The sequence below is a fragment of the Nelumbo lutea genome, chromosome 4 (assembly GCF_056320005.1).
Source record: "Nelumbo lutea isolate HS-2025 chromosome 4, American lotus-T2T, whole genome shotgun sequence".
In the NCBI taxonomy this organism is placed as follows: Eukaryota; Viridiplantae; Streptophyta; class Magnoliopsida; order Proteales; family Nelumbonaceae; genus Nelumbo; species Nelumbo lutea.
Genome location: NC_142687.1, coordinates 3,540,699 through 3,684,194, shown reverse-complemented (window position 1 = coordinate 3,684,194; position 143,496 = coordinate 3,540,699). Strand labels below are relative to the sequence as shown.

Below are 143,496 nucleotides of genomic sequence, written 5' to 3'. Positions count from 1 at the left end.
AATCTTTTTATCCTCCAGGATCATCAACGCTGGAAGATGATTGGATTAGCTAAGAAAGTCAATGGCCTCTATAAGCTTATTCTACCTTTTGTTTCTTGTAATTCTTCCATTACTTGTAATTCCGTTTCTGTTCCTTTTTGTAATAAGCCTAATGCAACTGATATATGACATTTTAGGATGGGGCATTTGTCCAATCCTCGATTGAAACTTTTGAGTGCATTGGATTATTCTATAACACTACCATCTTCAAATTACTGTTCCATATGTCATTATGCCAAACAAAGAAAACTTTCATTCCCCATTAATCAATCTATTTTTGCCAACTATTTTGATTTGATTCACATTGATACATGGGGTCCTTTTTCTACTCCTTCATTTTATGGACATAAATATTTTTTGACAATAATTGATGACAAGAGTAGATTTACATGAATATACCTTATGAAAACTAAATCTGAAGCTAGACAATATATTCAAAACTTTTGTTTTTTTATTGAAACTCAGTTTTCTACAAAAATAAAGTGTATTAGATCTAATAATGCTTTGGAATTTAACATGTCTGATTTTTATGCTTCAAGAGGTATTGTTAATCAAATTACATGTGTGTATACTCCTCAACAAAATTCTATTGTTGAGAGAAAACACCAACATATTTTGAATGTTGCCAGAGCTCTCAAGTGTCAATCACAACTTCCCATTTCCTTCTAGTCTGACTGTGTTTCTCATGCAATCTATCTAATAAATAGAACTCCTTCCCCAATCATTTCAAACAAAAGTCCATTTCAACTTCTTTATCATGTTGCTCATTCATTTGATCATTTGAAAGTTGTCGGATACATTTGCTTTGCTTCTACACTTGATACAGATAGAACTAAGTTTTGATACTAGAGTCGATCCTTGTGTATTTCTTGGCTATCCTTCTGCCACTAAAAGTTTTTGTTTGTATAATTTTAGAACTAAAAAGGTCATTGTCTCAAGAGATGTGCATTTCTATGAACACTCGTTTCATTTTCATTCTAATTCTTTCTCAATAGATAATTCAGACTTTGTTTTTCCCACAGAATATGCAGTTCCTTTAACAGAACCCTCTCCACCTTCTTTCACATCTTTATCTACTAATCAATCACCACCACTTACCACTTCAGATAATACCACTATTGATCCAACCCCTTCTACTAATGCTTCACTAGATCCCATACAAAGTACACATTCTAAAACCCAACCTAGAAGAACATCCAGACCTCATACACTTCTTTCATATCTTGACCAATATCACTGTCCAATACCAAATCTTAAAGCCAATTTTATTTTCAAAACCTCCAATCCTCACCCCATATCTTCTACCTATTCCACTCACAAATTATCTCCTTTTCATAAGATCTTTGCTACTCAAATCTCCCAAACCAAAGATCCTAGAACCTATAATGAGGCTATAAAATCAAAATGCTAGAAGGATGCAATGGCACTTGAGATCAAGGCATTATAGCAAAATAATACTTGGGTTTTAATCGATTTACCTGCAGGAAAACAATCTATAGGGTGCAAATGGGTTTTTAAAACCAAGTATCATGCAAATGGTAGCTAATGGTGCGTAATCCGGCCAGTCCTAGCTGTCAGCGACCTTGCCTTTGATTGGAGCAATGGGGAGCCTGAAACGGAGAAGATGAGGGAACTCCGGGGGGAACCCAATGAGATTGTTCTGAAGCTCAAGTTAGTATTCCCTCAAAAGCAAGATAAAAACCAAATGGCGCAAAGTTCACATACCTTGTTGTTGGGGGTAGGGAGCCTTTTATAACCACTTCGCGCACTCACTCCGAGGCTTCTGTCAGGTCAGGTATGATTACTTCTGTGTTTTTGCCAGTTCGGGTGTCATCCCTTCTACTGGGATAGAACCGCCACTGCTCCTTGTCGGAGCCATCTCTGTACCTAGAGATGGCGGTGGCAGGTGGCCGTTTGAAATGCGACTGTCAAGCGTCAGATCCCAAGTCAGTCAGGTGCGCCGCCCCTGGATACGGACTTCCTCAGTGTCAGGCATGGTACGGTTGTTCAGTTTGCCATCTTGGAGGCGAAGTGCTGGAGTGGTGAGCGAGGTGGTCTTGAGTTTGGAGGTGTGTCCCGAACTACCATAGTGCAGGCCAGTTCGGAGAGGTGTGTTCCGAACAGCCATAAGGCAGGCTAGTTTGGAGAGGAGTGTCCCGAACTGCCATAAGGCAAGCCAATTCGGGTTACTGTCCTTTGAGTTTGGCTCGGGGCCTAAGGGAGAGTTCGGGCTCCTAGTAGGGAGTTCGGACTACTGGTAGGGAGTTCGGTCTGCTGGTTCCTCCCTTTGGTGCTCTTGCCTTTGGCGTGTTGTTGTGTCGAGCTGTTGCTTTTGCCACGTGTTGCGTAATTACGAGGTCGGGTCAAATCTTCCTTCATCAGTAGCGTTGAAAGATACAAGGCAAGACTAGTTGCCAAGGGCTATACTCAACAGAATGGCATTGATTATCTTGATACTTTTTCTCCAGTTGTAAAAATAACAACTATTATATGTTTACTTGTTGTTGCAGCTATTAAAGATTGTCATTTGCAGCAACTGGATATTAACAATCCCTTTTTGCATGGTGACTTACATGAAGAAGTTTACATGACTCTCCCCCTAGGTTTTGAAACTTCTGATCCTTCAAAAGTGTGCAGATTAACTAAGTCACTCTATGGTCTCAAGTAGGCAAGTAGACAATGGAATTAAAAACTCACTGATGCCTTGTTGTCTCAAGGATTCACTCAGACAATTTCTAATACTTCTCTGTTCACAAGACAAGCTGGTTCTCATTTTTTAGCCTTGCTAATTTATGTTGATGATGCCATTTTGGCAAGTGACAACATTGAATTGATAAATGAGGTCAAAAAGTTCTAACATGATACTTTCAAAATGAAAGATATCGGCTAACTCAAGTTCTTTCTTCGCCCAGGGAGCTTGAGGTGGCTCCTTCAATGCAAGAAGCGGCAGGGGCCCCTTATGTCGAGACTACTCACACAGGTGCCCCCGCCTACTCTAGTGCTCCCACTTACTCTGGGTCTGCACATACGCTAGCTGGGCCCTCAGGCTCGGGAGCTCAAGGGAAATTCAGGAGCGTGCTGTCGCCGAACTACACTCTTCAAAAGAGTAGGGAGGCCACCTTCCCCGAGGAGATCGCAACGTGGATTGATCTTCCTTTGAACCAGGTCGCCTGTCGCACCGCTACTCATGCTATGGTGGTGAGTCAGATTTTTTGTCGGGCTTCTTTGTTTTCTTATCCCTCTTGTTGTCGTTCTCTTAATCATTTGTTCCTTTTGGTAGGTGAACTCTTCTATTCATGCCTTGGCAGCTCAGGTGGAGAGGAGCTCGAGGCAGGCGTGAGTTGCCGAAGAGGCTTTTCGTGCCACCGAGACGACTACCCGAGCTGCTGAGGCGACTGCTCATGCTGCTGAGGAGGCTGCTCGCACTGCTATGGCCAGGCAGGTGAGGTCTTAGAGGGATGCCGATGCCATGGGGGTGGTTGTGAAGCATATGGCAGACCTGAGGCTGGATCTGTAGCATCAGGTCGAATACCTTCAGGAGGACATAAGGGAGAAAATGCATATCTTTTCCCAAGGCATCGAAGATGCCAAGAAGAAGGCCGTGGATGAGTACATCGCCTCGCCGCGCTTTGAGCACCTGATGGTGGACTTGTACAGAAGGGGATTTGAATTGAGCCGGTGGATGATCCAAAACACGTACCCCGAGCTTGATATCAGTGCCTTATCCACTTCGCGCATAACTCAGGAGATGGCCAACGCTGCCGATGGTGAGCCAGATTTCGAGGGCGAGGCAGGACCTTCGAGTGTCGTTGAAGTGCCTTCTGATGGTGAAGAAGTGGCTCCGGGCATGTGAATTTTTTTTATCAAATGTACGTTTCCTTGTCTTGTAATGGAATGACTTTTCCTTAAACTGTTGGTTGTCCTTTCTCCTGAACTGACCATATTTTCTGAACTGATAACATACTCGATATGTTTCTTGCCCAGGTTATTGCACTCGCGCAACCTGTTTCGATGTTAAATACTTAGTCTCCACTTCAACTGAGTCTTTGGCTAACTTCTTTGCTTACCTATGCTGAGGTTCCTTTGTTAGCTCGCCATCCTAGCCGTTAGGCTCTTGTAGCGATTTCGTCCACTTCGCTTGGCGGTCTACAGGTAGTATCGCCTTAAGTTAACGATGTTCACACATTCGGGGTACTTGTTTGCCCTCTAAGATTTCGAGCTCGTATGCCCCCTCGAGCGCTCTTTTTACTCTCTAGGGCCCTTCCCAATTTGGTCTAAGTTTGCCCACACCAGGTTCGGGCACCATAATCTTATAGAGAACCAGGTCACCGACTTGGAAGCTTCGCTTCTTTACTCTGGCATTGTAGTACCGAGCTACTTTCTATTGGTAGGCCATTGTTCGGATGTGCACGAGGTCTCTTACTTCATCTAGTAGGTCGAGGTTGGTATGTACCTCATCTTCGTTTGTCTAATCATCATATGCTTCAAGTCGTAGTGTAGGTATTTCGATTTCCATTAGGATTACCTCTTTAGTGCCGTAGGTGAGGTTAAAGGGGGTCTCTCCCTTGGTGGTTTTTTCTGTAGTTCGGTGAGCCCATAGAACACTTGGTAGCTCGTCCGCCCACAACCCTTTAGCTCGGTCTAGTCGTGCTTTTAGTCCATGGAGGATGGCTTTGTTCATTACTTTTGTCTGACGGTTTGCCTGCGGGTGTGCGACCGATGTGAAGTTCTGACGAATTCCCATGTTTTGGCACCATTCTTGGAACTTGATATCCTCGAACTGTTTGCTGTTATCGGAGATCAGTACTCAAGGTAGCCCGAAGCGACATACTATGCTCTTCCAAAAGAAGTTCTGTATGTTTCGCACTGTAACTGTTGTCAGAGGTTCAACTTCTATCCATTTTGTGAAGTAATCTACTGCCACCACTAGGAACTTTCTCCCACCTGTTGTTGGCGGGAATGGCCCCAGGAGGTCGATGCCTCATTGTGCAAAGGGCAATGGGTTGTTGAGGTATTTGAGGTCGGAAGCAGGCAGATGGTGGATATTGGCATGCTTCTAACAGTTGTCGCATTTTTTGACGAGCTCGACAGCTTCTGCCTTCATCGTTGGCCAGTAGTATCCTAGTCGAAGTGCCTTTTGGGCGAGGGCTCTACCCCCCAGGTGTCCACCGCATAGTCCTTGACGAGTGTCGTGGAGTACGAGCTCGGCTTCGGCAGGTCGCAAACAACGCAGGTAGGGGAGCGTGTAGGACCGTCGGTAAAAACGTTCATCTATTATGACGTATTTGGCTGCCTAGAGCTGCACCCTCTTGGCTGCATTGTAGTCCGCAGGGAGGGTTCCATCTAGCAAGAAGGTCGCGAGTGGGTCGATCCAGCTCGGCTCTGCTTCAAGGACGGGAGCGACCTCCTCCTAGGCCGAGGTAAGTCTTCTATGTACACGGTTCTCATGGTGTTGTGACTCATGGTGGCTAACCGGAACAGGGCGTTGGCCTCAGTGTTCTCTGACCTCGGGATTTGCCTGATGAAGTGTGAATGGAAGTTGAGCAGAGCCTCCTTTACTTTCCCCAAATATGCGATCATAGAGAGCTCGCGTGCTTCGTATTCGCCCGTAACCTGGTTGACCACGAGCTGGAATCATTGCAGAAAATATGTGCTTTGCTCTTACCTTTTGGTCTAGGTTCAGCCTGGCTATCAGTGCCTCGTACTCTGCTTCGTTGTTGGATGTCGCGAACTCAAAGCACAATACATATTCCAATTTTGTGCCACCCGGGCCATATAGGACTATTCTAGCCCTGCTGCCCTGCTAGTTCGAGGAGCCATCTACGTGAAGGATCCAGGGCTTCTCATCCCAGTTCGTGCTTGGCCTAACAAGGAGAGATGCCACACTAGCTACTACTTCACAGGGTTTAGACTATTGGCTTGGGAGCTCTGGGTTCACCCAAATTGGGGATCTCGGGCTTAACCGGCCCTGGGGCTTCGAGGCTGAATGTACACTCGGCGATAAAATCTGCTAAGGCTTAGGCCTTAATGACAGTTTGTGGCTTGTACTGGAGGTCGTACTCGCTGAGCTCGATGGCCCACTTCGCCAGCCGATCGGAAACCTCAGGCTTGAGTAAGACTTGCCTCAGAGGTTTGTCAATCAAGACGATGACAGTGTGAGCCTGGAAGTATGGGCGGAGTTTCTGAGCTGTGACTACTAGTGCCTATGCTAACTTTTCTATCTGCGGGTATCTCGTCTCTGCTCCCTGCAGAATTTTACTAACATAATAGACGGTCCGCTGGACCCGATCTACTTCTTTTATTAGTACCGAACTGACCACCTCGTCGCTCGCCGAGAGGTATAGTTCTAAGACTTCACCCTCCTTGGGCCTGGCTAAGGTTGGTACAATGGTGAGGTAGCTCTTCAGCTCGTCGAACGCGAGCTGGCAGTCTCGGATCCATTTGAACCCTTTGCCTTTGATTGCCTTAAAGAAAGGCAGACAACAGTCTACTGATTTGGACATGAAGCGGCTCAGAGGGGCTATGCGGCCGTTTAGCCTCTGAACCTCTTTTACTTTTCGGGGTGGTCTCATATCTAGGATGGCCTTTATTTTGTCCGGGTTGGCCTCAATACCTCGCCGGTTGACAATGTAGCCTAGAAACTTGCCCGAGGTGACACCGAAGACACATTTGTTGGGGTTTAGTTTCATGCTAAATTGACGTAGAATTTGGAAGACAAAATCTAAGTCTTGTATTAATTCCTGTGAGAATTGCGTTTTGACGACTATGTCGTTTACATAACATTCTACTTTCGTGTCAATTAAGGGCCAAAACAGCTTATTTACAAGTCTTTGGAAGGTCACCCCAACATTTTTCAGTCCGATGGGCATGACCTTGTTGCAGTACAGGCTGAACTCGGTTATGAAGCTGGTTTTTTCCTCATCGGACTGGTCCATCTTGATTTCATTGTAGCCTGAGTGGGCGTCCAAGAAGCTTGGGAATTCATGTCCCGAGGTCGCGTCCACTAGGCGATCAATTTGGGGGAGGGGGAAGCAGTCTTTTGGGCAAGCTCAGTTCAGGACGGTATAAGCAACGCACATGCGCCACTTGCCGTTTGCCTTTTTCACCATTACTAGGTTGGCTACCCAACTCGAGTAATGAACTTCCCTTATGAAGTCCGCTGTGAGGAGCTTTTCAACCTCCTCGTTGACTGCCCTCCAGCGCTTCGGGTCTAAGTTGCGTTTCTTCTGTCTAATGGTCTGACTACAGGGTCAGTGTTAAGCTTGTGAGTTATAAGGCTAGGGTCAATACCGGGCATATCGGCCGCGGACCACGCAAAAATATCTAAATTTTGAAATAAGAAACTCACCAGTTTGGATCGTAGAGGCTCTTTGACGGAAGCACCGATCTGTAGCATTCCAGTTGGATCTGTAGCTGAGGTCGGGATCGCGACCGTTTCCTCTATGGGCGAAGCTCGTTCCTCGCCCTGCTCCGTAGACCACTCTAGTTTGAGGTTGTCGGTTACCTTGGTTTTTCCCTTTAGGGCGGCAACATAACACTTGCGGGACTCAAGCTGGTCGCCCCGCACTACCCCCACACCGAAGTCTGTGGGGAACTTCATTGCCAGATAGTAGGTGGAGACCACTGCCCATAGAATATGCGTAATTGGCGGCCCTACTATGGCATTGTATGGGGAGGGGGTCGCGACCACCAGGAAATCGTGGTTGAGTCTGACCGCGCAAGGCCATGTGCCGACTTCCACAGGTATAGTTATCTTCCCGAGGAACCTAACTTCCTCTCCACTGAAGCCCACCAGAGGAGAGTTTGCGGGCTTCAGCTAGCTTCTCTGCAACTGTAGCTGGTCAAATGCCGACTTGAAGAGGATGTCCGCCGAACTACCTGAATCCACAAGTACGCGTCGGACCTCGAAGTCACTGATCATTAGCTTTATGATGAGTGCATCGTCGTGGGGGTAGTGGACACCTCGTGCGTCGTCTTCCATGAAAAAGATCGATTCTTCTGTTTTTGGCCTTTTTGGAGGGTTCTGTTCTTCTCGGGCTGCCTCGCGAATTGACGTCCGTGTTGCTGCCGATGTGCACCCTGTTACCACTGAACCTTCCACTATCACATGGATGGTTCCCCGAACTAGCCTCTCTTCCGGAGGTTGTCGCTGCAAAGCTTCGGCTGGTCTGCTACTGGATTCGGGGGCATCTTTTCCATGCTCCCTTTGTCGACCTGCCTTATTATTATTATCATTATGTTGTACAAAATTTCTCAAGTATCCGGGACGGATGAGTCCCTCTATCTCATCCCGGAGATTATTACACTGTTCGGTACTATGACCGTGATCTCTATGAAAACTATAGTACAAATTTTTATTTCTCTCGTTTGGGTTACTTTTTAGGCGAGGTGGCCACTTTATGTATGGGGCATCCTTGATCGTCATCAAGATCTCGGTCCGCCTTGTGTTTAACGGTGTATAATCCGTTTGAACTGCTAAGGGAGCTCGGGGCGGCTGACTTGGCTTCGCCTCTCGGGCCTGGTATCTTCTGTCGCCCGGGTTGGAGGGCTCACCTTCTCTTTTTCTTTTCTTGACCCCGCCTTCGGTTCTTTGGTTGATTTCTTCCTCCATTCTCATGAATTTGTCTGCGAGCTTGAGGAAATCGGCCACGGCTGCGGGCTGGCTCGCCACCATGTGCCATTTGAACTCCTTGTGCGTTACTCCTCTCTTTGCCGCCGCGAGCTGTACTGCGGGGTCCAATCGTGGTATCTGCAGGCATGCTTCATTGAACCGTTTGATGTAGCCCCGGATGGATTCTCCTTCCCTCTGGACTACTCCGAAGATGTTTTCGACGGTCATGGGGCACCGCTTAAAGGTAATGAAGTGTGCGGTGAAGACCTGCATGAACTGGATCCAACTTCTTATTGACCTGGGGGCTAGGTTCCGGTACCAGGTGCGGGCCACCCCCTTGAAGGTGGTGGTGAAGGCCACGCACATGCATGACTCACTGGCCCTAGCGAGGTGCATTTGTGACTGGAAAGCATTGACATGGTCGTTGGGGTCAAAGGACCCATCATACTTGTCCAATGATGGAAGTTTGAAGTCTCTAGGCATGGGGACTGCCGGGAGTTCTGATGCGAGGGGGGAAGGAACTAAGAGAATTGGGGCAGCTTTTACCTCGTCTTAGCTCGTCTCTTCCTTGCCTCTGAGCTCGGGTAGGGCACGGGTGGTAGTTCGGCGACTTCATCAACGCCTTCGTTGAGCGGACCTAGTACTGGCGTTGCTAGCCTCTGTGTTGCCGAGCTCGATGGGCCCGGAGTGTTGGTAGTCTACTGTTAGGGTGCTGAACCGGTTCTCCGTGAGTGGGAACTTAGGCTTGGAGCGTTGAGGTGTTGACCTTGTGGGTGAGGTTCTTGACCCGCATGCGAGCTGCAAGGCAGGGGTGATTTTCCTTTCCTTTCGGCCTGGGGATGAGGCATGGCTATTAGGGCGGTTCTAGAGTTGGGAGGCTTCTCCTCAGTGAGGGCGTCTACCCTGAGGGAAGGCCTTAACTGGCTTCATAGTAGGGTGCTGAGGTGGAAGCAGTGACTGGTTCAGGGGTACCTGAGGGAATTTCTGCTGATAATGGTGTTGAGAGAAGTGGTGTAGTATTTGGTGCTACTGGAGTTGGTGCTGCTGGAATTGTTGCATTTGGGCTTGCATTGCCCACATGCATTGCATTAGGTTGTCCAACTGGTTCTGGCGGGTCGCCAGTGGGACAGTAGTTGGTTCAGCAAAAGTTGTTTCGATAGGGAGTGGAAGAGGGGTGTTCAGGGCAGGAAGGTTTAGGGGCGCCACTACTTGTGGCGGGCTCAAGCTGGGGATCCCATCCACCGGGAGGGGGATGGTGAACTGTCCAATGCACACCACCGGGACTTGGAGTTGTTCCCCGATGGTGTTCATTTCTGTGCCACGTCCGGCATTGCTGGAAGAAGCCATGGGTATTGGAATTTTTTGGAAGAAGAGGAGGTTACAAAAGTTTTAGAGGGAGGCTTTTTGAAGTGTTTCCCACAGACGGTGCCAATTGATGGTCCGCAATCCAGCCGGTCCTAGCTGTTAGCGACCTTGCCTCTGACTGGAGCAATGGGAAGCCTGAAACGGAGAAGATGAGGGAACTCCGGGGGGAACCCAGTGAGATTGTTCCGAAGCTCAAGTTAGTATTCCCTCAAAGGCAAGATAAAAACCAGATGGCGAAAAGTTCACATACCTTGTTGTTGGGGGTAGGGGGCCTTTTATAACCACTTTGCGCACTCACTTCGAGGCTTCTGTCAAGTTGGGTAGGATTACTTCTATGTTTCTGCCAATTCGGGTGTCATCCCTTCTGCTGGGACAGAACCGCCACTACTTCTTGTTGAAGCCGTCTTTGTACCTGGAGATGGCGGTGGCAGGTGGCCGTTTGAAGTGTGGCTGTCAAGCGTTAGATCCAAAGTCAGTCAGGTGCACCGCCCCTGGATATGGACTTTTTCGATGTTAGGCACGGTACGGTTGTTCAGTTTGGCATCCTAGAGGCGCAGTGTTGGAGTGGTGAGCGAGGTGGTCGTGAGTTCGGAGGTGTGTCCCGAACTGCCATAGGGCAGGCCAGTTCAGAGAGGTGTGTCCCGAACAGCCATAAGGCAGGCTAGTTCGGAGAGGAGTGTCCCGAACTGCCATAGGGCAGGCCAGTTCGGGTTACTGTCTTTTGAGTTTGGCTCGGGGCCTAAGGGAGAGTTCGAGCTCATAGTAGGGAGTTCGGACCGTTGGTTCCTCCCTTTAGTGCTCTCGCCTTAGGTGCGTTCTTGTGCCGAGCTGTTGCTTTTGACACGTGTTGTGTAATTACGAGGTCGGGCCAAATCTTCCTTCATTAGTAGTGTTGAAAGATACAAGGCAAGACTAATTGCCAAGGGCTATACTCAACAGAATGGCATTGATTATCTTGATACTTTTTCTCTAGTTGCAAAAATAACAACTATTATATGTTTACTTGTTGTTGCAGCTATTAAAGATAGGCATTTGCAGCAACTGGATATTAAAAATGCCTTTTTGCATGGTGACTTACATGAAGAAGTTTACATGACTCTTCCCCCAAGTTTTGAAACTTCTGATCCTTCAAAAGTGTGCAGATTAACTAAGTCACTCTATGGTCTCAAGTAGGCAAGTAGACAATGGAATCAAAAACTCACTGATGCCTTGTTGTCTCAAGGATTCACTCAGACAATTTCTTATACTTCTCTATTCACAAGACAAGTTGGTTCTCATTTTATAGCCTTGCTAATTTATGTTGATGATGTCATTTTGGCAAGTGACAACATTGAATTGATAAATGAGGTCAAAAAGTTCTTACATGATACTTTCAAAATGAAAGATATCGGGTAACTCAAGTTCTTTCTTGGCCTAGAAGTTGCCAAATCCATAGCTGGCATTAATCTCTGCCAATGGAAGTGATGTCGTGATTGATCTCTTCGAGGAAACATATTTTATAAACAGCAAGCCAATATCTACTCCTATGATTACCTCTCAAAGACTTGATAAAGATGCTGGTACTCCTCTAACGGATGTTATTTCCTACAGAAAATTGGTTGGCAAATTAATTTATTTATGTAGCACAAGGCCAGACATTTGTTTTGCTGTCCAACATCTTTATCAGTTTTCGGACTGCCCTACAGACCATCATATGCAAGCCGTACATAGAATTTTTCGATACTTAAATGCTAGTCCTGGCCAAGGAGTGTTTTTCTCTGCTTCATCATCTCTACAGTTGAAAGCCTTCTCAGATTCAGATTGGGCTTCATGCCTTGATACCAGGAGATCTATCACTGGCCATTGTGTTTTTTGGGAGATAGTCTAATATCTTGGAAATCCAAGAAGCAACAAACTGTTTCCAAATCTTCCTCTGAAGCTGAGTATCGTGCCCTTGCTGCTGTTACATGTGAAGTTCAATGGCTTAGTTATTTATTAAAAGATTTGCAGATCCCTCAAGTTGCTCCTGCTCTTGTTTTTTGTGACAATAGATCATCTATTCACATTGCTTGTAATTCAGTTTTTCATGAGCGTACAAAGCATATTGACATAGATTGCCACATTGTAAGGGAAAAATTGCAAGCCGGTTTGATCCACTTAATGCCAGTAACTTCCGAAGACCAATTAGCTAACTGCTTCTCTAAGCCCTTGCCACATCACTCGTTTAATAGTTCAATCTGCAAGCTGGGCATTCAAAACTTGTATGCTCCAGCTTGAGGAGGGCTATTAGAAGACTAAACTTGTAATTTACAATTTATTAGTTTTCTTGTTTTTTGTTTTTTTCTTCATTTTCTATATATATATATATATATATATATATATATATATATATATATATATATATATCTTTGTAATATTTCTCGAATCAATGGAAAGAGAATTATCTCTCTCCAAATTACGATAATTATCGCATAAATATTACACCAATAAAATCAATGTAGAACATTACACCAATCACATCACATTTTTCAAAAGTGCAACGATCACAAACTCATAGTTCAATGTAATATGTCATTGGTATACTTTTACACCAAATATTTTATACTGATTCCAAACAGTCATACAAAACTGTTCTCACACTGTCTTTCGGAATTAGGGTCTACTGTTTCACAAAGCACGCCTCACAATCCCATCCCATTGTATATTAAGAATAAAATACAGAAAGTTTTTCGGATGTGCGATTGAGATACATAATGAGATGAGTCTAGATCTCCTACCCACACAAACTCTGTCCATATTTATCGCAATCGCACGTGGAAAATATCTCATTCTCTGCATAATATTATACATGGAAAAATATTCCCTATTCATAAGGATAATGCATTGTGGGTAGATGTGGGCCGAATTTTTGTGAACGGGAGATTCAGAGTCTAATGAAATTGGTATGAAAAGCGCTCCGTGAGGAATATATCCGGACTCCGTCTTGCAGCCGTGCATTGAAAACATCTTCTTTCTACAGTTGCAATGAGATGGGTGAGGAACATATCCGGACTCCGTCTTGCAACAAGTGCACCTCCTCCTCCAAAACTGATGGAGCGCGATCCGGCTGGTCTTAGCTGTCCGCTGCCTTGCTTTCGAACGAGGTAACAGGGATCCTGAAACGGGAGAGATGGGAAAGCTCCGGGGGGAACCCGGTGTAGAGGCTCCAAAGCTCAAGTTAGAATTTTTCAAAAGCAAGGTAATACCAGATAGCGCAAGGTTTTTACCTCCCCCTCTTATCGGGGGGGGCAGGGGGCTCTTATAGTCGCTTCGCGTACTCGCCCCGAAGCCCTTGTCAGATCAGGTATGATTACTCTGGCGCTTGTCAACTCAGCTGTCGTTCCTTCTGCTGAGACAGAACCGTCACTGCCTAACCGTCACTGCTTAACCGTCCAACTGGAGATGGCGGCGTCAGTGGCGGTGGCAGGTGGCCATTTAGAGTGCAGCTGCCAAAAGTCATATCCCAAGTCAGTCAGGCGTGGCGCCCTTGGGCACGGAATTCCTTGGTGCCAGGCGTGGTACGACTTGTTTGGCTTTGGTGCCTAGAAGATGATGTGAAGTGCTGAGCGAGGCGGTCTTGAGTTCGGAGGTATCCCGAACTGTAACAAGGTGGGTCAGTTCGGTGAAGTCTGTCCCGAGCTGTTACAAGGTGTCAGTTCGGCGAAGTCTACCCCGAGCTGTTACAAGGTAGTTCGGCGAGGTCTATCCCGAGCTATTATAAGGTGTCAGTTCGGCGAAGTCTGTCCCGAGCTGTTACAAGGTGTCAGTTCGGCGAAGTCTATCCCGAGCTGTTACAAGGTGTCAGTTTGGCGAAGTGTACCCCGAGTTGTTACAAGGTAGTTCGGCGAGGTCTATCCCGAGCTGTTACAAGGCGCAGTTCGTTCGGCGGAGTGTGCTCTTGCCGCCTAGGCTTGACCCCTTTTGCCGAGCTATCGTTTCTGCCACGTGTCTCATAATAAAGAGGTCGGGCCAAATTTTCCTTCATCAATTGCCCCCCACTCCTTGCGCCGAGGGCCTTGCCATGGTGCGGGGAGTTTTCACGAGGTGGTTGTAGATTTGTCCCGTCCTCCAAACCTTCACTGTATGAGATGTTTTTGCTCGGGTTTTCTCAGTTTTCGAGAAGGCTGGAAACGTGCCTTACTCAAAAACGCTGGTGGTTGTGACTGTGCGTTTTAAATTTCAAACCAACTCGCGCCGCTGGGACGTGACAGCGGGTCATTTCAAAAAGGCACGCCACTGCTGTACGTACGTCGTCGATTGTCAGGGAGACGTGTGGCGCATCAGGTACGAAAAGACGCGTGTCGAAGCGACGTTTGTTTCAAAAAGATGTGCTGACGTTCCGCTTTTTTCGGAAAGACGTGCACCAATCACGTCTCGACTTTAAGGGTTGCTACGTTGGTAAGAATGTGGGCCGTCGGATCGTCTTCAGTCTGCACGGTCGATTCTTGGTTACTGTAGCTATAAATAGTGTGGGACCCCGGTTGGTTTGTCACTTCTTCGGTTGTCTATCGAGTTCGCGTCCAACCTTCCAACTCGTGTCTTTCTTCCAGCTTGCGTCGAGGCTGGTTATACAGTCTTCACGGTTCTTTAGCTTGTTCTTCAAACTTTCCGGTGAGTACTTTCTTGAATCTATCTTTTCCCCAATGTCTAGCTTTGATAGCTCAGACGATTCTTCAAGTAGGGCCGACGTAGGTTCCACCAACCGAGCCGTGTCCCCAGACTGCCTCAGTGACCCCGAGGTGGAGCTTGAAGACTATGAACTAGTGGGCCGAGTTGCTTCGGGCAGTTTGGCGTCTACCTCCCGCCGAGGTCGGATGCTAGACAGGTTTGGTCCTTCGACCATGACGCCTGAGGGTCTTCAATCCATACTTCTGTCCTACAATCTTCCTGGGGGGTACACCTATTTCATTCCTTCGGGTAGCTTTCCTTGGGAACACGGTCCCGACGAGATCGTGATTTTTCGAGAGCAGCTCGCCCCAGGGTTGCGACTTCCTTTCCATCCCCTCCTCATCGAAGTCATAAACCACTTTGGTGTCACCATTGGCCAGCTTCATCCGAACTCTATTCGGAACCTGGTGGGGACGATATCCCTTTTTTGCGAGCAGAATTTCCCCTTGGACTTAGAGATATTCTCCTCTATCTTGATGCTCAAGAGACAGGCGGGTCCTCTTCCTGGGGGGAGACGGGCGTATTACCTTACCCCTCGCCAGGGTTTTAAGCTTCTGCACGATCTCTCTAACAAGGTCCCGGCGTGGAAGCGGGACTATTTTGGCGTGCGAAGTGCACAAGGATGGCCCTTTCAGATTGGGTATGGTGAGGCCGCTCCCGACTCGGGCGTAACTCTTGATAAAGAGACGGTGAAGGGTCTCCGGCAGTGGGCACGACAAGGCTTAAAGTGCCACCACTACTTAACGGAGGCTAAGCTTTTTGCAGCCGGCCTGAGTTCGGGTAGGTTTCTGGCTATGCAGTTTCTTGCATGCTCTGTTCCTTCGTTTTTTTTGATGTCGAACTCGTTCTGCAGGTGTGATGGATGCGGAGAGAACTCGCTTCGGGCGTTTGTTCCTAGGTATGAAGAGGAGGAAGCCCGAAGTGACACCACCGGTGTACGAGACTGCCGGGGTGCCTTTCGCTGAAACCACTCATACGGGCGCTCCTGCGTACTCAAGTGCTCCTCACTCCGGGTCTGCTCATACGCGGGCTGGGCCCTCAGGCTCGGGAGCTCAAGGGGAGTTTAGGAGCGTATTGATGCCGAACTACGCTCTTCAAAAGAGTAGGGATGCTACTTTCCCCGAGGAGGTCGCGGCGTGGACCGATCTTCCCTTGAATCAGGTCGCTTGCCGCGCCGTAACACATGCCATGGTGGTAAGTGAGATTCCGTCTTCCTTTTTTATTCTGTTGCTTCTGCTGTTATTTGCTCACTTGTTTCTTTTGGTAGGTGAATTCTTCAATTCATGCCTTGGCTGCCCAAGTGGAGAGGAGCTCGCGACAGGCGCGAGCTGCTGAGGCTGCTGCTCATGCGGCTGAAGAAGCCTTCCGTGCTACAGAGGCAAATACCCGGGCTGCTGAGGCGGCTGCTTACGCTGCTGAAAAGGCTGCTCGCGTCGCGATGGCATGACAGGCGAGGTCTCAGCGTGACGCCGAGGCCATGGGGGTAGTTGTCAAGCACATGGCGGACTTGAAGTTGGATTTGCAGCATCAAGTCGAGTATCTTCAGGAGGACATTAGGGAGAGAGCACAGATTTTCTCCCAAGGCATTGAAGATGCCAAAAAGAAGGCAGTTGAAGACTATATTGCCTCCCCGCGTTTTGACGATCTGATGGTGGACTCTTACAGGAGGGGGTTCAAGTTGAGCCGGTGGATGATCCGGAATACATACCCCGACCTCGATGTAAGTGCCATAACCACTTCGCACATAACTCAGGAGATGGCCAATGCTACCGATGGCGAGCCGGACTCTGAAGGAGAGGCAGGGCCTTCGGGTGTTGTTGAAGTGCCTTCCGATGGCGAAGAAGTAGCTCCGGGCATGTAAATATTTTTTTTTTGCCAATGTACTGTTTCTTGCAATGGAGTATCTTTTTCCCCTTGCTCATCTTCCCCGAGCTGTTTCTTTGCCGGGTTTTTAGATTTCCGTGGTCTTTTATGCCGCGAACTGATTTTTTGCCGAGCTGATAATGTGCTGAAGTTCCTTGGCTTGCCTTGTGGCACGGCCTGACTTTGTCCACTTCACTAGGTGGTTTATAGGTAGTATCGCCTCAAGTTCACGATGTTCCACGTTCGGGGTACTCGTTTGCCTTCCAAGGTTTCGAGTTCATATGCGCCCCCGAGCGCTGTTTTTACTTTATAGGGACCTTCCCAATTAGGTCCAAGCTTGCCGACGTCGGGTTCGGGCACCATAATTTTCCGGAGGACCAGGTCACCGACTCGGAAGCTTCGTCGCTTTACTCTGCTATTGTAGTAGCGGGCTACCTGCTGCTGGTATGCCGCTGTTCGGATGTGCGCGAGGTCCCTTACCTCGTCCAGTAGGTCGAGGTTGGTGCGTAACTCGTCTCCGTTCGTCCGATCGTTGTATGTTTCTAATCGCAACGTTGGTATTTCGATTTCCGCTGGGATCACCGCTTCAGTGCCATAGGTCAGGTTGAAGGGGGTTTCTCCCGTGGCTGTTTTTTCGGTCGTTCGGTGAGCCGATAAGACACTTGGTAGCTCTTCGGCCCACAATCCCTTAGCTCGGTCCAGACGTGCTTTCAGTCCGCGTAGGATGGCTCTATTCATTACTTCCGTCTGACTGTTTCCCTGTGGGTGCGCGACTGACGTGAAATTTTGTCGAATCCCCATGTCGTGGCACCACTCTTGGAACTTGATATCCTCGAACTGTTTGCCGTTGTCAGAAATTAGAACCCGAGGTAATCCGAAGCGACATACTATGTTCTTCCAAAAGAAGTTTTGTATGTTTCGGGCCGTAACAGTTGCCAGAGGTTCGGCTTCTATCCACTTCGTAAAATAATCTACCGCAACAACTAAGAATTTTCGCCCGCCTGCTGCTGGTGGGAATGGCCCGAGGAGGTCGATGCCCCATTGTGCAAAGGGCCACGGGCTGGCGAGGTATTTGAGGTCGGAGGCAGGTTGATGGTGGATGTTAGCGTGCTTCTGACACTTGTCGCATTTTCTGACGAGCTCGACAGCTTCTGCCTTCATCGTTGGCCAATAGTATTCTTGTCGAAGTGCCTTTTGGGCGAGTGCTCTGCCCCCCAAGTGTCCGCCGCACAGGCCTTCATGAGTGTCGCGGAGTACAAACTCGGCATCGGTAGGTCGCAGGCACCGCAAATAGGGGAGCGTGTACGACTGTCGGTATAACCGTTCGTCTATTACGACATATTTGGTCGCCTAGCGCTGCACCCTTTTGGCGGCATTGCATTCTACAGGGAGGGTTCCGTCTATCAGGAAGCTCGCGAGTGGATCGATCCAGCTCGGCTCTGCTTCTAAGACGGGAGCGACCTCCTCTGTCCCCTCGAGAATACTAGGCCGAGGTAAGTCCTCTATGTACACGGTTCTCATATTGTTGTGACTCGTGCTGGCTAACTGGGACAGGGCGTCGGCCTCAGTGTTTTCGGACCTCGGGATTTTCCTGATGATGTGTGACCGGAAGTTGAGCAGGGCTTCTTTTACTTTGGCCAAATATGTGATCATGGAGAGATCGCGTGCTTCGTATTCGCCGTAACTTGGTTTACCATGAGCTGAGAATCGCTGCAGATGACCAAGTGTTTTGCCTACAACTTTCGCACTAGGTCCAGCCCGGCGATTAGTGCTTCGTAATCTGCCTCGTTGTTGGATGTCGCAAACTCAAAGCGTATCGCGTACTCTACTTTTGTGCCGCTCGGGCCGCACAAGACTATTTCAGCTCCGCTGCCCTGCCGGTTCGAGGAACCATCCACGTGAAGGATCCAAGGCTCCTCATCCCAATTCGCTCTTCGCCTGATCAGGAGAGATGCCACACTGGATGTTACTTCACGGGGTTCGAACTCTATGGGCTCAGGAGCTTCGGGTTCACCGCAAATGGGGACCTCGGGCTCGACCTGTGGGGCTTCGTGGCTGAAAGTGCACTCGGCGATAAAATCTGCCAAAGCTTGGGCCTTGATAGCGGTTCTCGGTTTGTACTGGAGATCGTACTCGCTGAGTTCGATGGCCCATTTCGTCAGTCGACCGGAGACTTCGGGTTTGAGTAAAACTTGTCTGAGAGGCTTGTCAGTTAGGACGATGACTGTATGAGCCTGGAAGTACGGGCGGAGTTTCCGAGCTGCTATTACTAGGGCGTATGTTAGTTTTTCTATCTCCGGGTACCTTGCCTCTGCTCCCTGCAAAATCTTACTAACATAATATATGGGTCGTTGGACCCCGTCTGTTTCCTTTATTAGTACCGAACTGACCGCCTCGTTGCTCGCCGAGAGGTATAGTTGTAAGACCTCGCCCACCTCGGGCCGGGCTAAGGTTGGTATACTAGCGAGGTAACTTTTTAGTTCGTCGAACGCGAACTGGCAGTCCTGGGTCCATTCGAACCCTTTGCCTTTGACTGCCTTGAAGAAGGGTAGGCAGCGGTCTGCTGACTTGGATAAGAAGCGGCTTAGAGCGGCTATGCGGCCGTTTAGCCTCTGGACCTCTTTTACTTTCCGAGGTGGTTTCATATCTAGAACAGCTTTTACTTTGTCCGGGTTGGCCTCAATACCGCGCCAATTGACAATGTAGCCTAGGAACTTGCCCGATGTGACGCCGAAGACACACTTGTTGGGATTCAACTTCATGCTAAAGTGTCGCAGGATTTGGAAAACAGAATCTAAGTCTTGTATTAACTCTTGTGAAAACTGAGTTTTGACGACCATGTCGTCTACATAGCACTCTATCTTCGTACCAATCAGGGGCCGAAACAGCTTATTTACAAGTCTTTGGAAGGTTGCCCCGGCGTTTTTTAGTCCGAAGGGCATGACTTTGTAGCAATACAGGCCGAACTCGGTAATGAAGCTGGTTTTTTCCTCGTCGGATGGGTCCATTCTAACTTGGTTGTAGCCCGAATAGGCGTCCAGGAAGCTCAGCAACTCGTTTCCCGAGGACGCGTCCACTAGGCGGTCAATTCTGGGGAGGGGGAAGCAGTCTTTCGGGCAAGCTCGGTTCAGGTCGGTATAGTCGATGGACATGCGCCAGTTGCCGTTTGCCTTTTTTACCAACACCGGGTTGGCCACCCAGCTCGGGTAGTGGACTTCCCTTATGAAGTTTGCTGCGCGGAGCTTCTCAACCTCCTCGTCGATCGCTCTCCAGCGTTCTGGGGCTAAGTTGCGTTTCTTCTGTCTAACGGGTCTGACTACAGGGTCAGTATTAAGCTTGTGAGTTATCAGTCTGGGGCTAATGCCGGGCATGTCGGCCGCGGACTAGGCAAAAATATCTAAATTTTGGAGTAAAAAACTTACCAGTTCGGCTCGTAGGGGATCTTCGATGGAAGCTTCGATGCTTAGTGTGCGAGCTGGGTCCGTAGCTGAAGCCTGGATTGCGACTGTTTCCTCCGTGGGCGAGGCTCGCTCCTCACCTTGCTCCACCGATCGCTCCAGCTCGAGGTCGTCGGCCGTCTTGGTTTTTCCCTTTAGGGCGGCAACGTAGCACTTGCGGGACTTGAGCTAGTTGCCCCGCGCTACCCCTATACTGAAGTCCGTAGGGAACTTCATGGCCAAATAGTAGGTGGAGACCGCCGCCCGTAGGACATGCGTGATCGGCCGCCCTATTATGGCATTGTATGGGGAGGGGGTCGCGACTACCAGGAAATCATGGTTGAGTCTGACCGCACAAGGCCATGTGCCGACTTCCACAGGGACAGTTATTTTCCCGAGGGGCCTAACTTCCTCTCCGCTGAAACCTACCAGGGGAGTGTTCGCGGGCTTCAGCTCGCTCCTCTTTAACTGCAGCTGATCAAATGCCGATTTGAAGAGGATGTCCGCTGAGCTGCCCGAATCTACGAGCACGCGCCTGACCTCGAAATCGCTAATCCTTAGCTTAATGACAAGCGCATCATCATGGGGGTAGTGGACTCCTCGCGCGTCATCCTCCGTGAAAAAGATTGGCTCTTCGGTCTTTGGCCTCTTCGGGGGGTTCCTTTCTTCGAGGGTCACTTCGCGAACTGAAGTCCGAGCTGCTGCCGAGGTACACCCCGCTACTACGGATCCTCCCACTATTACATGGATGGTTCCCCGAACTGGCCTCTCTTCCGGAGGCTGCTTCTGCAACGGTTCGGCAGGTCTGTTGCTAGACTTGGGTGCATCCTTTTCTTGCTCCCCTTGTCGACCTGCTTTATTGTTATTGTGCTGTACGAAATTTCTCAAGTATCCGCGACGGATGAGTCCCTCTATCTCGTCGCGGAGGTTATTACACTGTTCGGTGCTATGACCTTGGTCTCGATGGAAACTACAATACAAATTCTTGTTTCTATCGTTCGGATTTCCCTTCAGGCGAGGTGGCCACTTAACGTACGGAGCGTTTTTGATCGTCATTAAGATCTCTATCCGCCTCGTGTTCAACGGCGTGTAGTCCGTCCGAACTGCTAAGGGGGCCCGGAAGGACTGGTTCGGCTTCGGCTCCCGGGTTGGGTTTTTTCTACTCACCGGGTTGGAGAGCTCGCCTTCTCTCTTTCTTTTCTCGTTCCCGCCTTCAGTTCGTTGGTTGATTTCTTCCTCCGTCCTCATGAACTTATCCGCGAGTTTGAGGAATTCGGCCACGGTCGCGGGCTGGTTGGCCACCATGTGCCATTTGAACTCTTTGTGCGTCACCCCTCTTTTGGCCGCCGCGAGCTGCATTGCGGGGTCCAACCGTGGTATTTGCAAGCATGCCTCGTTAAACCGCTTGATGTAGCCCCCAATAGACTCCCCTTCTCTTTGGACCACTCCGAAGATGCTTTCCTCTGTTTTGGGGCACCGTCGGCTGGTGACGAAGTGCGTGGTGAAGACTTGCACGAATTGGGCCCAACACTTTATCGACCCGGGGGCCAGGTTCCTGTACCAAGTGCGGGCTACCCCCCTGAGGGTGGTGGTAAAGGCCACGCACATGCACGATTCACTAGCCCTGGCGAGGTGCATTTGTGACTGAAAGGCGTCAACGTGGTCGTTGGGGTCGAAGGACCCATCGTAATTGTTCAGAGGTGGGAGTTTGAAGTCTCTGGGTAAGGGGACCGCCAGGAGTTCCGATGCGAGGGGGGAAGGAACAGAGAGAGCCGGGGTAGCCCCTACCTGATCCGAGCTCGTGGCTTTGCCTCGGACTTCCGACAAGGCGCGGGTGGCGGTCTGGCGGGCGGGCCTTGTGCTGGCGCTGCTGGTCTCCGTGTTACCGACCTCGATGGGCCCGGAGTGCTGGTAGTCCGCCTCCAGGGCGCTGAATCGATTTTCGGTGAGCGGGAGCTCGGGCTTTGAGCGCCGGGGTGCCGACCTCACGGGCGAGGTTCCCGACCCACTCGCGGGTTGCGAGGCGGGGATGACATTTCTCTCTCTTCGGCCTGGGGACGAGGCCTGGCTGTTGGGGTGGTTTTGGGGCCGGGAGGCCTTCGCCTGGCAGGGGCGCCCGTCCTGCGGGGAGGCCTTGACCGGCCTCGAAGCGGGGTGGCGAGTTGGAAGTAGTGGTTGGTTCAGTGGCAGTTGGGGGAACTGCTGTTGGTAGTGATACTGGGAGATGTTGTGCAGCACTTGGTGCTGGTGAAGTTGGTGTTGCTGGAACTGTTGCATTTGGGCTTGCATTTCCCGCATGCACTGCACCAGGTCCTCCAACCGGTCTTGGCTAGCTGCCAGGGGGACGGCAGTTGGTTCAGTGAAAGTTGTCTCAATGGGGAGATGAAAGAGGACGTTTGTGGTAGGAGGGTTTACGGGTGCCACTGCTTGTGGCGCGTTCAGGATGGGGATCCCATCCGCCGAAAGGGGGATGGTGAACTGTCCAACGCACACCACGGGGACCTGAAGTTGCTCCCCGGTGGCGTTTGTCTCCGTGCCGCGTCCGGTGTTGCTGGAGGAGGCCATGAGTATTGGGATTTTTAAACAAGAAAGGGGGGTATCGAAGTTTGGAGGGAGGCTTTTTGAAGCGTTTTCCCACAGACGGCGCCAATTGATGGAGCTCGATCTGGCTGGTCTTAGCTGTCCGCTGCCTTGCTTTCGAACGAGGTAGCTGGGATCCTGAAACGGGAGAGATGGGAAAGCTCCGGGGGGAACCCGATGTAGAGGCTCCGAAGCTCAAGTTAGAATTTTTCAAAAGCAAGGTAATACGAGATAGCGCAAGGTTTTTACCTCCCCCTCTTATCGGGGGGGCAGGGGGCTCTTATAGTCGCTTCGCGTACTCGCCCCGAGGCCCTTGTCAGATCGGGTATGATTACTCTGGTGCTTGTCAACTCGGCTATCGTCCCTTCTGCTGAGACAGAACCGTCACTGCTTAACCGTCCAACTGGAAATGGCGGCGTCAGTGGCGGTGGCAGGTGGCCGTTTAGAGTGCAGTTGCCAAAAGTCAGATCCCAAGTCAGTTAGGCGTGGCGCCCTTGGGCACGGAATTCCCTGGTGCCAGGCGTGGTACGACTTGTTTGGCTTTGGTGCCTAGAAGATGATGTGAAGTGCTGAGCGAGGCGGTCTTGAGCTTGGAGGTATCCCGAACTGTAACAAGGTGGGTCAGTTCGGCGAAGTCTGTCCCGAGCTGTTACAAGGTGTCAGTTCGGCGAAGTCTACCCCGAGCTGTTACAAGGTAGTTCGGCGAGGTCTATCCTGAGCTGTTATAAGGTGTCAGTTCGGCGAAGTCTGTCCCGAGCTGTTACAAGGTGTCAGTTCGGCGAAGTCTGTCCCGACCTGTTACAAGGTGTCAGTTCGGCGAAGTGTACCCCGAGCTGTTACAAGGTAGTTCGGCAAGGTCTATCCCAAGCTGTTACAAGGCGCAGTTCGTTCGGCGGAGTGTGCTCTTGCCGCCTAGGCTTGACCTCTTTTGCCGAGCTATCGTTTCTGCCACATGCCTCATAATAAAGAGGTCGGGCCAAATTTTCCTTCATAAAAAACCAATAGCTTAACTTCCCCTAAGAAATTCTTATCGTGCTATTAGCGCCACGTATTTTGATGTTGACTGTTTTTCCTCACGTTTAGTTTGTTTTTTCCCGATCGTCTCAGTCAGTGCAAGACCTGTTTGAATACTCTTCAAATTATACTTGTTTACAGGCCGGGCTGTGGGACTAATTTTATATTATGTTAAATTCGAGCTTTAAGACAACCTTGTTCAAAATTTGACAAAATTCAAGTTTAAACCTTGCTCATGAATAGGTCTCGTTCAAATAGCCTTTATAGATTTATATGTTTTATTTGATGGGATGTATTCTATAAAAATTGTTGGAAGGGGCCTAGCACTGACTATATCAGGTTTCCGATTTTTAACCCTTTTTTAATTAAACTTTCATTTTATGATTTTCAAAACTTTGAATCGATTCCTCTTAAAAAAGTCTTGCCTGTATTTGCGCCTCACAGACGCTCTACATATACATCTCCGCGTTTATTAGGAATATCTATCGATAGCATATGTTCTCAATACACGATTGGAATATATTGTGGAGCGTTTGTAGGGCGCAGACGTCAATTCCCTCCGTCAGCGCATCCATGCTTGCTGTGGTTCATTTCATTCAACTTCTAGAAATTATAACGTAAACGTATTTGAAACAAAAATATTCGTCTCTTTCTGCCGGACCAGAACGAAGGAAACATCCTTTTTAAAATTCGTGTTTCGTTTCGTCATCATATTGTTTCGATCTGACACAGAACTACCCCGTGACAATATGGCAGGTAGCGTATCCTCCAGATCGTCCGAATTTTAATGAAATAACCGGCTGCAATCCTGTCCAATCACATATCTGCAATGCAAGCTACTCTATCTAATCTAATGCTGATAGCTGACCAATCCGTAACATCATGTTCACCGATCACAATCGCAACCCAACAAACCTCTCACATCTGTAAGATTAAATGGTTCTAGCGCGTTGACTGAAGTCCAAATTTCGCCAATTCAACGGTTACGATCATTCTGTTCACATCACATTCATAACCTCCACTCCAGCATTCCATTTGGCGCTACAGCTAATAATTTGTAAATTACACAATTATTGAAGGAAATTCATTTTCATCGATAAAAATAAAAATGAAAAAAAATTAAAAACTTGCGCTCTACTCATGGATGTATCATGCATGACAAGCACGGGGATGATCCCAAATTCCCAATACACGGAGGGGATGGGCAGCCGATCCGATCACGTATTGGTATGAAGGCTCAAGCTAAAAGGATAAACTATCGATAAACGGAAAAGACAGGAATCCCACGTGTCGATCAAACCGGATCAGATATTCCTTGGCATATTCCCTTGTGCACATCATTTCATTGGTTTGATTTAGAAATAGAAATTCTTCAGTCTCTCTGACGGGGAGAGCCAGCCACAGCCAGATAATCCCCACAAGAACAGATAGGAGATGGCAAGGAAACTTCCCGTCCTCGCATCCCCTACTCCACTTCTCCAAAGAATCAACGGAATCACCCACCCTAATTAACGGAAGCAATCGGCTTTTCTCGACGACCATGACTCCATCCTCCGTTTATCTTAACGGAATATACCATTGAATAACCCGCCAACCACTGCAACGTATTCGTTCTAGAATTCTACATTAATTTACAGCTCCAATAATCTTCCGCCAAGATCCCATTTCTGTTCTGCTATTTCTCTCCCTCTTCAGGCTTCATCCCTATAATATATACCCCCGCCTTGACCTCCTTTGGAATTACCGTTGTCTCAACTCCTCGCTCTCTCTGTATCTCTCTTGAAAACTTTCCCTTCGCTCTCTCTCTCTCTCTCTCTCTCTAATTTTGTTTTTTTTTTTCTGTTTTTTGTCTATGGCTCTTAAAGCCGTTCACGTTTCCGACGTTCCTAATCTCGATCAGGTCCCGGAAAATGCCACTCTGGCTCTCTATTCCGGCCGGTTTTCTAAAGGTGAGTGTTCATTCATTTCAGAGCTATAGTTTTCTTCTCTCTCGCCGTAACGAAAAAGTTTTTATTTTCTTGATTTCTTCTTAGAAAGAGCTTTGGATTTTGGTTTCCTTTTATCGGTTATCATATGTCCTCTGGTCTTTGAAATTACATCTAAAATTCCTGTTTCTTTTTTCAGGCAATGATGTTCGAGCCACGTTAAAATCGCCAAAATTTATGGTCATTGGACACAGAGGGTGTGGCATGAACATGTTGCACTCGTCCGACCGGAGAATGCAAGTCATAAAAGAAAACTCAATTCTTTCCTTTAACACTGCCGGAAAGTTTGCCCTTGATTTTGTAGAATTCGACGTTCAGGTGAGACTGTCGGCGAAGACTGCTTCTTTTCTGGTTTTGTTCTTGTTCGTTAATTTCCTTGGTTGCCTTCCGATCTATTTCCGGTGGCATATTTTCTTTCTATTCGGTCTGAATTCGTTTTACACCCCGCACCGCAAGTGGCGATAACATCCGTCATCCGCCGCGTAAGGAAACGGCAAACTTCCCCTTCTCGCCGCGAAACGGCCTTGATTTAAGAAAAGTACATTGTTTTGACACGTGTACAAATCCATCCATTTTAATCTAACGCCAGAGTACTAGTAGTAATCGCCCAATAAAAATGTTGTCGCATCCCGTTCGATAGACGTAAAACTTTTGTCGGCAAATCTGGTCAATCCTAAATCCAATACGAATACGATGTTCAATCCTCGACTCTAACCCGAACCCTTTCTTTAACCCGATCTTATCAATCTTATGTCGATACTTCCTTTGCTTCTCGTCCAGACGGTCCGATCCAATTCGAGTTGGCCAAATTTTCTTAGTACCGATTGATTTTGGGTTGTAAAGATGAATAAATCGATAATGCGATTAAGTTTTGATTTTCATATGTGAAAACTGAAATGAACCTAATTATATGAAAAAATATATTTTTTTAAAAAATCTGTAAAATATAGATATTTTAATTTTAAATAATAAATATATATATCCGAAAAATTATATATTCTGAAATATATATATTTTCAGAAATTAGAAAATATATATTTTGATATATTTGTATATATATTTTAGTTTTAAATATATATTTTCAGAAAATATATTTTAAAATATTATATATAGTTGGTTGAAACCAAACTGATCGATTTTACTTGATAGAAGTTCAGTTTCGATTTGATCTATAGGAAATTCGACCAGGTCGAGTGATTGAAAAATCATTACTAAACCGATCCAACCTATCTCATGAACAGCTCTAATTGAGACAAACGTTTTGACCCTGTGACGTCAAAAACCAAACTAGAACACCTGTTCACATAAAAATCTAGCATCCGCCCAATAAGGTGGGGGAACACACTAACAATCCAATAAACCCGAGTCCGAACCAAATCCTAGTTAGACCCTAGCCAATAGAGATACCAGGGGTGGAACTCGGGTTGGCTCTAGTTAGGATTTTACTCTGCTTGTCCGGCCCATTTTAATACATTAGGCCTTCTTGGGCATCATTGATAGCCCTAAAATAGGGCTACACAGAACGGGGATAGCACGTCCCCAAAAATCAAAACAAGCAATTACATTTCGTCGTTTGGGATAGCTCCAAGAGGGATGGAGCTGAGAGAAACATCGTTTGTGTGTGCAATACGATTGAGTATCATCACCCCCCTAACCTTTCTGACTGTGTCAAGTATTTTCTTTGGGATTGGGCCTGGATTAGGCTGAGCTTGAGCAGATATTTCGTCGGTCTCAATTGCTGTCTGACTGGTTGGATCTATATTGCCGGAACCAGTTCGCTCGCCCAAGTTGCTCTCTTCAAGTGTCATCATCCCATGTGACTGCCCGGAAATTCTGGACACGGTAGTACATTATTATACGCGTCCGTGACGGATGTAATGACTGATGTGAATTATTTACTTCACTGCTTTCTTACCTAACGAATAAAATAATTATATATCAAATCATCATAATATTCAGGTTACCCGATTTTAGCTTCAGTCTTTTTTCGTTAATCTTCACCTTATTCAGTTCAGTCACTTCAGCTGTTATTTAACCTATTTTTTCATCTATTTTGTTTCTGCTGGCTTTACCATGTTCTCTCTCTCTCTCTCTCTCGGCTGAATATCAGTGTACTGATTAATTCATTTTCGTGCTTATACGAGACAGTAAACCAAGAAAATGTAACTTTTGTTTTTGTAGGTGACAAGAGATGACTGCCCAATCATTTTCCACGACATCTTCATCTTGGCGGAGGAGAATGTAAGATCTTTCTGCCTTTTTTACTTAAATGTTTTTGCTAATTAGCGCTTCTATATCCAAGTTACATGCTCTTTTATTATAAAAAATAACAACAATAACAATAATCCATCTGCTTGGCTGGCTTTTTATTTTCAGGGTTGCGTTACAGAGAAGATAATTAAAGAGCTTACCTTAGCTGAATTCCTTAGCTATGGACCTCAAAGAGATACCAGAAATGTAATAATTTGTATATATTTTAATTTTTTTTTTCTCTAGACGTTCTTAACCTTCCGTTTTCCGGGTTATCAATAAATCCATCCGATAAATAAAACTGAAGCTGAGTTTGCCTCTCTGAACTTGTTGAAAAACCAGGTGGGAAAAGCACTATTCCGAAAAACTAAAGATGGAAGGATTTTCAACTGGAAGGTTCAGGACGACGACTCTCTCTGCACATTGCAAGAGGCATTCCAGAAGGTTGACCCCAAATTGGGTTTCAATATCGAATTGAAATTTGATGACCACATTGTTTATCAGGAGCAAGTGCTCATTCACATTCTTCAAGTAATCTTAAGGGTATGCTTTCCTTTCCTGGTGACTATTCTTTTCTTCCCCCTCCTTAAGACAAGCCTAAAAGTGGGGAGTTAATAATGACCAGGTTGTTTTTGAGCACGCCAAGGATCGACCCATCATCTTCTCAACTTTTCATCCGGATGCAGCACGGCTTGTGAGAATTTTGCAGAGCACATACCCTGTAAGAACACCCTGTTTTCCTGTTACTTAATTCCCTTTCTTTTTGAAGTGAATGTTTTCTAAAGTTGTCCTTGATCAAAACTAGGTATACTTTCTCACAAATGGCGGGACCGAAATATACCCTGATGTCAGAAGGAACTCCTTAGATGAAGCCATAAATTTGTGCCTGGCAAACGGCTTGCAAGGGATCGTATCCCAGGTCAAGGCTATATTCAGAAACCCAGGAGCTATAAACAGGATAAAAGATTCAAATCTTACCCTCCTAACCTACGGCCCATTGAAGTAATTTTCCTTTTCTTCAAACAGTGTTAAAGTAGGATTTCTTCTATTTGGTTGACAGGTTTCAATAGCCAGTTTGGCCTATTGCTGGATATATATAAATGCTTGAGGACTTACTAAGTTGTTTGTGCTAAACTCCGTCTATGCATATCTGTAGATTTCTCGACTGCAGAACAGATTTCTTGTGATTAGGTTCCATTTCAGGTGTATTGATGCTTATTCTTGTGTCTCAGTAATGTGACTGAAGCGGTATACATGCAACATCTAATGGGTATCGATGGGGTGATTGTGGATCTGGTTCAAGAGATTACAACTGCGGTTTCTGACTTCATCAAGCCTGCAGTAGAGGGAGAAGAGGAGAGCTGTACCGAAGGGGATGGCCGGATTCAGGTGATGACAAGGCCCAAATTCTCTCAGCGTGAACTGTCATTTCTACTGAAGCTTATACCTGAGTTGATGCAACTTTAAGTCCCATTACACAACCAATACAATGGAAGATCAATCAAACACGATAGGGTAGCAATCGAAAGTTTGTAGTTCCTTTTTTTATTTTTTGTTAATTACCTCCGCAATGAAATTCTTCTATTTGGAGTAAAGCCTTAGGCATCATTGTATATTAATTGATCTTTTAACTATGTTGTATTCATACACTGCTTGGATTATGAAGATATCCATCAAGGTTACTACTACTGTTTCTGTTACAACTTACAAGTCGTTACTTATTGAGAATTGGGAGATCCTTTTTCAAATATCAAGGCAGCAGGGAGTTTAAAATTGGAAATACCGACCAAAATATACTCCTTCCAGACTTGAGCCTTATGTTTGAAGTCCAAGGTCCAAATTCCCGCCTTATGGAGTGATTGTCACCTTCCAACTCTCTGAAGTCTGAAACACATCCTTAACGAATTTTCTTTGAAAAAAAAGGAACAGTTTCATTTGTGTATGTTCTGTTTGAAAGAGAAAGCATTTCAAGGGGTATTCGGCTACTTGATTGGTGTTGTTTTTCGCAACAAAAAAACAACTATCACAAATCACAACACCAAATGAAAAACAAAATCATACACGTTAGCAAACACCCATCAAGTATATAATTTTCAGACCTAGACCTTCATCCTATGTGATAATTTCGGCCCAGCAGCCCTTGAATGTGGCTAAAATAGAGTAATTCTTGCCTTTTATTTTAAAATAGGCATGACCCCTGTACTGAGTACGGGTCCAAGATCTGAATCATTTCAATTTTTTTTTTAAATATTCTATATTAGAGGTATAGGTTAGGTTTTTCATTTCATTTTTATGGAATTTTATTTGATTTAAGAGACTTATCATATTTTATCTACAAGAATCACCCACATCACTTATTATTTCATTTCAGACCACAACTTATGTTTTTTATTTGATTTTGGTTTTTTATTTGTTTTGGAAAATTAAATCAGGTTTAATTTGCAATTAACAATTTATGTTTTTCTTCTTTTTAACTTTTATGTAGTAGACATGGCAAAATCCTAATAACAGGGCAACTATTATTTTGTTTGTGATTTAGTACTTGTACGATAAGTTTGATTTGATTATTTAGGAAGGTGGAGATATTTTAAGAAACATTAGATAATTGAGTATTTTGTGACAATATAGAATTATAGATAATATTAACAAAGTTTGGACAAAAAGTGTAGAAAGATGGAGGGATGATGCTAACATAGACAAGTACATTATATACATGTAATACATATCCAATTAATTTTTATTTAAATATTTGGTTTTAAATTTTTATCACACTTTAATTAACTTAAATTAAATAATTAGCTTCATTCAGTTATTTAACCATTTTACTAATTATAGAGCAGCTTGACTGGTCCAAAGCCTCCTCCCAGTCAAGACATGTGGCTATCTGTTTTTTTTTTTTTTTGTTCCTCTCTTACTGCTTTCACATACGTTTGATATTGCAATTTTTCAGACGTGAAAAGTGGGACTATCCAATCCTAAAACAAGCAGAAAATGTGAATCAGTCAAATCACAAATTCTAATGAATCACTACATCTAAACTTTAATTACAACTGCCCAAGATTGTTAATGAGAGACTGAGAAAACTAGAGCCTTTACAACAACCAGACCTCAGCAATGAGAAATGATGAGGGCAGATTTGGCCCTCTAGTGGAATTGTGACACATGGCACCTCATGCCAACTAAGTGTGGCCTCTTGACAGCTCGTCATAGGCAGCTCGCCGTAGGAATCTCGCCATAAACAGCTTGCCGCAGGAAGCTCGCCATAGGCAGCTCGCCAAAGGCAACTCGCCATAAGCAACTTGCCATAGGCAGCTCGCAATAAACAACTTGCCACAGGCAGCTCGCCATAGGCAGCTCGCCACAGGCAGCTCACCACAGGCAGCTCGCCACAGGCAACTCGCCATAGGCAGCTTGCCATAGGCAGCTCGCCACAGGCAGCTTGTCGTAAGCAGCTTGCCACAGGCAGCTCACCATAGGTAGCTCGCCATAAGCAACTCGCCATTGGCAGCTCGCTATAGGCAACTCGCCATAAGCAACTTGCCACAGGCAGCTCCCCATAAGCAACTTGCCACAGGCAGCTCGCCAAAGGCAGCTCGCCATAGGCAGCTTGCCACAGGCAGCTCGCCACAGGCAGCTCACCATAGGCAGCTTGCCGTAAGCAGCTTGCCACAGTTTGCCATAGGAAACTCGCTGCAGGCAGCTCGCCATAAGCAACTTGCCATAGGCAGCACGCCATAAGCAACTTGCCACAGGCAGGTCACCATAGGCAGCTCGCCACAAGCAGCTCGCCATAAGCAACTTGCCATAGGCAGCTCGCCACAGGCAGCTCGCCATAGGCAGCTCGCCATAAGCAACTTGCCACAGGCAGCTCGCCACAGGCAGCTTGCCATAGGCAGCTCGCCGTAAGCAGCTTGCCACAGGTAGCTCGTCGTAAGCAGCTTGCCACAGGCAGCTCGCCGTAAGCAGCTTGCCACGGCAGCTCGCCATAGGCAACTCACCACTTGTAGAGTATCTCGGTACAAGAGTAGTTTGACATATCGTAGGAAGATCTCCTGCCTGACGACCTGGCCCAGACACTGACATGTCGACTGGCACAAGCGCCGACCTGAAAACCTAGGCCAGACACCGACCCGCCGACTGACGCAGGCGCCGCCCTGACAACCTGGCCCAGGCGCCGACCTGGCTGCCTAACACAAGCGCCAGCCTAACGACCTCGAGGAGTTCACCACCGTACCCTTGTTCTGACGGAGTGTGACGAGTCTTACCATTTGGAGGCTTTTAACCCACCTAACCCGCGAGGACTCCGGTATATAAAGACCTCACCCCCCAAAGGGGAAGGGGATGGAAAAAACGTGGAGGTAATCCCTGCTCTCTAGCTCTCTCGTTTCTCCAATATTATCTTCAAAGCTCTCTACAATCAGAGTGCTAACTTAAGCATCGGAGAGCCCCCGCTGGGAAAATACCCCCAGGTCCTCTGATTCAGTTCTTGCAGGTCCCTCAGCTCCCACTGCCTACAAAGAGGAGGAAAAGATGGAGTTCTCGCAAGTCCCTCAGCTCCCACTGCCTATAAAGAAAAGAAAACCACCTCATGTAGAGGGGAAAAGATGGAGTTTCCGTAGGTCCCTCAGCTCTCGCCTCCTACAAAGAGGAGGAAAAGATGGAGTTCTTGCAGGTCTCTCAGCTCCCACTGCCTACAAAGGAAAGAAGACCACCTCATGTAGAGGGCAGTCGGGTTGCGTTGCACCAGAGAGCTCCACCATTCTCTAAGTCACAGGCTGCCTAGTAGGGAGTTCGCCACCAGGTAGCTCTCGGCCAGGCAGTTCGCCACCAGGCAGTTTGCCACCAAGTAGTTCGCCACTAGGGAGCTCACCACCAAGCAGTTTGCCACCAAGCAGTTCGCCCCTAGGCAGTTCTCCACCAGGCAGTTCACCACCAAGTAGCTCATCACCAAGGCACGTCACCACCGGGTCAAATAACGAGGTACTTAGCAAAAAAATTTTTACATCACAAAATATTGGTACGTGACCAGAAACGGTTACATCAATTGGCGTCGTATGTGGGAACACGCTACAAAAATCTAAGTTCTCATCTTAACAAAGCTAAGTTCTCACTTTTTAGAAATTGGAGCTATCGCTTTATAGCTTACATTTTTTATGAACTCAAAGACTATGCAGGGAGCTAACGGACTAAGTAGCTCTACCAACCTTACTTTCAATTCAGATAATGCCTCATCAGTCCTCTCCGCAAGGTCCCCCCTACAAAGATGAGCTCTTTGTGGCTTCCGTGGGAGTTGGCGGCCAACAGACTACATAGGCGCCCTTACCGGTCGAGCCTTCCAAGTCTCCCGTGTGAGCTGGCAACCTAAAGTTAGTAGTGCTGCCCCCGAAGGTCGAGCTCCTAGTAGCTTCTTGTAGGAGTGGGTGACCGGCATTACGAAGCTGGTGCAGCACAATCATAGCTTGACACCTCACAGGCAAAGCCTATGGGCCACATTACTACTTAAGACCCGATCGACTCTCCGGCACGGGCAAAGTCAAAAAAGAGTAGACTACGAGTCACTCCCAAAACTTACGGGCCACATTACTACTTAAGACCCGGTCGCCTCTCCGGCATGGACAAAGTCAAAAAAGAGTAGACTACGAGTCACTCCCAAAGCCTACGGGCCACATTACTGCTTAAGACCCGGTCGCCTCTCCGACACGGGCAAAAGTCAAAGAGTAGACTACGAGTCACTCCCAAAGCCTATGGGCCACACTAGGAATTGGATCAGCACTTACTAGCTCGTCGACTTATGGGCCAAAAGAAATCTACTCCCTTCGATGAGTTACTCTCAGCTCGGGAGTGGGGGGCAATTGATGAGGGCAGATTTGGCCCTCTAATGGAATTGTGACACATGGCACTTCATGCCAACTAAGTCTGGCCTCTTGACAGCTCGCCATAGGCAGCTCGCCACAGGCAGCTCACCGTAAGCAGCTTGCCACAGCTTGCCATAGGCAGCTCGCCACTTGTAGAGTAGCTTAATAACTTGCCATAGGCAGCTTGCCATAAGCAACTTGCCACAGGCAGCTCGCCACAGGCAGCTCGCCATAAGCAGCTCGCCACAGGCAGCTTGCCATAGGCAGCTTGCCATAGGCAGCTTGCCATAGGCAGCTCGCCGTAAGCAGTTTGCCACAGGCAGCTCGCCATAGGCAGCTCACCACTTGTAGAGTATCTTGGTACAAGAGTAGTTTGACATATCGTAGGAAGATCTCCTGCCTGACGACCTGGCCCAAACACTGACATGCCGACTGGCACAGGCGCCAACCTGAAAACCTAGCCCAGACACCAACCCGCCGACTGACGCAGGCGCCGCCCTAACAACCTGGCCCAGGCGCCGACCTGGCTGCCTGACACAAGCGCCAGCCTAACGGCCTCGAGGAGTTCACCACCGTACCCCTGTTCTGACGGAGTGTGACGAGTCTTATCATTTGGAGGCTTTTAACCCACCTAACCCGCGAGGACTCTGGTATATAAAGACTTTACCCCCCAAAGGGGAAGGGGATGGAAAAAACGTGGAGGTAATCCTTGCTCTCTAGCTCTCTCGTTTCTCCAATATTATCTTCAAAGCTCTCTACAATCAGAGTGCTAACTTAAGCATCGGAGAGCCCCCGCTAGGAAAATACCCCCAGGTCCTCTGATTCAGTTCTCGCAGGTCCCTCAGCTCCCACTGGCTACAAAGAGGAGGAAAAGATGGAGTTCTCGCAAGTCCCTCAGCTCCCACTGCCTACAAAGGAAAGAAGACCACCTCATGTAGAGGGGAAAAGATGGAGTTTCCGCAGTCCCTCAGCTCTCGCCTCCTACAAAGAGGAGGAAAAGATGGAGTTCTCATAAGTCTCTCAGCTCCCACTGCCTACAAAGGAAAGAAGACCACCTCATGTAGAGGGCAATTGGGTTGCGCTGCACCAGGGAGCTTCACCATTCTCTAAGTCACAAGCCGCCTAGTAGGGAGTTCGCCACCAGTTAGCTCTCCGCCAGGCAATTCGCCACCAGGCAGTTCGCCATCAGGCAGTTCGCCACCAGGCAATTCGCCACCAGGCAGTTCGCCCCCAGGCAATTCTCCACCAGGCAGTTCGCCACCAAGTTGCTCATCACCAAGGCACGTCACCACTGAGTCAAATAACGAAGTACTTAGCCAAAAAAATTTTACATCACAAAATATTGGTACGTGACCAGAAACGGTTACATCAAGAAACATCCTCTGGAAGAAGTAGAGACTACCTCCATCCTTGATCAAGTTAGTTGATTTCGTGGTCAGGAATGTTATACACTCGCTATTGATGAAGGCATCGGTGAGCATGGGGATATTTAGTTACCCCGGTGACCAGTGAGCAAGGGGATATTTAATCAATCAATTATGTTTGGACACCGGTGACCAGGAGGCTCATACAATGGTGTTTATCAAGCCGTCGGTGGTCGAGTTTCAGCCAGGGGATGTTTTTTTTTTTAATACAGGTGACCACTAGCTCTTCATATATATATGATGAGATCACTGACCACCGGCGATCATTTACATTTGGCCGACGATGACCGGGAGACTCATACGGTGGCATTTATCAAGCCGTCGGTGGTTGAGTTTCAGCCAGACAAGTCATGCTTTTTCTAATACATGCGACCACCAACTCTTCATATATATATCTTTACATTTACACTAATTTTGATATTATTAGTAATTTTTAGCAATAAGTAGTTAATAATATTTTCAGTAATTTTGATCAATTATTACTGAAAAATTAATAATTAATTACAATCTTAATAAGTATAAATTTCATAAGTATGGATTGAAAATATGTATACCCCCCAGGAAGGTTGTAAGACATAAGTATGGATTGAAGCCCCCCAGGCGTCATGGTCGAAGGACCAAACCTGTCTAGCATCCGACCTCGGCGGGAGGTAGACGCCAAACTGCCCAAAGCGACTCGGCCTGCTGGTTCATAGTCCTCAAGCTCCACCTCAGGATCACTGAGGCAGCCGGGGGACACGGCTCGGATGGTGGAACCTACGTTGGCCCTACTCGAAGAATCGTCTGAGCTATCAAAGCTAGACATTGGGGAAAAAGATGGATTGAGGAAAGTACTCATCAGAAAGTTTGAAGAACAAGCCAAAGAATCATGAAGGCTATATAACCAGCCTTGACGCGAGCTGGAAAAGACTTGGACGCGAGTTGAAAGGTTAGATGCGAGCTCAGTAGACAAACCGCAGAAGTGACAAACCAACTGGGGTCCCCCACTATTTATAGCTAAAGTAACCAAGAATCGACCGTGCAGATCAAAGACGATCCGACGGCCTACGTTCATACTGACCGCACGACCCTTAAGATCGAGACGTGATTGGCGCACGTCTTTCCAAAAAAAGTGAAACGTCAGCGCACGTCTTTTTGAAACTGACGTCGCCTCGACACGTGTCTTTTCGAAACTGTCGCGCCGCACGTCTCCCTAACAGTCGCCCGCGCACGTACAGCAGTGGCGCGCCTTTTTGAAATGACCCACCGTCACGTCCCAACGGCGCGAATTGGTTTGAAATTTAAAACGCGTGCTGTCGCAACCACCAGCCTTCTTAAGCACGTTTCCAGCCTTCTTGGAAACCGAAAGAACCCTAGCAAAAGCAACTCGCGCAATGAAGATTTGAAGGACGGGACAAATCCACCTGCTACCTCGCGAAACTCCCCGCACCATGGCAAGACCCCCGGCGCAAGGAGTGGGGGGCAATTGAAGAAGGAAGATTTGGCCCGACCTCTCTATTACGTGACACGTGGCAGAAACAACAGCTCGACAAAAGGGGCCAAGCCTAGGCGGGAACAAGGGGACACGAGCGGACTGAACTCCCTACCGGGGGCCCGAACTCACCCTTTGTAACAACTCGGGATATACCTCGCCAAACTGACCCACCTTGTAACAGCTCGGGATACACTTCGCCGAACTGACCCATTTTGTAACAGCTCGGGATACACTTCGCCGAACTGACCCACCTTGTAATAGTTTGGGGTACACCTCGCCAAACTGACTTGCCCTATAGATACCTCCGAGCTCAAGACTTTGCCTCGCTTAGCACTTCGCATCACCTTCTAGGCACCAAAACCAAACAAGTCGTACCATGCCTGACACTAAGGAAGTCCGTGCCCGAGGGCGCCGCGCTTGACTGACTTGGGATCCGACGTTTGGCGGCAGCACTCTAAACGGCCACCTGCCACCGCCACTGACACCGCCATCTCCAGTTAGAAAGACGGTTAGGTAGTGACGGTTCTGTCTCAGCAGAAAGGACGACGGCCGAATTGACAAGAACAAGGATAATCATACCCGACCTGACTAGGGCCTTGGGATGAGTGCACGAAATGATTATAAGAGTCCCCTGCCCCCTGACAAACGAGGTATGCAAACTTTGCGCTATCTGGTATTACCTTGCTTTTGAAGGATTCTAACTTGAGCTTCGGAGCCTCTACACCGGGTTCCCCCCGGAGCTTCCCCATCTCCTCCATTTCAGGTTCCCTGCTACCCTGTTCAGAAGCAAGGCCGCGGACAGCTAAGACCGGCCGGATCGCGCTCCATCAGTAAATAAGAAAATTTAATTTATAGAAATTACTTGCTGAAATACTTCTATGGTACTTTAATTTCATAAAGTGTGTCTAATTAATTATTGAATTAAATGATTACTAACAAATTAATATAAAATTTCATTAGAAAATTTAATTCAAGAAATATAAATTTATTTCATTTTTAGATTTACATTATTTTTATATTATCACTAATTTTTAGCAAAAAGTAGTTTGTGATATAATCAGTAATTTTGTTCAAATTATTAATAAAAAATACCACTTCTATTAATTTAATTTAGTGAAAGTTATAGTATAAAACTTTGAATTTTTCAAATAAATAATTGGAAGTTTTAATAATTCCCATAAGTATTGGATAGTACATTTATAATTACCATACTTATTGGAACTAATAATTATATTATATTAATTAATATACTATAATTAATATTATTATATTATAATTAATACTACTATATGAATTAATATAATTATATTATTTTTATTATCAATAATTAAAATTAATTATTACTAATAATAATGATTTCTGATAAAAATAATTACTGATTATAATTACTTACTGATAATTAATTCCTTATTTATAATAATGCTAATTATCAATTGGGATATAACCATTTTATATTTATGTTAATTCATATTAATTTTTTTATAAATAAATAATTAGTGATAATTATTTACATTATTATTATAAGTAATTATAGTTAATGCTATTATTATAATTAATACTATTATTGTAAAAGCACTTATTATTTTATTTATTAACCAGAAAATTAATTATTACAAATTATTTACTTAATATACACAAATTAAGTATATACATAATAATAAGAATGTATTATTACTTAATTTAGTTTGAAGTTTACAATCATTGTCAATACTCATTAATAGTTAGAATTACATTCGTTATTAATAAAGAAAATATTTTATTAATTACAAAATTGATTTAACTTTTAGGAAGCAACCTAATTTAACATTTAAAAAAAATAACTCAAAATAGAATTATTAGATAAATAGTAAATACCAAATAAAGTGGGTTATTGCTTACCGATAAGATCTCATTTAATATCTTAAATCTAATTAAAAAAACATAAATTAATAGTGGGTTTCAAATAATAGGTCAGAACAGACTGCTAATTACAAAAATACAAGACCCATATTAGTTTTTTTAATTTAATTTTTGATAACTTAATAGTAAACTTCAAACTAAATTATAAATACTTTTAGTTACCCGTAGTAATTACGGGGTCATTCACTAGTTATTTAAGTTAAAGTAGTTAACTTATTGAACTAAGGGGTCAATTTAAATTCAATGACCTATATGGCGTGTACAGATTAAACATAAATGAATCAACTTTTGTGGACCTATAAATTGTTAAATTAAAAGTAATAAATTTTCATTGAATTAAGGGGTGAAGTTGGCCGAGTTTATGATTGTTTCAATGGGTTCCACCATGTACTTTTCTAACTGGGTTGACTATACATCCATTTTAAGATTTTGAATGAAAGTGGAAATAAATATTTGAACCATGTATTTGGGGGAGTTCTTTTAATGGGTCCCAAGATGTATGTTTCTTATTCGGTTGAGCATGCGTCTTTTAATTTAATTATTTTGATAGAGTGATTTAAAATTTGAATTTTATTTGAAAATGTAATTGATCACTTCTAAAATACGGGAAAATCTATGGTGCCGAAAAGATATGGTATAGAAGAAGTTTTGACCAATTAAAACCCACATATAAATTTTGATAAATAATGGCGAATATCGTACGGAAAGAGTTTCAACCTTCTTAGGTATAATGGCAAATATGATAATAGTACATTAAAGAATTTAATTTCAGCAATAAACAAATTTGGGTGATTCGGGGCCTCACTTCCTCTACCTCCTCCCTGCCTCCTCAAATTTCTGGATCGTAGAAATTCTAAGTCAAGGTAACATCTATTCCGAATTGGAGTGGATTTGGTCCAATCCGATTCAGTCTAATGTGAGTTTATTACAAATGGATCAGGTTAAATCTAATCCAATGAATATTTTGGATTATTTTGAATTGGTTGAATTCAATGTTTGAATCGTCTAATTTATTTAAATTTGTTTTAATTTAGATTGGTCCAATGACACTCCATATATTGTCTTAATCCAACACAATCCAATATAAATTTATTACGGGTGAATGGATCAGGTCCAATCTAATCCAATAAATGTTTAGACCATTAAGTCTAGACCGGTCCAATTCAATATGCCTTGTTGGTCCGTCTAATCCGTTCAAATTGATTTTGAATTGAACTCCGGTCTATTTACACCCCTAAATCGGTGGTGTAAAAATTGGTGACCTGGATGTCTTTTTAGATAGAATTCCAATTCCCGTTATAGAAGAAGTACCTAAGTAGCCTCTAGTTCATTCCGACTGAACATCCTCTCATTTGTCCTTAATAAGGCAAGCCGCAAGAGGCAAGTACACAGTAGTGTTATTCTTTTTTCACCGTCTTTTATTTGCTGGGTCACAAGTAAAGGTGATCATTTCTAGCCCGGCCTGGTCTGTCCTGCAACTTTCGGTCTGTTGCACACTTTTATGTTCGGGCCCAGCGTTCAATATGCCCGGGCTTATATTTCAGACTGGGGTTGGTTCTGGCCTGTCCTCAGCATGAGGTGGTTTTCTTTCCTTTGTAGGCTGCGAGAGCTGAGGGACCTGCGAGAACTTCATCTTTTCCTCTACTTTGTAGGTGGCGGGAGCTGAGAGACTTGCGAGAACTCCATTTTTTCCTCCTCTTTGTAGGCAACGGGAGCTGAAGGACTTGCGAGAACTGAATCAGAGGTCCCGGGGGTATTTTCCCGGTGGGGGCTCTCCGACGCTTAAGTTAGCACTCTTATTGTAGAGAGCTTTGAAGATAATATGAGAGAGCTAGAGAGCAGGGGTTACTTCCCTTTTTTCATCCCCCTCCCCTTTGGGGGGTGAGGTCTTTATATATCGGAGTCCTCGTGGATTAGGTGGGTGAAAAGCCTCTAAACGGTAAGACTCGTCGCATCCTGTCAGAACCGGGGTACAGTGGTGATCTCCTCGAGGTCATCAGGCTGGCACTTGTGTCAGGCGGCCAGGTCGGCGCCTGGGCCGGGTTGTCAGAGGGGCGCATGCGTCAGTCGGCGGGTCAGTGTCTAGGCCAGGTCGTCAGGTCGGCTTCTGTGTCAGTCGGTAGGTCAGTGTCTAGCCAGGTTTGTCGGTGAGCGCCTTATGGGCGTCTTGGCCGGATCATGCGCTAGGTTGGTCCAGGTCGGCCAGGTCGCGCAGGCCGCACGCCGCATGTAGCTCGCGCAGGCCGTGTGCCGTGTGCAGTTCGCACAGGCCGCGCATGCGCCGCGCAGGTCGCACAGGCCGCACGCAGTTCGCGTAGGCCGCGCATGCGCCGCGCAGGTCGCGCCAGGCCGGCCAGACTGGTGCTCGGGTGGGTCACCAACTTCGTAAGTTTGTTGGCTGGGTGTTTTCTTAGTTGTCACGAGGTGCCACATGTCACAATTTCACTAGAGGGCAAAATCTGCCATTATCATATATAAACCACACAGATTATGGGAATGGATCATTCATATTCTAATTTCAAGGGATTTTGATTCCAAGTCTGACTGTAAACCAAATGAATACTAAGATTATGTTTGGTTTAAAGGAAAAAGTAGGAAAAGGAAGAAAAACCTTTACAAATCTTGTATAGATTTCACTGCATTTCCCTCCTTTCACTACTTTTTCATTTAAACCAAACATAACCTAAGTGTAAAGTGTATACTTGTAGATAGAATATCACTGAAGATAACAACACAGATGATTCAACATCATTTGTCGATTTTAAATTGAGCAAGAAGGAAACCGGACGCAATGCAAGAATGTGCAAGGTCCAGGCCTCTTCTATATATAAGCATTATGCTTGCGTAATGTGAGAGTTTGTATGGTATTGTTCTTAAAAAAAGAACAACCTGATTGCCACATCAGCAAAAACAATACGATTCGACTGATGTGGCAATTGATATCGTTTTTGAAAACAAAATCAGAGGAGAGCTTTAGTGGGACGCAACTGGAGGCATCTGTCTGCTGAACCTGTTAGGCTAGGCTGTTACAACAGCAAAATCATCAGAAGAATCTAAAGTAAAGAGAAATTCAAGGGTGGATGGGACAAGGACGAGCTTGAACATTGAGAGAATGCCTAATTTTGATAGAGGAGGAGGGCAACCACATGTGCAAGTTAACTGTCATACACGCAAGGGAATGCAAAATGCAAAATAATACAAACATACCTAATAAAGCTAGACAAGAGAAGTTACTTGTATGCATCGCTTGGAGTTGAATACAAAAATCGACAATTCCCTCTTACAAACATCCCTCTCCACGAGAAACACTGCTCACTAGTCACTACCCTTGTCGCCTCACATGCTATGTTAGTCCATTTTGAATTCCCTGCTCCTCTCTTTGGAATTTGGACAAACATTTCATGTGGACCATCCAATTCCATTGGACCAACGGCAACGTACACCCCCCCCTGCATCTTTGACATCCTGATTCCTGATAAGATCCCATCATATATATTATGTATTCATTCTTGTTCATTGCACAGGATAGACCTTTTTTCACTCTCATCGTATATGTATTTGTTGATCGATCTGGTCAATGAGGATTCAATTTACCGATCATAGTTTTCTGATCACCACTACAAGTTCAGAGCCTCTGCTTTGGCTTACCAACTTTTGCTGGTTTTCTGGACAATCCAAAAGAAAGAAAATCTTTTTGGCCAAGCTTGAGAAGACTAGAACTAGAAATTACGCTCTTTGGCCATTTCTGAACTGTAGCATCACACAACCAGATTTGGATGCAAAATATTTTAGAGCAGCACCAGCATATGCATAGCCTATTGAAGAGTGAAGACTTAAAAATTGTGGCCAAAATCCAAACTGTTTGGCCACGTGGACTACTCGTCATCACCGAGGTGCTCATCAGGTGCCCAATTCCAAGACTTTGTCATAATTGAACCCCAGTGGTCAGTACTCACTACTCGGTAGAGCAGACCATGACCGTCCTCTGCCTATTATGTCCATCATTCCATGTTTAATTTGTTTAGTTGTGTATGTAGTGAGAGCGACGACAAAGGACATACTGTCTGTACGTGCCTCATGCATGCTTCCACCCACACGCCACCGACTGGAATTGCCGAGCAACAAGCTTCTCTCTCTCTGGTACATCAAATTTATTAGTCACTCAATTTAGACCTTCTAGGACAAGGTCGCTAGTGTAGAAGGCTGCTTGTAGGACAATCAATCACCCAATTGGCCAGGCCTTTTCCTCAACGTTTGAACGCACCACAACAGAAATAAATAAATCATCCTAATTAGATCGGATGGGAGTTATTACACGATTACTCATATACTTGGAGAAAACTTTTGGCTCTCCAAGTTTGACGATGAAGAAAGCTATATACCTCAGCCGCTCTGCAGGTACCCTAAGAAACAAGTCATGTCATATTAATAGCCCCTGATGTTAATCTTTTCTTCTTCTTCTTTTTTTCTTCGGCGAAAAGGATGTTAATCTTTATGGTATTAAAAGAAAGCTGCTGTCAAATTTGAATTCCTCCGCCACTTTTCTACTTCTGCGCCGTGGCTCTAGAAAGTAGAAAGTCTACTTACTCGATTAATTACTTGTGTTTTGCGTTAGTTGAATTGGAATTACAGGTCTGATACTATTGATGTTGATACAAATTTATATCAGGTTATATATTGTCTTATTGATACAGACTCTTTTATAATTTATAAAGGAAAGATTTGAATCAGTAATAATAAGTCTTTGCCCCTTTAACTTAAAGCATGCTATATGATATCGATCTGCGGTTGTTTCAGAAAGGAAGAAGTCCGATTCATAAAATGATTGACGTGTGGTGTGGGTGTTTGTTTCCGTCACACATCATATCAATTGCCCCCCTTTAATTACTTGGTACGTACAAACAACCTTTTTCCCTTTAATTTACAAGTTACCAGGAGAACCCACTTTAATTACTTCACTTAATTAACTATGCCTTACTCTTATTAAACAAACAGTTTTGTTCTTGCTAATAATACAATCCGGAAGGGAAGCAATAAATAAGAAATTAGTTCCCTCTCCACCACTCTTCCATTTATAAATTCTAAGGGGTGTGTGTGTGTGTTTTGTTTAATCGCTCTTCCTCGCGAGGATAGCTTTTATTTGTTTATGTCAAATTAAAACCCAACACTCTGAAAATTAACCACAGAAACAGAGTAAGTTCAATTCAACAGTTGGAAAATCTGCTATCCATTCTTGGGTATTCAATTACTTCTGAGTTCTGACTTCTGCGGAGGCAAGTTAAGAAAAACGAAAAGCATAAAAACGGGAAACGGTTACAAGTACCACAGTTGAGACTTCAGAGAGCCTTTTGGGTTATAAAATAAGAAGAAAGAGTGAAGGAATTTCTTTTTTTTTTTTTAATTTTTATTTTACTCGAAAACACAATAATTGCAGCCTTTGACGTTTCTGTTTTGCACCTTTAAATCCTGCTCGACACGACGACACCCACACGCAAACTGCATTGACTGGGAGAGGAGAGAAAGAAAAAGAACCACAGCCGCAATGTGGCTCACGAAAGCCTGCTTTTCTTTCCGTTCCACACAAATGTGGCACTGACCACCACAAAGAAAAGAGAGGAAGAAAGAGAACTCAGAAAAGAGAAGCCACCCCACCCCACCCCACTCAATTCTCTTTCTCTCGTACGAACTAATTTTTTAATTATGATTTTACATAAGGAATTTCCCTTCTCTCTACGGAATCCGTCTGCTTCATTTGTCAATGTTTCTCTTTTTAATTTTTGGTAAAACTTTTGTTTTGTCAATGTTCCAGAGTCCAGACTCCGGTTTAACTCAAGGGAACATAACCGTCCCACGTTAACTAATCCAATTTGCCCTTAGGTTTCCATTTAATTGCGGAAATACCATTTCTCTATACTTTCTTTTTCTCAATCATAATATTTAACTTAAAACTTAATGGGGAATTTTATTTAACGGAATCCATTCTTGTTGTCGTTGTTGTAAGGTGGTATGGCATGTGGCAGGCAGCGTTTTGTATTTTTATGAGATTGAAAAAACAGATGATAACCATGAGAAGAATACAAAATGCTCATTTGCAGCTTAATCTGTTTGTTTAAAAAAATCAAAATCAAAATCAATTTGCCCCAATATTATTCTTTATCACATAAATTAAAGGCATGTTCTGTTGTACTAGAGTTGATATCTGAAACTGTAATATTTGCTTTGAAATCCGAATGTTGAGTTGTGGTAAATGAAATTTATAATCATTTTATCCTTGGAGAGGAGAATGTTTGTTTTAACTATTTAAGAAATTGATTAACAATTAACTAATAAAATGACTGATGAATAATGAAAATTATCAAAATGAATAAAATGTTTAACAAATAACAAAAATTACTTAAGACTTAAATGATTATAAAATAAATAAATGAAAACAAAATAATAAAGATAAATTTATTAAAATAGTAAAATATTTGAAAGATAAAAACATTAAAAAATAAAATTTGATTAAAAATTATGAAAAATAATATTTACAATGTAATAGGGGTGTCAGTTGGACCATGTTTGGTCCAATCCAATCCGATGAATCCTTTAGACCATTTTGGACCTGTCCAATTCAATGTGTAGACCATCCAATCTGTTCAAATTGGTTTTAATTTAGATTTGTTCCAATCCAAACTTGGTCCACTGGCACATACTCTTATTTTCTATCAATGGACTAGATATTAGTTCAATCAATCTGACCTAATCTAATATAAATCCATTACAGATGGACCACGTCCAATCCAATCCAATAAATACTTTGGACCATTAAATCTAGACTGGTCCAATTTAATACATCTTATTGGTCTATCTAATCCATTCAAATTAATTTTATTTTAGATGGGTTCCAAGCCAAAGTCGGTCCATTGATACCCCTCCAATGAGAGGGTAAAACTGCGCACCATAGGTAGTACAATTGGAGGAGTTTAACGCGCACACCATCCACATGAGATAGTAGTCATATATATACTAGCGATGACCCGTGCAATGTACGGTATTTCTACATTTTTACATGTAGAATAGTAATTTTTCTTCATTAGTTATTGAACTTCGAACTTTCCTTTTTATATAACTTATATATTATGAGAAGCACATAAGCCAAGTGGTGGTGGCTCAGTTGATACTTTATCTAGTTAGTTGTAGCAGAGATATGGGTTGGGGCAATTGGCTACCTACCATTGTGTAGTCCTATAAAGCTAAAAAATGTGTTTAGCATAAAATTAATGCCCAAGTTAAAAAAAAATCAAAATTGAATTGATGAAGATAACCAAAAACTCGCATTAAATTATTTCTTACTACATTTTATTATTAAATCAAGAATGATCAATTAAACAAATCTACATTAAAATAAATTAATAGAAACAAAGGAAAGACTTAAACCCAAGGAAAGGAGTAAAATAAAGCGAAAAACCTGATTACCCAAGGAAAAGAGCAATGATTTGTTTAGATTGGTTCACCCCACGAATTGGTGGGAAAATTTGGGTCCAAGCTAAGGTCCATACTTAGGCTGACCTTTAATCTAACAAAGTTCTCAGAGAGAGCCAAAAGGGATTGAAAAGATATTTAAGAGGAAAGTAAGGAATGGGGAGGGGAGATTCGTGTGTGTGTGTGAGTGTGTGTGTGTGTGTGTGTGTGTGTGTGAGAGAGAGAGAGAGAGAGAGAGAGAGAGAAAATATGAATTTTATGAAAGACAATAAAGACCCATGAGGTTTTTAATGATTTAACACAAAAATAAATATACACATGCGTGAGAAGGTAGAGGAGGAAGAGCTATGTGTGAGCTTTGTGGTGAGAGGACCCTCACCACCCTTCTTTCCTCTTTCTGTTATATATATAGATGCATGATAAATTGTAGTTATCAAAACGTAACACTGCAATAGCCATGGCTCAAGCTGAGCTATCATGGCCCAACAACAAAATGAGTTCACATCTGTGCCCCACAAGGGGGCACCCCACAGCACATTCCTGCAGTGGGAAAATTTCTCGATGATGACATCATCGGTTCTAATATTATCATTGGAAGATATTTTCAATACATGACGAGAATGTACCATGAGATGTTGTGGAGCACCCCCTTATGGGGCGCAGATCTGAACTCCAACAAAATTACCTAATGATAACCAAGATTTTGCCTATCTAAAAAAAACAAAATGCACGCAAATTGCGGGAAGAACTTTATGAAATTTAACATAAAAGAGTCAATTATAATTCTATTAAAGGAGAATTATCTCATTTTCTAGGATTAAGACAATAACTTGCAAAGCAACCTTATACCTTCAGACTTTCAAAGTTTAATAAACCCTCGCCACTTTCAAATTTAGTAATTTTTTCCTTCTTATATCCATGTAACATTGGGAATTGGAAAATAAATGCAAATTGACCAAAACACAGGAAAAAAAAAACTTTATTTTAAGTTGCATGTTTATTTGATTTATAGCTTCACATGCATGTTAGGTGGCACGTACGACATACATTATCAACATTCAAGCCTTTATATGCCTGAAACATGCATACAGATGTGATAACTAATTATTAATAAATATGGTAGGACTAGATTATGTAATCTATTTGACTATTTCTTTTTCCTTATTCACCATGTAATTGAGATCGGCTTCAGTGAGGGTAAGTCTGTGCTCACACCGTCCCAGTGGTCTGTTGTGATTTTTATTGAGAATATCTTCACATGAAATAAAGCATGAGTGGGGAGGTATTTTCAATGTAAAGCTGTAAAGACTGTTCAAACGGGCAATACCTTGATGAAATTATGTTAATTATAATATATATTTTTTTTATATAATTATGTTGATCATAATATAATTTTTTATATATTATATAAAAATCAAATTGCAAATATATATGTATAGTATAACTTATCAAACTAATCTGAAATTAATATTTTTTGGTTTATTGTAATTAGATAAATATTAACAACCACCATACAACCAAGTTGAGGCCCCCAGTGTGTTTTTCTTATGCTTAACGACGGTTGTTTCAATTACTCAGGCTGGGTTCCTTAATTATTCAAACACAAAAAGACGTATTTCAACTACTCTTGCATATAGCCAACTGATGGTGGCTTGGTAGGTTTTCTGACTCGTCCGTAGAGACATGGGATCAAATCCCGCTGCCACCAGGGGTTGGGGGGTTAAGGGAAAGGGGATGGGCTACCTCTGTTGTGTAGCCCCATGAAGTAAGAAAAAAAAAAACTATTCGCATATATAGTCCCCCTCCTCCCCACGTTCAAAAAAAAATATGAGTTAGTGTTGGTGGGTTGGGGGGGGGGGGGGGGCGGGGGTTAAGGGAAAGGGGATGGGCTACCCCTATTGTGTAGCCTCGTGAAGCGGAAAGTTCTATTTGAGTAAAAGAAGGCAAAAAAGTGACATTAAAACAGAAAGAAAAGAAAATATTTAACATCGTTAAGCTGTATTTGGTTGCAGTGCAATTTTATTTGCATTAGTACAAATGTAATAGGAGTGCAAATGAAAAAAAAAGGCAAATTCTCATTTAATTTTGCTTTGAGTTTTACTTTATTCTGCTTCCTGTCTTAATTTACTTCATTTGTACTACAATCAAAGAAGATAAGTTAAAATTTGAAACAAAAATATGTCAGAATTTACACTCAAATCATTTGCACTATCATAGTTTCACATCAGTGAAATAGTACAAATACAAATATGTTCAGTGTAAACACATACAAAGTAATATAAAATACATAGATTTGCACTCTACATATTTGTGTTTGTAAAGGCTCAATTTTGGAAGGAGAACAAATACAAATTTATAGAGTGCAAAACCTTGTATTTTGTATGTATTCACACTGTACATATTTGTTCAAACTGAGCCTTAAACACAAATTAGGAACTACTTAGGACTCAAAATTACATGACTCTCACCAAAGGCTTAAACATTCTTTATTTCTTTCCTTCTTTCTTTCTTCTCGCTCATTACATTTCTTTTAGGGTATAAGTTATTAAATGTAAAATGCAAATGCCCACACACATATATAGAAACAAGATCAAATTGCATGGGAGAAGCCATTTGATGAACAGGCTGACTTTTGGCCCCCAGAATATATTTTTCTCACAAGAAAGATCAGAATATAAAGGAGGTAGATGTAATCTTAGAAGGGAAGCTTCTTCTATGCATATAATGGTTTCCACAGTGAGATTCTTTTCTTTAAAGTAATTGAGGAGTTCGCTTACAAAATGTTAAGAAAAGTAAGTCGTGTTAGTACTTCAAGGAACTCATTTCAATTTTTCTTCCAAAGAATTCTTGCAGTGACACAAGTTTAGACAATGAATGTGTGGGTTCAAATGCTAAAAGAAGTGTGTGTTTATGTGATGTGTCCACGAGGAGCATTAAGGCTCAGTTTGGAAAGAGTATAAATGCAAATTTGTAGTATAAAATCTTATATTTTGTATTATTCTGTATGTATTTATACTCTACAAATTTACATTTATACTCTTTCCAAACTGAACCAAAAGCACTCAAAAAAAAATATATAAAGCGGATTTTCATCTTTTTCTTTATTCCAACTAGAAAATCGGTGCATGACCCGAAGAATCCTAAGTAGGTAATAGAGATATCAGGTTGGGGCAGAGAGGAAGAGAGACTAAAAAATTATAACTGAATAGTTCGTCATAATCATGTCCAGCTAGATGTTGGTTCAACCCATCAAAATTTTGTCGGATCAGAATAGATTAATTCGGGTCAACCAAACTAGGAAAATCGGGAGTTATTCCTGCTTCCGGGTTGGTTCGACATTTGTCAGGTAGAAGCCTAACCAAAGGTAATACGGTAAGTTAATACAAGCAATGGAATTGAAAGATGAAACATAAATCATGGATCAACTAAGCCCTCTTGGGGGCTTGCTTAAGAATAAGAAAGAGGAATCTCATGTAAATACCATGGAATAAGGTTTGATCCTATTCATGGGGATTCCATAAATATCCCATTCCAAAAATAGAAAGTTCGAAACAATATTCTACAGACACCAGAATGAAAGGGTAGTTTGGTCATTCAAACGGAGATTTGATACGTTATTTTCTTGAATTTTTTCTGTCGATCAAAATAGAAGATTCAGGAAATCTTGTGAGGGCAGTATTGTGAAGGTGGCATTTTTGTCAGCAAGCCCAAATCCGACGTAGTGTCCGTCGTCTTGGGGGCAAGTGGGTCCCAGAAATTTATTCCCCCCAATCCACCCACAACCATTTCAGTTGGACAAATTTGCCCCTAATTATAATTGTTTTGATTCCACTATAATACCGGAAAAAACTTGTTGTAACCGTCTGTCGTAAAACGGTGGTTATTTATCAAAATTCATGGGTTGATTGGTCAAAGCCGTTCCGGTATCGTGTCTTCCGGCCGCATAGATCTTTTTTTATCGTCTTTGCTCTCCGACTAATAGATAGAAAGAGAGAATCAGAATCTCCGTCCAATCTCCCGCACATTTGTCAACTTGGAAGGGCATCTTCGTCAACGTATGTACGAAAACAATAGAAATAGTTGGACACGCCTCTCTATGTACGTCTGTTGTCCTTGTTTGCTTGGTGTTGTTGAACTTTCTTCCCTTCCCACAAGGAAGAAATATTATTTAATTCGTAAGTGGGCACATCACCACCGTCCAATCAGTATTCTACTGAATAAATAAAGCGTTGCTTAAGTAATGAAGAGACATGTGCGTCTGCTCCCCCATCCGCACTGTCCAAATTTGCCCTTAACCTCCTGAGTCCTGACCCGTGTTACTCTTTTCATTCTCAAGCAAAGCTGTGTCCAATTTTGTTTGTATCTATGTAAAACTAAAACCCCAATGACCCGTGTTGTCCTCCCAAACAAATGCAAATCAAATATTTATGTACCTACGTGCTTTTAGTACTAATTAATTTCACTGAGTCTGAGACACTCTAAAGAGAGGAACTGTTTAGCTGTTAATTTACCATCGTTGCTTTTTGGCTTTGCAAAAATGGGCCCTGTGACGACGGTGAGCAATGTTTGGTGATAATTGAAAACCTGGTCCTGAGAAGCCCAAAATTATTGTCCTTTTAGACTTCTCATTCAAGTTTTTTAATGGCTTTTCCTAAACAGTTCAATTACAAAAAGTGAAAACAACTCAGCCCTACTGCCCTACCAAACAGGCTCGCTGTTTCGTCTTGCGTAAAATTAAGAAGGTTACTTTGGTAACACGGGGCGCCTCACACCGGATCTGTTCTTCACAAGGGCGCTTCACACCGACTGTACGCGCACATCCTACCATATATTTAGAATATATTTCGTACTTATAAATTATTATCTACGAGAAATGTCCTCAATACTCGGTGAATGTATGGCTGGAGCACCTTCTTTTGGGAGATCAGATCTGCGCTTCACCGGCACATTCCACTGTGCATTGAGGGCATCTCGCGTAGCGTACTTTGTGTTATTATTTGTATAAGATATTCTTAATGCAGGGTGGGATGTGCCCAATGTGAGGCGCCCTGTATGAGGAGCAGATCCCACCTCTGTTTTTGGAGGTACAGCGTATCATTCCAAATGACTCATCTACCCTTCTACCATTCAAGAATTTCAAATTAAAAATTGCGTCTTCTGAAGAGAATTACCTTTTTATTTTTCCCGAATAGACAACAGAGAAGTGATACATGGAATTCATCTCCAATCTCATTCTGATTTATCTGTGTCATAACAACTAACATAAACTGCTGCTGCTGCTTTTTCAGCCTTTTTTTTTTCATTTTTTAGAAAGATGGACTGGGACTGGGTTTCTGGGTTGCGTTTCTTTTTTTTTTTTTTTTTTTTAATTAAATACTATTACATATAACTTTTTAACCTTTTCGCAGAAAACCAATTTTAATCCCCGAAAACGTCTCTCAGAAAGAAAGAAAGAAAGATGCGTCAAACAAAGAAGGGCTTGAGTCTCGTTTACGCCAAAGGGAAGGGTGACTCGCGGGGTTGAGGGTGTCGTCCTTATTTTTAATTCCTGGGTGTCTTCCAAATCCATGGCTATAAGAAAGAAGAAGCATCCCTTTCCTCTATAACCAACATCCTCTTCTGTTCCTCCTCTCAGTCACTTCTTCCTCGGGAGTCAGGAGAAGATACATCGCTTTTTCTTGAATTTAGCCCAATTTGACTGTGAGTGTGTGAGTCGTGGGAGAGTTTCCACGGAAAGCTTACTCCTACTCACTGGGAGATATGGAGAAGTTCAATTTTGTTAAGAAAGGAGTTATCAGGCTACCTCCCGGCTTCCGATTCCATCCCACCGACGAAGAGCTTGTTCTTCAATACTTGAAGCGAAAGGTCTTTTCCTGCCCATTGCCCGCTTCCATTATCCCTGAAGTCGATATCTACAAACATGATCCTTGGGATTTGCCAGGTTCGTCACCCATAAAACTACTGTACAGTCTGTCCCCGTACTTGCCTCCTTTGCCTTTTTCATCGAGTACGGATTCACAAATTACGAAGCACATGGAACTAGATTATTTGTAAATCTGTGAACACTGGATGTAACTCCGGGAGTCAAGACAAACTACCTTCAACCTTACGAGTTCTGGAGCAGGGTTTGTTTAACATTTTAATCAATTCATTATTCATGGGCACTTTGTACCACAGATCTTGCTAGAAAGCTGAGAACGTCCAGTTCTATACTTCTATTACTGGTTATCGAATTCAATGTGACAAGCTAGGCTTTCATGGGCTTCTTCGATTTTACTTTACATATTTTTCGTTTCTCCTTTCTGATTTTAGGTGGGGTTTTCGTGTTCTTTCAGGTGACCTGGAGAACGAGAAATACTTTTTCTGCACGAGACAAGCCAAGTATCGAAATGGAAACCGATCCAAACGCGCCACTGGTTCTGGTTACTGGAAGGCCACCGGCTTAGACAAGCAAATTGTTGCTTCAAGAAGCAACCAAGTGGTGGGGATGAAAAAAACTCTTGTTTTCTACACAGGGAAGCCTCCTCGTGGGTCTAGAACCGACTGGATCATGCATGAATATCGCCTCGTCGGCGCTGGAACAACACCTTGCATTTTCCCACAGCGGAAGAACTCGACCCAAGTGAGTTTCCGTTTATACTTGTGCATATATATATATATATATATTTGACTCCATGCCACTGTAACTAAACAGTATACAGACCGTGTAATTCAGCTAAGTTAGATAGGTAAATTGGAATGAAACCATCTTTTCTTAGTAATTGAACTCGAGCTCTTCAGTGACAGTTAGCACTAAATTATTCGTTTGTTTCATTCCCCGCAGAATTCCATGATGCCAATGGAAGATTGGGTACTCTGTCGCATATTTCTCAAGAAAAGAAATACCAATAATATTGAGGACGACATCTCCAAACACTACAACGAAAACAGAGTGCGGAACCCCGTGATTGCTAGGCCTAGTTTCATTGATTTCATGATGAAAGATAGGAACAATTCAGCTCCTTCTTCTTCTTCTTCGTCTTCAGGTTCAAGTGGGATCACCGAAGTCTGTTCTAGTGATTCCAACCGCGAAGAAAGCAGTTGTAATAGTAGTTTTTCCTCTCCTTGTAGAAGAGATGCATGAAACGTTTTGCATTGAGCCTGTTCTAGCAGTTGAGCTTTACGAGTTTCAATGAGAATCTCCATTCCAAGTATTAACTTCAAATTCTCCATCGTTTCTGTCATCTCATGTTGCCCACCGTTGAAGAAATTGAACTCGATAGTATTGAGGAAATCTAGAGACTAAATGATGTGGGAATTGAAAGTTTTTTTAAGCAGAAGCAATCCCTTAATTAAAATCAGCAACAACATTTTCCTACGTGCATTTGGGCATGTTCCCAATACCCAAATAATTAAAAGCATCCGAGAGGGAAGAGACAGCAATATTCTGGTACTCGATAATCTAGAGATTTTCTTATTAAAAGGCAAATGATTTTATTGGAAAAGACATGATAAAAATAAAAAAGAAAAAGAATAGTAAAGAGAAACAGAGAGAAAGAGAGGCATCCAAAGAAGGGAATGAATAAAGGGCATATATCTATCATAGCTTTGTCAAAGGAGATCTCTTTTGAGCTAGCACAAGAAATGAACTTTAATGTGAGAATCCCCTGCACATGCATGGGCTTTCCTTCTTCCTTCTTTCACTATGAAAAAGGCAAAAAAAAAAAAAAATCACAGAGAAAGTCCTAATGATGGGTTCTCTAGTGCCTTTGGACCCCATTCAGTAACTAGACTTCGCAATACTAACGGCACTTTAGTTTTTAACAAGATTAGACATTTGAAAAATGTCTTAGAAGGAATTGAACAAGATGATTATGATCATTGATCACCCCTTGAAATCTGCTGTTGCTCAGAACCAAAGGGCTTCAAAGTTGAAACCCGGTTCCCCTTAAGGTTGTCCGCTGTACAAATGGAATCGGTGGCAATTGGGGAGTCAATTTCTTTTTTTTTTTGTTTTTTTTTTTTTTGCCTCTAATTCAATTTGTACTTGGTAATCAGATTCCAATGCTAGAAATTAAAGCGGTGTTAGATCTGACAATTCGACCTTTCAGCAGATTGAATTGGCCAATTAGACAGGAGCGGGATTCTTATCATTCAGTTGATTGGAAATTAATCTAATACTTCACACTGAATAAACTAGAAACGCTTATTTATACATTACAACTTTACCCCATCAATCATGTTAAACTTTTGTTTGTCCATGATGGAAACAAGGAGAAGGCTTTGATAGTATCCTTGTAATATTTCTTCTAAGAATCAGAACAAACTTTCTACGTCTATATGGCATGTTCTTAAATCGTAATAATGTCGCCATTGAATAAGGGAATTATTTGCTTTGCTTCAAGGTGGGAGAATGTGAAGCTGCTGTTTGGATCAGACTCTTAAACCTGCCCGGCCGTAATAATGCAGGAGGGTAGATCAAAATCCACCAGTTCTATACATAAAATATAAAATTAATCAGCCCAAAACAAACCTAGTTACATGAATATAGCCATGAAATGATTTGAATATTTCTGAGAGTTGGTAAAAGAAACAAATTCTATTAAAATACAGAACCCAGAAAAATAGAAAAGAGTCCATATGGGTACAGACTACAGACGCTAACAAATAAGAATAAAAGGAGAACAGCGAAGCAGCTGAATGTAATTGATGGTGTCACCCATAAAATAACTATTTTCAATCAAGCGCCCTAATGGCGCCTGCCTAAGACAATAAACTAAAAGGATTATGGAGTATGGACTGTTGTTAAGTGATTGACCTGGTTTTGTTTCTTTTTTCTGGAGGGGCCAAAAATAATTGCCGACCAAAGTTTCTTGTGAGAGAGGTTTAGAATCATTGTTAGGCTGTTGGAGTTGTTCACGTCACCCTTTTATTCATATTTCGCTTTCCGGTTCAAAGAGAGAGACAAAAGAATCAAAAGTGAGAGATCTAATTTGATTGCTGACTTGGATTGGCGCTGGCCGTTGGGTTCCCTTTTGTCAATCTCATGGGTCGGCCGTCGCGGTAGACCAACAGTATAATTGGACCTTTGTAGCTTCACCCTGATCAGGTCAATCCCTTGAAGAAAGAAACCCAGCTATATATGTCTGAAGAAAAAAAACGTGAGGGATATCTTTGTCCAGTTGATGTTTGCGGGCAATTTTGGAATTATAAAAATAATACCTAGCAAACAGGGAATTCATGTTGATTGTTGACCAATATTCTAAACTTAATTACTTGTTAATCCTTTGGTTTCATTTAGAATAATAACAGTAATTTTGACTTCTGAGGGTTGTTTAATAATTAAGGATATCTTCCTTAATTTATACGCAGATGAGCTGATACATTTAACAACTAATGCCCTTATGTAAACCTATCTACTTGATGGGATAAAGCTTTCAGGGACAAGTGTAACGGGTTCTCAAGCAAGCTCATGGCACAAAAATATTAATACATCAATAGAGAGATGAACGGAGAGAGTTTGATTGATGGACTGAAGAATTGCGTTGTTGATTCTTTTTCTTCTTCTGCTTCTTCTTTTTTGGCTGGAACTGGAACTGGAACTGGAACTGGAAGTTAGTGGATTCCCTTGTCAAGTGGAAGAGAATCGTTCATACGTCAATTATTATTTTCTGGAATTTCTGGGAACCATGACTTTTCTGTTTTGGCTGGAAGTTGATTCTGGAATTTCTTGGCCGGAGAAAGACACCAAACAGAGTTGGTGGGCAAATGGGAAACAGAAGGACGACTTTGGAATTACCTGCTTTGGACGCCGTCCACACCGGTTCATTTGTTGACGAGAAGACAGTGATTGAAAGTAAACGATTGATTGATTATGTGGTCAATGCAAATTCTGGGCTTGTTAACCGTTGCCCGTCAAGTGTCAAGGTTGGCTGGCACTCCACCTGGCAATCTGTTGGGGGAAGGAGATTGACGAGCTATTCCATTAATTTTCAATTTTTGTAGCTCGATCGGAGTGGCCTTTAACCATATCTGTGCGATAATAACGTGGCTTATACAACAATAGCAAAACAAATTTGTACATAGGAATGTATGGTGGATCAATTACACGCCTGAAAGTTGTTCCCTTTTTATCTATTAAAATAAAAAACAGAAAGCAGCAGCTAAAGCTGAACCAAGTTTAAGCAAGCAATTAAACATTCCCAATCCAAAACTCCGTCAACTTGTGCGACTTACGGAAGGTGGCTTGAACGCAACTTGTGGAATTGTTGACAGGGTAACACAAGTTTCACCGTCGTACACGGTACATTATTTAAGTACATGGCAAAATTGTCAAAGATGGAGTGGGCATCGCATCAAGCTTCTTCAACTCAGGTTCTCGGCATCTGGTTATTTGATGCCAAACAAGTCTCCATGACACATCTTGAGAACCTGTTAGCTGGCCCATCCCATTCCCGCTCTTTGTCGAGCTTTTGTTGAACGTGATTTTAGACCCACGAGGCCTTTGGGCTCAGGCCCAAAATAATCATGCTATGAATTTTATTACGTTTTTGGCTACACCCTAAACCATCATATCAAGCTTTATCTTGTGTTACTAAATAGAATAAAATAAATTTTATTACGTTTTTCTGTGACATACAACTTAAACAAAAAGTACATTTATATTTAACCATTTTAACTATTCCAAGTAATAATATTCAAAAATAGTATTTTATAAATTAATAGAACAAATAATCTATCAAAATTCATATTTATATAAAAAGATGATTTTTAATATCAATAAAATTATACATATAAAATATTAATAATAAAATAATTATTTAAATATTTAAATTGCACATGATATGTATTTTAATTTTTTTATAAAGTATTAAGTAATATTTTAATTTACATTAATAAGTAATAACAATATATTTATTATTTATAAAAAAACAAAAATATTGTTTACAAAATATTAAATAATATAATATAAAATGAATCTATCAAATTCACCAATCTACATTTATTTCAAAAAATGGTTTTTTTTTATTTCAAATTATTTATAGAAATAATAATATTAACAATGGAATAATTATCTTAGTAATTAAAAATTATGAATTTGTATAGGATATGCATCTTAAAAATTTTAACAAATTTGATATACTTTAAGTTAATATTATATTTTTGTGAATTATTAATTGGTATTTTAATTTGCATATGAGAATTTAATATTTAGTTGATTTTTTTTAATGTTAAAAAATTAAAATAGTAAAATAAAAAATAAGTGATATAATAATTAAAATATAATATTCACATGTGTTTAGTGTCTTAGACTCTTGATTGATGCATTATAAATAAAATTATATGATATCTAGCCATTCTGATATATTAATTGTAATATAAATTTTCATATACACCATTAAAATATACATTTTTTATGTATTTATATATTATTTGTGACTATTTTGGTCTTAAATTTAGTAAAATTAATGTATTTATGAAGTTTGTATGTATTTCCCTAACACATCCATCTGTTTTCATATTTTTCATCTGTATCCATGCATTTTTAAAACGTATACGAATCTGAATTCTCCAATATAATACCTGATACCGATTGGATATAAAGATCTAAAGCCATTTGATATAAATAAATTAATTATGTTGTTGAGTAAAAGAAAAATCTTGCCCAATTTACAGGCCTGACTCACCTTCAATATACCGATTTATCGAGCTTGAACCTGAACATATTATGTTAACAAAGAGGTAAAGCCCAATCCAAAGACAGCCTGGCTCGGACCGTGAACAGGCCTAATCACCACTCCTTTACTTTCAGTATAACTGTATGAAACGAGTGTTAATTATTCCCTCTGACCCTGAGAAATTGCCTCGTATAGAAATTAAAATTGCTGAACACATCCACATTTAAAGAATTTTGTCTCTATTGATGACTTGTATAGTTTGTGTAGAAGTAAGATTTGGATGCCATAAAACCGAAAGGCTGCAATGAAACCCTCGAATAGATACAATCTAACACGATTCACCAAGAAAAAATCGATTTCTCGGATCCCAATGAATTCAGAGGAGCTCCCTAGTCCCCACAAGGGATGTACAGTGGGGCGCTTGTGGGGGGTGCCCCGTGGGGAGCCCACAGAGCTCTTTCCCAATCATAATCCCAGCGAACTTCATTCGACATTTCGACCCAAATTTAGATGCACATCAGCACCAATTAGCAAGAAACTTTTCACAATTGAACAAGCGCTAGCAATCAAGTCCCAAAACACTAAAAGCTTAATTTCATTCGTACTAAAGAATGGCATCACTGTTGTAAAGCCCTTCTTTCATTTCAGTTCTAGTGGGTAAAAGAGTACAACCGTCCCTTAATAGACTCAGTTAATCTTACCTGTATTTGTTTGGGGAAAAACAATTTCCACAAGAAACTTGGAATCGCCAAAGCCCACACTTCAGGCTCATCTGGTGTTGTCACTCATTTCTGCTAAGGTTGCAAGGTGCAATCTTTCTCGGATATTTCAGCAGTTGAAGCTTCTGAAGGAGGTGGTTGAGCACAAGCTTTCAAGACAGCCTCATTGGCTTATTCTGCAGAGAAATATGTTAAGATGGTAACCCTTTGAATGGTGATCGAAACCATAGCAGAGTTCTTCAAAGCAAAAAAATAAAAATAAAAATCTCCAGTCCACACATCTAGTTCACAACTTCTGAATACAAACACTGTGCTTGCAAGTATGTCTGAACCTTGAATTTCTACATGAATATGAATTTCATAACATCCTCCTTAAATGCATGCAGTAAGAACTGGATTGACAGAGCATTTAAACTGATTCGATGAGGCCTTGGTATAAAGGGGTCTAGTTGCCCCTCGAGGGAATGAACTGAAGAATACCATAATAAACTTTTCTTTTATCAATAACATCAAATTTTATTAATCTGAGAAGATTGCTGATTCCATAATAAACATTCAATACTCTTAAATCCAGAAAGCAGAACCAAAAGGAATAAAAATTGACACCAAGATCAGAAAATAAGATTGCTGATACACTAGAAACAAAAGGAATACAAATTGACACCAAGATCAGGAAATAAGATTGCTGATGCACTAGCAACAAAGGAAAATCTATTACAGGGGAACCAGGCACTCGGGTTAATTTATAACATTTTTTGGGTATAGTTTTCATGTGATGTCAGCCTCGCGGGTCAAAGTAATAAGAAATAATTTAATTATTCATAATTTAACAATGGATATCATACAACATTAAACATAATGGAATGGAAAAGCAGTATTTAAGCAGCTGACGTTGGGATAAGTCTTAGATGATGATGATGATGATGATGATGATGATGATTGATGTTAGTCAATTCGAGGTGGTGTACGAACTGTGGAAAGCAACCAAGTAGTCCTTGCTGGCAGGGTGGGGATGAGCTACAAGGACGAGGCCATGCTTCAAGACTTGCGATCAAGAAAGGAGAAGTTAGAGGCTCGAGGAGTTATCATCGGATAGATACTCCGACACTCAAGTCAGTAGAAAGTGATTGATGATCGGGCCGAGCTACAGGGATGCTGGTCCGAGCAGAATAGCAATATGGGTGTCAGAAGTTGGATCCCTTACCTTGAGCATTGAGTACCTTTTTATAGTCAAAGATCCGTGTTCTGGTCGGGTTGGGCTTCGGGGGTTGTCGGGATGAGGTTAGCCATCGAGGTATTCGGGATAGAGTCCTATTCCCCCGTGGAGTCGTCTTTCTTACTCCTCTTTATCCGTAGTTGGCTCATTCGTGTGACGTGTAGCTGACGTGGCTGAAAGGATAAGATGGGGGCCACAATAATAGCATAGCTCAGCCAAGCTATGTTGACGTGGCTGAGGTATGCCAACATGGCCGAGCTATACCGACGTAGCCATGCAATGACTGGGCGGCCACGTGTCTCTCAGAACCAGCTCAGCCATAACCCGAACAATGATGAAATGGCTAAGTGATGTAGTAAGATCGTGGAAATACAAAGAATATTGCAAAGCTTGTAATGGAGCTCAGGTCAGCCAAGGCTATATACCTTAGTTCGGTGCTCGGTACGTGATTGTACAAACACATTATACATACTTCAATAGTAAGTTAATAACTGTTACTGATAAGTGATAAAAGAAGAAAAAGGAATCCTATATGCAGACACAACAATATTTGTTTACCTAAGAGAAGGCCTCGTTTAAAATATGCCAAGCAATAGAGAAAAGAAAGAGAAGAAATAGGGGAACAAATACTGTCACAAGAGAGTAATAAGAAGAAAGGGAAACAGAAAAGTTCCATATGTAAAATATACAAGTAATAAGAAGAAAGATCAGACCAATTGGAGTGGGGTGGGGAGTAGGGAAAAAAAACCAAGAACAAAAATCCTTGCCTCCTTGGCATCATACAAGCTTCACAATCTTCAAACTATTTCATTCCATTTTTGGCACCATAAAAGTTTTATTACAGCTTCAAAAAATAAAAATAAAAGTTTTCTTACAAAGACTATATTTATACACTCAAACTTAGGGCTTGAATCTCCCTTCACAGACTCCAATTTAGAGTAAAAATTAACCAAAAACTTCTAATTTAACCAAGACAAATGTAAAAACCATATATAGAAGCTCTAATATGGATTCTATCTCATAAAACAACTCTAAGACCCCACTTCTACTCTTAACAAAAAATAACAAGATAGACCCCAGTAGAAAGACACAGCTCCTGTTTTCTGTTAGTCAAATGGCCATAACTCTCTCAAAAGAGGTCAAACTTACAAGATGTTAGTCACTGGATATGTGATTAAAAACCTACCTAGTGACACCTAAATTAAGTAAAAGTGACAAGTAATGAGCCCTGAAAAATAGGGTAAAAGATAAGTGATCTTATTCCAACTTCTCAAGTTTCTAAAAACTGTCCAATATGACTTTAAATTAATTAATTTGACTAAAAAAACTGTCCAACTTCTCAACAAACTAGAATTTAACTTAAAAATTTGAGCTTTACCAAATCTTGGAATACCCAAAAATTACAAAGTTTATTCGTCCATGTTCTTTTTCCTTATTTCACATCTACATCAGAAAACTACTCAAAACTGAGCTTTACAACTTGGAAGGAGACACAACAGTATGGTTACTTGGAAGCATGCTTTGACCTACTAGAAATGAAATCGTCATCATAGTTGTAAAGGTGTTTACATAATTCTAGGCAACTGTGGAGTGCATAGTCACTTAGTTGCTTTTTTTTGGGTGAATAACTTAGTTGCTTAGGTGGGCACCTAGGCATTGGAATTATTACAAGGAAAAAACTTTTTTTTTTTATCAGTAAGGAAAAGCTAAATTTTAGGTTAGTTAACTAATCTTACATGCAAATCAGCAATGCATATAAGAAATCATTTCTTACTACTTCAACCCATGTCTTTTTTTGTCTACCCCTAGCCCATCTAGCCCCTTCAACTTGCAAAAGATTACTTTTTACAGTGTTGTCATAATCTTCTATGCATGTGATTAAACCATCTTAGTCTACTTCATTTTATCACCAATTGGAGCCCCTCCTAGGTTTCTTCAAATGACTTCATTTCTGATCCTATCCTTTCTAGTTTTCCACTCATCCGTCTCGGCATACACATTTCTGTCACACTCACTTTTTGGACGTGTTTCTTAATTCCCCAGCATTCTACTCCATACATCATATCTGGCCTTCCAACTGTTATATAAAATTTTCCTTTGAATGCAAGTGGTACTCACCTATCACATAAATGATAAAACACCGAATACACCCCTCCTTTTCGCTGTTGCTCTAATTCTATGGGCAACATCCTCTTCAATCTTTCCCTTGTTTTTTTTTTTTTTTTTTTTTTGTTTTTTTTTTTTTATAACTTTCAATCTCTCCCTTCTTATGAATTATCAAACCAAGGTAATGGAAAAGGTCACATTGAGTTATCTCTTGGTCTCCAATCCTAAATGTACCCTGACTTGCACTCCTATTAATTTTCATCTCAAAACATAACAAATCATCTTATCTATAAGATAATAGCATTTTAAATCAATCAATAGCCCTAGAAAAAAGTGTCTTACATACAAAAAGCTTCTAAGTAGGGATATGAACATGGACAATGTAGTTGTGTCATTGTTCTTGTGCTAAGGAGACAACAAATCATATTTTTATACATTGTCCCTTTAAGAGAGAGGCGCTTGATCCCTCAATCCATCCATAGTTTCTTGCTGGATTGGTAGCAAAGGGTAGGTCGTGTGGGGTTTAATCCCTGTGGCAGTTCTTTGGTGCAAATGTTATGAAAGAAATGCCAAAATCTTTGAGAGCTCTTCTTCTTCTTCTTCAGGTCAAGAAGTCCAATGGAATATAAAAAGGAGGTTTTATTCCTGGCTAGACCTGTTCATGGGTTAGGTAGCCCGAGGGCCCGGCCCGGCTCCAAACAGGCTTGGACATATTATTAGGCCCATGGGCCCAGGCTTGGGCCAAATGATCTAAGCCCGATTTAATTTCAGCATGGGCTTGGGATTTTACATGAAAGCATGGCCCGACTATATATATATATATATTATTAAAATAATAATAATATTTTTATTTTCTAAATCTAACCCTAGTTTTCACTCGATACTCTCCCTCCCCCAACCTCTTTCATACTTTTTTCAGTTTTCATTCGATAGCTCCCTCCTCAGCCCTTCTACACAGCCGGTGAGCATCTACCAAGACTATCATCAATAGCGGCGACCGGCAACCCCATCCTCAACAACGGTGACTAGCGACCTGTCCTCAACACTCAACAACGGTGATCAGTGACCATATCCTCAACAACGGTGACCGATGACCCCATCCTCAACAATGGCGACCGACAACCTATCCTCAACACTCAACAGTGGTAGGAACGGCAACGAGGCAGGGCACCCCCTCCCCGTCCCCACCCCAGAGCCAAAATCCCTTACCCCGTCCCTGGTGGTTGGGTGGGTTCAGGGCGGGGCACCTCCTCCTTATCAGGGACAGAGAATCCCCAAATTTTCTCTATCCTAAGTCAACACCTAAAAACACATCATATTTGGGGTATTTTAGAAATTATATTATGGGAATTTAGGGGTATTTTAAACATTGGATTATGGAAATTTAGGAGTATTTAAAACATTAAATTATTAGATCCTGAAGGTTTTAGGAATTTGGGAAAATTTTAAAGATATTTTAGAAATTAATGTTAAACCTAATGGGTTTGGGCAGGTTCAGGGAATTATATGCAAAACCCGTCTCCATTTCAAGGCAAAAGTATTTTCCCCGTCCCCATTTAATATTGGGGAAAACCCGCCCAATTTAGGCAAGCGGGGCGGGGCCCCGGTTTTACGGGGGAAGTTGCCATCCCTAAACGCCGGTGGTGACCAGAGACCCCATCCTCAACAGTAGTGACTGGCAACCTATCATCAGCACTCAACAGCGGCAACCAACAACTAGGAAAGTGGATTCATCTCCCATCTCCCAACAGTGGTCGACGGCTTTTTACAGGTGTTCCGGGTTTTGAGCTTGGGCTCAAGCCTTGGGCTTTTTTGATGGTCAGGCTTGGTCCTGAAGATTTTATGTTGACAATAGGTGAAGCCCGACCCGATCCTGGCCCAACCCATAAACAGGCCTATTCCTGACTGACAATTCACAAAGACTCCAGATGCCATACAGAGATCTTTTGATAAGGATACATTGTTGTCTTGTTGGTTTTATCCATTTTGTTTTTGTGTGGTATATTTCAATGTACACGGGCTTGGTGTACATGGCTTATATTTGTATATATCTTTCTTTTCGTCATTGAAATCAATATGTTACTTTCTCAAAAAAAAAAAAAAAAATCAATGTTTCATACACAACAATATAACATAACAAGTATTTAATAGAGCAATTGCATGTCAGAAAATTATTAGAAAAACAGAAAAATGTTTATCCTTCTCTTCTTTACTTCTTTTTCTATTCTTGAAAATTTTGGACCTTTTCATGTTCTAATGGGAGAACCCTTAGGACAAGGCTTAGATGAAAAGGAGGACCATTAAGATGTATAAATTCAATATTAACAATATGAAGAACTAGTAAAAATGTATTAATACAATGTTAACGATATGAAGAAATAGTAACAAAATTACAATAAGTCATACACCTTGCGATTTTTGTCACCTAGATGAATGCCTTTTCATATAAGTCATGGCACTCGAGTTAGGTGCCCAACACCAAGGATGCCTTGTTGCCTAGGTGAACACCTAGGTGACGCCTTGACAAGTATGAATTCATCACGTTGTATAATTCTATTGCATTTAAGAGTACAAAGTAACTGTATAAATTGGAGCCATTTCCCGGTTGCTAACAATTGATAGCAACGAAATGAAGTTCAGGATTTCAAGAAATGAATTCAATTCCATTTTTCTATTTGTTAGACATTAAACCTATGATCCATTTGAGTGAAGAAATTGTGGGTTTAAATGCCAAGAAAAAGTAAAAATACTTTTATGGACATGGAAGTTACATGGTTAAGATTATGCTTGTAACAAATTTACATTCTTTGATATAGAACCATATAAAGCAATGTAAGGGTACTTGAAGCAAAACAAGTTGTTGAATTATAAACCTGTCATATGAATGCCAATGTGTATCTGATTCTGCATCTCCCAACCTGTAGTTTTCAAGAACATGGGTGTCCGTTATGTGGCTATCAAATGCATTTATAAATAACCAAGTGCCTCTTCTAGTAGAAAGAGGTTGTAAGATATGAATCCATGAGGTAGGGTAAATTCCAATTTAGGAGTTATAGAGTCACTCCAGGCGTTATAGTGAAGATTTAGAGGGATGCACAGCCTTAGATAGACTGATAGAATAGAATAAAAGATGCATGTAATACACCCATGTTAAGGAGGGATAAAACAGATGATGGTGGTGATAGCGGTTGCCAATTTGCCATGCATGTAAAAATAGCTGTGGACCTAGAGAAGCAAAAACCTATTGCTTCCACCAACAAGGCACGAGAGGAAAATGGATAAGTGAAATGAGCTTCCAGTTACACATCATCATAAAATGGTGATCATTAGTAATAGCATCTAGAAATTTGGCTACTTACCACCTTCCAACTCTTATGGAAAACAATTTCTAATTTAAAACCTAAATAAATTTATAAATCCAGAAAGCAGGAACTGAGACCAAATGACAATTAGTTGATTAATCAAGTTGGGTTGCAATGGATGATCAAAACGAAGAAAAGGTTTTATTACTAAACTATGAACTTAATATGAAGTAGGTAGCCAAAATGTGGAAGGAGTCTAAGACAGGACCAATTAACAACACCTAAGCCTTAACCCTTTTTCTAGAAGGAAAATGGATCAAGTCATCTGCTCTGTAACCAAAATCTACTCCATAACTTGACTATTGCCATATACGCGAGCACACAAAGAGAAAACTAGACCAATGCAAACCCAATGCAAATATATATATTGGTGTTGGCTTTTCTGGTGCTAGTAAGCTTGATTCTCTTCCAAACCAGACCTCCCGAATCATGCCTCTTCACTATCTCTAGCACCCTCGTCCCGTAGAACGCTCCTCCTGCCATCTCGGTCTCTCGTTCTCTCCGTTTTTCTACTATCAACAACTGCACTGTATTTTGCTTATCCTTATTTTTCTTCGCGGTTTTAACAGTTAAGGGTAGGTGCCAACTCGCAATTAATGCCGAACGGGTATGAGTGTTATAAGTGAAAGTGTTTATAAATGTAAATTGTTGTAGGTCTACGATTCAAATCAGAATTGCGAGGGTGAGTGCAGTCTAAAAATCTCTTTTATCTTTATGCCTTAAAGCCACTGGCCACACGCAATACGCCTCGTTGAATCTTAGACCGTCCTACTTCATCTCCTTTCAAAGGATGGAATGATCCTTTCCACGCTGAATGTAAAAACCACGTCACCCACATGTAATAAATGTGTTAGAAGGAGCGATTTTTTTTTTTCCCAATGTGTTTTACTCAGATGATGTTTAGTGTCATGTAGTTTTTGGAAGAGAACGGTGCCAGCTCAGCATTGGAGATGCGTTTAACAAAAAAAAAAAAAAACCTAAAAAGTTATTTGATTGAACTGATAAATGGCTCTCTCGAAAATCATATGAATCGATTATTAAAAAAACACTAATTTTGACGTTTTTCATTTTCTTACTGTTTGACTTATATGGTGCCTAATGGCATCTAGTGGTGTCTAATGGTGTTGAGGTGTAAAAAAATAGTACAAAACGTTTAAAATGGATTTTGTCTTATCTTATAAACGCCCTCTTTCAAGACAAAATCATATAAACGCCCTCCTTTCGTCACTTACCTAGACGAGAAACATATAATTTACAAAATTATCCATCAGGGCGTCATTTTGCATGTGTTAAAATGAAGCAAAAAATTGTCCGTCCAAAGAACATCGACCAAAGGTCTGGGACAGGCTCTCCAGCCAATATCCAAGCTAAAGCTAGGGTATGTGAAGTACAATATAAGAAACGATGGAAGTGCAAATAGAATTGTGACGAGTATGTACAAGGTCAAGATAGCTGTAGTACTGGCGAGCATATAAGACCAGTGGGAATTTAGCTATCAAGGAAACAATAGACTTGTATACCGAGAAGCACGTAGCCTTTCCATGTTGAGGTAGCTGGCCATTGAACTAACACGATTGTCGTCCAACACTGACCGTTATGGTTAATTAACCTGGCTTCCCGAGGGCTGCATTGTTGTTTGAAGACCAAATTGGTTGATGATCTCCACATAAAGGGGAATGAGACTTCACCCTTTATCACCGTTAATGCCTTCAACCATCCAAAGGAGGAATAAGTAGATAGTAGATGGCACCATGGGCAAGAAATGAAGAGAGGAAGCTGGACTGGTGGAGTGGGAATTTTTAAACCAGCCCATTGGAGCCCCATAACATAGTTGTTGCAAAGGGTATGGCCACACCATAAAACATAGGGCACATAAGCATATTGGGCATTCCAATCCTTCTTCCCTGCTAACGTTTAAATAAACCTCATCATCTGAATAGTCTGAAACAGATCAACTTGCCTTTTCACTATCATTTTTTCAGTCTAATAGTCCCAGCTGTGGCATTTTGATGCAAAACCCCACATGGCATGGTGATGACACAAGGAGTCAATAACTTGTGGCGTATCAGAAGATTTTATAAAGGAACAAGAAGGGTCGATAAGGGAAGGAAAGAGCACAAAAGCCATCCATCTCCGTCGCTCACTTTCTATCTTTGTTGAAAACTCTCGAGCAAACGAGAAACTGCTCACTTTGAAACCACGTTCGCTCTAAAGAACTAGAAAATCGCTTTTGGTTGCTTCAACGGACCTTTCTAAGCGACCTTCTATAATATCTCTCCTCCCTTTTCGTCCCCTCCTATCAGTGCTTGCTCCCTCCAAACACTCCCACAATATAACCAGAGAGCATCGTTGGCTTGTCTCTTTCATTGTCTACTTTGCAGTAGGCAGACCTATTGGCTCGAGTAAACCCGGTAGAAATTTCCGCTTCCTTTTTTTGTATTTTCCTCTCCCATGTGTGATGTACATAGGTGGATATGGGAATTTCATCAAAACTTGGTTATTTCAGTAACTTTATATGTAAAGGATATAATGGGTATATAGATAAAGTGATGCACCAGTTTTTTCATATTTATATGACTATAAAAATTATTCTTATTTATCATGCATATTTTTGTTTAATAAGATGAATATATGATTTTAGAAATGTGCCAAAATGTTTTCTACAACCTTTTTTTTTTTGTATTTTTATACTTTTTGTTGTTTTCATTTAATGTTTGTTGTTATTTTAGAGCACATAAAGTTGACAAATTTGACTCAAAAAGTTTAATTGTTGACTCTCCACCAAACAGGAAAACAAATCCATCTTTTGGATTGGTTTTAAATTTGTACTTTATTTTTATTATCAATAAAAAAATCATTCTTTGTCACGCTTATTTTTCTTTAACGTGTTAACTAATATAGAATTCAATGAAAAGAATGAGAATTGATAGAGAATGACCAAATTCAAATTACATTTTTTGGTCTTACAATTAGAGAAGTGTCAAACCTAGAACCTAGAATTTGGAATATTTTAGTCAAACAAAAGTTTCATACTATCATTCACACTTTTAATAGAAGTATATATATAGATATAGATAGAGAGTGACCAAATTCAAAAATAAAAGGTATTTTAAATATTCAAATAATGTTGTGGAAGTTAATACCTCAAATATAAGATTTAATGAAATGAATTTGAATGAGAAAAGTGATTTTCAAATTATTGTTTTGTCACTGCAATTAAAAATGGACTAAATCCAAAAAACTGAGGCATTTTAGTCAAACAAAAATTTCACACATTTAATAATAGTATAGATATAGATTATAAAATATGGTGCACTTCAAGTTTAGATGTGTCTTCGTTATATTTTCTTTATTTCCATTTTTTCCCTATTTGTCTCATTGTTATTGTCATGTGTCCCTTAATTTCCAACTAGCCTCATACTTATAAAGGATAAATAAAACTTTGGAAAATATCTCATATTTATTAGTAATATATCAAATATAATAAATAGAGATAGAAATAGTTGTTTGATTCTGCCCCTAAAATCCTAACCCTCCAAGCGTTGCTAGATGGGAGAAGCCTCCAAGAGGAAAAGTTTATTTACTCGGATGCTTCTCTCTCATCTCAGGGATGTTGGGCAGTCTTTTGGCTTTATGATCCACTCATCAAATGGAGGTCTGATTATGGCAGGTGGAGGTACAGTCCATCCGGCCCCAATTTTGGTTATTAAAGCTTTGGCCATTAGGAAAGGTTTGGTGGAAGCTTTTAACTATGGTGCTAAAGAGGTTATAGAAAAGATGGATTATAAAGAACTCTATGGCGCAGTGAATGCGTCTTTGGATTTATAGACAAGTGAGGCATATCCTATTTATCTTGGATATTCAAGATCCAACGAGGAAATTTTCATTATTTTCTTCCATAATCTGGATTTGCAGGACTCCTAATCACATAGCACATTCAATTGCTGCCTTTTGTGCTTGTAATCTGGTTGTGCAACCATTGCTCCTCCTTTGCCGGTGAATTTGCTTGGTGATGATATCGAGTAATTTGTTTTGATGTCTTTTTCTTTTTTGCTTGGTTTTATGTAAAAAAAAATATTCATTAAATTATTTTATACATGTTACACCATTCGAGTGTGTGACTAAAGTTTTTAGTTTCTACCTCCCCACACACATTTTTCTTGGGTTATTATAATCCTTTTGGCCTCTCTTTCTCAAACCCATTGCTTTCACTCTTCCCTCTCGAACCTTGTTCATCTCTCATCTCCTCTCTCCCTCCTTTGAAATCTTCGTCAGTTCGTCTCTCGATCTTGAATGAGCGGTTCTCAGCAGTGAGGAAAAAAGCTAAAAATTTGTACGTTTTTTATGTTTCTGCAATTAGAAGGGAATTTATTGAAGATTTTTCCACTCTCATGATTAGATTTTTTTTTATATGAGGTTCCGATTTCATGTTTCATCTAAAATATGAATTTTAATATGCTGTATTCTTTGCTTTGCTTTTTCAGATTTACAATAGTAATACCATACAACAATTAAATGTGCTCCCCCAAGTAATATACTTTTTCTAAAGTTGATTTATTATTTTTAATTTGAGTTGTGAGCTACAAATCTTACCTATTTTCCCATTTTAACTATGTAGGAACCCAATGATAAATTGAAAGAATTGATTGGGTTGGTTTTTGTGGACAATTCGAGTAGGGCTGTTAATTTTACCCTAATCCATTTGCCCCACCCAACCCACTCACCTTAGATAGTGGAAGGAGTAATTTAAGAAATTTACTCTACACTTTATTCTCTATATCCCCGACTTTATTCTTTGTTTTCTGTCACCACTCAATTAACTTTTACTAATGGAAATAATTTTTTTTTCTGCAATCTAATTGATAAAATTATTTGTTTGATGGCTTTCCCGATTTTGAATACGCTGCATCCTCAATGTTGACAAAAGATTAATCCTGTTCCTGTCATTTCCCATACAGGATAGCGGACTCCTGCAGCCGGCCGTCTTAAATCGGAAACCGGCGAACTTCCGATCAGTAGGGTAATATATTCTCATTTGCCAAAACTTCTAAACATCTTCTGATTGGGCGATCATAATCTCTTATACCTTCTTAATTAAATCTGTTCATTTTTATTCCCACAAATTGATTACTGATCTTAGATTTTCTTTTCTAAAATTTCTATCGACCGTTGTCATTTTCTACGACATAGACTGATTGTGGTCTCATTAGGGTGTAAGTGTTCACCCCACAACGTACGTGATGGAGACCCGGGAGAGTGGGAAAATCTGTAAATGATATCTCCTCGTTCGTATTTAATTCCTCGAAAAGAGAATTAAAAGTTTAAAACAAAATTGTAGAAGAATTTCAGAATGCAACACGTGGCATTACATTGAATTCGTGGGTGATCTTACAAGGGTAGACCGCGGGTGAGGAGGGGTGACCTTCGAGACTCAAAAAACAGAGAGGAAGAGCAGCTGATTTTGATTTTAATTAGGTGCAGAACTGTCGATCTAGACAAGTTCCGATAGGGTGGCCGTGCGATTCCTTGGACCGCCATTTGTAAATTTAACCCCCTTTTCCTGCTCTCTTTTCTCTGTAATTGGAAACCCTTCTCCATTTCGATATCATCTTTGAGTTTCCGAATTCAATCTTCTTTTTTTTTTTTCCTTCTCTCCTTCGCGGAGGTGCTTCTTTACTTTTTATTTTAATTATTTTATCATTTATAATTTTTTTCGCTTTTTAGATTGCTCTGTTTTAGTGTAAGTTCCATTAGGTGTTTTCGTTCTCGTCGGATCCTTGATATTTGATTTTTGAAATTACACCTAAATTTCAAGTTCTGAATCTTATACCATAGAACTAGAGAAACGGTAGACCGTAAGTTTGGATCTTGAGGCTCTTTTCCATCCTTACTCTAGTTTTACCCTATCTGTGGTGGCAAGTTGATATTTTATCATCTAATTTGAGAATATCTTTTCCCAATTCTTTATCAGGGCCATTGAAACAAAAGAGAAAGGATGTTGGGGATTATAAAGCAAAAGGCCAGATGTGGAGTCTTTCCTTCTTCGGTAAAATCTAACAACATTTCTGTACCTTGTCCATTCTACTGTACATTTAGACGTTTGGCTAGCACGGTTGAATTTTAATTTGTCTATTAATTGTTTCGATTTATTAGTTTATTTATTTTTGCTCTCTGAAAGATGACTTTCCCTTCAGACTGTGGGGCAGGCATTGCAGAGAGTTCGTCTTTCCTTATTTGCATTAAGAAATTACTCAACTGCGCCCAAAGAGGTATCTGAAGCTTCTTCTAATTGCATCTTCCAAGCAGTCAATAGTTGAATTTTGCGTTAAGCTTTATATACATTAACGTTATGGGTTGATTTTACAATATAGTGGTATTGTGTGTTCACAGAGAGTCACATCCTTATATTTCATATATACTCAGTTGCACATTCCCAATCTCATTTAACTTTTTGTACATCGATCTACACAATGCACCTGATGCACGATGGTTCATTGACAGACTTATGGGCAAGAAGGCTTTCTCTAGAAACATAGTTTGAGGTCTTGAAGAAAACTATAAATAATTACACATGCCAAGAGTCCTTAAAATTTCCCTTCCAGACTCCTGAATTGGACAAGGTTGCTGAAAGATGGATTACTTGCTGAAGGGGCCCTTTCTCTCAACCAAACTTGTTAAAGAGGGAAATGATTTGTTTTTGAAGAGATTCACTTGAACCTTTTTGGAAGATCTTGTTTCTCTCTCTCTTTATTCTTTCTTTTCGTCAAAAACACAAAACCTACAAGTCTTGTTTTCCCCTATATCTGGTTAATGTTGTCTATGTGCATGTGCATAGCCAGCCACATCATCATCATTATCATCGTTGTCGTCTAAGCCTTGTCCTAACTATATAGGGTCAGCTACATGAATCCTGTTTCTCCATTTCATTCTGTTCAGTACCATATCCATTGTTAAAATTATGGGTGCTTAAATCAGTTCTTATTACTTCCACCCAATTCCTTTTTGGTTTGCTCCTAGCTCTTCTACCCTGCCAATTTATGCATAGCCTGCCAGCCATATAATATTTTATAAATTTTTTGGCATCTGGTGCTTATTAATTTCTGCACTCCTATATTCCTATTGCATGGTTGATATTGTAAACATTTGTAGCAGTGACAATAGCCACATAATATTTTATAATTTTTTTGGCATCCTGTGCTTCTCTACTGACAAATTTTGCTAAGTGGTCCATGTGCTGTCACAATAGATATTAATATGTACACTCCTACATTCCTATTGCATGGTTGATATTGTAAACATTTGTAGTAGTTACGTGCTTCTCTATTGACAACTTATGCTAAGTGCTCCATGTTGTCAGAAGAGCTATTAATATATACGTTTCTATATTCCCTAATAGATGGTTGATATTGTAAACATTTGTAGTAGTTACAGTTGGTTTTGTATATACTATTTTCTTTCTAGTTTTGTTGAAATATAATTTATTAACAGATGACAGTGCGTGAAGCGTTAAATTCTGCACTTGATGAGGAAATGTCTGCTGATCCTAAAGTCTTTCTGATGGGTGAAGAGGTAACCAAGGATAAAAAGAAAAGGAGCACTTAGACTATCAGAAAAAAAAAAAGAAAAGAAAAGAAAAAGAAATGAATGGGATCACTTAGCCAGATTTTTCTCATTTATTATTTTCTTATGTTCCTTTTGCCTTCCCCTTTTTTCAGGTCGGAGAATACCAAGGCGCATACAAGGTGAGGTCCATTCTTAATGAGATGAAACTTTTGCTTTTCTTTCATTTTTTTTTCTTTTCTTCTGTTTTTTAAGAGTCTTCTCATTAACAACCTGTATTTTAACAGATATCTAAAGGTCTTTTGGAGAAATATGGTCCTGATAGGGTTCTTGACACTCCAATCACAGAGGTTGACTCTCTAGTCTAAATTATCTGTAGGACATGTTGTTCATTTGCAGAATCATGATACTTAAATGCCATTTTTCTAACTTTTAAATTTGGCAGTTTGGCATGCCTGAAATTGCTCAGTAATTGTAATTCTCATTTTCATTGTCATTGATAGTTATTGTTTCACTTCATTTATTGATATTGATATTGATATTAAATCTTCTGCAGGCTGGCTTTACAGGAATTGGAGTTGGTGCTGCTTATTATGGTCTCCGGCCTGTAATAGAATTTATGACATTTAACTTCTCGATGCAGGTCAGAGTTGTTTTCAGATGTTCTATTTGTAGAAATAGTATCATCATCATCGTTGGCATCTAAGCCTTGTCCCAACTCCCAACTATGTTGGGGTTGGCTAATGAAGCCTTTTTGATCTTCTAATCCTTGTTCTAGTCTACACCAATTACTTTACATTAGTAGGTACTCTAATAACTAATAGTCATGTTGTAAAGAATACTATTAATTGTTAGAGATTATTATTTGTAAGTGGTTGCTATGAAAAAAATATTTTGTACTCATATATGCATTGCTTTTTGTTTTCCTTTTCTTTACAACTTCAATTATAGGCATATATGTACTTGGATAATCCTGAAAAAGTTTGGTTTGCCATCTTCCTTTCACAACCGAGTAGAAAACACAATTTGAAAATATTCAGATAGGCTTTGATTTTTTTAAACATGAAGGCACCAATTATTAGAGAAAAATGCCAAGAACTATCTGTAATGGTGGCGGAGGGGACCAAACTTAATTTTGATAGCCAAAAAAATAGCGAATTTGGACCTTATATTCGTCTAGCTCCTTTTCTTGTGCTCCCTTCTTCAAAGCCCTAGCATATCCATTGCCTCTACAACAATCTTTTCTAGTGAAAGAGTTTTGGGGGAGACCCATCCCTCCAAGAGTGGGAGCTTTCAATTGGGAGTTTTTTTTTTTTTTTTGATGAATAAATAGAGATAGAAATAGTAAAAGCATGAAGCACCCTAAGAGGAGGCACAAGGTGTTACCTCCCCTTAAAGGTGGTTCCAAACCCAACTCTTTTCAAATTACAGTTACAAATTAGCCAAAAATAGAGAATCTCTTGAAGCCCCTTGTTTAGCTAAAGAATCTGCCAAAGCATTTGCCGATCTACTAACCCACTGAAAGCTAACTGACATGGTTCTCGTAAGCCATTTGACTTTTTTGATGATGTCCCTATATCCCCAAACAACAGTTTCTGGGTCCGACATCTATCCCACTATCACCTTAGAGTCTCCTTCAATTATCTAATTAGTCACTCTAAGCTGGTTGGAAGTCTATAGTCCTTGTACCATAGCTAATATCTCAGCCCTTGTAGAGTCTCCATAACCAACTGGGCCCAAGAATAAGGATAGAATGCTGTCATCCTTATTCCTCAAGATCCCTCCTGTACCTGAGGGTCTTGGATTGCTTTGATTGCTCCCATCAAAGTTCAACTTTACAACTCCTTCTAGAGGGGGTAACCAACTTGCTTGTGTTCTATTTTTCTTGGATGAGGTGGAAGCCACTGCTGCCCAACTCCTTCGAAGGTCATCACTAGAGTAATCCGCAAAGAGATTAGTAGTTTTTAGCCAAAGGATTGCCCTTGTTAGTATACAATCCTTTATTTCAGCAATGCTTCTCTCCTTCTCATGGAAAATTCTAGCATTTCTTTCCTCCCAAATGGTCCATAAGAGGGCTTTCCTAATACATTTCCACATTACTTTCCCTCTCTTTGTTGGCCAACCAAAAAAAGACGAACCAAAAAGCAGATTTGCTTCAAGAGGCAGGCTCCACCTGTACCCAAACAACATAAAAACCCAATTCCAAATATTTACTATAAAAGAGCAAGAAATCGGTTGGTGATAACAGTCCTCATTCTACACTTTACATAAAATGCACCAATTGGGGGACAAGCATGAATAAGGTCTCTTTTTTTTGTACATTGTCCACAATATTAATTTTACCATGATACACTTCCCAACAAAAACCAGCACTTTTAGGTGGAATTGGCCTTGACCATACTTCTTTAATTGGGAACAACAAAGGGGAAGGAGTAGAGCATAGGGACTTAAAGAAGGAAGAACAAGAGAATAAGAGACAATGGGAGAATGGGGGGGGGGGGAAGAAACCTCGAAACAGGCTCCTTTTTATAGAGGGAAATATAAAAAAGGGAGGGATAGAGGTCTATCTCCCAAGGTTTATCATGAGAGAATTAATACTTATTGCTTGCTATAAAAAGAAGACCACATACATGTCTATCTCCCAATGTTTTAAAAACTGATCGAAGGTCGGGCCACTTTTTCCTCTGGTTTGTGGGTCATCGGTTCGATCATCTGGGTCGAACGGGTTAGATTGTGACATGTCAACATTTTATGGATGAATAAAATAATGTATAATTATATTCTACATTTATTATATGTATATATATGTGTATTATTTTATGTTCAATTCAGTTTTTAATTTTTTATTTACCAAAACTTCTAAAAATTGGGATTTGAGGCCAAAAAAGTTTTTTTTTGGGGCAAAAATAGATGGTCAAGGCACCTTGGAGTGCATAGATCTAAAAAACACCAAAATTAATATATAGATCACCCCAATTGAACAACCGAATGCAAAGTTTTGGCATCTAGATACTGTGGACAACAGGTCAACCACCCAAGTCGGATGGTTTTTGACCAAGTTAACAATTTTTGGTCAAAAGTCAGGTTTTAGGAACATTGGACTTGAAAACATGGCCAAGTGACGGTTTGAATAGTTTGACCGTCCGGATCAGTGGTGGGTTGAAAACACTACTATCTCCATATTAGTGTGTTCTCTACTAAGTAAATGGGGAATCATGCTTCCACTTATTATCTCATGCGCATTTGCTATTGGTATTTGGCAATGGTTCTTTGCTTTGTGTGGTTGCAGGTAGGCTTCTCCTGTTAACTTTGCAAGCTTATATGGTCCTCCTTTTGCTTGGTTGACGAAGAGAGGACCTCTTTTGATATTACTTTAGTAATATGGGTACTTATAGTGAAATGTTAATGCTATATTATTGAACAATGTTCAAAGGATTGTGCCAAGCATAGAACCGGAGAAGGGAGAAGTTCACAGGTCAAAGGTTCAATTGGGGTTGAACCAGAGGTTGAACTGTGATGATGTGGCATATATGTATATATACTGTGGGTCGTATAAATAGTATATACAATATATTTTACAACTTTTAGTATACTTAAATATGGTGGATGGATGGCAAGTTCTTTAACTTTTAAAGCAAATGATTTGGGTTGAAGTATTTTAATTTACTTTTTCTTGAAATTATGTGGCTTGGTCCCCTCCAGGAGATATCATCAGGAAGTGGAAAGAAGTGGCTTGGTCAGTTCCAAGGAAGAATGTATTTCACCCAGTTTGGTACCCTCCAGCTTCAGGGTTCACTAAATTAAACTTTGATGGAAGCAGCGAAGGAAATCCAGGTTTGTCAGGTATAGGGGGAGCTTTCAGGTATGATGAAGGTCGAATTATCGCACTGTATTCGGGTCCTATTGGCTGGGGGGACTCTCTTAGAGCTGAAATATTGGCTGTTATGGAAGGGTTAAAAAGAGCTCGAGAATTAAGTATCAGAAACCTAATAGTGGAAGGTGATTCTAAATTGACTATCAACTGGTTAATGAAAGATGATTCTAGCTTGTGGAAGTTTTTTGAATGAAAAGGAGAAAATTAGATATCTCATACAAAATACGGAAGTCAAATTTTAGTGGACTAAGAGGTGTGCCAATTCCTTGGCAGATTCATTGGCTAAACAAGGGGTGGGAAGAGATAATTTATTCTAGGCAACATTGTAATCTGAAATGTTCTCTTGGGAGGGTTAAGAGCTTTTACCCCTCCCTTTGTATTTTTCTATATTAATATCTCTTAATAAAAGTATTTGTTATTTATCAAAAAAAAGTGTATAAAGTAATGCATACAATAAAGAGTCATTAATTAACACAATTAAAGAGGTGGACTAGTTGTAATTAAGCAATATGTGAAAATAAGAGGTCATGGGGATCAAGTCTTGTTAAACACACTTTAAATTTTCAATTATTTAATGACCTGGGTGGTTTCATGAAACCGGGACCAGTTCACCAGTTTTTAGCAAATATGGTTATTGGGGTGTGACCGAACCGACTAAGGTCCCAGGTCACAGTACAATTGGTCCAGCCGACCGGTCCATCCCAATTTTCTAAACACTGTTATTAAACGCACACATGCATGGGGATTGTGTATACACTATTATCCGATGTTAGACAAAAGTTTCCTTGAAAGGTTATTTTGGTAGTAAAATAAAAAAATCATTACAAAGAAGAAAACTTGAAAATATTGGTATAGATTTTAGAGGATTTTTGTTATAGATCATGCCACCAAATTGCTTTCAAATGATTTTAGGTTCATAGGAGTTATTCTTATATAAAATATTAATTATAGGGGAACACTGCATAATGCCATTGAATTGGGGATCTATTACCTTTTTCCTTTCCCCCTTGACGTGTTTGATATTATCTCCTATTGTATTACAAATGGCCAAGGGCCCAAGACATGTCATGCTGCCAGATAGTTATGCTGATTTAATGCTACATTTTTTAGTAGAAAATATGAAAACTAAGATCATGTTGTACACTTAAAAGTTGTGTAACCTTACGTTTCATATTTAGCTTCAAAATTTGCTAATAATCAAAACAATACGTAATTTTCCTGAATTGTTGTTTCATTTTCATGCTAGGACATTTTTAACAGAGGATATGGTGCTTGATAAAGTGGAATAGGGGAACAGGATTCTTGTAGCTGACCCAATATAGTTGGGGTAATTTTGGAGTTAGTATTCCAAATAATTTGCCTGCATAGTTAGGACAAAGTGGTAATTTTCAAAAGGTTGGGATGAGAGCCTGTGGGATTATAATGTTTTTTGAAATTCTTGTAAATTGAGATGAACAAAGTATGAATAAGTTCCTTATTATGCATTAACATATGAGACTTGCCCTTTAGTTAGTAAAGTTATTCTTTCCTGGTCCATATTCTGTATGGGGTTGTAATGGAAATCTAGAGATTTTCTTTGGAACATGGTTCCATTTGCTGTCTGTTGGTCAGTTTGAAAAAGAAAGAACTGTAGGTTTTCCTTGAGGGATTGGTAAGGCCTTTACCATTGCTTAATGTGGTGTTTAGTTTGAACTGTGTTTTAAGCATGGGGGTGGTTTAGAAGTCTGTGTTCTTGTATCTGACATATGGAAGTTTGATTGCATATTAATAATTTAATATATTATATACTCTTAAAAGCTGCATTTTTAAATTGATGCCTGCACTAATTATTTCTGTGGTTATGTTGGCTTCATCTTTCCCACGTCCTCCTTAGCATTTGGTCTTTTATGGATTGCAGAATATTTGAATGGTGGCTTCCTTTATGTCAAAACCATCCTAAGGAGGAAGAAAAACATGTTCTTCTCATCTGAGGTCTTTACTGGGATGAAACTTTCATGTCTTTAACCCCTTATTTGTCTGATTGTTGTTAATTTTTAGTTGGCTAAAAACATAATACGTTCAGGCATCTGTAAAGAAGTTATCAGTGTTAATGTACTGAAAGCCAATGAGTTTTTTGATTAGGAATTGAATTTTTCATATTTCTAGATAATATAGATTCAAGTCTCAATACTATAATTTACTTTGGGACTGGTGTAAAGTCATCTTTTTGCATGAATAACCATTGCTATAAATGTTTTTGTGTGGACTGACTTTTGGGTTTCATGCAGGCAATTGACCATATTATTAATTCTGCTGCAAAATCAAACTACATGTCTTCTGGTCAGATATCTGTACCCATTGTTTTCAGAGGACCAAATGGTGCTGCTGCTGGAGTTGGTGCCCAACACTCCCAGGTATGCATCTCTTTTGAAGGTACAAAGGTGTTCTTACACCTGAATCATCTGTAACTTTGGCTGCATTTAGTTACGATGCAAATGCAAATATATACTCTGCAAGTCTGCATAAATACCCTCTTTGTGGTTCAAGAATGAAAAGTGGGTTCACAATGTAACCTGTTTTTTTGCATTCTTCTTGTTTGTTTGAAATCGGCGCAAAGCATGGGCCCCACCATTAAATGCCTTAAACTTTTGGTCAAATGCACCAATTATCAGAAGAGTACAAAAATGTATCCAAAAAATGGGCATAGTAATGCCTTCTCCCCAGGATACAAAAATGTCAAAAAACACATTTTTTACCTCTTAATCATTGCATTTTTGCATGTCAAACAAATGCTCACAAATCTGAATCAAGGTACATAAATACCCCGGTTTGGTGTTTATATCCCAAACAAACGCAGCCTTCAGGCTGTTCTGTTAATGGATTTGTATATATGCTAGATGAAACATAAGGTCTAATAGAGAGCAAGACAGCCGGTTACTGCTAGATGACATTGGGAGTGCTTGGCACTTGTATATATGCTATTTTTTTTAAACATAATTAAGAATTCTAACAAAGGAAAGATTGAAGAGGATGTTGTGTATAGAACTAGAGCAGGATGGGCAAATAGAGGGGTGCATTTGGTATCTTATATGATAGGCAAATACCACTTTAGGTTTGTCAATTGGGCTCAAGTGGGCTTATTAGGTTCAATGCACTAAAAAGTTGCATGGGCTTATTTATCATCACTAATTTAAAGTTTTAAATAGGAATTTTATATCTGTCATGCATGCAGCCATGCATGTTAAGTTTAAGTTGGGCTAAGGTCATTAAAAAGTTGCTTGTGCATAGTTGGGCACTTGGGCTAGGCTCAGATTTGGAAAGGTCAAGTTGGGTTTAAGCTGAACTAGAGCCACCTAGAGGCTAGTGCCAAGCCCAACACCAAAAATAGAAAAACTTATTTTTTTTTGCCAGGCCTAGCTTGAGGACCAAAAATCAAAGCCAAACCCATGCAAAAACGCGGGCGGGTTCAGTTCAAGCTCGGGTTAGGCTTGCCCAAGTTGCACCCCTAGTTGGCTAGTTCCTTTTGTTGTAACTACATTGTATTGTACATGTCACATACACGTGCCCTGACACCCCGTATCATGCTATATGTAGGTAATTTGAAATTGGGTCACAACAATTGCAAGTAGCCTTAACATATTCCCATTTGGGCTGAGCTGGTCCAAGACCAACCCAGGTTTTTTTTAATGGAATCTAAAAGGATTTTAAAAATTAACAAATTTTCATTAAGGTTCCATTTGGTTCGTAGTTGGAATCGGAATCAGAATGGTCTATTTCCATAGTCTGTTTGGTTCAGATAGGAATCAAAATGGGAATTGGAATTAGCTGGAATGGGGTTTCATTCCTAGAGGAGGGGGAGGGAATGATCATTCCTTCAAATGGGGGAATGCCATTCCACCCGGAATGGGAATGGGATTCCGATTCTGCCCAAGCAGCCCAACCAACTGGTTGGAAATGGAATGGCCCATTCCAATTCCGATTCCAGATCCCTATTCCTGTGAACCAAACAAGCCCTAATTTTTATTTTTATATCATTTTTAACAGGTCCTCTGTTTATATAAGTCTCTTATGTAGTATGTGCACTATGCACAATAAAGGTTCCAACTCATAAAAATATTAATTTTAACAATAATATTAATTAATTTGAAATGCATTAATACAAAGTTATCTAATAAAATGAAAAGAATAAACAAAACATAATAGGACATTAGAACATGGGTTCTATGTGCAATATATCAAACCCATGTTTATTATGTCCGCTGGATTTTAAATTATAATATTATTAAAGCTATCAATTAATATTTTTATTGTCTTTACATTTCTTATTCTTATAAGTGTTTATTAAGTTTGATTTTTAAGTGGAATGAAATGTTTTTATGGAAACCATTTTTTTTAATTTTTATTAGTTATTATAAGATTAATGTGTTAATTTTTACTAAGTTTTACTAATAGTTATTATTTTGAAGTGGAAATTTAGTGGATTTTAATTTTTTTTAGAATAATATTTTTATTAGTGCTGTTTTATGTTTTATTGTTTAACCTCAACCTATTTAGATTATTTGATTTATTAATATTTTTTTTTTGTATTGTGTTGTATTAACTATTCTCTTTCTCTCTCTTAAATGTATAATAACATATTGAGGTGCCTTGGAAAACCCAAATGTCTCAAACGTCTCTCTTTCTCTCTAATAATGCAATATCTGTCTCTCATTAACACTCTCTTAAATGTGTATCTACTTAATCTTGATAAAGTGTACCAACAGCTTTATTGATGACATGATATAATTTCTTCAATCTAAATTGACAATGATTCATTTTGTAATACTTTTGAAGCAAAAGAAAATAGGAAAAATGCAGAAAAAGAGAAAATAAATAAATAGTTTTCCTGAAAGGACATGCATGCTGACATGACACAACCTGTTTATTATATATATATATATATATATATATATGAAGGATGAGTGTACAATATTCTCCAACTACTACCTTTCACTTCATTCGACAACCTCTGCTTATGTATTGATGTTAGATGGGAGCAGGAGCAGAGCCAAGTTACTGGGTGGGGGGTCCCAAAACTTTTCCCATCCCTATACCCATAAATAGGGGTATCCCATCTCCTATATCCACAACCAGGTTGGGTTAATACTTGGTCCCCCAAACTTTTCAGAGAAAATGTTACCGAGTGGGGCGGAGTCGCATCAATATTTATTTTTCTCAATCCTGACCCAATTTAATTTCTTGAAACCCCTAACTTTAACATAATCCATTACTTTTTTTTCCAGTGTCAATCCAGTTTGCTTGAATTGGATTTTCAGGGGTTGGGCTTGAATTGGAAAGACTTATTTACTTAATATTGTAGGATTGGATTGGACAATGCCTCAATCTTAGCGCAGCCTGAAGTTAAATGGGGTTCATATTTTTTAAAGAGAAACTTCAAACCGAACTTTGGTAGATGGAGAATACATCACATAGGTACACTGTAGAAAATTTCACCTAGCCCCACTCCATTCTCCCTCATTTCTCCCCCCCCCCCCTCCCCCCAAGATAAAATTCCTGGCTCTGCCACTGGATGGGAGAGCAAGCTTTGTGGTCAAGGGTTTCCCAGAACTTCAAAAATTGAAAATATACGAGTCTCCTGATGATCTTGTTTTTGGTTTTGGGTTATTACATCACTAAGAACTAATTAACTGAATTACACTTCTGGATTGCATGTAGTGTTATGCAGCATGGTATGGTTCCTGTCCTGGGTTAAAAGTTTTGGCTCCATACTCATCAGAGGATGCTCGTGGCCTGCTAAAAGCTGCTATCAGGGACCCTGATCCTGTTGTTTTCCTTGAAAATGAGTTACTGTGAGTAGTTTGACACTGATTTTATTGTGTGATACATTGGTGCTTGTATTTAGAATTCAGTATAATTGCAATTTTAATGGGAATGTTGTGCCCCAGATATGGTGAATCTTTTCCTGTTTCTGCAGAAGCTCTTGATTCCAGTTTTTGTCTGCCAATAGGAAAGGCTAAGGTATGTTTTCTTTGGGTGCCCTTACTTTTTTGCACTCTATATCTATAGCATATCATTATAGTAATTGTTCTTATGTTGTTTTGTCTATTATCTACTGTGGTAGATCGAACAGGAAGGAAAGGATGTGACTATTACTGCTTTCTCAAAGATGGTTGGTTATTCACTCCAGGTTCGTGTGTCATTCTTCTTCTACGTGTATTGTATGCATATGCAATACAGTAATAACTTGGATTTATCTTTTTTGGTTAAAAGTATAAAGTGTTTTCCCTTGGGCCCTTTTACTTGAAACTTTGTTTAGACATGGTTGAATTGGAATTAATTTTAAGGTAGTCCAACTCATTATCTATCTAATAGAAAAGTTAAATGTGCTGCTCTTGATGGTAAAACAGAAATATTTACTAGAGAAATAACAAGGATTACGGATTCAGGAAGAGATTTTGCCCAGAGTGATGCATCCAAAGCAGAAAGAAAACCTAATGTACATTCCTTGATTTATGAATCTAAAATCCCATTAGAATTTTCTAAAGATGGCTAAATATTATGTTCAAGGTTTTCCCTGCTCAATTCTTTGAACCCTGAGAGGTAGAATCTAATCTTCCAACAAAATTCTGCTGCTATGTTTCCTCTATTTTTGTATTTGTCTTCAATGATACATCTGTTCCTTTCTCTCCAAATGCCCCAACAGACTGCAATGTATTCATACTTGTACTGCTATTCTTAACCAATTCAGGCACATTTTTTTTTTTCAATAAGAAATTCGTTAACTCATCATTAAAATAATTACAAAGAAGAAGACAAACACTCTTACCTTCCAAATTGAAGAAAACTGAAGAGAAGAGAGTTGAGGGTTCAGCAATGAGGGTCTGAGAAGAGGATTTCAAACTCACTCTCTCTCAGCCCCCTAACACTGTTTTATTAGAAATATTTGAATAATTACAAGGAGGCCCTTAGTTGGGCAAGAATTTACACAGAACTTAATATTGACAGGATGGACCCAGAATAAGGCCCATTACAGAAAAGAACCATAAATAACAAGAAGGAATAAGCAACCTATGGGCCATTCGGCCCATCTTCTCTACACTCCCCCTCAAGTTGAGCATAGATGTCAATCATGCCAAGCTTACTGGTATCATGCTGAAGTTTTGCCTTGGGAATGCCTTCGGTGAGAAAATCTGTCAACTGTTCTTCAGATGTGATGAAAGGAAGACACACTTCACCCGAAGAGACCCTTTCCCTAACGAAGTGTCGATCAACTTCAATATGCTTGGTTCTATCATGTTGCACTAGGTTGTGAGCAATGTTGATGGCAGCCTGATTATCACAGTACAACATTATTGGCTTGTCATATTCAACTCCAAGTTCTTCCATCAAAGATTTTAGCCATAATAATTCAGAAACCCCATGTGCCATGGCCCTGTATTCTGCTTCAGCAGAAGACCGAGCAACAACCGATTGTTTCTTGCTTCTCCAAGAAACAACATTACCAACTACCAAGTTGCAATACCCAGAGGTAGATCTTCTGTCATCAATGTTCTCGGCCCAGTCAGCATCGGTGTAGGCTTCAAGTTTCATATGACCATGCTTGGCAAACAGAATACCCTTTCCTGGGGAGCCCTTTAAATAACATAGGATTCTCTCTGCAACTGCCATATGAGTGTCTCGGGGAGCATGCATGAATTGGCTAATGCAACTGACTGCATATGCAATATCTGGCCGAGTCGTGCATAGGTACAAAAGTTTCCCAAGAAGTCTCTGAAAGATTCCTTTGTCTTCTAACAATGTCCCTTCTGAGGCTGAGAGTTTATGACTCATATCAATAGGAGTAGCAACTAGTCTAGTACCCATCTTTCCAGTTTCAGAGAGTAAGTCAAGAACATACTTCCTTTGGGAGATAAGAATCCCGTCCTTGGTTCGAGCCACTTCTATGCCAAAAAAGTATCTCAATTCCCCCAAATCTTTAATCTCAAACTCTGTATGTAGAAAAGATTTTAGATCATGAATTCCTAAGGCATCATTACCAGTCACTACAATATCATCTACATACACAATGAGGTATACTGCCAGAGGTCCACTCCTCTTCACAAAAAGAGTATGATTGGACTATGTCCGCACATATCCAAAGTTAACAAGTGTTGTTCTAAATCTCTCAAACCATGCTCTAGGCGACTGTTTTAATCTATAAAGAGATTTTTTCAGCCTGCATACCTTCCCTTTCATATCAGTTCCATACATCCCTGGAGGAAGAGACATGTAAACCTCCTCATGTAACTCACCATTCAGAAATGCATTATTTACATCCAATTGATAAAGGGGTCAGTCAAAGTGAGCAACTAAAGATAGAAGAACCCTCATAGATGTCATCTTGGCAACAGGTGAAAAAGTCTCTAAATAATCAATCTCATATGTCTGTGTATAGCCTTTTGCAACCAACCTGACCTTATACCTTTCAATGGTGCCATCAACTTTGTATTTGATAGTAAAGACCCACTTGCAACCAACAGGATCCTTTCCTTCAGGCAAATCCACCACTTCCCATGTGTCATTCTTGTGTAGGGCATCGATTTCAGATCTCATAGCATCCCTCCATTCCGGAATCTTAAGAGCTTCTGACACAGACCTGGGAATAGGATGAGAAGCAACAAAAGAGAAATAAGCAAAGTATGAAGGTGAAAGCAAACTGTAAGAAAGGTGCTTGGAAATGCAGTGTGTAGTGCACTTCTGTTTTCTTTTCCTAACAGCAATGGGAATATCAAGGTCAGGAAAGGATGAATCCAAAGGTGCTGAAATAGTACATGTTGTCTCTTCTGTGACTGGAAGTGTATGAGGCTCATGTGTTGTAGGAGAAACAACCTGCACATTTCTGGATCTTTGCCTGTGATACACCTTGGGATTGAGGATAGGACGAGGAGGTAGGGTACTGGGACAAGGAGAATGGAGCGACTGATCCACCCTTGATTCATTTGAAGGAGAGGCAGGCACATCAAGAAACTCAACAAGAACAGGAAGAGGAAGAGCAAACACCTGTGTCAAATTCTCCCCTTGTGGACAATGTCCTTCTGGAGAGGAACCATAAAAGGGGGAAAGCTCATCAAAGGTGACATCCATTGAGACATACCGATTGCCAGACTTTGGATCAAAACAACAATAACCCTTCTGTGTGGGGGAATAACCAAGGAAGATAAACTTTTGAGCTTTGGGTTCAAATTTATGCCTTTGGACACTTGGAACATGTACATAACAGGTGCAGCCAAAGACACGAATAGGAACAGGAAAAAGATCCTTGTTCAGATGAAGAAGAGTGAAGGGAGACTCAAACCCCAAAACCCTGGATGGCATGCAGTTTATAAGGTAGGTAGCAGTAAGTACAACATCACCCCAAAACCTGGTAGGAACATGTGAGGCAAATAAGATACTTCTTGCAACCTCAACAATATGCCTGTTTTTCCTCTCAGTAACCCCATTCTGTTCTGGGGTCCTAGCACATGAGCTTTGATGAATAACTCCCATGTCAAAAAGATAGCAGGATAGGTTTTTCTCAAAATATTCTTTTGCATTGTCCGATCTGAAGATCTTAATCCCGGTATAAAATTGGGTTAGAACAAATTCATGGAATCGTTTTACAAGTCTTGGAACTTCATCACGGGATTTCATCAGGAATATCCAAGTGAACCGTGAAAAGTCATCAATAAACAAGATAAAATATTTGTAGCCACCCATGGAGGGTAAGTGGTAAGGTCCCCACACATCAGAATGCACAATATTAAAAGAAACAGGAGATCTTTTATTGCTCAAAGGATAATTGCTTCTACAATGCTTTGACAATTCACAAGACTCACAATGTAGACTGGACAGAGTAATTCCCTTAAACAGTTCAGGGAATAGATGACTCAAGGCAGAAAAAGACAGATGATCAAAACGATAATGACACAACATAATTCGACTAACAGACTCTAAAGAGACAGATCCAAGAGCAACATTCCCAAGATGATCAGTGCATTGTCCCGGAGTATCAAGCAGGTATATTCTATTTGCCTCATGGCCACTCCCAATCACCTTCTAAGACTCCAGATCCTGAAAAACACAGTAGGAAGGAAAAAAAGTTACACAACAGTTTAGTGACTTGGTTAAACTACTCACAGACAACAGATTTGTATTTAGTTTAGGTACATGAAGGGCAGAAGGAAGGTACAAGGAATTCGTAGCCTTGATGGTTCCCTTACTAGAGATAGGGGCAAGTGAACCATCAGCTAAAGTGATTTTATCACGTTTAGGAAGTAAGTTATATGAAACAAACAAGGTAGACAGATTGGTCATATGGTTAGAAGCACCTGAGTCAATAATCCAAGGGATCTTGAGATTACCTGAAGAGGTAGCATGATTGGCAGAAGCCCTTATACCTGAATGAGCAAATGCTGAAGTAGTAGAATTTTTTGAAGGGTTGGAAGGAGAGGTCACATCACTCAGTTGACTGATCATCTTCCCAAACTTTTCATATTCTGCTCTCATGGCTGCCAACTGTGTAGAAGCAGACATCTCTTCACTATCTGGCCCGACAGCTACATTTGCACTTCCTGATCTTTTGCTATCATGTTTTTTTCTAAAACTGAATGGGAACAAGATTATGATGTAACTTCCAATACTTGTCTTTGGTGTGCTTTGGCTTCTTGCAGTACTCACATATAACTTCTTTCTTTCCTGTGCCACTAGAAGTTCCAGCATTACCTTTAAATTTAATCCCCATATTGGCAAAGTGATCATTAATATCAGCCCCTTGAACCTGAACAACCCTTCTGCTCTTTTCACTATTCACCAATGCATAAGCTTGTGACAAAGAGGCACACTCCTTAGAAAGAATATTCTGTTTTGTGACATCATATTATGGGTTTAGTCCAGTTAAGAACTCAAAAACCCTGTTCCTTTCAACCAATTTTCTGTAAGTCTCTGCATCATTGGTGGTGTCCCAAGTTACAGCTTCTATTAGGTCAATCTTTTGCCATAGGGACTTAAGGGTTGAGAAATATACAGCAAGAGGTTTCTCTCATTGCCTTAAATTCTTTACATCACTTCTCAATGTATATGCCCGGGCCACATTGAGTTTTTGGGAATAGGTTTTTGCAATACTGTCCCGAATTTCCTTTGCTGAATTCATCCATAGGTAGTGTTGACTGATTTGTGGCTGCATTGAGTTCACAAGCCACCCAATGACAGTGTAATTTTCTTGCATCCACTTCTCGTAGGATGGATCATCTTCTGGGGGAGCCTTCTTACTCCCGGAAATGAACCCCCACTTTCCTCTACTACATACATGAATCTTTACTGATTGTGACCATGCCAGATAATTAGTTCCATCTAGTTTAACTGTGGTCACAGTCAATAAGGAGTCACTTGGAGTCCCCTGAGCCAGTCCATATTCAGCACCACTTTTGTTTTCAAACTCTGAGGAGTACATCATGTAAACACTCCAAATATGATTTCCGATGACTTCTACAAGTATACTGAATAAGGACAAGCAAGAACAGAGTTCAGCCGATCACAAGAAGGCAATACACTGAGTTCAGCCTTCAAGAAGTAAAACAGAAACTTCTAGATACTCAGTCGAAGTACCCTTTTCAAATCTGTACTTCAAAGTAAATACCACTTGGCACTCAGCTGAAGTACCCTTTTTACAAACACAGTGTGGGCAATAGAGACAACCCCACTGTCAAGAGGAGAAAAAAGGCCTCAAGAACAGTTCGTACAGCCCCCCAAAAAACAGCCAGATATAAGCAACAATCACAGCCTTGTTACAGGGATGTTTTGGCTGTTTGACAGTCCAATAAGGAGTGAAAAACAGCCCAAAAATTTCTGGGTTAAACCAGATTCAATGGCAGCCGAAGGTAGTACAGAACAACCAAAGCTTTCAGACAGTTCAACAGTCCAAACACAGTCGAATGCAATACAGAACAACCGAAAGAAAACTGAACCCAGAAATCTGAGTACAACTTACAGTTTCGAACCAGAAGAAAACCGAACCCAGAAATCTGAGTACAGCTTACAGTTTCGAACCAGAAATCTGAGTATAGCTTACAGTTTCAAACCAGAAGAAAACTGAACCCAGAAATCTGAGTACAACTTACAGTTTTGAGCTTCAACAGAACCGAACTGTTCCTCTTCTCCTTTTTCTTTTCTCTGATTCTTCCTGGCCACCGAACAACTTCTCCAAGAGACTCAAGTCTTGGGCACTTCCAATGACCTCCAAGAATTAGGCAACACGATTCAAGCTTCCAGCCCTAGGATACTGAAGTTCAAGTATGCTCTGATACCATGAAGAAAACTGAAGAGAAGAGAGTTGAGGGTTCAGCAATGAGGGTCTGAGAAGAGGATTTCGAACTCACTCTCTCCCAGCCCCCTAACACTGTTTTATTAGAAATATTTGAATAATTACAAGGAGGCCCTTAGTTGGGCAAGAATTTACACAGAACTTAATATTGACAGGATGGACCCAGAATAAGGCCCATTACAGAAAAGAACCATAAGTAACAAGAAGGAATAAGCAACCTATGGGCCATTCGGCCCATCTTCTCTACACAAATACAACTTAAGCCTTCAAAAGAAAAGAAAATCAACTATGTAAAGTGAAGTGATTCATTACAAAATCAACTACGTAAACTCCTGTACAAAGAGAAATGAACAGAGGATTTACAAAAAACCCAAATCAGCCCATTACAACCTCAATCCCCAAACAAAAAAAAAAAAAACAAAAAAAACAAAACTATCCACTCCTTACAAATAAAAAATTAAACTCAAAAAAGATACTTGGATATCTGCCTTTAAACATCGGATGTATTGCCAGCCATGAGTAGATCATCCCCAGAATTTTCCTCAGGAACGTCTTCTTTTGAGTTTTGAGTTCCTTCAAATAATCTGTTGTTTCTTTCACTCCACACAGCCCACGGAATAGCTGCAGGAATAATGCTCCATGCCACCTTTCCAGCTTTACTTAGACCTCCCAGCCACCAAGCCTCTATGAGTTCCCTAACATCAGCTGGGAAACATAGCTTAGCACCAAATATATAATTATGTTTAACTAGAAATTAAAAAGAATAAAATTATTATTTTACAAATATTAATGAAATGAATTAATCTATTAAGCCCACATTTATATAAAAAATGATTTCTAGTCTCAAAAAAGATTATAGAAATAAAAAAATAATAAGAATAATTAGTTTAGTAATTAAAATTTAGGGTAAATTGCTGAAACCTCCCCTGAAGTTTGGTAATTGCAATCACCTCCCATGAACTTTTTGACACAGTTGCAAGTAGATCCCCTCTGCAAAAGTCCTCTAATAAGAGGTACTGTTAAGGTTCCTTTCTGCATAAGCAACATGCATGGAGACTGACCAAAAGAAAAGAAGGCCACAAGATAATCTGCACATTTATTATATATGTAAGATGTCTGATGCCAGTGGTTTTGATGGTTCCTGGGGCATATGTTTTTTGAGCATTATAGGCTTTATAAGGGAACCAATTTCAATTGTCTTTTAGATGGTTTTTTTTTTTGAATGTGAAACTTCTTGACATTCATCGTCCCAAGTTTAAATTTTATTTCTTACATTTAATTTGACAATAAAATCAACTTCTTGTATGTTTTAATGTTGATCCTGGCATTTAGAGATCCAAGTACTGAAAGCTACTTTTAATGGATGTCTTGAATTTTCATAAGATCTGTTTATATTATCTCTAATTTAAGATGATGAAACCCAGGCTGCTGATATACTTGCAAAAGAAGGGATCAGTGCTGAGGTAAGATCATAATTGGGATATGAAAATTTACTTCTGGTCTCTCTTGGGTCATGGGTCATGGGTCATCAAGGAGCAAGCTTGGAAAAAACTTCAACTTCAGGCTATGAATACAGTAACATTTTATTTGTTTGTACAGGTTATAAATCTGCGCTCTATCAGGCCACTAGATAGATCTACAATTAATGCTTCTGTGCGGAAAACGAACAGACTGGTAACAGTAGAAGAAGGTTTCCCTCAACACGGTGTTGGAGCTGAGATCTGGTTTACTTTCTTTTCCCTGCAATCCATGATTATACTTATACAAAATAGGAAGGTTCATATATACATATATTTATTTATTGAGGTATGGTTCTTCCAACAGTGCATCTGTCATTGAGGAGAGTTTTGGCTATCTAGATGCACCAGTAGAGAGGATTGCAGGAGCTGATGTTCCCATGCCATATGCTGCAAATCTGGAAAGAATGGCTGTCCCAAAGGTTGGTTTTTTCTTCTCTTTTGTTTGGTCTACTCAAGAGTTCCTGTGCTCTCAGGCATGCATTGGTGAACTTGGAATTCTATGCCAAGTAACTTATCTTGGGGAAAGGAATCTGTGTAAACTTCTTTGGATAGAAATTGTGGCTTCTAATTGCTTCCTCTTTATGCTTACTACATGTTAAAGAGCCTATATGTCATTATCCTAGAAACTCATTGAATAGACCTAGATGGAATGGTTGTAACGCTTGAATTTATTTAGACATTCATAGAAAATATAAGTAGCAATAAGGAAATTAGGAAAGTACACGCTTTTGGATGATCACAATATTCCAAATAGGTAGTTGTTGGTTTTTAGGAATCTCCAAATTGAGATGCAATACATTGTGGGTGTAGCATTCTTGCGTGCACCCTGCAAAATCCAGCCTACAGAGGTGTCTGATGAACCTTATATAAAATGAAACTTTATGGCAAGTAACATCCATCGTACATTTGTCCTAGCAGGCCTCATCTTCCACAACAAAACAACTCTTTCTGTAAGAAGTTTATCATTAAAGCAAGTTCATTTTATCTGAAAATCTAATCAGATTCTGTCTTTGCTTATTATTTGATGGGTTTTACAGGTTGAGGATATTGTTCGTGCAGCAAAAAGGGCATGCTATAGATCAGTTCCCATGGCCGCAACTGCTTAAGTGCAGATAACTGGTCTTCTTTCGTTATTTACTTTTCTTATTGTACTTTGCTAGGAGATTGTGTTCATGACTATTTTGTGTCCAGAAGTCCACATCGGTTGAGAGTTGTGGAAATCTTCACTAGCTATGGGAAACAATTTTTTTTTTCCCTTTTCTGGGGTTTGTGGCGGAATTGCTCATTTACCTGAGAGTAGAACGAGGTGAAGATCGAGTTCTAAGATGAAATGACCACTTTCACCTGCTTTGCCCTCTGTTTTGTAAAAATGCTTAATGATACTCATGTAACTCTGTAAATGGTGGTGGCATTTTATCTCAACTTAGCCGGTTAATTGCATGGAGGAATCCTTTGCAATTTGCATATGCCCATCCTATCTTGTATTTCTTTGGGATGATCGATGGGGAGGAAATTGTTGCAGTGGGTCCGGACTCCAGTGGTAACTTAAAAAGAAAGAATCAAGACTAGGGAAAACTTACGAAGCACCGTCTATGTGATGGTTTTTACCTGGTCGCGAAACTGGTAGCCCGTTTGGTTTAGATTTATTGCAGCTTGACTCAGTTTGGTTTTCAAAGTCACAAGGCATGTAAATCACAAAGAAATGAGAGCAGAATATCTACGTTGCCTTTGGATTCATATTCGCTTTTATAAAATGAGTTTGCCAAAAGAGTTGTAAGATTAAATGGGCAATAATCGGTAAAACACCTGGGCTGTTAGATTAATCTTCAAAGTTTTCACTCATCTGGCTGTGGCTGCACATGTCATGAACTGCGAGGCTTCCGCCGCTGCCCCAGTCAGACATTCTATGATATGGAAAGATTATATCCCGAAAATATCTGACCAATCAATTGGAATTATAAATGCGGTAGGCAATCGTGTGTTATTTATCAAATTTCATGAGTGGGTTTTGATTGGTCAAAAGCTTTTTCGATACTATATGTCTTTCCCCAAAGGCTCAAACGTGTGTAACATGGCTAAGTTTTTTGGTTGGGCCCATGCCCCACGGGAGGAGAACCCGAAATATCACGCATCACACAATGAAAGCGCCTTTGGAGGTCGGTATTGGTGTAAAGCTCAGAAATCAAATCAGAATGTCAAAGTTGAATACTTGTGTTCATCTTTCTTGGGGTTGGACCTGGTACTGGAACTGGATGGAGAGATTATTTGAAAAGACATGGCCAGTCTAGAAGTTGTTGGGCAAAAACCCACGTGCTACGTGGTCTCTAATACCGATTTTCACTAAGCTATTATTAATTTATTCTTGATAGGATAGGAAGGTGGAAGGATACGGACCATCTTATTATGTCCTGCAATGGGTTTATCCGTGTTTTTCCGTTTTCTTTTTTAGATTTTTGGACTGTAATCCTCCTCACAAATCTGAATTGTAGTCTCTCTATAAATAGCATCTTGTCCATGAATCTGATATAAATCCATGGGCAAGATTTCAATCTACCCCTAGAAATCCTAGTTCGACGTAAGGGTGGATTGTCACTGAACGGTAAAAACCCCTTTTTTTGGTTTATTTGACAGAGGAGAGAAAAATCTGGGCCAAATTTAGATGGCGTGGTTAAGGCAGTATTGTAATTGAATGTACTCTCAGCTAACGGATCCTGATTTGCACGAGCCACGAATACATAGCGGCTTATGATTCTCTCTGCTTTTCTATGCCTCGCCGTATGGTAGGTATGCCGTGCGTGGTGGGTGGCAGTAAGCCAGTAACTATGAATATGATATTGATCATTTGATCTCCGACGACATCGACATTCGATAAGAATGAATTCCGGTCGGACATCAGTTCATGGCTTTAAAAGAACCGAACCATGATTGCTTGCGAGTTGCGAGTTTTAAGTTCGGTGACAATACAATGGTAATGGTAATACGTAGTACAAATGCCCCCCATTATTAATCAAAACTCCAAAACTGAAAACTCAAAAGGGACGCTGTTTCCGCTTTCCACATTCTATAAAAGCGTACGTAATACGATTTGACAAATATTAGTGTAGACAAGCAAGGAAGAAACGTAGAAGCAGGCAATTCTGCTCTCTCCATTTCAAGAAAATTTCCCTTACTTTTTTTCCTTACTCGTAATAAGACTTTCTTTCTCCGTTGACCCCCCACCCCCACCCCCCCACCCCCACCAAAATAAAAAAACTCCAATGGAGTTAATCAACTCGGTTTCGGGATTTCCTCGCCAATTTTGAGTTGTGTTTTGTCTAACCTTTCCATTCACATAAGAGCGCTCTCTCTCTCTCTCTCTCTCTCTCTCTCTCTCTCTCTCTCTGGTTCGCTTACTGTTTTCCTCGGTCACAATCTTCCTTGTCTTGGGTTTCGTTGGGGCTGCACAGAAGCAATGAAGTCTTCTCTTAGGAAACTGCGAGGATTTGCATTAAACAAGAATGATGCCAGGGGAAAAAGAGATAATCAACCTTCGGCACAGCTGGATGAGCTCGCTCAGGCGTCACAGGTTCTCTCCCCACCCTCTCTCTTGATTATTTTTCTTCGGGGCACTCCTCTACTTTTCTTTTTTCTGTCTGGTGAGCATTGATACACAGGAACACTTCATAATTTAGGGTCTAACGGAGCATAATTCAACCTTAATCATTACAATTACCAAATTGCTCTACGCACTAAACTTTGAAGCGCGAATACGCACTAAACTTTGAAGCGCGAAGACTTTAGTCTTTTGGTTTTAGCTTCCCAATTCTATGGGTTAACTTTTTAACTTTTTCCTTCCTCCCTATCAAGCGAACTCGTTAATTAACTAGTTTGTGTTCTTGTGAGCACTGTATGCGGTACTATCTAATTGACTGAGGGATCACCGGAAGAACTGTACAAATAACTAGCGATACACTTGGATCCTCTGCAATTGCTCTATAAGGTTTTTGATTGCAGTCAAGCTCATGAGGCATAGCTAGATTGGATTATGCCTGTCCAATTGTGTTTATATGCTTCTCTTGGTTAGCTTTGTGCTTACCGGGTTGTTTTATGATTTGAGCCGAGTGGATTTTCTTCTCCAGTCATCCCTTTGACAGCTGGTTGTTTCTTGACCAAAGGCTTCTCTCACACCATATGCTATTACTCTTTCTCAAACATGGACAAATATAAAATGGTGTCTGAGTATAGTTTTGTTACAAATAAAGAAAATGCCAGATATGCCATTCACTGCCCCGTCTGGTCTCGCTGTGAAACCTACAGTGGGAACTTGATAATATTTGGTCACACCTTGGGTTAAAAGTTTACATTCAACAGGTTCTGTATGCTGCTCCTATTACTTACCTTCTGGAAGTCCTAACGTTGGAAGTAGGAAGTAATGGTAGCTTTGGGGCTTCAGAATGGATTTGTTGATGCACAAGAAATAAACTGTCCTGTAACTAGTCATTAATGCCAATCAACAAGTCATATATTAAATCTGACCATATAAAATAAATAAATAAAAGAACAATTGGTGCAAAGGGGAGAACCCGCCAAGGCAGGAATATGAACCTAAGGACCACTTCTCAAATGTAATTTGTATTCAAACAGAACATATCAATTTTCTTTTTGAAAGGTAATTGTAAAGATTGTATTACTGCAAGGAGGGTTTTTCCAGAGGTTACAAAAGTGGCACCAGTGTGTGCTATATATATAGCATATACAATTTTATTTTTTATTTTTTGACAAAAATCAGCTGGGATTTGACCAATAATTTGACCCCACTGATCACCATAAATTCTGAAATGGGAGACCACTGAACTCCTTTAGAGAAGCCCAATTTACTAGTAACCTCTATTCTTTGCTTATCACAGCCTCCACCTGTAACGCTTTGCCTTTGAAAATGCGGTTGTTCCTCTCCCCCCACAACACCCAGCCAGATTACAAGGGGAGAGGACAACCATAGAAGCCTGCCTCTCGTACTAATTCCACCTTCAAACTGAACATAGCATAACAATGAAAAAACTGAACACTGCATAAGGAAAATATTATGGAAGTGTAATTTGAATGTCTATTTATATCCTGGTGATTAATCAGAGAACTTTTTTGATATTAAAAAATTTTAAAAATCAGAAAGAACAAAAGATGGTTTGAAGTTTAAATCACATATATTACATTGGTGTGGGAAATGAAAGTATTAGGCACAGATGATCAGATATTAGAAATCTATTTTAATCAGTTTTTATAGATCTATTATGTTTGTTTCCATTGTTAAAAAATACATTCCGTTTATGATTAGTCATAAAAGATCATGTGGAGATGTACAAGGGAAGTGGTGCTGTGGACAATATGGAATGAGAGTAATTCAAGAATCTTCAATGACTGGGAGCAAAATGTCCTCACTGATCTTATTATGGAAAGACTATCTCATTTGGTGCGTACCAAAGAAGAATTCAAGCAGGGTGTTGATAGGTTTCATTTTGAGATTATGGATATAGTTGCTGGATTTGCTCCTCAAAAAGGACTACTGATTCACAGTTCCTCAGTTTGGAGACGTCAGACGTGGGAAGAATTAAGTTTCAATTTTATGGCTGTTCCCTTGGATATCCAAGCCTTTTGGGTTTGGATGTGTGTTTAGAGATCATTTGGACAATGTGATCCCATGATCCTTGCTATTTGCGTCCTGCTGGTGAAGGAACCTCTCTTAGACCTGTGCTTCTTGCCCTCCTTCAAGGACTAAAATTGGCCTCTTCTTCAGGTCAGAATGAATGATTGTGGAAGGAGACTATCAAGTTATAATTGGCTGGACACATACAAGAACAGGTGGTCCTTGATCCCTTAGAAATTTTGTCAAAGAAGTTAAGGCATTCTCCTTGAGATTGAACAGCTTGTTCAGGTTGACTCTACATAAGCAAATAGGCTAGATGATTTTTTGATAGGGAAAGTTAGATAGGTTTGGTTTAGTTTGGGGATACCAACTCTGGGGTTAATATTGCAGATTCTCTGGTTGGCTATGTCCTTGGCTATTATTTGGGCTATTTGGAATGAAATGAATAGGAGGATCTTTGATCAAAAGCAAATCCAAGAAGAACAGCTGATCAATCAAATCATCAGTAACCTTAGAGGCTGCTGAGTATTAACGTGCATTTCAAGGGCAATCCTTTGTCTAGTTCTTTTTTGGCTGTTGACTTTTTTGGGAGGCCTTAAAGGTGTTCAGATGTACAGTGAACTTTCATACTTGTACACTTTTTGATAATATCAATACAATTTTACCTTACCTTTTCGAAAAAAAAAAGATAGTTGCAGGATCTCCTTGCAAGCTCTTGTATTGCATTGTCAGATATCAGCTGTTGTATAGCCTCACCAAATGATGTGTGGGAGTCCTCACCTTTTCACCTTATTAATAATCCTTTAATAGTGCTGTTGACAAATATTTCATTAAAAAAGAAAGGAAATATGAAAAGGCAGCACCCAATTGTATTTTGCTATTGTTTGAAGTTCACTGATAGTAGCAGTTATGAGATGGCATATGGTGATATAGAGATAATAATATTGTATGAGATATAAAGATCTAAGACAATGGGAAACCTGATTTATATGTTTCTCTCCATTTAACTTTGCTCATCGGTCTTTGGCCTTCTTTAGGAATCTTGTTCAATTTCTTTGTTTGATTTGGTTGTGTTTGTAGGACATGCGAGACATGAGAAATTGCTATGATAGCTTACTTTCAGCAGCTGCTGCAACAACAAATAGTGCATATGGTACATAATGTCTTGCCTATAACTCTATAAGCATCTCTTTAGGGTATTTTTAGCTATCACATATGACTCTGTAGATTACTTTCTATCAAATTTATGCTTTGATTGCCAAATATAGGTTCTTAGTTGTTACTGTTTTAATAGGTGTAATAGATCTATTAGTCATGGGAATAAAAAAACTTGTGAGCTGTGTAAATGGAGCCTATTACACGTTAAGCCAACTAGTATAATCTTTTTGTACCTAGGCATAGTGTAAATTGTGTAATGAGCATACAAAAGCTGGGTGTTTGATCCCTGTTCAGTTTCTCATTGAGCAGGGACTCGTACATGCTTTCTTCAGAATTAACTTCAAATTCTACCAATCAGGAGAAAAGAAAAAAAAAACTTCAACTTTCTCTTAGAAAAGGAGGTTTCAACTTTCTCCAAGACCAATCATTATCTAAACAAGCCTCTCAAATCAGCTAAAATAAATCTATAAAAACTACTTTTAACCGTGAAAGGCTGGGAACTTGTAGAATTCGAATGGTCTTGATGGGCTTTTCTTTTCGATTTTGACCTATGAAACCTTGTAATGTCCTATGGTGTCTTCCTTATATAATAATTCATGGAAACCTCAAGGTTAATGGAACTTATTCAAGTTCCTAAAGTTACACTAAACTGGACCATGGTGATTTATGTGCACATTTCTGTTGTTGTGGATAATCTTTACATTTGGTGTTGTCTTAGAGATTTATGTTCTCATTTCAATTGTATTTACTTTCAGAATTCTCAGAGTCACTGCGGGAAATGGGTACTTGTTTGCTTCAAAGAACGGCATTGAATGATGATGAAGACAGTGGTAATTGTGTGGTTTTATTTTCTCACAACTTATGTATGAATATTTGATCAAATACCTGGTTCATAAATATAAAAAACATCCAGAGGTCTTTCTTTGGGAGGCCAGAGAATGCCTATTTCTCATGAATTTAGACAAACATCACTGGTTATTTATTTTATGGCTCAGGTAGACAGTATCATTATTTATAGTATTCAAGTATTGTCTGGCTTTTTATAATATGTTTTCAGTTGGGGAAATTTCATGTTCCGCATTCTGGACATTAATTTATCAGCAAATAAAGAACCATTCTACTCTTACTTTGTTGCAATTGTGTGCTAATTTGATCTTCAGGTAAAGTCTATTGTATTGTTTTAGCAAATCAAACTTGCTAGTTTTAGGAATTATTGTATTGCTTAAATCTTAATGTCTTTTTTCCTCTCTGATTAGCGACAAAATCAAAGGGTTTTATTAATCACCACAAGGATAACAATTAGGAAATGAATATAGATGATATGAACAGTTGAGAAAGAGATAGAAAGAGCCTGATGACAGTTAGGTATTAGTGTATTAGTGTTAGCAAAAGAAGGGAATCCATGAAAAGCATTACATGGTCAATACGGCAAAACCATGCACAGCTATAGTGTAAGGAGACTCAATTAGGGCAAAACTATTGGCAGTGATACACAGTCTGAAGTTAGGGAAAGAGTTAAGCTACAAAGGGATCATTGTGGAAGGATATTCAAAGGTAATGGTGGGATGGCTAAGGAATAAAGCACAAGCAACTTGGAAGAACAGATGTACAATAAGGATAATCAATTCTTTAGTGGAAGAATTAGATGTCAGATTTCAGTGGGTTACTAGAAGCACTAATAGTATAGCTGATAGATTAGCAAGGCAAGGGGTAAATAGATCTGAAATGTATTGGGGTTGGTTTCAAGGGAAGCCTATATAAAAATCACCTTAGGGTAGATAACAAATGGTGGTCTACAACCTTTCTCTTGTAATCTGTATATTATGTTTTTTTAATAATAAAATTTTTGACCATTTCTGATCCTCCCCCCCACAAAAAAAAGGATGGGGGCTAATATTTTTTTCCTGTTTTGTAGCTCATTTTATTTCATCTTTTACATCTATGTGCATTCTGAATCATGACATCATGAAGGAAGCTTGATATTTCTTTTTTTCTTCTTTTCATGATTTTCAACAAATCTGTGGCTCTCTCTCTCTCTCTCTTAAGTTTTTGTTTTCCTAAAATGAAGTTGGTTTCTCTCTATTAGCCATATGTGGGTTATTGTCTTGAATCATGTAGCCCAAAATCATTGCTTTAATATGGAAGCTGAGTATTACCTCATTTTCTTTGTAGTTTGAGTGTTCTATAATATCCAATGGATTGTGCTGTAACACTTTTTTTTTTAATCCAGGTAGAGTTCTGTTAATGCTGGGAAAAGTTCAGTTTGAACTGCAGAAACTTGTTGATAGCTATGTGAGTCACTGTTTTATATTATAAACAGTTAGCCCTTTCCCCTTTGTGTTATCGTTTTAAGACTTATGCCTTGATTTGGGCTTGATAATAACTAAATGTTTCCATGCATCAGCGCTCCCATATTTTTCAAACAATTACAACACCATCAGAATCCCTTCTCAATGAACTTCAAACTGTGGAGGTTTGTTCCTCTCCGTTATTTTCTCTTATAATATATGAAGACAGTGATTAGTTTTGGTATTATGATATACAGATACTTGGGATTTATGAAGTTGGATGTTTAATTTTTTTTTTGTGTCAATTTTGTATTTGGAACATCGTTGACCTGTGTCCTTATCATATATGGATAACATAATTTGATAGTTTCTTGATTCTATGTGCAGAACAATTGCCTGGTTTTCATTCTTCCCCCTTAGAAGTAATTTTCTTCTATGCTCTTTGATATTAGTAGGAGATAAAAAGGTTCAAATCCTTTAGGAAGGGTTAAGGCAAGGAAAAATAGAGAGTTCAATGTAACAGAGATCCACAGGAAATAATCCCCTAAGCACTCACCCTTAGGAAGAAATTCTGTGAAATCATTAATTGATTGACAAACTTAAAAGTAGGTTGGGTTGATTGCCATACCCTCGAATATTTTATTGTTTAATTGCTTTATCCACTAAAAGATAAAGCAATAAGTCATTCAGTTCAGCTATTTCAGCTGTTGTTGAACAGCTCCTGCTCTTCACTGGCATTCAACAGGGAATCAGATCAAGGATTTCATGGCACAACACAAGGTCTACACAGGCATTTGCCTCTTCTAGTCTATCATGTTATCTTTATTGAGTTGCCTTAATGCCGTGCTTGGTTTCGCTACCTGTACCCCTTCCTTTCTCTACTTTTTCTTTCAAACCAAATACAGCCTAAATGATTATATAGAGAAGAAGTGTTTAAATCTCCAGACCTTTAAGGTAAGAAGTTCTTTCTACTAGGCTAACACTGTCAATTAAGTCCATAGGTCATCAATGATTTACCATCTTCATCCCTCCAAAAGCCATCTTTGACTAACAGGCCCTGATTGCCTAATAAATAAAAGGAAGTAAAAAGAAAAATGAACCATTAAAAAAATTTGGCCAAACCTTAAGGAGGATGCCAAGCACTAATGGAAGTTTCCAAGGAGGGCATGACCTCAATAAAAATGGACCACTTAGAGTTAGTAATGATGCTGATGACACATTGATAAAAAAAAAATTGATGCCAATGACACTCCTACCTTAAAAACTGAATTGAGATGCACTAAAGCAAGCAGTCCAATGAAAATATCAAATTTCCACTAGATGAAAGGAACAAATCATCAGGTAAATTTAAATAGCAAGGTGTTATCATCTTTATGGCTTGATATCCTGGAGTACTTTTTTCAATTATAATCAGCATCTGAGATTTTAACTTTTTAAGTTTTTTCCATGCTCTCCAATTTTCCAAGAGTGAAATAGAATTTAGCTATTGCAAACTATGGTCTTACTAGTACTTCAAGTTTCTGGCCACACGGGGGGGGAGGGATGTGTGAGTTTACGCTAGTGTGGCTTGTGCTAATAAATTGTACTGTTACCTTTAGGTTGCAAGGTTCAACCATTTTTAGCCCTGTAAGAAGAATTTGTTGGTTTAGAAGCAAGACTTATTTTAGTCAAAGATTGGAAATGATTTATTTTATAATAAAATAAAATTCATTAAAGAAGAAGAAAAGGGTAAAAGAAGAGGTGATATGAAACTACCAAAGAAAACAGGGCTACAAGACCACACTACACAAAACAATAGAACACCAACTTTTACAAAGCCAGACCCCACCAAAGATAGACATGCAAGCTACATAAAAGAAAATCACCTCTCCTTTCTAAAAAGAAAAAGTCTCAATCTTACAATAGGTCAAACTAAAATACATAACAACTTAACCCAACAACACACCCACTTCCATCCCCAATGCAGACCACAACAGTGACAAACATCCCCCTTGGCAAGCCCCTAATAGAAAACAACTCCTATCCCACCCTAACCAGTATGGGTGGCTTCGAGCCAAGCCAAGCCGGATATTTGGCTATTCGAGCTCGGCTCAGTAGAAAAACATCAGGCTTGAGCTCGAATTTGGCTCGACTCAAAAGCTCATATATTTGAGTGTGGCTCAGCTCGACTCAAGCTTGACAGTGAGCCAAGCTTCATATATACATACTCAATTAGGCTTACGAGCTGAGCTTCATTAGGCTAGTCGAGGTCGACTCAATTAGCAAATGAGCCTACATGTTGGGCTCGGGATCGGCTTGAAGCTTGGTTTAAGTTGAACCTAATTGAGCTTTTCACAAGCCAAGTGTGAACAACTCGTGAAAAGCTCAGTTAGTGTCCTCCCATACAAACCAGCCATCCCATTTTCAATGCTCTTAAGGCTCCAGATTTGTAGTTTTAGTACTTCTTTCTCTTTCTTCAAGTTCCTAAAAACACTCTTCTTGCATAGTCTTCATTGCCTAAAAAGAATGGACCTAACTCCTTTCCAATTTAAACTTCTCTTTCAACTACCCTTGTGTCGTGCATCTTCCTAACGTGAATACCTTTGCGTAACACGTTTACCTCATGGAACCCCACCTAGATCTTCCTCGACTTTTTTCTCCTAAAGAACAAGACTTTTCTTGAATCTTCAGACAATGATCTATTACTGTAACTCTCATTTTAAACAGGGTTGCCCACATTATTAAACTGCATAATCTCTTCCACAAATGAAACAGATCCCTCAACTATTATACACTGTCTCCTGGCTTGGCCCAACACAGTCCTCCACAAAAAAATAGTGGTTGTAACCTTTTATCTCCAATTTCTTCACTAATGACCCTTTTTTCTACAGGTCAATCTCCAAAACAGACCTCTACAAAGATTGGAAATTTGATTAAGGTGCTTGGTTGTTGGCTTTGTCCTTTTATTGGAAACGCATTTACTTATATAAAAAAAAAAACTCAACAAAGCGTTGTTCCAACTATATGGGATCATCTAATTTGTGGTCAATTACTAGTTTAGTTAAAATTGAAAAATAGGAAATTCAAAAATTTCTTCAAATTTGTCTTTGTTGAGCAGGAGCAAGAGAAGAGAGAAGAGAGGAGAGTCGAGTGGACTGAAAACCCTCCAGAATCCTGGGGGCGAGTGTAAGAGTACACAAAACAACTGTCAACACTCCCGCTCAAGTTGGAGCATAGATATCAATCATGCCCAACTTGTCACAAAGATCATGATGTCTAGAAAGGTTTAAACCCTTTGTAAAGATGTCTGCAAGCTGGTTCTCAGAAGTGACATAGGGAGTACACACTTCGCCTGTGATAACTTTCTCTCTGATAAAATGCTTGTCAACTTCAATGTGTTTTGTTCTATCATGTAGCACTGGATTGGCAGCAATGCTTATAGCTGCTTTGTTATCACAGAATAGAGTTACAGGTTTGGCCACTAGGAAACCCAACTCACCCAACAAATTCTTTATCCACATGCCTTCAACAACCCCGTGGGCCATAGCACGATATTCAGCTTCAACACTGAATCTAGCCACTACATTTTGCTTTTTACTCCTCCATGTAACAAGGTTCCCTCCTATAAAGGTGCAGTAGCCACTGGTAGACTTTCCGTCACTTTGGGATCCAACCCAATCTGCATCTATATAAAATTCAACTTTCAAATGTCCGTGCTTTTGAAATAACAAGCCAGTACCCGGATACTTCTTTAGATATCGGAAGATTCTCTCTGCTGCTTCAAGATGAGAGGACCTAGGAGCATGCATGAATTGACTGAGGACACCAACAGCATATGCAATGTCTGGGCGAGTCATAGAAGGGTATAATAATCTCCCTACAAGCCTCTGAAACTGTTTCATATCCTTGAGAGGTTCACCACGGCTATCACCTAATTTATGGTTGGGGTCAATGGGAGAGTCAACTGGCTTCACCCCCATCTTCCCAATGTCCTGAAGTAAATCTAGGACATATTTCCTTTGAGAAATGAAGATACTCTTCTTTGATCAGGCGACTTCAATTCCAAGGAAGTACCTGGCAGGTCCTAGATCCTTCACTTCAAACTGAGTGGCCAGAAAAAACTTCAACCTCTGAATTTCATCATCCCATTCACCAGTAACAATTATGTCATCCACATATACAATTAGAGCAGCAATTTTACCTTATCGTCTTCTCACAAACAATATGTGATCTGATTGACATTGTTTGTATCCTTTCTACTAAACTGCCACATGGAATTTGCTGAACCAAGCTCTTGGTGATTGTTTCAGCCCGTATAAGGACTTCTTCAACTTGCACACTTTCTATTCATTGCCTTGAGCCAGAAAACCTGGAGGTTGAATCATGTAAACTTCCTCTTCAAGGTCACCATTCAAGAATGCATTCTTGATGTCAAGCTGGTGTAAATCCCAATCCAGATTAGCCGCAAGAGAGAAAAGAACTCTAATGGAGTTCATCTTGGCAACAAGGGCAAAAGTTTCTGCATAATCAACTCCATATACTTGAGTAAATCCCTTTGCCACTAAGCGAGCTTTATACCTTTCCACTGTTCCATCAGCCTTATGCTTGACTGTGAACACCCATTTACTTCCAACTGGAACCTTTCCCTTAGGAAGATCAACAAGTTCTCATGTGCCATTTTTGTGAAGGGCATTAGTTTCTTCCTTCATGGCATTTGTCCATTCAGGAACTGAAAGAGCTTCTGCCACATTCTTAGGGATAGGGACACCGTCAATAGAAGTAAGGAAAGCACGGAATGAGGATGAAATGTTCTCATAGGAGACAAAGTTGGAAATGGGATGTTTAGTGGTGCACAATCTAACACTCTTCCTGTGAGCAATAGGACGATCAAGATCATTAGCAGTAGGGGAATCATTTTCAATAGATTCAAGGACATCATTGGGAGCCAAAATACCTGGGTGAGTATGATCCTCCCCCGAGGAGTCTGGTGGCACTGGAGGTACAACTTCCGGATTCTCTACAGCTCTTGAATTTGGTTGGCCTTTGCGACGACGAGAAAAAACACGAAAAGGCGGAGGGTCAGAGAGAGAGGGAAGTTGAACCAGTTTCTCCTCATGCCTACACTCCCCCTGAGGAGAAACAGGAAAGAAAGGCGCATCTTCAAAGAAAGAAACATCCATGGAGACATAGAATTTCTGAGAAACAGGATCAAAACAACAGTATCCCTTTTGAGTGAAGGAGTAACCAAGAAATATGCAAGAGATAACACGAGAATCCAATTTCCTACGGGTGGGAGACAGATTTTGGACAAAACATCGGCAACCAAAGACACGAGGAGGAATAAAAAGAAGAGGAGCCTTAGGAAAGAGAAGTTGATGTGGGGCTTTGTACTCTAATTTACGAGAGGGCATACGGTTTATAAGGTAAGTAGAACAAAGAATAGCTTCAAGCCAAAAACGTTTGGGAACATTCATATGAAGTAGTAAACCCCGAGCAACTTCAAGGAGATGTCGGTTCTTCCGTTCGGCCACCCATTTTGCTGTGGCGTGCGGGCACAAGAGCTACGGTGAAGGGAACCACGCGAAGCAAAAAACTCCATGAGGTCATTATGAAAAAATTCTTTTGCATTGTTTGATTGAAAAGTTTGGATTTCAATTTGAAATTGAGTGAAGACCATCCGCTAGAAATCTTGAATGATTTTTTGTACTTCTTCCCTGGTTCGCATCGGGTATACCCAAGTATATCTAGAATAATCATCAATGAGGGTAATGAAATACTTGTAGCCACTCTCAAATGGTAAAGTAATAGGGCCTCATACATCAGAATGAACAATGTGAAAAGGAGATTCAGATTAACTATTTCTTTGAAGAAAATGAGTTCTGCAATGTTTACTTAATTGACACGTTTGACAAGAAAAATCAGAAACAAACATTGACTTAAACAATTCTGAGAATACAACTTTCAAAGACTCAAAAGACAAATGACCAAGACGACAATGCCATAAATAGACTTTTTTCTTACAGGACTGACTCATAGACTCTGTAACATGAAGACCAGCCTTATTCTCCAGCATGTAAAGTCCATCAGCCATACGTCCCCTACCAATCATTCTCCCCGAGGCCAAATCTTGAATCACACAATGAGAAGGGAAAAAAGTCACTGAGCAATTCAAAGAATTAGTAACACTACTAACAGAGAACAAATTAATAGGAAATTTTGGAACATGAAGGACATCAGAAAGGGTAAGACCAAGAGGAAGAGAGAGAGTTCCTTGACCAGCTATGGAAGTGTATGATCCATCGGCTAGTCTCACCTTGTCTCTTCCAGAAATAGGGTAGGTTTGAAAGTAAGAGGATGTACCAGTCATGTGTTTTGACGCTCCATAATCAATAATCCATGGAGAGTCAGGGGTGTGAGAAGCAACATGGAAAGCAGTGGCAGGGTTACCTGACGTAGATGCAAATGAGGTTGAGGGAGGAGCATTCATCTGACGAATTGATCTACCATAGAGCTCTAAATGGTCACGAAAGGAATTCATAATATCCTCCATCGGGTCAGGTCCAGTGAGATGTGTCTGAGTCACAGTAGAAATTGGGGGCTGATTCTCCCAAGTAGCCATATTGGCCATGTGATGTTTCTTTGTACCTTGCTATTCGGACCTCTTATTCACCTCTGAACCTTGCTTCTTAGTCAGATCTTGAGCCCATTTTGGTTTCCCATGAAGATCCCAACAGGTATCTTTGGTGTGTCGGGGTTTCTGGCAATGAGTGCACCACAATTTTTCCTTATCCTCTGTTTTTTTCTAGAGATCTCTTTTCCTGGAGGAAGATCCCACACCAGTAGAGAACCCCCTTTTGCTACCAACACAACAGCATCCCCACCAGGGCTGTTCATCAAATTTCTTCTGCTTTCTTCAGACTATACAAGAGCATAGACTTCCTGAATAGATGGGAGATCTTTAGAGCTGAGAATCTGAACCCTGATAGATTCATACATAGGATTCAGACCATGTAAGAATGCAAACACCCTTTGCTGGGAGACAAGTTGCTTGTACTTTTTGGCATCCTCATCACACTTCCAATCCACACTCTGGTAGTGATCCAACTCCTTCCAAACAGAGGTCGATTCAGAGTAATAAACTGATAAACACCTCTCCCTCTGTCTACAAGTAGATGATGCTGCCTGCAGTTGATAAATTTTGGCATAATGTCGCAATTCTGAATATGTAGACTTTGCTTGTTCCCAGATTTCATTTGCAGTTTCAGCCCACATGAAATTCTTCCTTATTTGAGGTTGCATGGAAACCAAGAGCCAAGACATAACAATATTGTTCTCCTGATTCCATCTATCATATTCAGCACTCCCAGAGGATGGTTCTTTTATCCTCCCATTAATATAGCCTATCTTCCCTCCTTGCAGTGATGTATAATTTGATCCCTCTTGACCACTCTAGGTAATTTAAACCATCAAGAGGGACAACAGCCATAGGAAAGGATATGTCACCCCCACCCATTCCATTCAGCATTGAGGAAACTCCAGATGTGGCTGAATCTTCATTGCCCATGATATCAGAATAAAACGAAACAGCAACCAAATGAGTACTGCCGTACAAGGCTATTGCAGAAACAGGTCCTTCTGACCTCCGGTTTCACTGGGAGCAAAATCAGAACACTGCTGTTGCAGTACTGGAACAGTCCTTCTGACCTACGGTTTCACTGAGAACAAAGTCTGAACACTGTTGTTGCAGTACTGAAACAGGTCTTTCTAACCTACGGTTTCACTGAGAACAAAGTCTGAACACTACTGTTGCAGTACAAGAACAGATCTGTATGACCTACAATTTTGTAGGAATCAAAAAGAAACACTGCAGTTGCAGTACATCACTAGGTCTGAATGACCTAATCAGTAGGCCTGATAGCCAACCAGTCAATGAGAACAACAGGGTAGCCGAACAGTCAATCAATAAGATTAATTCAATATCAGCTTCAGGGCATCAACAATCCATAATACCAAAAAAAAACAACTGAATACAGTTACTTTGTTAAGGAATACAGTCAATCAACAGTCCATCGATTGGCTGAACAGACAATCATTAGGGCAGCCGAACAGAAGATGACCAGTACCTCTTTTAGTTTCAGATGATAGTCTCTCTGTAAACCAGAACTCCTTCTACGAACCTCAAACAATAGCCTCTCCACAGTCGAGCAGACAAGAGGTACAACTTCTGGGCTGGAAGATGAAAAGACTCTGTAACTTCTGGGTCAAACTGAGTACACCAGATTAGGAGTTTGATGGAGACAGCTCTGGGAGATGAAAGGTCACTATAACTTCTGGGTCGAACTGGATGCAACAGATTAGCATTTCAAGGGATGCAGCTCTAGGAGATGGAGAGACCATCTGCACGACATTGAACAGCAGGTTTGCTTGACACCACCCTTCAAGCCTGCACGACTTGCTCTGATACCATGTTGAGCAAGAGCAAGAGAAGAGAGGAGAGGAGAAGAGAGAAGAGAGGAGAGGAGAGTGGACTGAAAACCCTCCAGAATCCTGGGGGCGAGTGTAAGAGTTATTATTTATACTGGCCCAGTCGTACAATATAAACAAGGGAGAAATTACAACAGTACCCTTGAGGTACTAAACCCGAGTACACAAAACAACTGTCAACAGTCTTGAAAATGGTGATGGTGGTACATTGCTTTGAAATCCACACTCAGATGTTGGTGCATTTATTTTGAAACATGCATTTTTGAATGTTTCAAACTTCCTAGTATTTGATTTGTTAATTAACAGTCTTTTTTATCCACATTGTTTACTTTTTTATAAAAAGTTATTGAATTGACATCTTGCAATCTCAAACTTCTCCTATTCAAAATACACATTGGATTTAAAATTCTATATATAAAGCTTCATCTATTAGGACTCAATGAAGATTAAATTCCTGTTTGTTTCTTTCTTGTTTAGCATCTGCAATTTATCCTCAAGATCCAGACAAGAAATTAAGTTTTTACAATAGTTTCAATAGTTGGCTTTTAATTGTTAGATCTTATATTTGATGATTTTACCTTATTTCCGGTTTCAGGATATGAAGCGGCAATGCGATGAGAAAAGGTCTGACTGTTTCCTTTTTATCTTCCCTGATACCATGAAGTGAATGTCTTCTCACTTAAAAGTGTATGATCTTCAGAAACATGTATGAATACATATTGGCGGCACAGAGGAAGAAAGGAAGGCCAAGAAGCAGCAAAGGAAGTTTTTCTTCTCAGCAGTTGAAGGCAGCTCATGATGAATATGATGAGGAGGCAACATTATTTGTATTTCGTTTAAAGTCGTTGAAGAAAGGGCAATCTCGAAGTCTTCTGACACAGGCTGCTCGGCATCATGCTGCACAGGTTCCCTCCCTCCCCCATAAAATGAAAATTTAAGATAGCAAGATTCCTCTTCTTAGTTGACAGTTAATAAACTTTGTTCCTTTGTTTCATACAGTTAAAATTCTTTAGGAAGGCACTCAAGTCTCTTGAGGATGTTGAAGCACATGTAAAACTGATTGCTGAACAGCAGCATATTGATTATGAATTCAGTGGACTTGAAGATGATGATGGTGATGATGATGATGATAGCAATGATGATGGAGAGTTAAGTTTTGACTATGGAAAAAATGACTATGGAGACGTAGCAACGGAAAGTGATTCAATGGAGGTGAGATTTGTTGTTAGAATGATTTGTTAGTTGTTTCTGCTGTTATAGTATTTTATACAGTCAGTCTTAGGGTGCTGTAAGCTTGTTTACTGCTTTTTATTATTGTTTTTTATTAGGGTGTGCCTCCAGGGGCAAGGATGTAAATTTCCTTTTATTTTTCTCATTAATATAAATTGAAAGCCGGGCGCCGCCAGCCTAATGTCTTGGCTCCCAAACAGCCGATCTCTCTTCTCTTCCTTCTCTCTTATTCTCCCTTTCTTCTCTTCTTCCTAGAAGAAAACATGGTATCAGAGCAAACTTCTGGGCAATAGGAGGACTTTTCTCTCTCTGAACTACATCTCCTCTCATCAGTTTTTTTTTTTTTTAATTTCTTGAACTGTGAGGTGCAAGAGCCCAATCAGACTGGTCAGAATTCTCAGACTGTGACTTCTCTGGGTTCTTCCTTGGTCATAATACCAAGGTCATAATACCAAGGAAACCCTAGTGGGTGACACCATGACAGCCGATGCTGTGAAGGCTGCATTCTTGTTATGTTCACCTTCGTACAGGTGCTGTATAGGGGGTTGTGTGCTCCCTCGTTATAGGTATGTGCTGCCTTTTTTTTGGTGTGGCTTGTGGGGCCTAATGATGATTGAAGACTGGTTTTTTGGGTCTGTTAGTTACTAGTAGTGGTGCTTTCTGCAGTGTTGTTCCATTCTAGGAGGCAGATTGGTGTGTGTTTTGTGCCTACGTGTGTGTTGGGTAGTAGAAATAGGGTAGAGACCTATTTCTGTGTACATCAGTGGTTCCTTTTGAATTGTAGAACCTGCCCAACATGGCAACTGATGATTCAACTTCGTCTGGGGGTTACATCAACCTGTGGTACAGCTGGTATGAATGCTGAGAGTATGCTTTTTCTGATGCCAATTGCCCCTTTGAATGGTTTGAACTATCTAGAGTGGGCTAAAGGTGTTAAACTATATGTTACAGCTAGGGGAAAAGTTGGATACATAAATGGGAGAGTAAAAGAACCTAAAAATGGGACAGCTGAACATGATAAGTGGGATCAGAAGAACAGCACGGTGATATCTTGGCTACTTGCAGCCATGAAACCAAGTGTAAAGAAGAATTTTATATGGGGAAAGACTGCAAATGAGATATGGAAACAAGCTAAAACTACCTACTCTGAGCAAAGACTCTATGCCAAGATTTATCAGTTACAGGCTGAATCCTCAACTTGTAAACAGGGTGACCACAGTTTGTCAGCATATTATTCAGCTCTTATTTCTGTTTGGAAGGAGTTGGATCACTATCAGACTATAGAATGGAAGAATGATGATGATGCCAAAGCCTATAAGAAGTTGGTATCTTAGCAGCATTTTGAGAAGTTGTGATTTGCCTTCAGTCCAAGAGGTGCATGCCCTAGTCCAATCTGAGGAAGGTACGCGGAGTGTAATGGTTGCAAATGAGGGGGAGCAGCAGATTTTATTAGCTGCAACAGGTAGTGCTAATGTAGGAAAGAAAAGTGGTGATCCCAAGAAAGTTGATGACAAGGACAAGTTGTGGTGCACTCACTGCCGACATTCAAGACATACTCGTGATACATGTTGGGAGCTCTTTGGAAAACCAAAGTGGGCTGTAAAAAAGGAAGAGCAGGGTAAGGTGCAGGGCCAGAAGAAGTACAATGTAGCAAATATGGCAGCTCAAAATTCTCAGTCTACTAGTAACCCTAGTGCTACACAGGAACAATCCACGAGTCCTGACCCTAAGGAATATATCATGAACTCATTCCGCAATCATCTAAAATTGTATGGTAGGGCTCTAAGATGGACAACTCAGTTACTAGTACTCCCTCTACTTCATTTGCATCTACATCAGGTAATGCGGCCTCTGCCTTCCATGTTTCCACTGCCACTGATTCCTCTTGGATTATTGATTCAGGGGCCTCGAACCACATGACCAGTAAGCCAAATCTATAGCTTGTTGTCCGGAAGAAATAAGGTGAGGCTTGCAGATGGATGATTCTCATCCATTGCAGGTCAGGGATCAATATCTCTTCCCCATGGCCTCAACCTTAATAATGTATTACGCGTACCTAAACTTCCTATCAATTTGCTTTCCATTAGTAGTATCACAAATTCTTTAAATTTTAGTGTAACTTTTTTTCCTAGTTCATGTATTTTTTAGGATCTAACTTCTGGGAGGACAATTGGTAGAGGAAGCTTAGTACATGGTCTCTATACTCTCAACAACAAGGCTAGTTTCTCGGTGTCATCTTCATTAGGTCATCTTTAGAGTCACATTGTTAATTGGGTCAGTCCAATAAGAGTCAAGTTTTTTTTCTTGGGGCACAATCATCTAGGTCATGTGTCCTTTGAAATATTGAAGTGTTTGTTTCCATCCTTATTTTAAGTCATGTTCGGTGTAAGATTTTCAATGTCAAACATGTCAATTGAGTCAACAATGTTAAACAACTTTTCATTCAAGTAACAAAAGAGCAAATTTCCCTTTATCACCTTGATTGATGACTTTTCTCATTATACATGGATATTTCCTATGCGTACCAGAGACGAAGTCCCAAAGATTATAAGGGACTTCCAAAGGATGGTATTCACACAATTTCATGTTGAGATTCAAATCTTTCAATCAGATAACGCGAAAGAATATTTCCATGGTGAGCTTAATGAATTTTTTGCTTCCCATGTGTTAAGTTGACTGATTTTATATATTGTTGGTTCGGCTGATAAGTATACATGTTAGTTAGTATTGGGTTTTAAGCTGTTAGGTACTGGGCCTTTGTTATTGGGCCTTAGTCTGTTTAGTGTTTTAAGCAGTCTGGGTGTCCCATCACTAATCAGGGGCATTCCAGACATTTCACGTAGCACTGTATTGTAATCTACTATAAATAATAGTACTGTCAACTGGGTTACTCAGTTCGACATTCTCAGCACCTGTTTGCCTTCACCTCTCTTCTACTACTTTAGCTACAACCTTTCAGCAAACATGGTATTAGAGCATTGAGTGATCTTCTGGTTACAGCCGACGCCAACTCTTCTCTCTTGCTTTCTTTCTGTCTTTTTTTTATCTTGGTTGCTACGGGGAAACCCTAGGGTTGCCATAGAACAGAACAAGGTTCGAACCTAGGGTTTCCCTTGGTTGTAGGGCACAAGGGAAGTAAGACCCAGAAGTTGATGTCCTACTAGACTGCTTCTAGTAGTTAGTAGTCATTCGGTTGCTAAGAGAGGTCTGTATAGGACAGACCTAGGTTGAGGACTGATTTCAGCAGTCCTAGTATTGGTCGTAGGGGTGAGCACACTCTACAGTAGCAGAAGTCGAAGCCCAAGAGAAGTATGCATAGTGCAGTGGTGGAGAGCTCTCAGTTTCAGGTCGGTTACTAGCTCACAAAATACTTCTTGCTGCTGTAACTGGTCCACTTCAGAACTGTGACCACTTTGGCTAGTCTGAAACAGTGTTATCTACACAAAGTCTGCAACCAAGATGTCTTCAATATCCGTAGAGGTCTCTTCTAGGGATAACAGACCTGGTGGGAGGTCTTCAAATCTGGAAAACCCGAATCTGCACAACTTGCAAATTACAAGTGTGTTGCTGGATGAATACAACTTCAGGGAGTGGTCCGTTTTTGCAATGCTTTTTATTACTTCCCGTGAAATCGCAGGTTATTTAGATGGGAAGAAGAAGGAACCCAAAGTTGGCAGTGTGGAGTATGCAGTGTGGCGCAAGGAGAATGCCACAGTTATGTCCTGGCTGCTTGCTTCTATGACTCCACGAGTTGCCAGGACTGTTCAACACTTTCCCGCAGTAGCTAAGATTTGGGAAAAAGTGTCAAAAACCTATGGACAGAAGAAAAACAATGTTAGAATTTACAGGTTGAACCAAGACATTGCTGCTTTAAGGCAAGGGGATATGACAGTTGCAACATATTTTGCAACTCTGGAAGGACTATGGGAAGAACTTGATCATCACTTGATTCTGGATTGGGAGAATGCCAGGGACAAGGAGAGACATGATAAGCAGATTGAAGAGAGCAGAGCCTTTAAGTTCTTGGCTGGCCTGGACCCAGTGTATGAGGGCATAAGGTCACAAATTCTTGGAAGAGATGAAATGCCCGAACTACATCATGTTTATTATCTGGTAAGGAATGAAGAGGTCAAGAGAAAGGAGATGTAAGTTGACACTCAGATGCAGCCAGCTGAACAATCTATAGAACATTCAGCCCTGATTTCTACAAATCAAAAGGGGAACAGATATCCAGACAAAAGGCATCTTAAGTGCACTCATTGTGGAGGTGAAAGACATGTAAAAGAAAAGTGTTGGGTCCTGTATCCTCACTTGAAGCCAGCTGCATTGAGAAAAGACAAGAAGCAACAGAAGGGTCAAGCGGCAAGTGGGAACCTTGTCACTAGTAACAATGGTGATAGCTCACAGAGTATACCAACAGTGGCTTCTTCTTCCATGGGGCAAGTTGCTAATTCCTCCGGAGTCGATACCTTGGGCATCACTGCTGGTGAGGTAGAGGTCCTTAGTCGGGCTTTAGCCCGTCTAAGGAGTAACTCTTTTGCTTCCACCTCTCTTGCCAGATCAGGTATAGTCTCTGCCTTTAGTGCAACTAGTCCTATTGACTCTACTTCTTGGGTTATTGATTCCAGTGCAACTGACCACATGACACATATGTCCTCCTCATTCTCTTCATATCACTTGTTGTCTGGTCAGGATAAGATGAGAGTTGCTAACGGGTCTTTCTCCACCATCTCTGGCAAAGGGGTGGTTGACCTAAGCAAGGACCTCTCTCTTAAATCAGTTCTTCATGTTCCTAGTCTTACCTCGAATCTTTTGTCTGTTTCAAAACTTACCAATAATTTGAACTGTAGCATAACCTTTTTTCCTACTCATTGTGTCTTTCAGGACATATTGACGAGGAGAACAATTGGGAGTGGTCATGAGTATGGAGGCCTCTACTATTTTGATGCAGACATCGGTTCAGCCTTACAAGCATCTGCTGCTAGTGGTTCGAAGAATGTGGAATCAATAGCTAGGTTGCATCTGTGGCATGCTAGGCTAGGTCATTTACCTTTTTCTTCATTGGAAGTGTTGTTTCCCGAATTGTTTAAGGGCATTTCAAGTCAGAGTTTAGTTTGTGAAGTATGTCAACTGTCAAAACAATGTAGAATTGTTTATCCAGTTTCTAGTAATGAAATTCAAGCTCCTTTTGATTTGGTTCATTCTGATGTTTGGGGCCCTTCACCTATTGTTTCTATTGATGGATTTCGTTACTTTATCAGTTTTATTGACCACTACTCTCGATGCACATGGATCTACCTGTTAAAAGGACGAGATGAAGTGTCACAGATAACCATGGCATTTTGCAAAATGATTGAAACACAATTTGACAAGAAGATTAAGCAATTCAGGTCAGATAATGTTGTTGAATATTTTGAAAAATCCTTGAACTTGTTCATGGAAGATGCTGGCATGCTATATCAATCATCTTGTGCTAATACCCCTCAACAGAATGGGGTTGCTAAGCGCAAGAATAGACATCTATTGGAGATAGCTCGAGCCCTACTATTCCAGCACAAGGTTCCCAAGCACTACTGGTCTCAAGCAATACTTACTGCATCATATCTGATAAATCGGATGCCATCTAAGGTGTTGGGTATGAAAACCCCTTTCTTTGTTCTGTGTCCTACCCTTCCAGGCTTTCCTCTTCCTCCTAGGGTCTTTGGTTGTGTATGTTTTATACATGTAAAGGATCCAAAGAAGACCAAGCTGGATCCTAGGGCTACGAAAGGAATTTTTTTGGGGTACTCTCCTACACAAAAGGGTTATAAGTGTTATGATCCTGTCACCAAGAGAGAGTATGTCACCAGAGATGTGGTCTTTTTTGAGTCTCAACCCTACTTTCAATCTTCCCAGGATCCTCTTCAGGGGGAGACTAGTGGGATGGAAGAGGATTCTTGTTCTCCCTTCTTTTTTGTTCCCCTATCTACCTCGAGCCTTCCATCCTCTCCTTCTACTCCTAGTTGTGGCATCCCGGGTGAACCTAGTGAGGCTCCCACTGTGCCTGTTACCTCTCCTGATAATGTAGATGTTCCTGAGGGCTCTAGTAGGCAACAGAAAGATATAAGAATCACCTACAACAGAAGAAAAAATGGCCCTCAAACTCATGACAGCAACCAGTTGGACTCGGATCAATCTGTCTCCGCAATCCAAGGTAATCCCAACACACATACTTCTGATTTGGATCTTCCTATTGCTCTTCGTAAGTCTATCTGTTCTTGTACTACTCGGCACCCCATTGCTGATTTTGTTTCTTACTCGCGTTTATCTCCATCCTATCACTCCTTTGTGTCTGCTCTTTCCTCTGTACATGTTCCTTCTAGGTACTCAGAGGCTGTGTCTGACCCAAGGTGGAAAGAAGTTATGAATGAAGAGATGAAAGCTTTAATGAAATCAAGGACTTGGGAATTAGTGGATTTGCCAGAAGGGAAGAGCATTGTCGGGTGCAAGTGGGTGTTCATCGTAAAGCATAGGGAGGACGGGTCCATTGAAAAGTACAAGGCCCAGCTTGTGAAAAAGGGGTTTACTCAAAAAGAAGGGATTGACTACAAAGAAACCTTTGCTCCAATAGCGAAGCTCAACACAATTCGGGTTTTACTATCATTAGCAGCAAATTTTTCATGGGAACTCCATCAGTTGGATGTGAAAAATGCCTTCCTAAATGGTGATCTTCATGAAGAGGTATTTATGGACCCTCCACCAGGCTACGACTTTGATAGAAAGGTGTGTAAACTGAGGAAAGCATTATATGGCCTAAAGCAGTCTCCTCGTGCATGGTTTGAGAGGCTTTATGGGGGCCATGAAGAAAGTGGGGTACACTCAGAGCGGTGCAGACCATACCTTGTTCATAAGGAGACAGGATAGCAAACTTACAACCCTTATTGATTATGTGGATGATATGGTGATTACTGGGAATGACCTAGAAGAGATCAAAAGACTAAAGGAGTTTTTAGCTTCTGAATTTGAGATCAAAGACTTGGGCCATTTGAGATACTTTCTTGGGATTGAAGTTGCTAGGTCAAGAGAGGGGATCTATATATGTCAGCGGAAGTATGTACTTGACCTCTTAGAAGAGACAGGCATGATAGGGTATAGACCAGCAGATACTCCAATAGAACAAAACCATGGTCTACAGGAATCAGTATGGGAGGACTACTGTGATAAAGAGAGATACCAAAAATTGGTAGGGAAGCTGATATTATCTATCTCTCACCTGACCAGATATTGCTTATGTTGTGCATGTTGTCAATTAGTTCATGCACTCTCCAAAGATCCCTCGTATGAGAGCAGTTGAAAGGATTCTCAGGTACTTGAAGACTTGCCCAGGAAAGGGAATTCTGTTCAGAAAACACAATAAAATTGAAATTGAAGCTTATATTGATGCAGATTGGGCCGGTTCTGCTGGGGACAGAAAATCAACTTCAGGATATTGTACATTTGTTGGAGGGAACCTGGTTACTTGGCGGAGTAAGAAGTAGAATGTGGTTGCTAGATCAAGTGCAGAGGCTGAATATCGAGCTATGGCTCATGGTGTTGCTGAACTTCTATGGCTTAGGACCCTTCTTGGTGAGCTTGGCATTAAATCTGAGGGTCCTCTCAGGCTGTATTGTGACAACAAGGCTGCTATCAACATTGCAAATAACCCAGTGCAACATGACAGGACAAAACATATTGAGATTGGTCGACATTTTGTTAGAGAGAATAGTCTCGGGAGAACTCTACACTCCTTATACTCCATCCGAGATGCAGATTGCAAATGTGCTGACTAAAGGGTTGGCTGCAAGAAAATTCTTGGACCTTCTTGGCAAGCTAAACATGACTGACATCCATGCTTAGCTTGAGGGGGAGTGTTAAGTTGACTGATTTTATGTGTTCTTGGTTCGACTGATAAGTGTACATGTTAGTTAGTATTGGGTTTTAAGCTGTTAGGTATTGGGCCTTTGTTATTGGGCCTAAATCTGTTTAGTGTTTTAAGCAGTCTGGGTGTCCCATCACTAATCAGGGGCATTCCAGACATTTCATGTAACACTATATTGTAATCTACTATAAATAATAGTATTGTCGACTGGGTTAGTCAGTTCGGCATTCTCGGCACTTGTTTGCCTTCACCTCTCTTCTACTACTTCAGCTACAACATTTCAGCAAACACCATGGATCCCTTCATGGTTCATGTGCAAGAACACCACAACAAAATGGTATTACTAAAAGAAAGAATAGACATCTTCTTGAAGTAGCACGGGGAATGATGTTACATATGAATGTGGCAAAACGTTTCTGGGCAGATTTTCTTGATGTTGCATATGTCATCAATCGCATGCCCTCTAGAGTATTGAACTACAAGTCCCCCCATCAGTTGTTGTTTCCTCACTCCCCTTTGTTTTCCATCCCCATGAAGGTGTTTGGTTGTCATGCCTTTGTTCATGATTTGTCTCCTCGTGACAAGTTGGACCCTCGGTTTATTCCATGTGTCTTCCTTGGGTATCCTTCCTCTCAAAAGGGGTATCAGTGTTTTGATCCTATTGGTCATAAGTACTTTGTCTCTATGGATGTTTCCTTCCTCGAGTATGAATCGTTCTACCCTGCCTCTCCCCAGGGGGAGAGTAGTACATAGGAGGAAAAACAGGTTCGCCAAGTCTCTCTTCCCTCCATTCTGGATCCAACTCCATTTTGCGTCTTCCTACGTACACGCCGTAGAGACCAGCAATGTTTTAAAGATGTAGAGCTACCGGATATTGAGCAACCGATGCCATCATACTCCCAGGAGGTAAGTCCAAATGCGCCAATCACTCTGTCCCTATTGATTCCCTTGTTCCCATTTCGGTTGTGGATGATCTTGACATCCCGATTGCTCATAGAAAGGGAGTTAGATTGTGCACTACCAAACACCCTATTACCCACTATGTATCTTATGATCATATTTCCCCCTCTCACCGAGCATTCTTATCTGTTGTTGATAGTATTCCCATACCCAAAAATGTGGCAGAGGCCCTGACTTATCCTGAATGAGCAAATGCTATGAAGGATGAGATTAATGCCCTCCATAAGAATCACACTTGGGAGTTAGTTGATCTTCCAAAAGGGAAAGACCCTATGGGGTGTAAGTGGGTGTTTATAGTGAAACACAAGGTTGATGGAACAATAGAAAGATACAAAGCAAGGCTGGTAGCAAAAGGGTACACTCAGGTTTATAGTATTGACTATGATGAGACTTTTGCCCTGTAGCGAAAATGAATTCAATCCGGGTTTTTTTATCAGTAGCTGCAAATCTTGACTAGGAATTGCATCAACTTGATGTAAAAAAATGCCTTCTTAAATGGTGATATGGAGGAGGAGGTTTATATGGTTCAGCCACTGGGCTTCTATGCCAAAGTGAGAATGAGTAGTGATTTAAAAGGCACACCTTGGTGCACAGGCGAGGCACATTTTAGGGTAGGCGCCTCACCCATGTCCTAAGCGCAGCCCTTTCAAAGGGCACACGCCTAGTGCGCCTTGTTCCTCAGCCCAAGCATGCACCTTTTGAAATTTTGATGTTTTTTCGCTTTTTTGTGTCTAGCAGCTCAGTTGGGGCTCCTCCCCCAGACCCCCATGCCATGCTCCTCGAGGCAAGCCCAAACAAATCCACGTTAGGTCTTAAATTCTTAGTTCTCACACAAAAAATAATGATTTTATAGTTTTAATTGCTTTTTAAGAAGATATTTTATTAGGATGAATGAATGAACAACATTACCAAATAGGGGGTTCTCGAGGGGCATGGCACAAAGGCATCTCGTAGAATCAGGAATGTAATATGTTTTACATCACATTAGCTACTTCAAGTAATGCAATTAAGAAAAAAAGAGATTGTGGGTTTTATATGCTTGAAAATGTTTTATATATTTGATTTTATTTTTTAAATTCTCATTTGAATATGCTTCACATGTTATATTTATGTATTTTAATTTTAGATAATAGGTTTTTTAAAACATTTATTTTAAAACTTAAGTTTATAATTTTTACCAATATTATGTTTAATAATTTTTTGATTTGTTGGATTTTTTTATTTTTTGCACCTTGCTTAAAAAGGTGTGTGCCTCGCCTTGCGCCTTATGCCTCAGGCACAAATTGACTCCTGTGCCTTGCGCTTTTAAAACACTGAGAATGAGGTGTGCAAGTTAAGAAAGTCCCTCTATGGCCTAAAACAATCTCCCAGAGCATGGTTCAGCGGGTTTCATATGGCAATTCAGTAGGTAGGATTCAAAGAATGACAGTTTGATCACACTCTCTTTGTTAAGAGGTGTCAAGAACAAGTTGCAATGTTGATAGTGTATGTGGATGATATCATTATCACAGGGAATTGGAACTCTAAAATACAAAGGTTGAAGGAGTTCTTGGCTTCTCAATTTGAGGTGAAAGATCTAGGTCTTCTAAAGCACTTTGGGATTGAGGTTGCTCGCTCAAAAAGGGGTATCTTCATCCTAGATCTGCTACAAGATACAGGCAAGCTAGGTGCAAAACTAGTAGACACCCCTATGGATGTTAATTATAAATTGGGTGATTGTGATGGTGAACCTCTAAAAAAGATGTGAAACTGTTTCAAAGACTAGTGGGAAGATTACTTTAGTTGTCCATGACACGTCCAGACATAGCTTATCCGGTTTGTGTTCTAAGTCAATTTATGCATTCCCCTAAGACACCACATATGGAGGTTGTAGAAAGAATTCTTAGGTACATAAAGAAATATCCAGGAATTGGCTTGCTGTTCCATAAGCACAACCATTTGAAAGTGGAAGTCTATACAAATGCCGATTGGGCAGGTGCTATAGATGACAGGAAATCTACAAGCGGGTACTACACTTTTGTGGGAGGAAATCTAGTGACACAGAGGAGTAAAAAGCAAAATGTGGTTGCAAAATCTGGTGCTAAAGCTAAGTATAGGGTATGGCAAATGGGGTGACTGAAGCACTTTGGTTGAAGAATTTGTTAGGAGAGCTTGGGTTTCCATTTAATAGCCCCATGTTTCTCTACCGTGATAATAAGGCAACCATAAACATTGCTACTAACCATGTCCTACACGACAAGACAAAACACATTGAAGTGGATAAGCACTTCATACGTTAGTTGTTTCTGCTGTTTTAGTATTTTATGTTGTCAGTCTTAGGGTGCTGTCAGCTTGTTTACTGTCTTTTATTATTGTTTTTCATTAGGGTGTACCACCAGGGGCAAGGATGTAATTTTTCCTTTTATTTTTATCTCATTAATATAAATAGAAAGCTGGGTGCCGCCAGCCTAATGTTTTTTGGCTCCCAAACAGCCAATCTCTCTTCTCCTTCTCTTCCTATTCTCTTCCTTCTCTCTTCTTCTCCCTTTCTTCTCTTCTTCCTAGAAGAAAACAAGATTTCAGCACAGTTGAAAATGCAAACTTTTATTGTTTGCTTATCAATGGCAAGAAAAAAAAACTTTTGTTTTAATTTTGACCAAAATGGTAGTGATCAACATGCTTTATTCAACCTCCTAGATGATTATTATGGACTAATGTGCCTTATGGCATCCTGACTTTGAAGTCTGCATATCTTCTATTAGACTTGAGTGGAGGCCCTCTTGAAGTGATTGGCTGCAACAATGCATCAATGGGTTGCTATTGGTAATTCTATTGTAAGAGCAGTTGCCACGACATGCTGTTAAAAAGTGAGACCATGAAGCAGAGAGGCTTTAAGCTACTATTAGACATTCACTACCATACATGCATTGGTTGTGCATTGGATCAAAAACTTGAACTAGCATAACATCTTTCCCCTTATTTTCTTAGGATTCAAAAGGCTGTTCTCAACAAGGCTCTACATGTTTTATGTGGAGGATACCACCTGCATCACCAGAAACATAGGGGCAGGAGATTAGCAAGTGAGGAGTTGTCTTACTGCTTTCTGAATATAAGAAGCAAATACGAGGAGACAAGAACCAGTTAGGCCTCCTCTAAAAATGCGTTTTGTACATTTCAGACAAGACATAATCTTCTTTTGTTAGTACATGAGGATGCACAAGTTATATTCTTTATGAGCTATAGCATTTAATTTAGCATTTCTTGTTCTTAGCTAGAACTTAGAATGCACCTAAGTTCTTGTAATGTTGTTAAAAACAAATTGAGGCTTGCACCACGAGAGTAGAATTTAGGTGATTTTTGAGGAAATGATCTTGAGGGTAAACCTTACAGGATAAACATCACTTTCACCTTCTTGTGTCATATGTCAAGGATGTATTGTCGTGTACACCCACGTTACGGATAAACATCACTTGGGATTTCTGTTAGCTATTTCTCTTGCCAACCCCTCTGTGGTATTGTTGGCATACCTTGGGATCCAATTATAATTCTCTCCCAAGATGGCAGCTAGTGTTGCATTCTCTCTCGTTATGTTCCTATACTTCCAAGAACCCCATGCTTTTCCTGTTCAACCACCCCATATTGTGTGGGAATCCCCTTGGAACTCTAGTGGTTTGGCCAATCTCATGCCTTGCAAGACTGCTAATAACTACAAAAGTCCAAAACTCAACCCAAGATCCAATTTGATCGTTTCAGATTTGGATTATCCATTTACATAATTGGCATATTCAGATTTAACCTCGTCTTTTCCTAAATATCCAAGTCCAATTAAATTTTATAATATACATTTCATATTTATATATATTTATTATATATATATAAGTCCAAAAAAGTAACCTTTTTTTTTTAATTTTAGTCTTTTATTTGGAGTTCCTTATATTGCATTCTTAAATTTTTTAGCATGAAATATTATAATTTTATTGTGCCACTTATGATCTTATGTTTCAACACGTTATGCAGTTGGATCAAGTAGATCTTTCACTTCCCCAAGTGCCATCGGTGGAAGTTGCACAGGTAAAGGTTCCTAAATGTACTTATTCTAGATGTTAACAGAAACCATAAAATCCATAAATTCTTCAGACTAGTGAGAAATCATTTCATTCTTAGCAAAATTATGTTCTAATCATTGTTGAATGGACTCTAGTTTTTGAAGCTGAGAGCCTTTAGATCATGATTTTATCAGCACATGATTTTGATCTTTGAGATCAATTTATGCTTTGGTATATTTGCAGGAAAATCTGGATAAAAGCCAAAGGGGACTCTATGCTTTTAGTAGGGAACCTAAGGCAGGGAGCCAATCAGCTCCAATTCTTGCAGAGAAGAAGTTAGATCCAGCTGAAAGGATAAGAGAAATGCAATCATCAGCTACTCGGAAGTTTCGCACATATGTATTACCCACACCAGTTGATGCAAAAGGTCCAGTACATGCCAGATCAGGCAATCTTGTTCCTCAGACAAGGCAAACAAACCTGGATGGACGCGTCCACAATTTATGGCATTCATCTCCCTTGGAACCCAAGAAGTATGAGAAAGATTCTGGAGATAAGCTGTCGAGATTCGCCAGCTTAAAAGCACAATCAGTACTCAAAGAGAGCAACACCAATAGTGCACCCATCAGATTGTCCCCTCCTTTGGGGGAAGGTCTTTCATTACTACAGCTTGACCTGCATAATGCGTCTGATGCTAAAAAGATCAAAACAGAGGCCTTTTCTGCTCCATTAACTAGTAGACCATGGTCAACAAAACCTCCCTTATCCGCCAGTGGTCCCAATATGTCAATCAAACAAGTCCAGCTTATACCAGGGATACTTTCACGTGCCCCAGTGGTCCAGCCATCCTCGTCCCCAAAAGTATCACCAAGTGCTTCCCCTCCTCCTATATTTACGCCCAAGATAAGTGAGCTGCACGAGCTTCCTAGGCCCCCAGTGAGCTCAACTACCAAGCCCACAAGGCCTTCAGGTTTAATTGGTCATTCAGGTCCCTTAATTGCCAGAAGTCAAGCAAAACAGCCTCTAATGGCTCCAAATGCTGCATCTCCACTTTCAACTCATCCTTCAACTGTCTCTAGGAGTTTCTCCATACCATCTGGCAGTCAGAGAGAAAGGGCATTCCATGTGGCCAAGCTGTTGGAAACTCCTCAAAACCTAGAGAAGGCTGAGGAAGTTGTTTCACCTCCTCTGACACCTATTTTATTAATCAACATCCAGCCAGCACCAACTGTTGCTGAGGTTACCCAAGCCAGTCAGATCAGAGGTAATTAAAACCCCTTTTCTGGAATTAGACATTTCATGTGATGTTTCAGCCTTGTTTGGTCATCCTGATGGTCACCTTGTCTATAAAATTCATCTATGTGCATTTGTTACTTTAATCATTTTATGATTCCCTCTTAGGGGTCATTGCTTGAAGTTAGGGGTGCGACTTGGGTTGGGTTGATCATTTGTTAAATTTTGAATGAGCCCGAACACCCCAAACCGAGCTTGCATCCCTACTTGGCGTAATGGTAAAATTTAGACTGACAGCCATGAGAACATGGGTTTGAGTCTGAGAGTGGCCACATCACGCCAAAAAATAACCCATTAGGTTAGGTTTGTATCCAGTCGATCTCTCTGCCCCTCCCAAGATCTCAGATATCTGGGACAAAAATTGAATAGCCTTTATTTCTTGAATCAATTCATTTGTGATTTTGAGAACCGCCTTTGTGAACTAGTGCAGGTGATTATTGATTGAGGCAGTATGTTGCAACTAGAAATCATGTAGATATTCTGGCTTGGTCAAGCAATATTCTGGCTCAAGATCTATTTTACATCATCTCTTGCAGGTGCGGTTCTGTGTAAATATCATATATGATTGTGTATCGATTTTTTCTTTCTTTTTTTTCTAATCCTTGTTTTCTGTTGGCTATTGATTATGATAAGAACTTGGCATAAGCGCATTTAATAATGGTCAACATATTGTTCGTCCATTAGATTCAGATGAATTTTGCTTTGTCTCATTAATTTATCAATGAAAGAGTCTTCCGTTATTGTACCCTTATCTCTTTTGTTTTTATAGTGAATCTCAAGTTTCCCAAAATGGTTCTAAGAAATCTCATTTCCAAGGGAGTGCACAGAACATCTATATCATGTTGACAAGTGCTTTAACAGACGAACCATTTATGTATGAAGTCCGAAGGTTGGATAGCTATCCCCTGTGATGGGCCGGTAGAGCGTATCGGCCCGTGTTGGTACATTTTTTTTTAAGTTTCATTTGTTTTTTTCTAAACCAGTTCAGAGGGACCGGTTTAAGGGCCGGTTTAAGGCCCGGCTATCCTCTGAACCTGTGGCTGATCTGATACAACCCCTGGAGGGGTGTATCGGCAAGTCATCGGCATGATACGTATTGATCAATATGGGCCGATATATATCGATACTTTGAACCTTGGCAGAGTTGCCTATTGCTAGAAATGGGACGAAAATTTGAAATAGGGACTTTTCTTTTAATCATTCCATTGGATGACGGGAGGTATTAGTTCTTTTTAAAAAGTGAGGGGAGGCTTAGTATTTAGAAGACATTTGTAGTGGAGGTTTGGGATTGAATCCTGCCTGCACCAAGGTTTGGGGTGTTATGAGTTGCAGGATGAATCACATTTGCTCCTCACACCAACCCCACAGCACATCACACTACCAAAACATTACCCCATGAATAACAACACAATACATGAGATGTTTCTGATGTGTAGCTAAAATGTGCTAGAGGTTGGAGTAAAGAGTGCTCTATGAGTACATCTGGGCTCTTGGGGGATGAGCCACCCCACCCTCTTATATATCCCCATGGAGTGAAAAAAAATATTTTCTTGATAGGAAAAAGTATGGTTCACACGTATATAAAGAGGTGTAATGTGGCACTCCGGATCTGCTACTCACAAAATGTTCTGGCATCTTTACCCACAGAACACCACCATCATGTAATGGGAACATCTCCAAATGAATGAAAAGGGAAACATTCCCAATGCACAGATATTGTCCCATGGGTAGGGATGTGGGAACAACTTGTGAGTAGCAAATCCAAGCCCGTAATATGGGTGGTATTGGCTAGGTTTAGGCCATGTTTGATACTGCGCTTTAGCCCATGGGCAGCCTAGCCTGTGTGTGTTTCATTATGAATGACAAAGCCTAGATAAAATAATCGATTTTGACCGGTTATTTCACACTTTTCAGATTCATTTACAATGGAAAAACAAATTTGGAATAAGAAAAGAAAAGAATTAAAATTTTGAGGCGCCTAGCCTAATCAAACTTCCAATGCAGTCCTCTCCCCTTGTGAAATTACATTAGGAGATGAAGAAGCAGAAGAAGACGAAAAAGAATAATGGGTCAGGACTAAGCACCGATAAATATAAAACAGAAAAAATGCACATTATTTTCATACGTGACTAAGTTATTTTTCGGAAGCAGCCATTAAATAGATGTCATTCTACAGTTAAACTGAATCTCGATGATTATTAAAAATTATTTAAATGAAAATGTGGTCGAACCAAAAACACTTGATCGAATTGATAAACGAAGCTCACCTCCGCCGGCAGAAACAGGAAGTTTATGAACTTCTTCGGAGAGGTTTTTCTTACATGAAGAGGAGGTAGGATCGTAATAGTGGAAGCCATGTATTTATCCGAACAAAGAGAACAAGATTAGTAAAAGGAAAACCCAGTTGGGAGATCGAGCGAGAATGGCCACCGGACCTGCTAACAAAGAGAGACAAGACCGAAAAATGGAGACGGAGATAAAATCGGAATTGGAGACAGAGACAGACAAAGTTGGAGATGGAATCGGAGTTGGAATGATGGAAACAAAGACGGAATGGATGAAAGCATAAAAGGGTATTTTAGAAATTAAAAAGAAAATTATTAGTCACTTAATCAATTTCCTAAATTATAAGAATACTTTAAAAATTTTGCCCGTTTTTGTTAAATCTCAAATTTGTGTGTTTAATTTTTAAGTCTCAGCTGAATTGCTGGGTAAAAACGAGTTCAAATCAGCAGCTCATAACGTCTCACGGCACATTCTCAACGATACACGGCAGGGAAGTTTTGTGAGACGTTGTGGGAACTGATTTGACGTCGGTACAAATGCAGAGTAAACGGAGGCTATGATGGTTCCTTACAGATGTAACGGCCCACCGACACCCATGCTGTAGTCACATCCTGACAACTGAGATCAAATCAGCCCCCATACAACGTCCCACAGCACCCCTGATAATATAATCGGCGGAGATGTGCTGAGACGTTGTGGGGGCTGATTTGAACTCCCGACAACCCTCTGAAAACATGGATAAACAAAAGGTGAGAACGACGAACCAAAACTCTAAAAAGATGGCGTGGCGTTGTCTGGTTCGTTGGTTTCTGTGGTGGTGTGGGTAAAAGTCTCGAGAGAGATGTAACGTTTGACCTCCTCTTTTCTGATTGCTCATTTATTTATTTAATATTTAATATGTCCACCTACCTTTTCTTCCCTCCCTGAATTCTAATAACCAAAAATATTTTCTCCATCTTGGAGAGTTTAGGTAGGAAGATGGGAAAGATTTACATCTCAGACGGGAGCGACAACCCGACTCTCATAGGACTGGTGGTGGCACTGGTCTTAGCAATGCTGCTGTTCGTCGCCTGTCAACCCCAGCCTCGCATCCGGAGGGTTGCAATCTATCGTTGTTCTTGAAACTCTTTTCATTATATTCTAGCTTCCTTCCACTATGTAAGTTGTAACTTGTAAACAACGCCTCTCTCTCTCTCCGATTATGTTATTATCACTTTTGTTCTTAGTAATAAATGATATTATCATTCACTTGGTACACACTAAATGTGGATATAATCAGTTGCCTGTTCTCATGAATGACATCTTCATCTTTTCTACCCCCCCCCCCAAAAAAAATGTCATCTTCATCTTTGTTTTCGGCTTTCTATATTTCTTATAGCTAATCCCCGGCCCAATAAAACAAATTATAAGAAACTAGTCATGTGGATTGCAGCCACATTCTTTATCCACATTCTATATAACATCGAATTAACTGTTATAATAACTAAGTCTGTCTCGTATATAACATCGAATTAACTGCTAAGTTGCAAATCGGATTTCCTGTCCACTACTCTTTATCCACATTCTATTGATCCATGTCCAGAAGTAGAAACTAGAAAGAAAGCCACGGGTAAACTGATCAAAGTCCTGACGATGTGGGAACGACACTAATTCTTGAGGAGATTCAGCATTCCTTGCATTGATTTATATAAAAATTTTTGGTTGACGGTGCCAACTAGCTCACTTGATAAGGTCTTCCGATCAAATCCAGTTGCACCAGTATGTGTGTGATTGTTTTTATCTGTTTTTTTTTTTCTCCTCTTCTTAGCTTAAATGTGTGGTTTATGTTGTCCAGTACATGAACGGATATCACAGTTGAAACTTGAAAGTTAAAACTTAAAACATTCATCCATGAAGTATGAACCGGGATCTGCTGCGAACACAACCGTGTAACCGAGCTACACAATCAATGACAAATGAAGACTGTACACGAGGAGATGGACGATATCACATCTCAGCGCCCCACATGCACATTTCAGCACATTCGGGATTTCCTACTTAAACTCGCTCACACATGAGAACCACTCCACAAATGATATCTGAAAACTTCTTACTAGTTAATTGGAATCATAAAAATGATTGCCAATCAGATGTCATTTATCAAAATTCATGGATGATCAAAACTCTTCCCATACCATGTCTTTTTCGCACCATAGATTTCCCCCTCATTATGCGTGCTATTATTGGAGCTATTATTGGATATGGGCTTTGTGAGTTGTAATACCAGTGAGTTGGGCCGGGCGACCCAATACACAACTTCCAAATTGTAAGAACATAGTAATTATTAAACTCAGAATAGCCTATATTAAAATGCAGCCCAACCCAAAAGGGAGCACATGATATCTTAAGGCTGTATTTGGTTTGAAAGAAAATGGTAGGGTTTTCCTTCCTTTCCCTGCCCTTTCTTTCAAACCAAACACAGTCTAAAGGAATCCGTGCTCAAACTTGTGGCTGTGGAGGCCAAAACGGTTTGGTTCAACCCTGATTGCTGGCTCCACCCGAAGTCCAAAGGGCCGGAAACGTAGACACTTGGAGAGCTTCGCCGGGCTTGGGCATGACCCAGCCCGGCCCATGACTAAAATCCAACCAGATGATGGTAGTGTAGTGTCCAGTCTGGACTTTGGAGGACCAACCTGGGCCTTGGGGACGGGCTCTGGGGCCTGGGTGCAGCCGTGAACTAGGGGTTCAAATCGGATTGACCTGAATTAATAGTTTACACTGTTTCGGGCATGGGCTTCGGGTTGGACCCATTCGAATTTTGATAAAATCCCAACCCTAACCCGGAAATTTTGCACCTTACCGTGCAAGGGAATTAAAAGTGAACTGTGTATAGTATAATTCTACACGTAGGAATTACCAAACATCCGCTAGGGGTATTATTGTCTCTCAAGAAGGAAGTACTCCTAAATCCCTTAATCTCATTCATGTGGTATGGAATATGGATATCAATCGGGATTCAAGAAGGAACCATTCTCTTCTGAAACTGACCGACCCACCAAAGAAGGGAAGGGCTTAATAATCTCCAGACTGCGTTGGTACAAACTACGAAAGGGACTGTTCCTCCTAATCTGTAATTTGGGAGGAGAGAGAGAGAGAGAGAGAGAGAGAGAGAGAGAGAATACTCTGAACTGTTCTGTTACGAGAGAAAGGGGGAAGGGGGAAAGGATACGGTAAAGAAGAAGGATGGAAATGAGCCTGATACATTCGAGTTGCAGGAACCTCCAGTTTTGTTGTTCTAAGTTTATCCAGTTTCGATTTGTGGGAGGAGGGGGTCGGAGTTCACTCATCTCTCCCCTCTTCACAAAAGTCGGCTCCTTCCACAGTTTGCAGACGACGACGACGACCTCAATTTCCACAGAAACTACGCCTGTTACTACTACGTCGATGCTCCGAAGACCTGCAACTAAGAAGATAAGCTCCAGCCTCCGGGATCAACATGAAATTTCCGGTGAGTAGCTGAAACTGAATATCTCCAAAGCCCTACTAACACCGTTCTTTTTCGTAAAAAGGAGGAAATGCTCCTTTCAGGTTTCAACGGTGGATAATAAACCATGGTACATACATAAGAAGCTTAATTTTCTTCCGAACATGGGCGACGTGGATATTTATCCACTCAAAAGTAGCGCATTCCCTCTCTCTCATTCGAAAGCTTTTGGTTTTGGAGACTTGGGAGTTCATGCCCTGTTTCAATGGGTGTTGCCATTTGGCAATTGAGTGTTAACCCAGAGTCACAGTCAGCCAGTCCAGTCCACCACACAAAAACAACTCTGAAGCAAATGCTTAAAAGTTGAAAGCCCCAGTAAATTATTACTTGATGTCACTGATGAAGCTGATTAAAGGGTGTGTCCTACGCCTACAATCAACATGTGGCGAGTACAGGGGTGTAGTGTACACTGTACACACTCCTCTGGTGTCTCTAAGCTTTAACTGGTAAAAGCTTTATTAGTAACATCCTTTTGCTGAATGCTCTCGTGGAAGGTACAACCGCAAATGTTGTTGATCTTGATCCATCGCTCCCGGTAAAGGTGAAATTTCATGTGAATCACAAGCTTTCGATTATTTCTTTTTAACCTATCCAATAATGAAAAACTGTCCCAACTCTCCTACTTTTATCGGTTTTCTTGTTAGTGTAGAAGAAGGCAATTCAGATTCTTCCGGAATTGAAAGGCACTTCAATATTTCTTGTTGGTAAGCATTTGCAATCACTTTCTGGACGCAATTAAGTAACAATGGCCGTTTGATTGATTAGTAACCACGATTAGTAATTCAATGTGATAGGTATAAACAACATCATGAAATACAGCCTTGGGAAACTTTTATCTGACGCATTGAGATATTACTATTTTGACAGGTATAGGAATCTTTCTCCATCAGGAATATATCCCCTAGATATAAGATTGATGATCCCCATTTTGTTTATTTGTTTGGATGCAGTGACAGTTTAGTTGAGCAAGCTGCTGGTGGGGAATCCTCTGCCAAATCATTCAAAGAGAGGGATGAAGAAGGATTTCGGAATTCTGAGGTTAAGATACTGTCTTATTATTACATGATTTCATTAGTATAGTATAACTCTGTTAATTATTCAACAAAATCACAATGCTCTGGCAGACTGAAGTGCTGAAGCAGTTGTCATCCATGGGTCGCCTGGTGGTTTGTGCTGGGGACGGTGCAGTTCAGAGTTCCACCAATTTGTATGCATTGTCTGGATTAATTTCCGGTTTCACAGGTTCTAGATTATTAGATTTCATGGTTGATCTTTAACTTTTTTTTTTTTTTGTGTGTGTGGGGGGGGTGGGGGGGGGGCCTTAATTAGGGCATTTCTGAGACATGGGATATCAATTTGGGTTGACATCCCGCTTGATTTGGTGGCTAGAGAAGTGACGGAAAACGCTTCTTCAGAGGTCAATTCTTTTATTCCATGATCCATCTTCCTAGTTTTGATCTTGAAATCGCTTGGTTCTAATCTTGAAATTGCACAGGGCATTTTTAATTTTACTTGCTATCTCTACTACTATTCTTTAGTTTATTAGTACACAATGAACACGCTATTTTCCAACCACTAGCTACTCAATTATAGTTTGCACAGTAACAGATACTAGCAAACCTAACAAAGCTGTACGAGGAAATGAGAGAGGGATACGCTACAGCAGATGCAACAGTGTCTCTCCAAAGTAAATAAAATGCATGTCCTTTATTATTTTCCTCCCCATTTGTTAGGATTCTGTACTGTTCATCTGTTTTAACAGTCTTGTGTTCTTAGCAGAAGTAGCTTCTCAACTAGGTTATGATAATATGGCTGCGGTCACTGTGGAAGACATGGCCATGGAGGTGAAGACAATAATCAATAGTTATAACTAAGGATTTTGATTAGTTATGTAAATTTCTCATGGGGATTCCTTTCTTTGTCTTTCTATGAATTTCAGGTTCTCAAGGAAATAGAGAAATTGACAAGAATGAAGAAGATGATGGAAGCTGCGGGAAGGCCATTTTAGCCGGATCAAAGCTTTTCAAGAGCCATGTTTTTATCACCACCAACAATTTCCAGAGTTGTCCTCACCAAACCTTCTGGGAAACCCATCTCTACTAGCTTCTTTACCTGTAACCAAGAGAACTTCTCAGGCTCTAGTTGAACAAGAAGTTAGGTCATGTAAGTTATATTAATACTTGAAACACAGAATTTAGGATAAATCAGATCTTTTTATTACCTTTTTCTTCAGTTCCAATGGATGTCTTCTTACCAAAAGCCTCAGTCCAATAGCGTGCTGTCACCACAAAGGTCTGATAATCTCGAAGATACCGTGGCATCCAAATACAAGCTACTCTAACAACAGATAAAGGGAAAAAAAAGTACTAACTAGCCTCGAGTAAGGCAATGAGTCGGGGATATTATAAATTAAACTTGTTGGGCAACGGCAGCATCTTGAGGATCATCACCCAGGTACAGGGGCAGAAAGCAATGCTTGTAAAGAAAGAAGTGCTGTTTTCAGTGTGAGAGCTAGGCTCCATTGATCCTTCAAGATATCCAACCAGATTGCTCCATTTTGACTGCTGATATTTGGGTGCCTTGAATAGGAAATGCACGGGAAGATTGGATTTTTAAAGAATCTTAAATGCCACAGCTTGGATTGGAATCTTGCATTAGGGAATCCAACGATGCAAATAGTAAACATCGTCGAATGAATGTGACCCGCATAGTGCTCATCAACCAACAAAGCATTGTCAAAAGATGAGATCCAAATATTTGCTATTGTACTTACAAAAAAAAAAAAAAAGGCTATCGTAGTATATACTGTATAAGCTTATACCTGAAGCCAAAAGAATGACCGAATGAGCTGTTTGATGTGATGGCGGTAGGCCCTGATTAGAATTTAGAAATCATAACCAAGAGTTTGTGGAGAAAGGGCATTTAAAGTTAGGCAATGGGCACAGTGCGTACCGTACAAGTAGATGACAGACTGAGCGACAAGGGAGACAAGAGCTGAAGCTAGTACATGGTAATAATTTCTCTCATCAGTGCTCATATTGATACCCCGATACCTCTACAATCGTTTCGTGTTGAATAACTTCAAATTGAATTTTTAGTATAGCTTTCATATTCGATATCCAGATAACACAGACTCTTAGTCCATTGCTAATCTAGGTAACCAATATTAGATCTAATACCTCAAAATAAGCACCATATATGCTTACAAGTTACAAAAGTGCAATTGATTGGTAATACTAACGTATAATGCACAACCAGATAGCCTCAACAGAACCAAAACAATTAATAGCATGCATAAATCAACGGATATACGAGAAGATCCATGCCTAACTTTTGTCACGAACTGCATCTTTGGAGGCTCGAAAGGATACCCATATGTAGAAAGAAACACCGTACTGTTTCTGTTACATATCACATATTTGTTCAATGTTTTTCATTACTAAGGCCTAAGGATGTGATTGGTAATTTGGTTTGTGAGTTGAGCGTTGGATTTGTTATTTGGGGATAACTTTTCGAGTATTTGATTTTTGTTTTCTTGATCATAAATCTTGAAGTGTGGCATTGTCCTTATAACTCGGCCCTGCTCTACAAAAAGGATTATCTGATCGTCTTCTTCAGTTCGTGCACTACCTCATATTGAGCAGCATTAAATTGGCACGTCTGTGGGAACGATACAAAAAGCCTTTTCTGAAAATCTCATTTCTTGCCGCACAATTAAGGAAGCAATCAAGATGCCTAAAAACCAGCTTGAACGATCATCTGACCATTCCCCGACTCAGGAGAACTAACACTCTTCGCACCAAGAAGTCTCGCAGCCTTCAGCCACGTTAGATCAAGTGCAGTTCCAAGCCATGCAGGAAAAGGTTGGCAAGATCTTCGAATTCGTACAGACAATAGGGTTTGCTGCACCGCTCAACCGGGCTGCCCCTCACGCCCCAACGCGCATGAAGGATGATCCTCAGACCGAGGACCCCACAACGGGCTTGACAGACGTAAGGGGAGAGCGGTTTGAGCATATAAGGTAGGATACGACCCAAAGGCCCACCGCCATAGCCGTTCTCACAGACGGAACCATCGTAGCCAGACACACTAGTTAGTGTGCATCCCCGCCAAAGAAAGGCTCGACAAAAGGTCACTGCCCTTCGTGGTTTGTGTCACCGAGTCAAGTTCAGTCAAGGATCACCCCACACGACCCAAAAGGGAGGCCGTACACGCTGCAGCCCCGGGCAACAGAGACGTCGAGATTAAGGAGCTGCGGCAACGTCTGAAAGAGTTAGAGTGTACTTCTGCCCCAAAGAGCGCAATCCCCGCCGCAAATCAACCTGTGTAGGCCACCGCACATATCACCAAGGAGCCAACCTTCGTCCAAGACATCATGGACGATGTACTCCCTGCCAGATGGCGAGCCCCCCAACTCGACAAGTACAACGAAAACTCCGACCCTTTCGGCCATATCAGTCGGAAGGACTGATGTGCAAAGCCCTTATAACCACATTGCAAGACCCGACCTTGGCATGGTACTCCTCCCTGCCGCCAAGGTCTATAGCGTCATGGGCACAACTAGAGACCCAGTTTCTGGCATAATTCACAGCAAGTCAGAAGCATTGGAAAACTTCGGCCAATCCCATGCAAATCTAACAGAGGAAGGCGAAGTCCCTTAGGGACTACCTGGTGAGATTTAACAAAGAAACACTTCAAGTCAAGGACATAAATCAATCAGTCGCGATGATGGGCATACAACACGAACTTCGCCCTTCCCCGTTCAACTTTTCCATCTCCAAGAATCCTCCTCAAATGTTGGCCACGCTAATGAGCCACGCGCAGAAGTATATCAACACTGAAGAGGCCCAAGCGCGGCTCAAAGACGATGGTGAAAAGCTCGACAGAAAAAGGAGATAGAACGACGAGTGCAAGTCCGAGAGAGCAGACAGAGATCCCAAGAGGCAAGATTGTCAGACCGACCATAGGCCTTGCACCCCTCCACCGACCTATCGGAATTTCACGCCTCTTAGTGTTCCGCGGTTTGAAGTCCCGGTGCAAATCTGCGACCACAACTATGTCAAGTGGCCCGAGAAGGTGAAGACACAAAGCAACAAGAAGAACCGAGACAAATATTGTGAGTTCCACAAGGACCACGGCCACGATACGAAGAATTATTTTGACTTGCGCAGCCATATCGAAGATCTAATTAGGTGTGGTTATCTAAGTGGCTTTGTAGACAGAACGGAGAAGTCATCTCAAGAGGAAAGAAGAGCGGACAAAGCTCGGTAGCCTCCACCCCGTGACCCCCCAATTGGCTTTATCCATGTGATATCGGGCGGAAGCGCCTCTGGAGGGGAAAGCAACTCGGGACGGAAGAGATATACTCGGCTATGCGAGATCGACAACCAAGATCACGGTAGGAGGCACGACACGTCAATTACTTTCACTAACAATGACCTCTGAGGAGTCCAAACACCGTACAACGACACCTTGGTCATCACCGTCAAAGTAGCCAATTTTGAGCTATGGCGGATCCTAATTGACACAGGGAGTTCTGCCGGCGTATTGTTTGAAGATGCGTTCGAAAAGCTCGGCATCGCCAGAGATCGGCTTGCACCAGTTATCACTCCCTTGATGGGATTTTCAGGAGAGTCCCTCCAGCCCACTAGGAGGATAACTCTTCCATTCTTGATCGGGGACGACGACATAACTGTGAAGGCCATGGTAGATTTCATTGTGGTATGCTACCCCTCCTCTTACAACGTGATCCTCGACAGGCCAACCCTCAATGTCCTGTAGGCAGTAGTCTCAAGATACCACCTCACCATGAAATTTTCAACCAATTATGGAGTAGGGGTGGCACGCGAGGATCAGAAAATAGCACGACATTGCTATCAGTTATCCTGCCGAGGAAAACGTCCAGTGACCGAGACATTGATGGCGAAACTATGTGACCTGCGCGACGAGGTAAAGGCAAAATGCGGCCAACCTGTGGAATGCCTCATCCAGGTTCCCTTGGTTGAGGAAAACCCTAAAAAGACAGTCCAAGTTGGTTCCCTGCTAGGCGACCACCTCCGAGAAACTTGTTCGATTATTGAGGAACAATGCCGACATGTTTGCTTGGTCGGAAAAGGACATGCCTGGAATCGATCCCGAAGTTATCACACATCGGCTAAACGTTGACCCCCATTACCAACCTGCGAAAAACAAAAGAAGAGAAAATTTGCCCCAGAGCGATGGCAAGTGATCGCTGAGGAAGTGTAGAATTTGCTTGACGCCGGCTTCATTAGGGAAGTCAAATACCCTGATTGGTTGGCCCACATAGTGATGGTGAAGAAGGCCAACGGAAAGTGGATGATATACATCGACTTCACCGACCTAAATAAGGCATGTCCCAAAGACAGCTTTCCCCTTCCTCGGATCGACCAGCTCGTCGACGCAACAGCAGGACATGAGCTCCTAAACTTCATGGATGCCTTCTCAAGCTACAACCAGATCCGGATGAACTCGAACAACCAAGAGCAAACGGCCTTTATCACTGACCGAGGCCTGTATTACTATAAGGTAATGCCCTTTGGCCTCAAAAATGTTGTCGCTACCTATCAGCTGCTAGTGAACGAGCTATTCAAAGAGCAGGTCAGTAAGAACATGGAGTCATATGTCGATGGTATGCTCGTAAAAAACAATAAGGCCGAGCACCACCTAGCTGACCTCTGCAAAGTCTTCGACACACTTAGAAAGTACAAGATGAAGTTGAGCCCGACCAAGTGCACCTTCGGGGTTGGCTCCGGCAAGTTTCTGGGATTCATGATGACATAGAGAGGAATCGGAGCAAATCCAGAGAAGATAAAAGCCATCCTTGACATGCCATCCCCTCGGACCCACAAAGAAGTGCAATGGCTCACCGGGAGAATAGCTGCCCTCAATAGGTTTATGTCCAAATCCGCGAACCGGTGCCTCCCCTTTTTCAAAGCGCTCAAACAGCCAAAGGACTTCCAGTAGACGAAGAAATGTGAGTAGTCTTTCCAGGAACTAAAGCAGCATCTGAACTCGTCGCCCCTCCTGACTAAGCCGAGCCCAAAAGATGAGCTATTGCTCTACCTTTCGGTCGGGGATGAGGTCGCGCTCGGTGTTAGTTAAAGAAGAAGACCGAATACAAAAGTTGATCTATTACACCAGTAAGGTCGTCAACGGTGCAGAAACCCGGTACTCCAATCTCGAGAAGTTGGCTCTAGCTCTCATCATTGTGGCCAAGAAACTCAAACCCTACTTCCAGGCACACAGCATCCGATTACTCACTAACCAGCCCCTCAAGTAGGTGCTATAGAGACCGGAAGTGTCGGGCCGCCTAGTCAAATGGAGCGTGGAACTGAGTGAATTCAACATCACGTACGCACCCCGGCCGACAATCAAAGCCCAGGCCTTGGCAGATTTCATCGTGGAATGTATGTTTACCGTGGAGGAACTGGCCCCACTGCCCCCAGCATGGACCCTCCACGTTGATGGCTCGTCGAACAAGCAGGGTAGCAACGCTGGCCTTATCCTCCTCGGCCTAGACGACGTAGTATTGGAACACGCCCTCATATTCAAATTCAAGGCGTCTAACAATGAATCCGAGTACGAGGCCCTGATTGCTGGGCTTAGCCTTGCTTTAGACCTCGGGGCACGACGGGTCGAGGCCTTCTGCGACTCTCAGCTCGTGGTCAACCAAATCCACGGCCAATTCGAGGCTCACACTCCCTCTATGGCAAGCTACCTACATTAGGTCCCTTAGGCCAAGAACGCTCGAGCCGGCACCCTTTCAAAGCTCACCAGCTCGCCGCAATTCGACCTCGACTCAACCGTCCGGTTAGACACACAGGCCTAGCTGAGCATCATGCCATCAGCCGTCCTCATTTTTTTAGTGCAGCATGGCTCATCTTGGATGGACCTCATAATCGAGTATCTTCGAGAGGGCACCTCTTCGAAAGATCGGGTAGAAGCAAGAAGACTCCAACATAGAGCAACCAAGTATTGTCTGATACAAGGTCAACTCTACCGCCGTTACCACACGCTTCCCTACTTGAGGTGCCTCTCCCAAGCCAAGGTAGACTTCGTCCGTAGGGAATACATGAGGGCATTTGCGGAGATCACCCTGGCGCGTGCACACTGGTCCAGAGGTGCGATAGTTGTCAATGTCACTCTGATCTACATCCCCAGCCTACGGCCCCTTTGAGACCGATCGCCAACCCATGGCCATTTTCCCAATGGGGAATGGACATCCTCGGCCCCTTTCCCACCGCAATTGCACAGAAGAAGTTCCTCCTTGTAGTAGTGAACTCTTCACAAAGTGGGTAGAAGTCGAAGCCCTGGCACGCATCACCATCCACAATGCCCAGAACTTCCTTTGATAGGGAATCATCTACCGCTTCGGCATCCCGCACATGCTCACAGGCAACAGAACCCAGTTCACCAATAAGAAGTTTGAGGCCTTATGTGCCGGCCTAAGGATCGATCACCGGACTACCGTGGTACACCGACCTCAGAGAAATGAGTAGACCGATCTAACCAACCGCATCCTACTATATGGCATGAAAACACGCCTGGATCAAGCCAAGGGAAGATGGGTTGAAGAGATGCCAAGCATTCTCTAGGCTTACAAGACGACCCCGCGGACTGCCACTAGAGAGACCCCTTTCAGCCTAGCCTACGGGGCCGAAGCCATCATCCCTGTGAAGATAGGATCCCCAACTCTCCAGACCGAGCTCTTTGACGAGGGACAGAATGATGAAGATTTGCGCGCAGAGTTGGACCTAGTAGAAGAAGCTTGGAACCGAGCACATGTGAAGATGGTTGCACAACAGCAAAAGATGACACAACATTATGATTCTAAGGTAAGAACACGTGAATTCAAGACAGGCGACTCCGTTCTGCGCAAAGTAATTGTACCCATGCCAGGAGAAGGGAAGTTTAGACTGAACTGGGAAGGACCATATAGGGTCACCAGAGTCCTCGGACCGAGCACTTATAAACTTGAAGACCTCAAGGTCGACCAATTCCGAGGAGTTGGAACTCGGAAAACCTCTGGATGTACTACCAGTAGACCCATAAGCAATGAAAGTCTTCTTTTACATTACTTCTTCGATCCAGAGGCACGCCCACGGCCACCGCGCACACTACACACACATGCTAAGTCACACTGCCAGCTGAGCTGACTCTGTCAATCCCCGAAACGGTTGAGCCTATTACTCCCACTCCGTAGCACATTGCCAAGCAAGCTACCCGACTCAACTGCCAATGGATGAACCTAAACGTGGAGGAAGAACGCCCCCGCCCACCAAGGCCTGAGGGCAGTCAAGGAACTCCACACTACTGCCGACTTAACAGTTGAGCTAGCTAAGAAACGGCTTGCCCTAGAAGGGCCCCAAAGGCTCCCAAGACCAGAAACTGAGTGTCCCATGGCTAAGAGCTCGGAAACCGAAAGATCTTGGGCAATGACACTGAGGCATAGCCCAACCGAGCTGCACCTTGGCTAATGACACCTCGGTCAGCACAGGAAAATGACACCAAGGCATAGACCGGCCGAGCTGCACCTCGGCTAACGATGCCTCGATCAGCACCGGACAACAACACCGAGGCATAGCCCGGCCGAGCTACACCTCGGCTAATGGCACCTCAGTCAACAGGACTACGGGAGCCAAGGCATAGCCCGGTCGGCTGCACCTTGGCCAACGGCAACCTCGGTCAGCACAAGACTAGGGATGACAAGGCATAGCCAGGCTAGCTACACCATGGTCAACGGCAACCTCTATCTGCACAAGACTGGGGATGCCAAGGTAATGCCCGACCAACTACTCCTTGGCCAGCCATACCTCAGCGACTATACTTCAGCTAACAAACTAGAAGCATGAAGTACGAAGAGGATGTCTGAGGCACAGCCCAGCTTGGCCCACACAGTAGCCCGGCCGACCTCGCCCAGGCTAGCAAAAGAAAAATGGTACAAATAACAAGAGGCCACGATGTAGCTCGGCTCAGCACGCGTGATAGACCGGCTAGGCATGCTACGGCTAAAAAAAAAAGCACATGCACGAGTACAGCAACAACAGCAAGAGGCATATATGTAGTCAACATGAAGAGGAGTTGATATTCAACTTAAAGACGGTCTATTACAATCGTTTAAAGCTCGGCATACCGAGCCAACAAAAAAAAGTCGGCACAACACCAAAACAACAAGAATAATGAACATACGAGGCCACCAATTAGTCCTCAATGACAGAATCAGCAACGTCAATAGCGGTTTCGGCCTCATCCCAGCCTTGTGACTCCTCGACCAACTCCGGGTGATGACGAAGGATCCTTCGTCGGAAAAGGTTGAACTTAGTCACAAAGGAGGCCTCGGCGTACTCATCCATGTACAGCCGCATCTCCTCCGACGCCTTGTACTCAGTGATGGCTTCCTCGATGCCTTAGCCTATCCCGTTCAGCCTTGAGCTCGGCGATCTCCCGCTTCAACTCTTGGACAAGACCAGCTTGCTCATCCAGTTGCGCCTTCAGCTCGGCTCCTTCCCTCTACAGTGTAGTTGCCCGCTCCCCAACAGTCTAGAGCTCGGCCAAATGGGCCTTTTGCCGCAAATACTCAGAATGTTCCCGCTCATATGTCGATCAAACTTCTGAGACCTATACAACTACTTAGCTCGGACCGGCATCCTTATAGCTCGACCTGACCATCCTTCTGCCACCTACTGACTTGAGCATCGGAGTTCCTACCCGGGGATAACTCCTCGGGTTTTTGACTTCAGTTTCCTTAATCACAGATCTTGAAACGCGACCTCGTCCTTATAACTTAGCCCCGCCCTATCAATAAGGACTATCTAATCGCATTCCTCGATTAGTGCACTACCTCGATTGAGCATCATCAATTTGATAGGAAACAATAAGAAAAACAAAATTTTGAATAAAGTTCTTAATCATAAAAAAAGTTAATAATAATAACAGAAGTCAATCAGTGATTGGCGATCAACATACGGCTGGGCAAGCATAACCTTGATAGATCGTACTTGATTGTTAAACTGGTCATCACTGTTTGCAATTTGTTACTTTTCAATTCAAATCAAAAGCGCAATGCCCATGTTTAGATGCACAGAGAGTGTGTGTAAATCGGGGTTGTCCTCACATCGACTGCATCCCTTTCTAATTTCTGGAAAATCTTAGAGTGATGAACTTGTAAGTCTTTATTAATAGTTTTTCCTGTTGGCTTTTCCTATTAGGAAAATTGAGCCACAACCTAGAGAAAATATCTTAAATCATTTCAAAGTATAATCCTCTGCCTAAATACAAACTCAGTCGACAGCTTACAAGGACTTAAATAAATCACCCCCGGCCGGCCCGTCCCGCACCGAAAAAAGAATTAGTAACTTAGTTGAATCAGAACTCCATTTAATTTCTACAAAACGTATATATAACAATCAAAAGAAGAAAGAAGAAGAAAAATACCGGGCAATTTTGAAAAGTTCCGTCTTCGTAAGGTGTGGCAACTGGACCGGTGATTATTCCAGAGAGATGCGTGAGATCGTTGTCGTGGAGCATTATGCTCACACCGGAGATAGCTGTGTGTCTCTGTTGCAATCCACCATCTCTTTCTGCGCTCGCGAAAAGTCGACCATCTTCAATCGATTCTCCAAATGCATTGATCAGTCTATTCTTTTCTTTCCCAATTTTAATTTATAGGTTATGAGATAGAAATTTAAGCAACTTTTTAATAGAGAACCAGAAGAGAAAAAGTGTGAAAGGCCGTTGAAAGACGAGTCCGGCTTGGGTGAAGGCAAAGCCCGTTCTAACAAGTTTTACAGCCTTAGGTTAGGAATATCTTCATATTTATGTGATTTATTTGAGGGTAGATATTTGTAATGTAAGGTTATAAAAAGTTGCTCGAACGGCCTCGGCAGAAGCCGAACTCTTGAAAGGCAGCGAGATTACCTAAGCCTAAGGTTTGTCTTTTCTTTACTTCCTACTAGTCTCCTATGATGCTTTACTTATTACTCCACTCAAGTCTCAAGTCACATCAGAAAAGAATTGACAAAATCCAGAACTGATTACGCTTTGTCCCTCCTCGATAACTCGTGGCGTGGCGTGGGTTATTGGTGTTGGATCAACCGGTCTTGTCCCAAATTATGCTCCTTTTTTAATTCTGGAATGGGCCGGAACGAATTTGGTTCACGACACGAGGGACCACGAACCTGATTTAGGTAGACAACAACACCATGATATCGGACTGCTGATGCTGAGATGAACGGCCATATCGCCACTAGAACAACTTTCTGCCTCGGCGGGTCCCTCTACTAGAGCCGAGGAGGTGGACATTGTGCCAAGGTGTGGCGGAGAATTAGAGTAAGGCTTTCGCAGTTAATTGACCACTAACAGAACAGAAGCCAAGCCATCACTCATCAGCCATGCGCGTGAGAGAATCACAATCAATAGAAGTTGGGAGGTGGGTCCACCCACCCAGGACCAGGGCCAGGAGGGTACCTGTTCCGGCCGGCCGGTGCCCGGTGGGTGACAAATCTAATAGAGTCCCAACCCATCTCCGTCCAACACAAGCATGGATTTCAAGAAATTTATAGTTTTGTATTTAGATCGTGATCGAAGATTTTGCAGTATGATTGGAATGGGACGGATGTCATTGTTGTAATTAACTTGTAAAACATAGTAGTTAGTAGTTTAGTACTACTACTACCTACAAGATCAAATGCTGAATTAGATCGCTATACATGTACAGGGTCAGGGCTTAGAGTACACGGTACACCACCACCGTCTGATTGATGGACCGTGGACGACGTGTATATTCACGGAGTAGGGGTGGGATGGGACCTTCATTCTCAAATAACTAACACCATCTCATGATGATGTACGTGAACAACTGTTTAGAATTGGGTGGAAGTAGGCTCAAATGGAAATGGCTGGCCCAATAACAACTATCAATACACGACTGCATCTTTTAAATTTTGTTCATGATCGGTGGTTCATCAATTATATCATTATATAAGATTGAAATTTCAGGACTGAAAAGATTTTCTTTCTTCTTTTTATTTGGTGGTATAGACAGAAGACTACCACCAATTCCTTTGTATTTTGTTCCTAAAATGTAAAATCCGTGAGAGAACAATGGAAGGCAGCCCATAAATTATGAATACTTTTTTCCTTCACTCCCACGGTCCCACCACTAATTCTAATTTCTAACAGTCTTGGTTTTGGAATTGTTACAATCTCTCTCTCCTGAAGTAGAATGGCAATAGGTAGAGCTTGGGCCGGAAATGGGACAGGCCAAGAAAGGCTCACCTGACATTTATCCTAAAGAAGGAAAATGCCAACCCTGTCAAACACTGGGGCATGAGTAGAGTAGATCCTGCATTTTACTTCTACTTCTGCACTTGCCTATACCACTATTGATGGGTGGAGCATTCACTCAACAGCATAAAATCTTCCAAACCTCTAAATTTCAACATAACACCACTATTTATGCTGCATTTGACAGTCCTTATTTTAAGGACTTGTCTCCTTTTTTTTACAATTAAAAAGTATGGGTAATAGCATATAATGGCAATTTTTGGGATTTAATATCAATAAAAGTAATATATTTAAAAAAAAATTAAAAATAGGTTAACTTTTTAAAAATAATATCAATAAAGGACAAAAACACTATTCAATAATATCAATAGGTTAACTTTTTACAAATATATCAACAAATCAATATATTTTTTGTAAATTTTGCTGTTTCTTTTATTTTGAAAAAAAAAATCACATATACCCTTTGGCAAAACCCCACCAAGTATACGGTGCATTTACTAACAGTGGTTGCATTTAAATCTACATCTTAACCAATCAAGTTAAATTACACTTATTTTTCTTTAGTTCATGTTTCACAAGATGTACTTTACCATCATATTCAACAAATTGTAACTTTGCAATTTTATTGAAGTGTTTACATGGTTTTTTATTTTCAAAAGTCTATTTTATATGTTACCTATTTTATCTTATATGTCAACAATCTTTTTTATGTTGTTTATGCCATAATATCAAAGTGAGGATGAAATGTTCAAAACAAATTAAAGAAAAGAAAATAAAATTTTGATATGGTAAAATTATCTTCAGTGTTTATAAAACGAACCATATCAATTCTAAAATTAAAAGCAACATTTCATTAAAGAGTGTTTATTTTGCCATTAAGTCCATGATTTTTTATTTTAAAAATACCCTTAATACTTTTTTTGTATAAAAAACAAAAATGATCAAATATAGCCAATAGAGTGGTTGTCCGTGTCTTATTAAGGGTAAAATTTGTATTTTTATTTTTATTTTTATTTTCTTTTGATTAAATTTATTTAAAGAAACATTAGGTGAACACTGTCATTTTTCACTATCATCTAATGAAAAATTGATTAAAATCCATTGCAAATTATAAGTAATGTTTTAGTAAAATATAATTATAGGGTAGATTTTAATAAATCCATGAAATTATA

At 41.1% G+C, this 143,496-nt stretch overlaps 6 protein-coding genes and 1 long non-coding RNA gene across 34 annotated transcripts; 6 read left to right on the top strand and 1 right to left on the bottom strand.

The window, feature by feature from the left end:
• Positions 1-24,942: 24,942 nt before the first annotated feature.
• On the top strand, positions 24,943-29,518 carry LOC148853433 (glycerophosphodiester phosphodiesterase GDPD1, chloroplastic-like). The gene is made up of 8 exons (XM_088983928.1): positions 24,943-25,544; positions 25,720-25,898; positions 27,762-27,821; positions 27,957-28,037; positions 28,173-28,373; positions 28,456-28,551; positions 28,636-28,832; positions 29,063-29,518. Exons 1-8 carry the CDS (start codon positions 25,448-25,450, stop codon positions 29,295-29,297), a joined length of 1,146 nt encoding a protein of 381 aa, XP_088840054.1. The 5' UTR covers positions 24,943-25,447; the 3' UTR covers positions 29,298-29,518.
• A 12,486-nt stretch (positions 29,519-42,004) lies between these two features.
• On the top strand, positions 42,005-43,173 carry LOC148853432 (uncharacterized). Its single transcript, XR_016094933.1, has 2 exons — positions 42,005-42,426; positions 42,520-43,173. It is a non-coding gene; the product is annotated as an uncharacterized LOC148853432 (long non-coding RNA).
• Positions 43,174-51,177: 8,004 nt separating this feature from the next.
• LOC148853431 (NAC domain-containing protein 83-like) lies at positions 51,178-53,150 on the top strand. The gene is made up of 3 exons (XM_088985196.1): positions 51,178-51,887; positions 52,282-52,568; positions 52,770-53,150. Exons 1-3 carry the CDS (start codon positions 51,707-51,709, stop codon positions 53,067-53,069), a joined length of 768 nt encoding a protein of 255 aa, XP_088841322.1. The 5' UTR covers positions 51,178-51,706; the 3' UTR covers positions 53,070-53,150.
• Positions 53,151-68,521: 15,371 nt separating this feature from the next.
• On the top strand, positions 68,522-91,698 carry LOC148853430 (pyruvate dehydrogenase E1 component subunit beta-1, mitochondrial). Of its 9 annotated transcripts, none has more exons than XM_088985294.1 (17): positions 68,558-68,682; positions 68,922-69,028; positions 69,965-70,026; positions 70,978-71,052; positions 71,201-71,275; positions 72,495-72,575; positions 72,722-72,748; positions 72,854-72,916; positions 73,123-73,209; positions 78,708-78,833; positions 82,135-82,268; positions 82,365-82,437; positions 82,541-82,606; positions 90,181-90,219; positions 90,356-90,480; positions 90,581-90,695; positions 91,314-91,698. In XM_088985294.1, exons 4-17 carry the CDS (start codon positions 71,002-71,004, stop codon positions 91,380-91,382), a joined length of 1,131 nt encoding a protein of 376 aa, XP_088841420.1. In that variant the 5' UTR covers positions 68,558-68,682; positions 68,922-69,028; positions 69,965-70,026; positions 70,978-71,001; the 3' UTR covers positions 91,383-91,698. The 9 variants fall into 9 exon arrangements, with proteins under 9 accessions (XP_088841422.1, XP_088841420.1, XP_088841419.1 ...); XM_088985293.1 differs by having other exon boundaries at positions 68,613-68,838; XM_088985296.1 differs by lacking the exon at positions 68,922-69,028 and having other exon boundaries at positions 68,522-68,682.
• Positions 91,699-93,495: 1,797 nt separating this feature from the next.
• LOC148853429 (uncharacterized protein At2g33490-like) lies at positions 93,496-126,792 on the top strand. Of its 6 annotated transcripts, none has more exons than XR_016113058.1 (12): positions 93,557-93,841; positions 96,977-97,049; positions 97,810-97,890; positions 99,285-99,346; positions 99,459-99,527; positions 108,401-108,429; positions 108,506-108,710; positions 108,805-109,017; positions 121,889-121,942; positions 122,161-123,181; positions 123,641-123,746; positions 126,467-126,792. XR_016113058.1 is itself a non-coding variant. In XM_088985284.1 (11 exons), exons 1-11 carry the CDS (start codon positions 93,728-93,730, stop codon positions 123,649-123,651), a joined length of 1,926 nt encoding a protein of 641 aa, XP_088841410.1. In that variant the 5' UTR covers positions 93,496-93,727; the 3' UTR covers positions 123,652-123,961. The 6 variants fall into 6 exon arrangements, 4 of the variants coding, with proteins under 4 accessions (XP_088841410.1, XP_088841407.1, XP_088841408.1 ...); XR_016113057.1 differs by having other exon boundaries at positions 123,636-123,746; XM_088985284.1 differs by lacking the exon at positions 126,467-126,792 and having other exon boundaries at positions 93,496-93,841; positions 97,810-97,884; positions 123,641-123,961.
• A 1,576-nt stretch (positions 126,793-128,368) lies between these two features.
• Positions 128,369-131,258, top strand: SKL1 (shikimate kinase like 1). 2 transcript variants are annotated; one of them, XM_088985286.1, is made up of 10 exons: positions 128,369-128,983; positions 129,514-129,560; positions 129,669-129,723; positions 129,814-129,886; positions 129,970-130,057; positions 130,144-130,226; positions 130,349-130,436; positions 130,628-130,706; positions 130,799-130,863; positions 130,959-131,258. In XM_088985286.1, the coding sequence occupies exons 1-10, from the start codon at positions 128,719-128,721 to the stop codon at positions 131,025-131,027; spliced, it is 912 nt and encodes a 303-aa protein (XP_088841412.1). In that variant the 5' UTR covers positions 128,369-128,718; the 3' UTR covers positions 131,028-131,258. The 2 variants fall into 2 exon arrangements, with proteins under 2 accessions (XP_088841412.1, XP_088841411.1); XM_088985285.1 differs by having other exon boundaries at positions 128,394-128,983; positions 130,796-130,863.
• LOC148853427 (ubiquitin-conjugating enzyme E2 27-like) lies at positions 130,872-140,869 on the bottom strand. Of its 14 annotated transcripts, none has more exons than XR_016113063.1 (5): positions 140,474-140,827; positions 131,972-132,074; positions 131,841-131,892; positions 131,241-131,297; positions 130,872-131,131 (listed from the first exon to the last, which is right to left on the bottom strand). XR_016113063.1 is itself a non-coding variant. In XM_088985290.1 (5 exons), exons 1-5 carry the CDS (start codon positions 140,564-140,566, stop codon positions 131,061-131,063), a joined length of 321 nt encoding a protein of 106 aa, XP_088841416.1. In that variant the 5' UTR covers positions 140,567-140,772; the 3' UTR covers positions 130,872-131,060. The 14 variants fall into 14 exon arrangements, 4 of the variants coding, with proteins under 4 accessions (XP_088841416.1, XP_088841413.1, XP_088841414.1 ...); XR_016113064.1 differs by having other exon boundaries at positions 131,241-131,356; positions 131,972-132,019; positions 140,474-140,692; XR_016113061.1 differs by having other exon boundaries at positions 131,241-131,732; positions 131,972-132,019; positions 140,474-140,677.
• Positions 140,870-143,496: the final 2,627 nt, after the last annotated feature.

Coding starts and splice junctions, on each gene's coding strand:
- LOC148853433 (XM_088983928.1), top strand. CDS start 25,448: ATGGCTCTTAAAGCCGTTCACGTTTCCGACGTTCCTAATCTCGATCAG. Junction 27,822..27,956: donor TCATCTTGGCGGAGGAGAAT/GTAAGATCTTTC, acceptor TTTTATTTTCAG/GGTTGCGTTACAGAGAAGAT. Junction 28,038..28,172: donor CTCAAAGAGATACCAGAAAT/GTAATAATTTGT, acceptor TTGAAAAACCAG/GTGGGAAAAGCACTATTCCG.
- LOC148853431 (XM_088985196.1), top strand. CDS start 51,707: ATGGAGAAGTTCAATTTTGTTAAGAAAGGAGTTATCAGGCTACCTCCC. Junction 51,888..52,281: donor TGATCCTTGGGATTTGCCAG/GTTCGTCACCCA, acceptor GTGTTCTTTCAG/GTGACCTGGAGAACGAGAAA. Junction 52,569..52,769: donor AGCGGAAGAACTCGACCCAA/GTGAGTTTCCGT, acceptor CATTCCCCGCAG/AATTCCATGATGCCAATGGA.
- LOC148853430 (XM_088985296.1), top strand. CDS start 71,002: ATGTTGGGGATTATAAAGCAAAAGGCCAGATGTGGAGTCTTTCCTTCT. Junction 72,917..73,122: donor TTGACACTCCAATCACAGAG/GTTGACTCTCTA, acceptor AATCTTCTGCAG/GCTGGCTTTACAGGAATTGG. Junction 82,438..82,540: donor TGCCAATAGGAAAGGCTAAG/GTATGTTTTCTT, acceptor CTACTGTGGTAG/ATCGAACAGGAAGGAAAGGA.
- LOC148853429 (XM_088985280.1), top strand. CDS start 93,728: ATGAAGTCTTCTCTTAGGAAACTGCGAGGATTTGCATTAAACAAGAAT. Junction 121,943..122,160: donor CATCGGTGGAAGTTGCACAG/GTAAAGGTTCCT, acceptor GTATATTTGCAG/GAAAATCTGGATAAAAGCCA. Junction 123,182..123,635: donor CCAAGCCAGTCAGATCAGAG/GTAATTAAAACC, acceptor TTTGTGAACTAG/TGCAGGTGATTATTGATTGA.
- SKL1 (XM_088985285.1), top strand. CDS start 128,719: ATGGAAATGAGCCTGATACATTCGAGTTGCAGGAACCTCCAGTTTTGT. Junction 129,724..129,813: donor CACTTCAATATTTCTTGTTG/GTAAGCATTTGC, acceptor TCAATGTGATAG/GTATAAACAACATCATGAAA. Junction 130,227..130,348: donor GTTCAGAGTTCCACCAATTT/GTATGCATTGTC, acceptor GGCCTTAATTAG/GGCATTTCTGAGACATGGGA.
- LOC148853427 (XM_088985287.1), bottom strand. CDS start 140,566: ATGCTCCACGACAACGATCTCACGCATCTCTCTGGAATAATCACCGGT. Junction 131,893..131,971: donor GTCTGTCATCTACTTGTACG/GTACGCACTGTG, acceptor AATTCTAATCAG/GGCCTACCGCCATCACATCA. Junction 131,132..131,240: donor CATTGGAACTGAAGAAAAAG/GTAATAAAAAGA, acceptor TCTTGGTTACAG/GTAAAGAAGCTAGTAGAGAT.